This window comes from Chiloscyllium punctatum, chromosome 47, assembly GCF_047496795.1.
Source record: "Chiloscyllium punctatum isolate Juve2018m chromosome 47, sChiPun1.3, whole genome shotgun sequence".
Lineage (NCBI taxonomy): Eukaryota > Metazoa > Chordata > Chondrichthyes > Orectolobiformes > Hemiscylliidae > Chiloscyllium > Chiloscyllium punctatum.
Window position 1 is genome coordinate 16,193,589 of NC_092785.1, and position 130,736 is coordinate 16,324,324.

The 130,736-nt window shown below is 51.4% G+C and overlaps 1 long non-coding RNA gene across 1 annotated transcript; it reads right to left on the minus strand.

The window, feature by feature from the left end:
- Positions 1-44,921: 44,921 nt before the first annotated feature.
- On the minus strand, positions 44,922-119,052 carry LOC140468520 (uncharacterized). The gene is made up of 3 exons (XR_011955673.1): positions 118,969-119,052; positions 91,706-91,878; positions 44,922-46,776 (listed from the first exon to the last, which is right to left on the minus strand). It is a non-coding gene; the product is annotated as an uncharacterized lncRNA (long non-coding RNA).
- Positions 119,053-130,736: the final 11,684 nt, after the last annotated feature.

A 130,736-nucleotide genomic window follows, 5' to 3' on the forward strand; every position in this document is an offset into this window, starting at 1 on the left:
GGGTCCCCAGCTGTGAGTGTGACTGTTCCTTCTATCTAAGTGTCAGTGTATATACAGGGTCCCCAGCTGTGAGTGTGCCTGTTCCTTCTATCTAAGTGTGAGTGTCTATACAGGGTCCTCAGCTGAGAGCGTGCCTGTTCCTTCTATCTCAGTGAGTGTGTCTATACAGGGTCCCCAGCTGTGAGTGTGACTGTTCCTTCTATCTCAGTGTGAGTGTCTATACAGTGTCCCCAGCTGTGAGTGTGCCTGTTCCTTCTATCTCAGTGTGAGTGGATATACAATGTCCCCAGCTGTGAGCGTGACTGTTCCTTCTATCTCAGTGTGAGTGGATATACAATGTCCCCAGCTGTGAGCGTGACTGTTCCTTCTATCTCAGTGTGAGTGTCTATACAGTGTCCCCAGCTGTGAGTGTGCCTGTTCCTTCAATCTAAGTGCGAGTGGATATACAGGGTCCCCAGCTGTGAGTGTGCCTGTTCCTTCTATCTCAGTGTGAGTGTATATACAGGGTCCCCAGCTGTGAGTGTGCCTGTTCCTTCTATCTAAGTGTCAGTGTATATACAGGGTCCCCAGCTGTGAGCGTGCCTGTTCCTTCTATCTCAGTGTGAGTGTCTATACAGGGTCCCCAGCTGTGAGTGTGCCTGTTCCTTCTATCTCAGTGTGAGTGTCTATATAGGGTCCCCAGCTGTGAGTGTGCCTGTTCCTTCTATCTAAGTGTGAGTGTCTATACAGGGTCCCCAGCTGTGAGCGTGCCTGTTCCTTCTATCTCAGTGTGAGTGTCTATACAGGGTCCCCAGCTGTGAGTGTGCCTGTTCCTTCTATCTAAGTGTGAGTGTGTATACAGGGTCACCAGCTGTGAGTGTGCCTGTTCCTTCTATCTCAGTGTGAGTGTCTATACAGGGTCACCAGCTGTGAGTGTGCCTGTTCCTTCTATCTCAGTGTGAGTGTATATACAGGGTCCCCAGCTGTGAGCGTGCCTGTTCCTTCTATCTCAGTGTGAGTGTCTATACAGGGTCCCCAGCTGTGAGTGTGCCTGTTCCTTCTATCTAAGTGTGAGTGTCTATACAGGGTCCCCAGCTGTGAGCGTGCCTGTTCCTTCTATCTCAGTGTGAGTGTCTATACAGGGTCCCCAGCTGTGAGTGTGCCTGTTCCTTCTATCTAAGTGTGAGTGTGTATACAGGGTCACCAGCTGTGAGTGTGCCTGTTCCTTCTATCTCAGTGTGAGTGTATATACAGGGTCCCCAGCTGTGAGCGTGCCTGTTCCTTCTATCTCAGTGTGAGTGTCTATACAGGGTCACCAGCTGTGAGCGTGTCTGTTCCTTCTATCTCAGTGTGAGTGTATATACAGGGTCCCCAGCTGTGAGTGTGACTGTTCCTTCTATCTCAGTGTGAGTGTATATACAGGGTCCCCAGCTGTGAGCGTGCCTGTTCCTTCTATCTCAGTGTGAGTGTCTATACTTGGTCCCCAGCTGTGAGTGTGCCTGTTCCTTCTATCTCAGTGTGAGTGTATATACAGGGTCCCCAGCTGTGAGCGTGCCTGTTCCTTCGACCTCAGTGTGAGTGTATATACAGGGTCACCAGCTGTGAGTGTGCCTGTTCCTTCTATCTCAGTGTGAGTGTATATACAGGGTCCCCAGCTGTGAGCGTGCCTGTTCCTTCTATCTCAGTGTGAGTGTCTATACAGGGTCACCAGCTGTGAGCGTGTCTGTTCCTTCTATCTCAGTGTGAGTGTATATACAGGGTCCCCAGCTGTGAGTGTGACTGTTCCTTCTATCTCAGTGTGAGTGTATATACAGGGTCCCCAGCTGTGAGTGTGACTGTTCCTTCTCTCTCAGTGGGAGTGTATATACAGGGTCCCCAGCTGTGAGTGTGCCTGTTCCTTCTATCTCAGTGTGAGTGTCTATACAGTGTCCCCAGCTGTGAGCGTGCCTGTTCCTTCTATCTCAGTGTGAGTGTATATACAGGGTCCCCAGCTGTGAGTGTGCCTGTTCCTTCGACCTCAGTGTGAGTGTATATACAGGGTCCCCAGCTGTGAGCGTGTCTGTTCCTTCTATCTCAGTGTGAGGGTCTATACAGGGTCCCCAGCTGTGAGTGTGCCTGTTCCTTCTATCTAAGTGTGTGTGTCTATACAGGGTCCCCAGCTGTGAGTGTGCCTGTTCCTTCTATCTCAGTGTGAGTGTCTATACAGGGTCCCCAGCTGTGAGTGTGCCTGTTCCTTCTATCTCAGTGTGAGTGTCTATACAGGGTCCCCAGCTGTGAGCGTGCCTGTTCCTTCTATCTAAGTGTGTGTGTCTATACAGGGTCCCCAGCTGTGAGTGTGCCTGTTCCTTCTATCTCAGTGTGAGTGTCTATACAGGGTCCCCAGCTGTGAGTGTGCCTGTTCCTTCTATCTCAGTGTGAGTGTCTATAAAGGGTCCCCAGCTGTGAGTGTGACTGTTCCTTCTATCTAAGTGTCAGTGTATATACAGGGTCCCCAGCTGTGAGTGTGACTGTTCCTTCTATCTCAGTGTGAGTGTCTATACAGTGTCCCCAGCTGTGAGTGTGCCTGTTCCTTCTATCTCAGTGTGAGTGGATATACAATGTCCCCAGCTGTGAGCGTGACTGTTCCTTCTATCTCAGTGTGAGTGGATATACAATGTCCCCAGCTGTGAGCGTGACTGTTCCTTCTATCTCAGTGTGAGTGTCTATACAGTGTCCCCAGCTGTGAGTGTGCCTGTTCCTTCAATCTAAGTGCGAGTGGATATACAGGGTCCCCAGCTGTGAGTGTGCCTGTTCCTTCTATCTCAGTGTGAGTGTATATACAGGGTCCCCAGCTGTGAGTGTGCCTGTTCCTTCTATCTAAGTGTCAGTGTATATACAGGGTCCCCAGCTGTGAGCGTGCCTGTTCCTTCTATCTCAGTGTGAGTGTCTATACAGGGTCCCCAGCTGTGAGTGTGCCTGTTCCTTCTATCTCAGTGTGAGTGTCTATATAGGGTCCCCAGCTGTGAGTGTGCCTGTTCCTTCTATCTAAGTGTGAGTGTCTATATAGGGTCCCCAGCTGTGAGCGTGCCTGTTCCTTCTATCTCAGTGTGAGTGTCTATACAGGGTCCCCAGCTGTGAGTGTGCCTGTTCCTTCTATCTAAGTGTGAGTGTGTATACAGGGTCACCAGCTGTGAGTGTGCCTGTTCCTTCTATCTCAGTGTGAGTGTCTATACAGGGTCACCAGCTGTGAGTGTGCCTGTTCCTTCTATCTCAGTGTGAGTGTATATACAGGGTCCCCAGCTGTGAGCGTGCCTGTTCCTTCTATCTCAGTGTGAGTGTCTATACAGGGTCCCCAGCTGTGAGTGTGCCTGTTCCTTCTATCTAAGTGTGAGTGTCTATACAGGGTCCCCAGCTGTGAGCGTGCCTGTTCCTTCTATCTCAGTGTGAGTGTCTATACAGGGTCCCCAGCTGTGAGTGTGCCTGTTCCTTCTATCTCAGTGTGAGTGTATATACAGGGTCCCCAGCTGTGAGTGTGCCTGTTCCTTCGACCTCAGTGTGAGTGTATATACAGGGTCCCCAGCTGTGAGCGTGTCTGTTCCTTCTATCTCAGTGTGAGTGTATATACAGGGTCCCCAGCTGTGAGTGTGACTGTTCCTTCTATCTCAGTGTGAGTGTATATACAGGGTCCCCAGCTGTGAGTGTGACTGTTCCTTCTCTCTCAGTGTGAGTGTATATACAGGGTCCCCAGCTGTGAGTGTGCCTGTTCCTTCTATCTCAGTGTGAGTGTCTATACAGTGTCCCCAGCTGTGAGCGTGCCTGTTCCTTCTATCTCAGTGTGAGTGTATATACAGGGTCCCCAGCTGTGAGTGTGCCTGTTCCTTCGACCTCAGTGTGAGTGTATATACAGGGTCCCCAGCTGTGAGCGTGTCTGTTCCTTCTATCTCAGTGTGAGGGTCTATACAGGGTCCCCAGCTGTGAGTGTGCCTGTTCCTTCTATCTCAGTGTGAGTGTCTATACAGGGTCCCCAGCTGTGAGTGTGCCTGTTCCTTCTATCTCAGTGTGAGTGTCTATAAAGGGTCCCCAGCTGTGAGTGTGACTGTTCCTTCTATATAAGTGTCAGTGTATATACAGGGTCCCCAGCTGTGAGTGTGCCTGTTCCTTCTATCTAAGTGTGAGTGTCTATACAGGGTCCTCAGCTGAGAGCGTGCCTGTTCCTTCTATCTCAGTGTGAGTGTATATACAGGGTCCCCAGCTGTGAGTGTGACTGTTCCTTCTATCTCAGTGTGAGTGTCTATACAGTGTCCCCAGCTGTGAGTGTGCCTGTTCCTTCTATCTCAGTGTGAGTGGATATACAATGTCCCCAGCTGTGAGCGTGACTGTTCCTTCTATCTCAGTGTGAGTGTCTATACAGTGTCCCCAGCTGTGAGTGTGCCTGTTCCTTCAATCTAAGTGCGAGTGGATATACAGGGTCCCCAGCTGTGAGTGTGCCTGTTCCTTCTATCTCAGTGTGAGTGTATATACAGGGTCCCCAGCTGTGAGTGTGACTGTTCCTTCTATCTCAGTGTTAGTGTATATAAAGGGTCCCCAGCTGTGAGTGTGACTGTTCCTTCTATCTCAGTGTGAGTGTCTATACAGGGTCCCCAGCTGTGAGCGTTCCTGTTCCTTCTATCTCAGTGTGAGTGTCTATACAGGGTCCCCAGCTGTGAGTGTGCCTGTTCCTTCTATCTCAGTGTGAGTGTATATACAGGGTCCCCAGCTGTGAGTGTGCCTATTCCTTCTATCTCAGTGTGAGTGTATATACAGGGTCCCCAGCTGTGAGTGTGCCTGTTCCTTCTATCTCAGTGTGAGTGTATATACAGGGTCCCCAGCTGTGAGTGTGCCTGTTCCTTCTATCCCAGTGTGAGTGTATATACAGGGTCCCCAGCTGTGAGTGTGCCTGTTCCTTCTATCCCAGTGAAAGTGTCTATACAGTGTCCCCAGCTGTGAGCGTTCCTGTTCCTTCTATCCCATTGTGAGTGTCTATACAGGGTCCCCAGCTGTGAGTGTGCCTGTTCCTTCTATCTCAGTGTGTGTCTATACAGGGTCCCCAGCTGTGAGTGTGCCTGTTCCTTCCATCTCAGTGTGAGTGTATATACAGGGTCCCCAGCTGTGAGTGTGCCTGTTCCTTCTATCTCAGTGTGAGTGTCTCTACAGGGTCCCCAGCTGTGAGTGTGACTGTTCCTTCTATCTCAGTGTGAGTGTATATACAGGGTCCCCAGCTGTGAGTGTGCCTGTTCCTTCTATCTCAGTGTGAGTGTCTATACAGGGTCCCCAGCTGTGAGCGTGCCTGTTCCTTCTATCTCAGTGTGTGTGTCTATACAGTGTCCCCAGCTGTGAGTGTTCCTGTTCCTACTATCTAAGTGTGTGTGTCTATACAGGGTCCCCAGCTATGAGCGTGCCTGTTCCTTCTATCTCAGTGTGTGTGTCTATACAGGGTCCCCAGCTGTGAGTGTGACTGTTCCTTCTATCTCAGTGTGAGTGTATATACAGGGTCCCCAGCTGTGAGTGTGCGTGTTCCTTCTATCTCAGTGTGAGTGTATATACAGGGACCCCAGCTGTGAGTGTGCCTGTTCCTTCTATCCCAGTGTGAGTGTATATACAGGGTCCCCAGCTGTGAGTGTGCCTGTTCCTTCTATCCCAGTGTGAGTGTCTATACAGGGTCCCCAGCTGTGAGTGTTCCTGTTCCTTCTATCTCATTGTGAGTGTCTATACAGGGTCCCCATCTGTGAGTGTGCCTGTTCCTTCTATCTCAGTGTGAGTGTCTATACAGGGTCCCCAGCTGTGAGTGTGCCTGTTCCTTCTATCTCAGTGTGTGTCTATACAGGGTCCCCAGCTGTGAGTGTCCCTGTTCCTTCCATCTCAGTGTGAGTGTTTATACAGGGTCCCCAGCTGTGAGTGTGCCTGTTCCTTCTATCTCAGTGTGAGTGTCTCTACAGGGTCCCCAGCTGTGAGTGTGACTGTTCCTTCTATCTCAGTGTGAGTGTATATACAGGGTCCCCAGCTGTGAGTGTGCCTGTTCCTTCTATCTCAGTGTGAGTGTCTCTACAGGGTCCCCAGCTGTGAGTGTTCCTGTTCCTATTATCTAAGTGTGTGTGTCTATACAGGGTCCCCAGCTGTGAGCGTGCCTGTTCCTTCTATCTCAGTGTGTGTGTCTATACAGTGTCCCCAGCTGTGAGTGTTCCTGTTCCTACTATCTAAGTGTGTGTGTCTATACAGGGTCCCCAGCTGTGAGCGTGCCTGTTCCTTCTATCTCAGTGTGTGTGTCTATACAGGGTCCCCAGCTGTGAGTGTGACTGTTCCTTCTATCTCAGTGTGTGTGTCTATACAGGGTCCCCAGCTGTGAGTGTGACTGTTCCTTCTATCTCAGTGTGTGTGTCTATACAGGGTCCGCAGCTGTGAGTGTGCCTGTTCCTTCTATCTCAGTGTGGGGGTCTATACAGGGTCCCCAGCGGTGAGCGTTCCTGTTCCTTCTATCTCAGTGTGTGTGTCTATACAGGCTCCCCAGCTGTGAGTGTGCCTGTTCCTTCTATCTCAGTGTGTGTGTCTATACAGGGTCCCCAGCTGTGAGTGTGACTGTTCCTACTATCTCAGTGTGTGTGTCTATACAGGGTCCCCAGCTGTAGAGTGTGACTGTTCCTTCTATCTCAGTGTGTGTGTCTATACAGGGTCCCCAGCTGTGAGTGTGACTGTTCCTTCTATCTCAGTGTGTGTGTCTATACAGGGTCCCCAGCTGTGAGTGTGCCTGTTCCTTCTATCTCAGTGTGAGTGTATATACAGGGTCCCCAGCTGTGAGCGTGTCTGTTCCTTCTATCTCAGTGTGAGTGTCTATACAGGCTCCCCAGCTGTGAGCGTGCCTGTTCCTTCTTTCTAAGTGTGAGTGTCTATACAGGCTCCCCAGCTGTGAGTGTGCCTGTTCCTTCTATCTCAGTGTGACTGTCTATACAAGGTCCCCAGCTGTGAGTGTGCCTGTTCCTTCTATCTAAGTGTCAGTGTATATACAGGGTCCCCAGCTGTGAGCGTGCCTGTTCCTTCTATCTCAGTGTGAGTGTATATGCAGTGTCTCCAGCTGTGAGCGTGCCTGTTCCTTCTATCTAAGTGTGAGTGTGTATACAGGGTCCCCAGCTGTGAGTGTGCCTGTTCCTTCTATCTCAGTGTGAGTGTCTATACAGGGTCCCCAGCTGTGAGTGTGCCTGTACCTTCTACCTCAGTGTGATTGACTATACAGAGTCCCCAGCTATGAGTGTGCCTGTTCCTTCTATCTCAGTGTGAGTGTATATACAGGGTCCCCAGCTGTGAGTGTGCCTGTTCCTTCTATCTAAGTGTGAGTGTCTATACAGGGTCCCCAGCTGTGAGTGTGACTGTTCCTTCTATCTCAGTGTGAGTGTATATACAGGGTCCCCAGCTGTGAGCGTGCCTGTTCCTTCTATCTAAGTGTGAGTGTCTATACAGGGTCCCCAGCTGTGAGTGTGACTGTTCCGTCTATCTCAGTGTGTGTGTCTATACAGGGTCCCCAGCTGTGAGTGTGACTGTTCCTTCTATCTCAGTGTGAGTGTCTATACAGGGTCCCCAGCTGTGAGTGTGCCTGTTCCTTCTATCTCAGTGTGTGTGTCTATACAGGGTCCCCAGCTGTGAGTGTGACTGTTCCTTCTATCTCAGTGTGAGTGTCTATACAGTGTCCCCAGCTGTGAGTGTGCCTGTTCCTTCTATCTCAGTGTTAGTGTCTATACAGGGTCCCCAGCTGTGAGCGTGACTGTTCCTTCTATCTCAGTGTGAGTGTCTATACAGTGTCCCCAGCTGTGAGCGTGTCTGTTCCTTCTATCTCAGTGTAAGTGTCTATACAGGCTCCCCAGCTGTGAGCGTGCCTGTTCCATCTTTCTAAGTGTGAGTGTCTATACAGGCTCCCCAGCTGTGAGTGTGCCTGTTCCTTCTATCTCAGTGTGACTGTCTATACAAGGTCCCCAGCTGTGAGTGTGCCTGTTCCTTCTATCTAAGTGTCAGTGTATATACAGGGTCCCCAGCTGTGAGTGTGCCTGTTCCTTCTATCTCAGTGTGAGTGTATATGCAGTGTCTCCAGCTGTGAGCGTGCCTGTTCCTTCTATCTCAGTGTGAGTGTGTATACAGGGTCCCCAGCTGTGAGTGTGCCTGTTCCTTCTATCTCAGTGTGAGTGACTATACAGAGTCCCCAGCTGTGAGCGTGCCTGTTCCTTCTATCTCAGTGTGAGTGTCTATACAGGGTCCCCAGCTGTGAGTGTGACTGTTCCTTCTATCTCAGTGTGAGTGTATATACAGGGTCCCCAGCTGTGAGCGTGCCTGTTCCTTCTATCTAAGTGTGAGTGTCTATACAGGGTCCCCAGCTGAGAGCGTGCCTGTTCCTTCTATCTCAGTGTGTGTGTCTATACAGGGTCCCCAGCTGTGAGTGTGACTGTTCCTTCTATCTCAGTGTGAGTGTCTATACAGTGTCCCCAGCTGTGAGTGTGCCTGTTCCTTCTATCTCAGTGTGAGTGTCTATACAGGGTCCCCAGATGTGAGCGTGACTGTTCCTTCTATCTCAGTGTGAGTGTCTATACAGTGTCCCCAGCTGTGAGTGTGCCTGTTCCTTCTATCTCAGTGTGAGTGTCTATACAGGGTCCCCAGCTGTGAGTGTGACTGTTCCTTCTATCTCAGTGTGAGTGTCCATACAGGGTCCCCAGCTGTGAGTGTGCCTGTTCCTTCTATCTCAGTGTGAGTGTCTATACAGGGTCCCCAGCTGTGAGTGTGCCTGTTCGTTCTATCTCAGTGTGAGTGTATATACAGGGTCCCCAGCTGTGAGTGTGCCTGTTCCTTCTATCTCAGTGTGAGTGTCTATACAGGGTCCCCAGCTGTGAGCGTGACTGTTCCTTCTATCTCAGTGTGAGTGTCTATACAGGGTCCCCAGCTGTGAGTGTGCCTGTTCGTTCTATCTCAGTGTGAGTGTATATACAGGGTCCCCAGCTGTGAGTGTGCCTGTTCCTTCTATCTCAGTGTGAGTGTATGTACAGGGTCCCCAGCTGTGAGTGTGCCTGTTCCTTCTATCTCAGTGTGAGTGTCTATACAGGGTCCCCAGCTGTGAGCGTGACTGTTCCTTCTATCTCAGTGTGAGTGTCTATACAGTGTCCCCAGCTGTGAGTGTGACTGTTCCTTCTATCTCAGTGTCAGTGTCTATACAGGGTCCCCAGCTGTGAGCGTGCCTGTTCCTTCCATCTAAGTGTCAGTGTATATACAGGGTCCCCAGCTGTGAGCGTGCCTGTTCCTTCTATCTCAGTGTGACTGTCTATACAAGGTCCCCAGCTGTGAGTGTGCCTGTTCCTTCTATCTCAGTGTGAGTGTCTATAAAGGGTCCCCAGCTGTGAGTGTGCCTGTTCCTTCTATCTCAGTGTGAGTGTCTATACAGGGTCCCCAGCTGTGAGTGTGCCTGTTCCTTCTATCTCAGTGTGAGTGTCTATAAATGGTCCCCAGCTGTGAGTGTGCCTGTTCCTTCTACCTCAGTGTGAGTGACTATACAGAGTCCCCAGCTGTGAGTGTGCCAGTTCCTTCTATCTCAGTGTGTGTGTCTATACAAGGTCCCCAGCTGTGAGTGTGACTGTTCCTTCTATCTCAGTGTGAGTGTCTATACAGGGTCCCCAGCTGTGAGTGTGCCTGTTCCTTCTATCTCAGTGTGTGTGTCTATACATGGTCCCCAGCTGTGAGTGTGACTGTTCCTTCTATCTCAGTGTGAGTGTATATACAGGGTCCCCAGCTGTGAGTGTGCCTGTTCCTTCTATCTCAGTGTGAGTGTATATACAGGGTCCCCAGCTGTGAGTGTGCCTGTTCCGTCTATCTCAGTGTGAGTGTCTATACAGGGTCCCCAGCTGTGAGCGTGCCTGTTCCTTCTATCTCAGTGTGAGTGTATGTACAGGGTCCCCAGCTGTGAGTGTGCCTGTTCCTTCTATCTCAGTGTGAGTGTCTATACAGGGTCCCCAGCTGTGAGTGTGACTGTTCCTTCTATCTCAGTGTGTGTGTCTATACAGGGTCCCCAGCTGTGAGTGTGACTGTTCCTTCTATCTCAGTGTGTGTGTCTATACAGGGTCCCCAGCTGTGAGTGTGACTGTTCCTTCTATCTCAGTGTGAGTGTCTATACACGGTCCCCATCTGTGAGTGTGCCTGTTCCTTCTATCTAAGTGTGTGTGTCTATACAGTGTCCCCAGCTGTGAGCGTGCCTGTTCCTTCTATCTCAATGTGAGTGTATATACAGGGTCCCCAGCTGTGAGCGTGCCTGTTCCTTCTATCTCAGTGTGTGTGTCTATACAGGGTCCCCAGCTGTGAGTGTGACTGTTCCTTCTATCTCAGTGTGAGTGTATATACAGGGTCCCCAGCTGTGAGTGTGCCTGTTCCGTCTATCTCAGTGTGAGTGTCTATACAGGGTCCCCAGCTGTGAGCGTGCCTGTTCCTTCTATCTCAGTGTGAGTGTATATACAGGGTCCCCAGCTGTGAGTGTGCCTGTTCCTTCTATCTCAGTGTGAGTGTCTATACAGGGTCCCCAGCTGTGAGTGTGACTGTTCCTTCTATCTCAGTGTGTGTGTCTATACAGGGTCCCCAGCTGTGAGTGTGACTGTTCCTTCTATCTCAGTGTGTGTGTCTATACAGGGTCCCCAGCTGTGAGTGTGACTGTTCCTTCTATCTCAGTGTGAGTGTCTATACAGGGTCCCCAGCTGTGAGTGTGCCTGTTCCTTCTATCTCAGTGTGACTGTCTATACAAGGTCCCCAGCTGTGAGTGTGCCTGTTCCTTCTATCTCAGTGTGAGTGTCTATACAGGGTCCCCAGCTGTGAGTGTGTCTGTTCCTTCTATCTCAGTGTGAGTGTCTATACAGGGTCCCCAGCTGTGAGCGTGTCTGTTCTTTCTATCTCAGTGTGTGTGTCTATACAGGGTCCACAGCTGTGAGCGTGTCTGTTCTTTCTACCTCAGTGTGTGTGTCTAGACAGGGTCCCCAGCTGTGACCGTGCCTGTTCCTTCTATCTAAGTGTGAGTGTCTATACAGGCTCCACAGCTGTGAGTGTGCCTGTTCCTTCTATCTCAGTGTGTGTGTCTATACAGGGTCCCCAGCTGTGAGCGTGTCTGTTCCTTCTATCTCAGTGTGAGTGTCTATACAGGGTCCCCAGCTGTGAGTGTGCCTGTTCCTTCTATCTAAGTGTGAGTGTCTATACAGGCTCCACAGCTGTGAGTGTGCCTGTTCCTTCTATCTCAGTGTGTGTGTCTATACAGGGTCCCCAGCTGTGAGCGTGTCTGTTCTTTCTATCTCAGTGTGTGTGTCTAGACAGGGTCCCCAGCTGTGAGTGTGACTGTTCCTTCTATCTCAGTGTGAGTGTCTATACAGGGTCCTCAGCTGTGAGCGTCCCTGTTCCTTCTATCTAAGTGTGAGTGTATATACAGGGTCCCAGCTGTGAGTGTGACTGTTCCTTCTATCTCAGTGTGAGTGTCTATACAGGGTCCCCAGCTGTGAGTGTGCCTGTTCCTTCTATCTCAGTGTGAGTGTCTATACAGGGTCCCCAGCTGTGAGTGTGCCTGTTCCTTCAATCTAAGTGTGTGCGTCTATACAGGGTCCCCAGCTGTGAGTGTGCCTGTTCCTTCTATCTCAGTGTGAGTGTCTATACAGGGTCCCCAGCTGTGAGCGTGCCTGTTCCTTCTATCTCAGTGTGAGTGTCTATACAAGGTCCCCAGCTGTGAGTGTGCCTGTTCCTTCTATCTCAGTGTGAGTGTCTATACAGGGTCCCCAGCTGTGAGCGTGCCTGTTCCTTCTATCTCAGTGTGAGTGTCTATACAAGGTCCCCAGCTGTGAGTGTGCCTGTTCCTTCTATCTCAGTGTGAGTGTCTATACCGGGTCCCCAGCTGTGAGTGTGCCTGTTCATTCTATCTCAGTGTGAATGTCTATACAGGGTCCCCAGCTGTGAGTGTGTCTGTTCCTTCTATCTCAGTGTGAGTGTCTATACAGGGTCCCCAGCTGTGAGTGTGACTGTTCCTTCTATCTCAGTGTGAGTGTCTATACAGGGTCCCCAGCTGTGAGTGTGTCTGTTCCTTCTATCTCAGTGTGTGTCTATACAGTGTCCCCAGCTGTGAGCGTGACTGTTCCTTCTATCTAAGTGTGAGTGTATATACAGGGTCCCCAGCTGTGAGTGTGCCTGTTCCTTCTATCTAAGTGTGAGTGTATATACAGGGTCCCCAGCTGTGAGTGTGCCTGTTCCTTCTATCTCAGTGTGAGTGTCTATACAGGGTCCCCAGCTGTGAGCGTGCCTGTTCCTTCTATCTCAGTGTGAGTGTCTATACAGGGTCCCCAGCTGTGAGTGTGCCTGTTCCTTCTATCTAAGTGTGAGTGTATATACAGGGTCCCCAGCTGTGAGTGTGCCTGTTCCTTCTATCTCAGTGTGTGTGTCTATACAGGGTCCCCAGCTGTGAGTGTGCCTGTTCCTTCTATCTCAGTGTGAGTGTATATACAGGGTCCCCAGCTGTGACCGTGCCTGTTCCTTCTATCTAAGTGTGTGTGTCTATACAGTGTCCCCAGCTGTGAGCGTGCCCGTTCCTTCTATCTAAGTGTGAGTGTATATACAGGGTCCCCAGCTGTGAGTGTGCCTGTTCCTTCTATCTCAGTGTGTGTGTCTATACAGGGTCCCCAGCTGTGAGTGTGACTGTTCCTTCTATCTCAGTGTGTGTGTCTATACAGGGTCCCCAGCTGTGAGCGTGCCTGTTCCTTCTATCTAAGTGTGAGTGTCTATACAGGGTCCCCAGCTGTGAGTGTGCCTGTTCCTTCTATCTAAGTGTGAGTGTATATACAGGGTCCCCAGCTGTGAGCGTGCCTGTTCCTTCTATCTCAGTGTGAGTGTATATACAGGGTCCCCAGCTGTGAGTGTGCCTGTTCCTTCTATCTCAGTGTGAGTGTATATACAGGGTCCCCAGCTGTGAGCGTGCCTGTTCCTTCTATCTCAGTGTGAGTGTCTATAGAGGGTCCCCAGCTGTGAGCGTGCCTGTTCCTTCTATCTCAGTGTGAGTGTATATACAGGGTCCCCAGCTGTGAGTGTGCCTGTTCCTTCTATCTAAGTGTGTGTGTCTATACAGGGTCCCCAGCTGTGAGTGTGCCTGTTCCTTCTATCTAAGTGTGAGTGTATATACAGGGTCCCCAGCTGTGAGCGTGCCTGTTCCTTCTATCTAAGTGTGAGTGTCTATACAGGGTCCCCAGCTGTGAGTGTGCCTGTTCCTTCTATCTAAGTGTGAGTGTCTATACAGGGTCCCCAGCTGTGAGTGTGCCTGTTCCTTCTATCTAAGTGTGAGTGTATATACAGGGTCCCCAGCTGTGAGCGTGCCTGTTCCTTCTATCTCAGTGTGAGTGTCTATACAGGGTCCCCAGCTGTGAGCGTGACTGTTCCTTCTATCTCAGTGTGAGTGTCTATACAGGCTCCCCAGCTGTGAGTGTGCCTGTTCCTTCTATCTCAGTGTGAGTGTATATACAGGGTCCCCAGCTGTGAGTGTGCCTGTTCCTTCTATCTCAGTGTGAGTGTATATACAGGGTCCCCAGCTGTGAGCGTGCCTGTTCCTTCTATCTCAGTGTGAGTGTCTATAGAGGGTCCCCAGCTGTGAGCGTGCCTGTTCCTTCTATCTCAGTGTGAGTGTATATACAGGGTCCCCAGCTGTGAGTGTGCCTGTTCCTTCTATCTAAGTGTGTGTGTCTATACAGGGTCCCCAGCTGTGAGTGTGCCTGTTCCTTCTATCTAAGTGTGAGTGTATATACAGGGTCCCCAGCTGTGAGCGTGCCTGTTCCTTCTATCTAAGTGTGAGTGTCTATACAGGGTCCCCAGCTGTGAGTGTGCCTGTTCCTTCTATCTAAGTGTGAGTGTCTATACAGGGTCCCCAGCTGTGAGTGTGCCTGTTCCTTCTATCTAAGTGTGAGTGTATATACAGGGTCCCCAGCTGTGAGCGTGCCTGTTCCTTCTATCTCAGTGTGAGTGTCTATACAGGGTCCCCAGCTGTGAGCGTGACTGTTCCTTCTATCTCAGTGTGAGTGTCTATACAGGCTCCCCAGCTGTGAGTGTGCCTGTTCCTTCTATCTCAGTGTGAGTGTCTATACATGGTCCCCAGCTGTGAGTGTGCCTGTTCCTTCTATCTAAGTGTGTGTCTATACAGGGTCCCCAGCTGTGAGTGTGTCTGTTCCTTCTATCTCAGTGTGAGTGTCTAGACAGGGTCCCCAGCTGTGAGCGTGCCTGTTCCTTCTATCTAAGTGTGAGTGTATATACAGGGTCCCCAGCTGTGAGTGTGCCTGTTCCTTCTATCTCAGTGTCAGTGTCTAGACAGGGTCCCCAGCTGTGAGCGTGCCTGTTGCTTCTATCCCAGTGTGAGTGTCTATACAGGGTCCCCAGCTGTGAGTGTGTCTGTTCCTTCTATCTCAGTGTGAGTGTCTATACAGGGTCCCCAGCTGTGAGTGTGCCTGTTCCTTCTATCTCAGTGTGTGTGTCTATACAGGGTCCCCAGCTGTGAGTGTGCCTGTTCCTTCTATCTCAGTGTGAGTGTCTATACAGGATCCCCAGCTGTGGGTGAGCCTGTTCCCTCTCCAGGTTAGTGTGTCCCTGACCTTTCCCCAGATGTGGGTGTGTCTGTTCCCTCTCCAGGTTAGAGTGTCCCTGACCTTTCCCCAGATGTGGGTGTGTCTGTTCCCTCTCCAGGTTAGAGTGTCCCTGACCTTTCCCCAGATGTGTGTGTGCCTGTTCCCTCTCCAGGTTAGAGTGTCCCTGACCTTTCCCCATCTGTGGATGTGCCTGGTCCTGAATTCTTTCTTCTTCATCTTTTCAACAAAGCTCTTACTGTCAATTTTTACATTGCTCGCAAGTTTGCCCTCATGGCTTATTTTCTGTGTCTGTATTATCTTTTCCCTTCTCCTCTGCTGGATTATGAAGTTTAATCCTGTTTTCAAGGCTATCATCGACTTTTGCATCCTCATCTGTTTTTTTACTTTAAACTTTATACGTTCCTTAATTTCCTTGGTTCGTCCTGGTTGGTTTATCCCTCTGCGAGAAATTTTCATCCTCACTGGATTATTGAATTGTTGAATCACGACTCACCTCCTTAAATGTCTGTCTTCCTACTGTCCCTGCTAATCCCCACAGCCAGTTCACTTTGACCTTCTCTATCCTCACTTCATTACAATTCCCTTCATTTAAGTTGAGCACGGTGGTCTCTGACCCAAGTTTCTCACTGTCAAAGTGGATATTCAAATCAGTCACATCATGATCGCTACTGTTCAGGGGACGTTTTACTTGGATCTCATTCCTTAGACCTACATCATTCCCAAATCCAGGAAATTCCGCTTTCTGGTTGGCTCCTGGTCACTTTGCTCTGTGAAAATATCCCTCTGAATACCTGTTCAGCGCCACCCTCTCAAATTTGATGCGTTTGATGAACGTGAAGCTGAAATTAATTTAAAAGTCTTACCCACACAGTGGTATTATCGCTGACCTGTTTTCCTTGGTGCTAATACTGCCAATTGGTGCAGTTTGGATTCAATTTAAAACTAAATCTGGAATGAAGACTCGAATAATGTTCCATCTGCCTCCCGAATGTCCTGTCAGAAAGGAAACGGCCATCCTGACTCGGTCTGGGCTGCACGTAACTCCAGCCCTGCAGCTCAGTGGTTGCCTCAGAACTGCCATGGAAGAGTCCACAGAATCATCGAATCTCCACAATGTGGAAACAGGCCCTTCGACTCAACGAGGCCATACAGACCCTCCCAAGAGTATCCCACCCAGACCCATCCTCTACCCCGTCGCCCGATATTTTCTCCTGAACAATCCACCCTAACCTGCACATCCCTGGGCACTATGGGACAATTTAGCATGGCCAATCCACCCTAACCTGCACATCCCTGAGCACTATGGGACAATTTAGCATGGCCAATCCACCCTAACCTACACATCCCAGGGCACTATGGGACAATTTAGCATAGCCAATCCACCCTAACCTACACATCCCTGAGCACTATGGGACAATTTAGCATGGCCAGTCCACCCTAACCTGCACATCCCTGGGCACTATGGGACAATTTAGCATGGCCAATCCACCCTAACCTACACATCCCTGAGCACTATGGGACAATTTAGCACGGCCAATCCACCCTAACCTGCACATCCCTGGGCACTATGGGACAATTTAGCATGGCCAATCCACCCTAACCTACACATCCCTGAGCACTATGGGACAATTTAGCATGGCCAATCCACCCTAACGTGCACATCCCTGGGCACTATGGGACAATTTAGCATGGCCAATCCACCCTAACCTACACATCCCTGGGCACTATGGGACAATTTAGCACGGCCAATCCACCCTAACCTGCACATCCCTGGGCACTATGGGACAATTTAGCATGGCCAATCCACCCTAACCTGCACATCCCTGGGCACTATGGGACAATTTCCCATGACCAATTCACCCTGACCTGCACATCTTTAGACTGTGGGAGGAAACCGGAGCACCCAGAGGAAGCCCACGCAGACACGGGGGGAGAATATGCGAACACCACACAGACAGTCCCCCCCGAAGGCTGGAATCGAACCTGGGACCCTGGTGCTGTGAGGCAGCAGTGCTAACCACTGAGCCACCGTGCCGCCCTGTTTCGTTGCCCCGATATTGTCCCCAGCTGTTGTGTACCTGTTCCGTCTCCCAATTTGAAAGCCCCTCTATCGTCCTCACCCTTGTGAGATTATCCCATCCCCTCTGGAATTAGTCACAGAGTCTGACAGCACAGAGACAGACCCTTCAGTCAAACCAATCTGTTCTGGTCCCAAAATAAACTCGTTCCACTTGCCCTTCTCCCTCCAAACCTTTCCTCCTCATGGATTTTCTCTGAATGCCTTTTACATGTTATGACTGTATCCAATTCCATCGCGTCCTCTGGCAGTTCATTCACGCACAGACCACTCACTGTCTGTTAAAACCTCCTTCTCTCCCGTTAAAAGCATGTCCCCTCGTTTTGAATTCCTGGTTTTTCACCGTATCGATGATTTTATGAACCTCATCAAGGGCCACCCCTCAAAGTCCTCATAGAGTCACAGAGTCAGAGAGACAGACCCTTTGGCCCAACCCGTCCATGCCGACCCAGAAATCCCAACCCAATCTAGTCCCACCTGCCAGCACCCGGCCCATATCCCTCCAAACCCTTCCTATTCATATACCCATCCAAATGCCTCTTCAATGTTGCAATTGTACCAGCCCCCACCACATCCTCTGGCAGCTCATCCCATACACGTACCACCCTCTGAGTGAAAAGTTGCCCCGAAGGTCTCTTTTATAACTTTCCCCTCTCACCCTAAACCTATGTCCTCTAGTTCTGGACTCCCCCAACCCCAGGGAAAAAACTTTGTCTATTTATCCTCTCCATGCCCCTCATAATTTTGTAAACCTCTATAAGGTCACCCCTCAGCCTCCGACGCTCCAGGGAAAACAGCCCCAGCCTGTTCAGCCTCTCCCGATAGCTCAAATCCTCCAACCCTGGCAACATCCTTGTAAATCTTTTCTGAACACTTTCAAGTTTCACAACATCTTTCCGATAGGAAGGAGACCAGAATTGCACGCAATATTCCAACAGTGGCCTAACTAATGTCCTGTACAGCTGCAACATGACCTCCCAACTCCTGTACTCAGTACTCTGACCAATAAAGAAAAGCATACCAAACGCCGCCTTCACTATCCTATCTACCTGCGACTCCACTTTCAAGGAGCTATGAACCTGCACTCCTTTTAAAAAAGGTCTTAGGTTTTCCGTATTTTTTGGATTTCAAGCCTTTCTCTCCTGGCAACATCCTGGTAAACCTTTTCGGAATGCCGTCCAGTTTAATAGTATCCCTCCTATAACAGGGTGACTGCAACTGGACACAGAGCTTAAAAATGTATTCCCGAAGAAGGGCTTATTCCCGAAACGTCGATTCTCCTGCTCCTTGGATGTTGCCTGACCTGCTGCGCTTTTCCAGCCACACGTTTTTAAGCTCTGACCCCCAGCATCGGCAGTCCTCACTTTCTCCGGAATTGGACACCGGAATGCAGAAGCAGAGCAGGTCAGGCAGCATCCGAGGAGCAGGAGAATCGACGTTTCGGGCAAGAGCCCTTCTTCAGGAATGAGGCTGGGAGCCGATAGGTGGTGAGACAAATGGGAGGGAGGGGTTGGGGGCTGGGGGCAATGGTAACTGGGAATGCGATTGGGAGATCAAGGTTTGGTGGGGGGGGGGTGATGGCAATAGGTTGGAGAGGAGGGTGGAAGGGATAGGTGAGAAGGGAGATGGGCAACTAGGAGAGATCAAGATGGCGGTGCCGAGCTGGAAGATTGGAGCTGGGATGAGGTGGGGGGGGGGGAGGGGAAATGAGGAAACTGTTGGAGTCCACGTTGATGCCGTGGTATTGGAGGGTCCCGAGGCGGAAGATGAGGCCTTCCACTGTCAGACGTCGGGTGGTGAGGGAGTGGTGATGGAGGAGGTCAGGGTTCTGCATGTCCTTGGCGGAGTGGGCAGGGGGAGTTAACGTGTTCGGCAAAGAGGGGGGCGCCAGTGGTGGGGTTGCTCCGGGCGTGTGTCCCGGGATCTCCCGCATCTGCAGTCCTCCCTTTCTCCGAGCAGCTGAGACGCGGCACTCGCTGAGAGTAGTCTGCTCACTGACGTTCCGTTTGGGTTCGGTCAGGGTCAGAGTTCAAAGAGAGAGGCGACATTCTGGGCATGAGCTGTTCATCAGGAATGCTGAAGGGTCACTGTCAGGGTCACGGAACTCCTGACTTCAGTACAACGTTGGTCCAAATCTGACCAAAATAGGAAAGAACAGGGCCGCTTCCAACTCGGCACAGCATCAAGGGGCTCCGGTAAAACCAGAATTGTTAGCAACCCAGAGGTAACGGCTTGGCAGCTTCGAATACTTCCTGCCTCACAGAAAGACATCCATCTCACTCACACACACACTCACACAAACACGCTCTCTCTCACACACACACTCACGCACACACTCACACAAACACGCTCTCACACCCACACACACTCACGCACACACTCACACAAACACGCTCTCACACCCACACACACTCACGCACACACTCACACAAACACGCTCTCACACCCACACACACTCACGCACACACTCACACAAACACGCTCTCACACCCACACACACTCACGCACACACTCACACAAACACGCTCTCACACCCACACACACTCACGCACACACTCACACAAACACGCTCTCACACCCACACACACTCACGCACACACTCACACAAACACGCTCTCACACCCACACACACTCACACACACACTCACACAAACACGCTCTCACACCCACACACACTCACGCACACACTCACACAAACACGCTCTCACACCCACACACACTCACGCACACAAACACGCTCTCACACCCACACACACTCACGCACACACTCACACAAACACGCTCTCTCTCTCACACACACACACACACACACTCACGCACACACTCACACAAACACGCTCTCTGTCAGACACACACACACTCACGTGCACACTCACACAAACACGCTCTCTCTCTCACACACACACACACTCACGCACACACTCACACAAACACGCTCTCTGTCAGACACAAACACACAGACACTCACGTGCACACTCACACAAACACGCTCTCACACATACACACACACTAACGCACACACTCACACAAACACGCTCTCCCTCACACACACACTCACGCAAACACGCTCTCTGTCAAACACACACACACACTCACACTCACACAAACACGCTCTCACACATACACACACACTAACGCACACACTCACACAAACACGCTCTCCCTCACACACACACTCACGCAAACATGCTCTCTGTCAGACACACACACACACTCACACTCACACAAACACGCTCTCACACATACACACACACTAACGCACACACTCACACAAACACGCTCTCCCTCACACACACACTCATGCAAACACGCTCTCTGTCAGACACACACACACACTCACACTCACACAAACACGCTCTCACACATACACACACACTAACGCACACACTCACACAAACACGCTCTCTCTCACACACACACTCACGCACACACACACAAACACGCTCTCTGTCAGACACACACACACACTCAAGCACACACACAAACACGCTCTCTCACACACACACACACACACACATAAACACAAACACGCTCTCTCTCTCACACACACACTCACGCACACACTCACACAAAGACGCTCTCTGTCAGACACACACACACACTCACGCGCACACTCACACAAACACGCTGCCTGTCAGACACACACACGCACTCGCTCACGCACATACACACAAACATGCTCTCATTCTCACACACACTCATACACTCACGCACACACTCACACAAACACACTCTCTGTCAGACACACACACACACTCATGCACAAACACGCTCTCTCTCACACGCATTCACACACTCACGCACAGACACACACAAACACGTTCTCACACCCACACACACTCACGCACACACTCACACAAACACGCTCTCACACCCACACACACTCACGCACACACTCACACAAACACGCTCTCTCTCTCACACACACACACACACACACACTCACGCACACACTCACACAAACACGCTCTCTGTCAGACACACACACACTCTCGTGCACACTCACACAAACACGCTCTCTCTCTCACACACACACACACTCACGCACACACTCACACAAACACGCTCTCTGTCAGACACAAACACACAGACACTCACGTGCACACTCACACAAACACGCTCTCACACATACACACACACTAACGCACACACTCACACAAACACGCTCTCCCTCACACACACACTCACGCAAACACGCTCTCTGTCAGACACACACACACACTCACACTCACACAAACACGCTCTCACACATACACACACACTAACGCACACACTCACACAAACACGCTTTCCCTCACACACACACTCACGCAAACATGCTCTCTGTCAGACACACACACACACTCACACTCACACAAACACGCTCTCACACATACACACACACTAACGCACACACTCACACAAACACGCTCTCCCTCACACACACACTCACGCAAACACGCTCTCTGTCAGACACACACACACACTCACACTCACACAAACACGCTCTCACACATACACACACACTAACGCACACACTCACACAAACACGCTCTCCCTCACACACACACTCACGCAAACATGCTCTCTGTCAGACACACACACACACTCACACTCACACAAACACGCTCTCACACATACACACACACTAACGCACACACTCACACAAACACGCTCTCCCTCACACACACACTCATGCAAACACGCTCTCTGTCAGACACACACACACTCACACTCACACAAACACGCTCTCACACATACACACACACTAGCGCACACACTCACACAAACACGCTCTCCCTCACACACACACTCACACAAACACGCTCTCTCTCACACACACACTCACGCACACACACACAAACACGCTCTCTGTCAGACACACACACACACTCATGCACTCACACAAACACGCTCTCTCACACACACACACACACACATAAACACAAACACGCTCTCTCTCTCACACACACACTCACGCACACACTCACACAAAGACGCTCTCTGTCAGACACACACACACACTCACGCGCACACTCACACAAACACGCTGCCTGTCAGACACACACACGCACTCGCTCACGCACATACACACAAACATGCTCTCATTCTCACACACACTCATACACTCACGCACACACTCACACAAACACACTCTCTGTCAGACACACACACACACTCATGCACAAACACGCTCTCTCTCACACGCATTCACACACTCACGCACAGACACACACAAACATGCTCTCTCTCACACACACTCACACACTCACGCACATACACACACAAACATGCTCTCTCTCACACACACACACATATACACACAAACACACTCTGTCTCACACTTACACACACTCACGCACATACACATACAAACATGCTCTCATTCTCACACACACTCATACACTCGCACACACTCACACAAACACACTCTCTGTCAGACACACACACACACTCACGCACAAACACGCTCTCTCTCACACGCATTCACACACTCACGCACAGACACACACAAACATGCTCTCTCTCACACACACTCACGCACATACACACACAAACATGCTCTCTCTCACACACACACACATATACACACAAACACGCTCTGTCTCACACTTACACACACTCACGCATACACACACAAACACGCTCTCTCACGCACTCACAGACTCACGCACAAACACGCTCTCTGTCAGACACACACACACACTCACGCACAAACACGCTCTCCCTCACACACACACACACACTCACGCACAACCACGCTCTCTCTCACACACACTCACAGACTCACGAACATACACACAAAAACACGCTCTCTCACACGCACTCACACACTCACGCACATACACATACAAACACGCTCTCTCTCACAAACACACTCATACACTCACGCACATACACACACAAACACGCTCTCATTCTCACACACGCACACTCACGCACATACACACACAAACACGTTCTCATTCTCACACACACTCATACACTCACGCACATACACACATAAATACGCCCTCTGTCAGACACACACACTCACACACACACACACACAAACACGCTCTCCCTCACACACATACACACACAAACACGCTCTCTCTCTCACGCACTCACAGACTCACGCACAAACACGCTCTCTGTCAGACACACACACACACACTCACGCACAAACACGCTCTCCCTCACACACACACACACACTCACGCACAACCACGCTCTCTCTCACACACACTCAGACTCACGCACATACACACAAAAACACGCTCTCTCTCACACGCACTCACACACTCACGCACATACACATACAAACACGCTCTCATTCTCACACACACACACTCACGCACATACACACACAAACACGCTCTCATTCTCACACACACACACTCACGCACATACACACACAAACACGCTCTCTCTCACACACACACTCATACACTCACGCACATACACACACAAACATGCTCTCATTCTCACACACACTCACACACTCACGCACATACACACACAAACACGCTCTCATTCTCACACACACACACTCACGCACATACACACACAAACACGCTCTCTCTCACACACACACACACGCACATACACACAAACACGCTCTCTCTCTCACACACACACACACACTCACGCACATACACACACAAACACGCTCTCTCTCTCACACACACTCACGCACATACACACACAAACACGCTCTTTCTCACACACACTCACGCACATACACACACAAACATGCTCTCTCTCTCACACACACACATATACACACAAACACGCTCTGTCTCACACTTACACACACTCACGCATACACACACAAACACGTTCTCATTCTCACACACACTCATACACTCACGCACATACACACACAAATACGCCCTCTGTCAGACACACACACTCACACACACACACACACACACAAACACGCTCTCCCTCACACACATACACACACAAACACGCTCTCTCTCTCACGCACTCACAGACTCACGCACAAACACGCTCTCTGTCAGACACACACACACACGCACAAACACGCTCTCCCTCACACACACACACACACTCACGCACAACCACGCTCTCTCTCACACACACTCACAGACTCACGCACATACACACAAAAACACGCTCTCTCACACGCACTCACACACTCACGCACATACACATACAAACACGCTCTCTCTCACAAACACACACTCACGCACATACACACACAAACACGTTCTCATTCTCACACACACTCATACACTCACGCACATACACACACAAATACGCCCTCTGTCAGACACACACACACTCACACACACAAACACGCTCTCCCTCACACACATACACACACAAACACGCTCTCTCTCTCACGCACTCACAGACTCACGCACAAACACGCTCTCTTTCAGACACACACACACACACTCACGCACAACCACGCTCTCTCTCACACACACTCACAGACTCACGCACATACACACAAAAACACGCTCTCTCTCACACGCACTCACACACTCACGCACATACACATACAAACACGCTCTCATTCTCACACACACACACTCACGCACATACACACACAAACACGCTCTCATTCTCACACACACACACTCACGCACATACACACACAAACACGCTCTCTCTCACACACACACTCATACACTCACGCACATACACACACAAACATGCTCTCATTCTCACACACACTCACACACTCACGCACATACACACACAAACACGCTCTCATTCTCACACACACACACACACTCACGCACATATACACACAAACACGCTCTCTCTCACACACACTCACGCACATACACACACAAACACGCTCTCTCTCACACACACACACACATGCACATACACACACAAACACGCTCTCTCTCTCACACACTCAAATACTCACGCACATACACACACAAACACGCTCTCTCTCACACACTCATACACTCACTCACACACTCACACAAACACGCTCTCACACCCACACACACTCACGCACACACTCACACAAACACGCTCTCACACCCACACACACTCACGCACACACTCACACAAACACGCTCTCACACCCACACACACTCACGCACACACTCACACAAACACGCTCTCTCTCTCACACACACACACACACACTCACGCACACACTCACACAAACACGCTCTCTGTCAGACACACACACACTCACGTGCACACACACACAAACACGCTCTCTCTCTCACACACACACACACTCACGCACACACTCACACAAACACGCTCTCTGTCAGACACAAACACACAGACACTCACGTGCACACTCACACAAACACGCTCTCACACATACACACACACTAACGCACACACTCACACAAACACGCTCTCCCTCACACACACACTCACGCAAACACGCTCTCTGTCAGACACACACACACTCACACTCACACAAACACGCTCTCACACATACACACACACTAACGCACACACTCACACAAACACGCTCTCCCTCACACACACACTCACGCAAACATGCTCCCTGTCAGACACACACACACACTCACACTCACACAAACACGCTCTCACACATACACACACACTAACGCACACACTCACACAAACACGCTCTCCCTCACACACACACTCATGCAAACACGTTCTCTGTCAGACACACACACACACTCACACTCACACAAACACGCTCTCACACATACACACACACTAACGCACACACTCACACAAACACGCTCTCCCTCACACACACACTCACACAAACAAGCTCTCTCTCACACACACACTCACGCACACACACACAAACACGCTCTCTGTCAGACACACATACACACTCATGCACACACACAAACACGCTTTCTCACACACACACACACACACATAAACACAAACACGCTCTCTCTCTCACACACACACTCACGCACACACTCACACAAAGACGCTCTCTGTCAGACACACACACACACTCACGCGCACACTCACACAAACACGCTGCCTGTCAGACACACACACGCACTCGCTCACGCACATACAGACAAACATGCTCTCATTCTCACACACACTCATACACTCACGCACACACTCACACAAACACACTCTCTGTCAGACACACACACACACTCATGCACAAACACGCTCTCTCTCACACGCATTCACACACTCACGCACAGACACACACAAACATGCTCTCTCTCACACACACTCACGCACATACACACACAAACATGCTCTCTCTCACACACACACACATATACACACAAACACGCTCTGTCTCACACTTACACACACTCACGCATACACACACAAACACGTTCTCATTCTCACACACACTCATACACTCACGCACATACACACACAAATACGCCCTCTGTCAGACACACACACACTCACACACACAAACACGCTCTCCCTCACACACATACACACACAAACACGCTCTCTCACGCACTCACAGACTCACGCACAAACACGCTCTCTGTCAGACACACACACACACTCACGCACAAACACGCTCTCCCTCACACACACACACACTCACGCACAACCACGCTCTCTCTCACACACACTCACAGACTCACGAACATACACACAAAAACACGCTCTCTCACACGCACTCACACACTCACGCACATACACATACAAACACGCTCTCTCTCACAAACACACTCATACACTCACGCACATACACACACAACACGCTCTCATTCTCACACACGCACACTCACGCACATACACACACAAACACGTTCTCATTCTCACACACACTCATACACTCACGCACATACACACATAAATACGCCCTCTGTCAGACACACACACTCACACACACACACACACAAACACGCTCTCCCTCACACACATAAACACACAAACACGCTCTCTCTCTCACGCACTCACAGACTCACGCACGAACACGCTCTCTGTCAGACACACACACACACACTCACGCACAAACACGCTCTCCCTCACACACACACACACACTCACGCACAACCACGCTCTCTCTCACACACACTCAGACTCACGCACATACACACAAAAACACGCTCTCTCTCACACGCACTCACACACTCACGCACATACACATACAAACACGCTCTCATTCTCACACACACACACTCACGCACATACACACACAAACACGCTCTCATTCTCACACACACACACTCACGCACATACACACACAAACACGCTCTCTCTCACACACACACTCATACACTCACGCACATACACACACAAACATGCTCTCATTCTCACACACACTCACACACTCACGCACATACACACACAAACACGCTCTCATTCTCACACACACACACTCACGCACATACACACACAAACACGCTCTCTCTCACACACACACACACGCACATACACACACAAACACGCTCTCTCTCTCACACACACACACACACTCACGCACATACACACACAAACACGCTCTCTCTCTCACACACACTCACGCACATACACACACAAACACGCTCTTTCTCACACACACTCACGCACATACACACACAAACATGCTCTCTCTCTCACACACACACATATACACACAAACACGCTCTGTCTCACACTTACACACACTCACGCATACACACACAAACACGTTCTCATTCTCACACACACTCATACACTCACGCACATACACACACAAATACGCCCTCTGTCAGACACACACACTCACACACACACACACACACAAACACGCTCTCCCTCACACACATACACACACAAACACGCTCTCTCTCTCACGCACTCACAGACTCACGCACAAACACGCTCTCTGTCAGACACACACACACACGCACAAACACGCTCTCCCTCACACACACACACACACTCACGCACAACCACGCTCTCTCTCACACACACTCACAGACTCACGCACATACAAACAAAAACACGCTCTCTCACACGCACTCACACACTCACGCACATACACATACAAACACGCTCTCTCTCACAAACACACTCATACACTCACGCACATACACACACAAACACGTTCTCATTCTCACACACACTCATACACTCACGCACATACACACACAAATACGCCCTCTGTCAGACACACACACACTCACACACACACACACACAAACACGCTCTCCCTCACACACATACACACACAAACACGCTCTCTCTCTCACGCACTCACAGACTCACGCACAAACACGCTCTCTTTCAGACACACACACACACACTCACGCACAAACACGCTCTTCCTCACACACACACACACACTCACGCACAACCACGCTCTCTCTCACACACACTCACAGACTCACGCACATACACACAAAAACACGCTCTCTCTCACACGCACTCACACACTCACGCACATACACATACAAACACGCTCTCATTCTCACACACACACACTCACGCACATACACACACAAACACGCTCTCATTCTCACACACACACACTCACGCACATACACACACAAACACGCTCTCTCTCACACACACTCATACACTCACGCACATACACACACAAACATGCTCTCATTCTCACACACACTCACACACTCACGCACATACACACACAAACACGCTCTCATTCTCACACACACACACACACACTCACGCACATACACACACAAACACGCTCTCTCTCACACACACTCACGCACATACACACACAAACACGCTCTCTCTCACACACACACACACATGCACATACACACACAAACACGCTCTCTCTCTCACACACTCAAATACTCACGCACATACACACACAAACACGCTCTCTCTCACACACTCATACACTCACTCACACACTCACACAAACACGCTCTCACACCCACACACACTCACGCACACACTCACACAAACACGCTCTCACACCCACACACACTCACGCACACACTCACACAAACACGCTCTCACACCCACACACACTCACGCACACACTCACACAAACACGCTCTCTCTCTCACACACACACACACACACTCACGCACACACTCACACAAACACGCTCTCTGTCAGACACACACACACTCACGTGCACACTCACACAAACACGCTCTCTCTCTCACACACACACACACTCACGCACACACTCACACAAACACGCTCTCACACATACACACACACTAACGCACACACTCACACAAACACGCTCTCCCTCACACACACACTCTCACAAACAAGCTCTCTCTCACACACACACTCACGCACACACACACAAACACGCTCTCTCACACACACACACACACACATAAACACAAACACGCTCTCTCTCTCACACACACACTCACGCACACACTCACACAAAGACGCTCTCTGTCAGACACACACACACACTCACGCGCACACTCACACAAACACGCTGCCTGTCAGACACACACACGCACTCGCTCACGCACATACACACAAACATGCTCTCATTCTCACACACACTCATACACTCACGCACACACTCACACAAACACACTCTCTGTCAGACACACACACACACTCATGCACAAACACGCTCTCTCTCACACGCATTCACACACTCACGCACAGACACACACAAACACGTTCTCACACCCACACACACTCACGCACACACTCACACAAACACGCTCTCACACCCACACACACTCACGCACACACTCACACAAACACGCTCTCTCTCTCACACACACACACACACACTCACGCACACACTCACACAAACACGCTCTCTGTCAGACACACACACACTCTCGTGCACACTCACACAAACACGCTCTCTCTCTCTCACACACACACACACTCACGCACACACTCACACAAACACGCTCTCTGTCAGACACAAACACACAGACACTCACGTGCACACTCACACAAACACGCTCTCACACATACACACACACTAACGCACACACTCACACAAACACGCTCTCCCTCACACACACACTCACGCAAACACGCTCTCTGTCAGACACACACACACACTCACACTCACACAAACACGCTCTCACACATACACACACACTAACGCACACACTCACACAAACACGCTTTCCCTCACACACACACTCACGCAAACATGCTCTCTGTCAGACACACACACACACTCACACTCACACAAACACGCTCTCACACATACACACACACTAGCGCACACACTCACACAAACACGCTCTCCCTCACACACACACTCACACAAACACACTCTCTCTCACACACACACTCACGCACACACACACAAACACGCTCTCTGTCAGACACACACACACACTCATGCACACACACAAACACGCTCTCTCACACACACACACACACATAAACACAAACACGCTCTCTCTCTCACACACACACTCACGCACACACTCACACAAACACGCTCTCTGTCAGACACACACACACAGACACTCACGTGCACACTCACACAAACACGCTCTCACACATACACACACACTAACGCACACACTCACACAAACACGCTCTCCCTCACACACACACTCACGCAAACACGCTCTCTGTCAGACACACACACACACTCACACTCACACAAACACGCTCTCACACATACACACACACTAACGCACACACTCACACAAACACGCTCTCCCTCACGCACACACACACAAACACGCTCTCTGTCAGACACACACACACACTCATGCACACACACAAACACGCTCTCTCACACACACACACACACATAAACACAAACACGCTCTCATTCTCACACACACACACACACTCACGCACATACACACACAAACACGCTCTCTCTCACACACACTTACGCACATACACACACAAACACGCTTTCTCTCACACACACACACACATGCACATACACACACAAACACGCTCTCTCTCACACACTCATACACTCACACACACACTCACACAAACACGCTCTCACACCCACACACACTCACGCACATACACACACAAACACGCTCTCTCTCACACACTCATACATTCACGCACATACACACACAAACACGCTCTCATTCTCACACACACACACTCACACACATACACACACAAACACGCTCTCTCTCTCACACACACACTCATACACTCACACACATACACACACAAACACGCTCTCATTCTCACACACACTCACACACTCACGCACATACACACACAAACACGCTCTCATTCTCACACACACTCACACACTCACGCACATACACACAAACACGCTCTCATTCTCACACACACACACACTCACGCACATACACACACAAACACGCTCTCACACACACTCACATATTCACGCACATACACACACAAACACGCTCTCTCTCTCTCACACACACACACACACACATGCACATACACACACAAACACGCTCTCTCTCACACACACTCAAACACTCACGCACATACACACACAAACACGCTCTCATTCTCACACACACACACACACTCATGCATATACACACACAAACACGCTCTCACACACACATACACACACACACACTCACGCACATACACACACAAACACGCACTCTCTCACACACACACACTCACGCACATACACACACAAACACACACTCTCTCACACACACTCACACACTCACGCACATACACACACAAACACGCTCTCTCTCACACACACTCACATATTCACGCACATGCACACACAAACACGCTCTCTCTCTCACACACACACACTCACGCACATACACACACAAACACGCTCTCTCTCTCACACACACTCACACACTCACGCACATACACACACAAACACGTTCTCATTCTCACACACACACTCACGCACACACACATACAATCACGCTCTCATTCTCACACACACACACTCACACTCACGCACATACACACACAAACACACACTCTCACACACACTCACACTCATGCACATACACACAAACACGCACTCTCTCACACACACACACACACGCACATACACATACAAACACGCTCTCTCTCTCTCACACACACTCACACACTCACGCACATACACACACAAACACGGTCTCTCTCACACACTCAGGCACATACACACACAAACACACTCTCTCTTACACACACTCACACTCACGCTCTCTCTCTCACACACACACTCATGCACATACACACACGAACACACACTCATGCACATACGCACACAAACATGCTCTCACATACACTCACGCACGTACACACACAAACACGCTCTCTCTCTCACACACACACACACACTCACGCACATACACACACAAACACGCTCTCTCTCACACTCATACACTCACGCACATACACACACAAACACGCTCTCTCTCACACACACTCACACACTCACGCACATACACACACAAACACGCTCTCTCTCACACACACTCATACACTCACGCACATACACACACAAACACGCTCTCTCTCACACACACTCACGCACATACACACACAAACACGCTCTCTCTCTCACACACACCCACACACTCACGCACATACACACACAAACACGCTCTCTCTCACACACACGCACACTCACGCACATACACACACAAACACGCTCTCTCTCACACACACACACTCACGCACATACACACACAAACACGCTCTCTCTCACACACACACACTCACGCACATACACGCACAAACACGCTCTCTGTCTCACACACACTCACACACTCACGCACATACACACACAAACACGTTCTCATTCTCACACACACTCACACACTCACGCACATACACACACAAACACGCTCTCTCTCTCTCACAGACTCATGCACATTCACACACAAACACGCTCTCTCTCACACATACTCATACACTCACGCACATACACACACAAACATGCTCTCATTCTCACACACACACACACTCACGCACATACATACACAAACACGCTCTCTCTCTCTCACACACACTCACACACTCACGTACTTACACACACAAACACGCTCTCTCTCTCACACACACACTCACACACTCACGCACATACACACACAAACACGCTCTCTCTCACACACACACAATCACGCACATACACACACAAATACACACTCTCTCACACACACACACTCACGCACATACACATACAAACACGCTCTCTCCCTCTCACACACACACACACGCACATGCACACAGAAACTCGCTCTCTCTCTCTCTCACACACACACACTCACACACATACACACACAATCACGCTCTCTCTCACACACACACTCACACACTCACTCACATACACACACAAACACGCTCTCATTCTCACACACACTCACACACTCACGCACATACACACACAAACACGCTCTCATTCTCACACACACTCACACACTCACGCACATACACACACAAACACGCTCTCATTCTCACACACACTCACACACTCACGCACATACACACACAAACACGCTCTCATTCTCACACACACTCATACACTCACGCTCTCTCACACACACAAACACTCATGCACATACACACACAAACACACACTCATACATGTACACACACAAACACGCTCTCTCTCACACACACACTCACGCACATACACACACAAACACGCTCTCTCTCTCACACACACTCACGCACATACACACACAAACACGCTTTCATTCTCACACACACTCACACTCACGCACATAAACACACAAACACGCTCTCTCTCTCTCACAGACTCACGCACATACACACACAAACACGCTCTCTCTCTCTCACACACTCACGCACATACACACACAAACACGCTCTCATTCTCACACACACTCACACACTCACGCACATACACACACAAACACGCTCTCATTCTCACACACACTCACACACTCACGCACATACACATACAAACACGCTCTCATTCTCACACACATTCACACTCACGCACATACACACAGAAACACGCTCTCTCTCTCACACACACTCACAGACACACGCACATACACACACAAACATGCTCTCTCTCTCACACACACTCACACTCACGCGCATACACACACAAACACGCTCTCCTTCTCACACACACTCACGCACATACACACACAAACACGCTCTCTCTCTCACACACACTCACACACTAACGCACATACACACACAAACACGCTCTCCTTCTCACACACACTCACACTCACGCACATACACACACAAACACGCTCTCTCTCTCACATACAGTCACACGCTCACGCACATACACACACAAACACGCTCTCTCTCACACATACTCACGCACATACACACACAAACATGCTCTCTCTCTCACACACTCACACACTCACGCACATACACACACAAACACGCTCTCTCTCTCACACACACTCACACACTCACGCACATACACACACAAACACGCTCTCTATCTCACACACACTCACGCACATACACACACAAACACGCTCTCTATCTCATACACACTCACACACTCACGCACATACACACACAAACAGGCTCTCTCTCTCACACACACTCACGCACATACACACACAAACACGCTCTCTCTCTCACACACACTCACACACTAACGCACATACACACACAAACATGCTCTCCTTCTCACACACACTCACACTCACGCACATACACACACAAACACGCTCTCTCTCTCACATACAGTCGCACACTCACGCACATACACACACAAACACGCTCTCTCTCACACATACTCACGCACATACACACACAAACATGCTCTCTCTCTCACACACTCACACACTCACACACATACACACACAAACACGCTCTCTCTCTCTCACACATACTCACACACTCACGCACATACACACACAAACACGCTCTCTCTCTCACACACACTCACACACTCACGCACATACACACACAAACACACTCTCTCTCTCACACACTCATGCACATACACACACAAACACGCTCTCTATCTCACACACACACACGCACATACACACACAAACACGCTCTCTATCTTATACACACTCACACACTCACGCACATACACACACAAACAGGCTCTCTCTCTCACACACACTCACGCACATACACACACAAGCACGCTCTCTCTCTCACACACACTCACACACTCACGCACATACACACACAAACACGCTCTCTATCTCACACACACTCATACACTCACGCACATACACACACAAACACGCTCTCTCTCTCACACACACTCACACACTCACGCACATACACACACAAACACGCTCTCATTCTCACACACTCATACACTCACGCACATACACACACAAACACGCACTCTCTCACACACACACACTCATGCACATACACATACAAACACGCTCTCTCTCTCTCACACACTCACACACTCACGCACATACACACACAAACACGCTCTCATTCTCACACACACACACACTCACGCACATACACATACAAACTCTCATTCTCACACACACTCATACACTCACACTCTCTTACACACACACACACTCATGCACATACACACACAAACACACACTCATGCACGTACACACACAAACACGCTCTCTCTCACACGCACTCATACACTCACGCACATACACACACAAACACGCTCTCTCTCACACACACTCACGCACATACACACACAAACACGCACTCTCTCACACACACTCACGCACATACACACATAAACACGCTCTCTCTCACACACACTCACACACTCACGCACATACACACATAAACACGCTCTCTCTCTCACACACACTCACACACTTACGCACATACACACACAAACACGCTCTCATTCTCTCACACACTCATACACTCACGCACATACACACACAAACACGCTCTCTCTCACACACACTCACGCACATACACACACAAACACGCTCTCTCTCACACACACTCATACACTCACGCACATACACACACAAACACGCACTCTCTCACACACACTCACGCACATACACACACAAACACGCTCTCTCACACACACACACACTCACGCACATACACACACAAACACGCTCTCATTCTCACACACACTCATACACTCACGCACATACACACACAAACACGCTCTCTCTCACACACACTCACGCACATACACACACAAACACGCACTCTCTCACACACACACACACTCACGCACATACACATACAAACACGCTCTCTCTCACACGCACTCACACATACACACACAAACACGCTCTCATTCTCACACACACTCACACACTCACGCACATACACACACAAACACGCTCTCATTCTCACACCCACACACACTCACGCACATACACACACAAACACGCTCTCTCTCACACACTCATACATTCACGCACATACACACACAAACACGCTCTCATTCTCACACACACACACTCACACACATACACACACAAACACGCTCTCTCTCTCACACACACACTCATACACTCACACACATACACACACAAACACGCTCTCATTCTCACACACACTCACACACTCACGCACATACACACACAAACACGCTCTCATTCTCACACACACTCACACACTCACGCACATACACACAAACACGCTCTCATTCTCACACACACACACACTCACGCACATACACACACAAACACGCTCTCACACACACTCACATATTCACGCACATACACACACAAACACGCTCTCTCTCTCTCACACACACACACACACACATGCACATACACACACAAACACGCTCTCTCTCACACACACTCAAACACTCACGCACATACACACACAAACACGCTCTCATTCTCACACACACACACACACTCATGCATATACACACACAAACACGCTCTCACACACACATACACACACACACACTCACGCACATACACACACAAACACGCACTCTCTCACACACACACACTCACGCACATACACACACAAACACACACTCTCTCACACACACTCACACACTCACGCACATACACACACAAACACGCTCTCTCTCACACACACTCACATATTCACGCACATGCACACACAAACACGCTCTCTCTCTCACACACACACACTCACGCACATACACACACAAACACGCTCTCTCTCTCACACACACTCACACACTCACGCACATACACACACAAACACGTTCTCATTCTCACACACACACTCACGCACACACACATACAATCACGCTCTCATTCTCACACACACACACTCACACTCACGCACATACACACACAAACACACACTCTCACACACACTCACACTCATGCACATACACACAAACACGCACTCTCTCACACACACACACACACGCACATACACATACAAACACGCTCTCTCTCTCTCACACACACTCACACACTCACGCACATACACACACAAACACGGTCTCTCTCACACACTCAGGCACATACACACACAAACACACTCTCTCTTACACACACTCACACTCACGCTCTCTCTCTCACACACACACTCATGCACATACACACACGAACACACACTCATGCACATACGCACACAAACATGCTCTCACATACACTCACGCACGTACACACACAAACACGCTCTCTCTCTCACACACACACACACACTCACGCACATACACACACAAACACGCTCTCTCTCACACTCATACACTCACGCACATACACACACAAACACGCTCTCTCTCACACACACTCACACACTCACGCACATACACACACAAACACGCTCTCTCTCACACACACTCATACACTCACGCACATACACACACAAACACGCTCTCTCTCACACACACTCACGCACATACACACACAAACACGCTCTCTCTCTCACACACACCCACACACTCACGCACATACACACACAAACACGCTCTCTCTCACACACACGCACACTCACGCACATACACACACAAACACGCTCTCTCTCACACACACACACTCACGCACATACACACACAAACACGCTCTCTCTCACACACACACACTCACGCACATACACGCACAAACACGCTCTCTGTCTCACACACACTCACACACTCACGCACATACACACACAAACACGTTCTCATTCTCACACACACTCACACACTCACGCACATACACACACAAACACGCTCTCTCTCTCTCACAGACTCATGCACATTCACACACAAACACGCTCTCTCTCACACATACTCATACACTCACGCACATACACACACAAACATGCTCTCATTCTCACACACACACACACTCACGCACATACATACACAAACACGCTCTCTCTCTCTCACACACACTCACACACTCACGTACTTACACACACAAACACGCTCTCTCTCTCACACACACACTCACACACTCACGCACATACACACACAAACACGCTCTCTCTCACACACACACAATCACGCACATACACACACAAATACACACTCTCTCACACACACACACTCACGCACATACACATACAAACACGCTCTCTCCCTCTCACACACACACACACGCACATGCACACAGAAACTCGCTCTCTCTCTCTCTCACACACACACACTCACACACATACACACACAATCACGCTCTCTCTCACACACACACTCACACACTCACTCACATACACACACAAACACGCTCTCATTCTCACACACACTCACACACTCACGCACATACACACACAAACACGCTCTCATTCTCACACACACTCACACACTCACGCACATACACACACAAACACGCTCTCATTCTCACACACACTCACACACTCACGCACATACACACACAAACACGCTCTCATTCTCACACACACTCATACACTCACGCTCTCTCACACACACAAACACTCATGCACATACACACACAAACACACACTCATACATGTACACACACAAACACGCTCTCTCTCACACACACACTCACGCACATACACACACAAACACGCTCTCTCTCTCACACACACTCACGCACATACACACACAAACACGCTTTCATTCTCACACACACTCACACTCACGCACATAAACACACAAACACGCTCTCTCTCTCTCACAGACTCACGCACATACACACACAAACACGCTCTCTCTCTCTCACACACTCACGCACATACACACACAAACACGCTCTCATTCTCACACACACTCACACACTCACGCACATACACACACAAACACGCTCTCATTCTCACACACACTCACACACTCACGCACATACACATACAAACACGCTCTCATTCTCACACACATTCACACTCACGCACATACACACAGAAACACGCTCTCTCTCTCACACACACTCACAGACACACGCACATACACACACAAACATGCTCTCTCTCTCACACACACTCACACTCACGCGCATACACACACAAACACGCTCTCCTTCTCACACACACTCACGCACATACACACACAAACACGCTCTCTCTCTCACACACACTCACACACTAACGCACATACACACACAAACACGCTCTCCTTCTCACACACACTCACACTCACGCACATACACACACAAACACGCTCTCTCTCTCACATACAGTCACACGCTCACGCACATACACACACAAACACGCTCTCTCTCACACATACTCACGCACATACACACACAAACATGCTCTCTCTCTCACACACTCACACACTCACGCACATACACACACAAACACGCTCTCTCTCTCACACACACTCACACACTCACGCACATACACACACAAACACGCTCTCTATCTCACACACACTCACGCACATACACACACAAACACGCTCTCTATCTCATACACACTCACACACTCACGCACATACACACACAAACAGGCTCTCTCTCTCACACACACTCACGCACATACACACACAAACACGCTCTCTCTCTCACACACACTCACACACTAACGCACATACACACACAAACATGCTCTCCTTCTCACACACACTCACACTCACGCACATACACACACAAACACGCTCTCTCTCTCACATACAGTCGCACACTCACGCACATACACACACAAACACGCTCTCTCTCACACATACTCACGCACATACACACACAAACATGCTCTCTCTCTCACACACTCACACACTCACACACATACACACACAAACACGCTCTCTCTCTCTCACACATACTCACACACTCACGCACATACACACACAAACACGCTCTCTCTCTCACACACACTCACACACTCACGCACATACACACACAAACACACTCTCTCTCTCACACACTCATGCACATACACACACAAACACGCTCTCTATCTCACACACACACACGCACATACACACACAAACACGCTCTCTATCTTATACACACTCACACACTCACGCACATACACACACAAACAGGCTCTCTCTCTCACACACACTCACGCACATACACACACAAGCACGCTCTCTCTCTCACACACACTCACACACTCACGCACATACACACACAAACACGCTCTCTCTCTCACACACACACACTCACGCACATACACACACAAACACGCTCTCTCTCACACACACGCACACTCACGCACATACACACACAAACACGCTCTCTCTCACACACACACACTCACGCACCTACACACACAAACACGCTCTCTCTCACACACACACACTCACGCACCTACACACACAAACACGCTCTCTCTCACACACACACACTCACGCACATACACACACAAACACGCTCTCTCTCACACACACTCACACACTCATGCACATACACACACAAACACGCTCTCATTCTCACACACACTCATACACTCACGCACATACACACACAAACACGCACTCTCTCACACACAAACACTCACGCACATACACATACAAACACGCTCTCTGTCTCTCACACACTCACACACTCACGCACATACACACACAAACACGCTCTCATTCTCACACACACACACACTCACGCACATACACATACAAACTCTCATTCTCACACACACTCATACACTCACACTCTCTTACACACACATACACTCATGCACATACACACACAAACACACACTCATGCACGTACACACACAAACACGTTCTCTCTCACACACACTCATACACTCACGCACACACACACACAAACACGCTCTCTCTCACACACACTCATACACTCACGCACATACACACACAAACACGCTCTCTCTCACACACACTCACGCACATACACACACAAACACGCACTCTCTCACACACACTCACGCACATACACACACAAACACGCTCTCTCTCTCACACACACACACACTCACGCACATACACACACAAACACGCTCTCTCTCACACACACTCACGCACATACACACACAAACACGCACTCTCTCACACACACACACACTCACGCACATACACATACAAACACGCTCTCTCTCTCTCACACGCACTCACACACTCACGCACATACACACACAAACACGCTCTCATTCTCACACACACTCACACACTCACGCACATACACACAGAAACACGCTGTCTCTCTCACACACACACACTCACGCACATACACACACAAACACGCTATCTCTCTCTCACACACACACTCACGCACATACACACACAAACACGCTCTCCTTCTCTCACACACTCACGCACATACACACACAAACACGCTCTCTCTCTCACACACACTCACACACTAACGCACATACACACACAAACACGCTCTCCTTCTCACACACACACACACTCACACATACACACACAAATACGCTCTCACTCTCACACACACTCACACACTCATGCACATACACACACAAACACGCTCTCTCTCTCACACACACTCACACACTCACGCACATACACACACAAACACGCTCTCTCTCACACACACTCACGCACATACACACACAAACACGCTCTCTATCTCACACACACTCATACACTCACGCACATACACACACAAACACGCTCTCTCTCTCACACACACACTCACACACTCACGCACATACACACACAAACACGCTCTCATTCTCACACACTCATACACTCACGCACATACACACACAAACACGCACTCTCTCACACACACACACTCACGCACATACACATACAAACACGCTCTCTCTCTCACACACTCACACACTCACGCACATACACACACAAACACGCTCTCATTCTCACACACACACACACTCACGCACATACACATACAAACTCTCATTCTCACACACACTCATACACTCACACTCTCTTACACACACACACACTCATGCACATACACACACAAACACACACTCATGCACGTACACACACAAACACGCTCTCTCTCACACACACTCATACACTCACGCACATACACACACAAACACGCTCTCTCTCACACACACTCACGCACATACACACACAAACACGCTCTCTCTCTCACACACACTCACACACTTACGCACATACACACACAAACACGCTCTCATTCTCACACACACTCACACACTCACGCACATACACACAGAAACACGCTGTCTCTCTCACACACACACACTCACGCACATACACACACAAACACGCTATCTCTCTCTCACACACACACTCACGCACATACACACACAAACACGCTCTCCTTCTCTCACACACTCACGCACATACACACACAAACACGCTCTCTCTCTCACACACACTCACACACTAACGCACATACACACACAAACACGCTCTCCTTCTCACACACACACACACTCACACATACACACACAAATACGCTCTCTCTCTCACACACACTCACACACTCATGCACATACACACACAAACACGCTCTCTCTCTCACACACACTCACACACTCACGCACATACACACACAAACACGCTCTCTCTCACACACACTCACGCACATACACACACAAACACGCTCTCTATCTCACACACACTCATACACTCACGCACATACACACACAAACACGCTCTCTCTCTCACACACACTCACACACTCACGCACATACACACACAAACACGCTCTCATTCTCACACACTCATACACTCACGCACATACACACACAAACACGCACTCTCTCACACACACACACTCATGCACATACACATACAAACACGCTCTCTCTCTCTCACACACTCACACACTCACGCACATACACACACAAACACGCTCTCATTCTCACACACACACACACTCACGCACATACACATACAAACTCTCATTCTCACACACACTCATACACTCACACTCTCTTACACACACACACACTCATGCACATACACACACAAACACACACTCATGCACGTACACACACAAACACGCTCTCTCTCACACGCACTCATACACTCACGCACATACACACACAAACACGCTCTCTCTCACACACACTCACGCACATACACACACAAACACGCACTCTCTCACACACACTCACGCACATACACACATAAACACGCTCTCTCTCACACACACTCACACACTCACGCACATACACACATAAACACGCTCTCTCTCTCACACACACTCACACACTTACGCACATACACACACAAACACGCTCTCATTCTCTCACACACTCATACACTCACGCACATACACACACAAACACGCTCTCTCTCACACACACTCACGCACATACACACACAAACACGCTCTCTCTCACACACACTCATACACTCACGCACATACACACACAAACACGCACTCTCTCACACACACTCACGCACATACACACACAAACACGCTCTCTCACACACACACACACTCACGCACATACACACACAAACACGCTCTCATTCTCACACACACTCATACACTCACGCACATACACACACAAACACGCTCTCTCTCACACACACTCACGCACATACACACACAAACACGCACTCTCTCACACACACACACACTCACGCACATACACATACAAACACGCTCTCTCTCACACGCACTCACACATACACACACAAACACGCTCTCATTCTCACACACACTCACACACTCACGCACATACACACACAAACACGCTCTCATTCTCACACACACACACACTCACGCACATACACACACAAACACGCTATCTCTCTCTCACACACACACTCAAGCACATACACACACACTCAAGCACATACACACACAAATACGCTCTCTCTCTCTCACACACACTCACACACTCACGCTCTCTCTCTCACACACACACACTCATGCACATACACACACAAACACACACTCATGCACATACGCACACAAACATGCTCTCACACACACACACTCACGCACATACACACACAAACACGCTCTCTCTCTCACACACACACTCACGCACATACACACACAAACACGCTCTCTCTCTCACACACTCACACACTCACACACATACACACACAAACACGCTCTCATTCTCATACACACTCATACACTCACGCACATACACACACAAACACGCTCTCTCTCTCTCTCACACACACTCACGCACATACACATACAAACACGCTCTCTCTCACACACACTCACACACATACACACACAAACACGCTCTCTCTCTCACACACACACTCACGGTCATACACACACAAACACTCTCTCTCTCACACCCACTCACACACTCACACACATACACGCTCTCTCTCACACACACTCACATGCACATACACACACAAACAAGTGCTCTCTCTCACACACACACTCATATGCACACACTCACATTCTCTCACACACACACTCACACACACACTCACATGCACACACACATGCACACACTCAAACTCTTTCTCACACGCACACATTCACACTCTATCTCTCACACACACTCACACACTCATTCACTCATGCAAACACACACACCCAATCTCTCTCTCACACACGCACACACTCAGTCTCTCACACACACACACACTCACATGCACACACTCAAACTCTCTCTCACATGCACACACTCACACACGCACTCTTCCAAGCACGCAGTCGCACAAACACGCTCTCACACACTCACATGCACACACTCAAACTCTCAATCACACACACACACTCACACTGTCTCTCACACACATGCACACACAATCTCCCACACACACACACACTCTCTCTCTCACACACACACACACACAATCTCCCCCACACACACACACTCTCTCTCACACATACGCACACACACACATACAGACTATCACACACACACTCACACTCTCTCTCACACATACGCACACACACACACACACACACAGACTATCACACACACACTCACACTCTCTCTCACACACACACACACACAAATCACACACTCGGACACACTCACACTCTCTCATACACACACACACACTCACACTCTCTCTCTCTCACACACACACACACACACACAATCACACACTCGAACACACTCACACTCTCTCTCATAAACACACTCACACTCTCTCTCACACACACAGACTATCACACACTGGGACACACTCACACTCTCTCACACACACGTCAGCCTATGGGGCGAATTTGTATTTGCAGACACACTCTATTTTGTTCAAAAAGCACACAGTCTGCTGGAAGTCAATCCATGAAACATTTTAGAAATTCCTCCTTTTAGAGATAGAACCAGTGTCGCTCTAGGTTAGGATACAGACCGACTCACACCTTTATGCATTGTCTGGGCTGAGATGTCACGTTTTTATTTTAAGCATTACACCATCTCGGGACCGATGAAGAACTTCTGGGATTTCCACATTAATGAACCGAATCCTGCAACCCATTCTCAAAGATGAACGACTGGACAGCAACCTGGGTTTGTTCCAAATACACTCTGATGTTTTGCTCTTAATTCTGTGTCTTACAATCTTATTCTCCACAACCACCTGAGGAAGGAGCAGCACTCCGAAAGCTAGTGCTTTTCCAAATAAACCTGTTGGACTATAACTCGGTGTCGTGTGTAGTTTTTAACAAAGGGAGATCGTTATGGTTGTCGGAGGGTCAGTCATCTCAGCTCCCCAGGACGTCTCTGGCAGGAGTTCCTCAGGGGAGTGTCCTAGGCCCAACCCTCTTCAGTTGCTTCATCATTGACCTTCCCTCCATCGCGAGGTCAGAGGTTGGAAATGTTCGCTGGTGATTGCTCAGTGTTCAGCACTGTACCGTACCCAACTCCTCAGATACTGAGGCGGTCCGTGTCCAAGCGGGACAAGAGCACCGTGCTTGGGCCGACATCGTGCGGCTCGGTGGCTAGCCCTGCTGCCTCGCGGCGTTAGGGACCCAGGCTCGATTCCCGCCTCGGGCCACTGTCTGTGCGGAGCTGGCACATTCTCCTCCGTGTCTGCGTGGGCTTCCTCCCACAATCCAAAGACGTGCAGGTCAGGGCGGATTGGCCATCGACCCACCGTGTTCAGAGATGTGCAGGTGAGATGGGTTCGTCAGGGGTAAATGTAGAGTCGTGGGGTCTGGGTGGGTTACGCTTTTGAGGATCAATGTGGACTTGTTGAGCCGAAGGGCCTGTTTCCACACTGTCAGGATTTGATTCCAGGATTCAAGCCCCTCCCCGGCTCCCTGATGGGAGATTGTCCGTTCTTCCATCGGGATTCGGATGTTCGGTCCATGTGCAGGTTCTTCAGACTGCTGTATCTGAGCCCTGCCCATCTCCTTCCCAGGTTAGTGTTGTGCGTGCCTTCCAGAGTCGCATTCATCTCCCTCCTGGATTTGAACATCTCCTCACCCGCGCGGATGTTTCCGTTCGCTGTGTCAGCTTGCACAGGGACCATGGAGGCACAGAAGTGACCATTCGGCCCATCGAATCTGTGCCAGCCTACTCCCCCACTTCCCAGCATATCGCCCATCGCGAGGTTTTTACATGAACGCTCACCGGGTCAATCCAGTTCGGAGTGTGATTTTAACTTTTCGAATAGTGAGCATCACACGACTGAGGTAAGATGTATGTACTATCACTCCGCAACTCCTGCCCCATGGTAAGAATACCATTTCTACTTAATGACCTTATTGCTGTTAGGATTTAAGCAACAAAGGTTATCAGTTCTTTTTTCATGGACACATTCATTCATCTGTGTCAGAATCACAGAAAATGGCTCTTCAGCCCATTGCATCCATACTAGCTCATACACAACCCCCGAACGATCCATCTCCCAGCACTTGACCCACAGCCCTAGCGAAGCAGAGGAACAAAGGTAGGCTATTCAGCCCCTCGGAGTCTATTGCGCCTCTCTGTGAAATCATGACCTATCCCCAGCCTAACCCCACAGACCTTTGGTTAGGCCGGGGATCGGCTATGGTTTGTCCGTGCTCAGTCAGGAAGTGTCAATCCTGAACCCCCGACACTATCCTGGACTCACAGAAGTTAGCTTTCTGAGGAAGATGTGCACAGGATTTCTTTTTAACGTTAACGGGTTGAAGTGTAATATTTTCCAAAGGCTTGCTACTCTGAGGATCTGGTCACGCTCGTTTCCTGAATCCCGCGCGGCCAAGAAATACAACCTTGAGATGTTCGTTCAATCCTTCCCTTACAAAGAATAAAGAAGAATAAAGAAAATGTACAGCCCAGGAACAGGCCCTTCGGCCCTCCAAGCCTGAGCCGATCCAAACCCACTGTCTGAACCCATCGCCCAATTCCTGAGCATCTGTATCCCTCTGCTCCCCACCTACTCCTGTATCTGTCCAGACACATCTTAAATGAATCTACCGTGCCTGCCTCTCCCACCTCTGCTGGCAACGCGTTCCAAACACCCACCACCCTCTGTGTGTGAAGTACTTACCGCGTGTATCCCCCTTAAACTTTCCACCTCTCACCTTGAAAGTGTGACCTCTCGTTATGGAATCCTTCACCCTGGGAAAAAGCTGGTCTCTATCCACCCTGTCCATACCCTTCATGAGTTTGTAAACCTCAATCAGGTCCCCCCTCAATCTCCTTTTTTCTCATTAAAATAAATCCAATCTACTCAACCTCTCTTCAGAGCTAGCACCTTCCATACCAGACAACACCCTCATAAACCTTCTCTGCACCCTCTCCAAAGCGTCCACATCCCTTTGGTAATGTGGTGACCAGAACTGTACACAGTATTCTAAATGCGGCCGAACCAATGTCTTGTACAATGTTAACATGACTTGCCAGCTCCGAGACACAATACCCCGTCCAATAAAGGCAAGCTTACTGTATGCCTCCTTGACCACTCTATCCACCTGTGCAGCAACCTTCAGGGTACAATGGACCTGCACTCCCAGATCTCTCTACCCATCAACCTTTTCCCAAGGCTCTTCCATTCATTGTATAATTCGGTCCAGAATTAGACTTCCCAGAATGCATCACCTCACATTGAAAACCATCTGCCAAAGGGGGGACCTGATTTTCAGAGATAGGAGAAATCAGCAGGGTTGAAAGTGAGGACTGCAGATGCTGGAGATTAGAGTCGAAGAGTGTGTTGCTGGAAAAGCAGAGCAGGTCAGGCAGCACCCGAGGAACAGGAGAATCGACGTTTTGGGTATGAGCCCTTCATCAGGAATGAGACTTGTGGACCAAGGGGGCTCAGAGATAAATAGGAGGGGGGTGGGGCTGGGCGAGGAAGGGAGCTGAGAGAGAAATGAAATCAGCTGGGCAGCTTGTTCTATGCAGGCTTTCCTCCACCTTCATAAACCAAAACACTTCTCCAAAACCAATTCAACCCAGCTCCAGCAGGGATCAAAGGTGGACTTTAGGGGCGGCACAGTAGCTCAGAGGTTAGCACTGCTGCCTCACAGTGTCAGAGACCAGGGTTCGATCCCAGCCTCGTGTGACTCTCTGTGTGGAGTTTGCACGTTCTGCCCATGTCTGTGTGGGTTTCCTCTGGGTGTTCCCACAGTCCAAAGATGTGCAGGTTAGGGTGGATTGGCCAAGCTAAATTGTCCCATAGTGTCTAGGGATGTGCAGGTTAGGGTGAATTGGCCAATCTAAATTGTCCCATAGTGCCCAGGGTTGTGCAATTTAGGGTGGATTGGCCATGCTAAATTGTCCCATAGTGCCCAGGGATGTGCAGGTTAGGGTGGATTGGCCATGCTAAATTGTCCCATAGTGCCCAGGGATGTGCAATTTAGGGTGGATTGGCCATGCTAAATTGTCCCATAGTGCCCAGGGAAGTGCAGGTTAGGGTGGATTAGCCATGCTAAATTGTCCCATAGTGTCCAGGGATGTGCAGGTTAGGGTGGATTGGCCATGCTAAATTGTCCCATAGTGCCCAGGGATGTACAGGTTAGGGTGGATTGGTCATGCTAAATTGTCCCATAGTGCCCAGGGATGTGCAGGTTAGGGTGGATTGGCCATGCTAAATTGTCCCATAGTGCCCAGGGATGTGTAGGTTAGGGTGGATTGGTCATGCTAAATTGTCCCATAGTGCCCAGGGATGTGCAGGTTAGGGTGGATTGGCCATGCTAAATTGTCCCATCGTGCCCAGGGAGGTGCAGGGGAGATGCATTGGTCTGGGGAAATGTAGAGTAATAGGTGTAAGTGAGTGGGTCTGGGTGGGATACTCTTCAGAGGGTCAGTTTGGTCTTGTTGGGCCAAATGGCCTGTTTCCGCACTATCGGGAATCTAATTTTAATTATCTATTTTAAAGAAGTCACTCCCAACAATTTCCACAAAGCCATTTCCTTCCAAAACCCAAGTCTGCCAAACAATATTAAATACAAAGCTGGCCATTCATGATTGGAAAAGTGAAGCTATGTTTGTCCATTGTGGAACAACCAGAAACAAAATTAAAATTAAGACATATTCACACTCCTTATTTGATCTTCGAGTGTAGCATGACAGTTATCTCCAATATCGTCTTAATACTTAAACAATTCAAATAAGGCCACACTCTTGAAAAAGCATCTGCAATTGCGGGTGAGGTTGCCATAGCAAACTGCATCAAAATAATCTGGCGATTTTGTCGACAAATACAGGAATTTTGGGAATAGTGAATCAGGTTGAGGGGCAGGTCCTGGGGAGGGTAGGGGAACGCAGATGTTTGCTCATACGCCAGATGCTCCCTCTCCCCAACCTCAATGCCAGCTGTGATGCCACTGGACACTGTTAAAGCTCTCTCCTGGAGGATTTGGGGTGATGTTGCTTTAGTGGAGTTGGTGGAGTGGGATGGATTATAGTGGCAGTGTATCCATAGCAACGGGATGGATCTGTGGGGGGCCCTGAGAGCATTGTGAGACCCTTCTCAAAGGCCAGGTCCACTTATCTCCATTGCAGATACGACACCAATGGCTGTCCCACGTTTCAGGCATCGGTGGCCATGTTGGGGTGGGTGTAGCCCATCACCATCAGTCAGGAGGCTTGAAGGTGACGACGATACTAATCTGAGAGGCACGAGCAACGAGCAGTCCCTCCAGTGAACCCTCGTGGTGCTGGGTCTGTCATTATTCTGAGAGCCCTGCTCACCCCTTCCATTACACAGTGAACAAGACAGGGCTGTGCACTGAGGCAGCACTATCGGGCCTAGTCAGCAGCAATGTGTCGAACAATCTCATTCCTCAGCATGGTCTTGAAGCCCAGACAGCCTCACAGACTCCAGGCCTCAAGCAGCAGCACAGAGTACGGACCTCAGGCAGAAGCACAGAGCCCAGGCCTCAGGCAGGAGCACAGACCCCAGGCCTCAGGGGACAGCACAGAGCCCAGGCCTCTGGCACTAGCACAGATCCCAGGCCTCAGGCAGGAGCACAGACCGCAGGCCTCAGGCAGCCTCACAGACTCCAGGCCTCAGGGGACAGCACAGAGCTCAGGCCTAAGGCAGCAGCACAGAGCCCAGGCCTCAGACAGCAGCATAGAGCCCAGGCCTCAGGGGACAGCACAGAGCCCAGGCCTCAGACAGCAGCATAGAGCCCAGGCTTTGTGAGTGTACCTTGTCCAGAATTGGAGTGTCTTTACCATGCTGTATTCTGACTGTGAATTTACCCTCTACAGACTTGAGTGTTTTGACCCTCTTGTGTTCAATTGGTCAGTTATATACCCACGTGCAACATCTCCACATGAATGCATGCAATCCTGATTGGATTGGGATGATCTTCCCTATTTTTCCCCCCCCAGACTGCATCATATCTTTATCCTGTCTATCGCGAGATACATCTCCAGATGTGGGTTTACTGGGACATGAAGAAATATGAGTGAGAGAGAGAGGAGACACGAACTTCCTGATGGACAATAGTCTGGGTCCACTGCATTTCGTCATCGACATAAATGATTTGGATGCGAGTGTAAGAAGTATAGTTAGTAAGTTTGCAGGTGAAACCAAAATTGGAGGTGTAGTGGACAACGAAGAGGATTCCCTCAGATTACAACAGGATCTTGACCAGATGGGCCAGTGGGCTGAGAAGTGGCAGATGGAGTTTAATTCAGATAAATGTGAGGTGCGGCATTTTGGGAAAGCAAATCTTAGCAGGACTTATACACTTAATGGTAAGGTCCTAGGGAGTGTTGTTGAACAAAGAGACCTTGGAGTGCAAGTTCATAGCTCCTTGAAAGTTGAGTCACAGGTAGATAGGATAGTGAGGAAGGCATTTGGTATGCTTTCCTTTATTGGTCAGAGTAGTGAGTACAGGAGTTGGGAGGTCATGTTGTGGCTGTACAGGACATTGGTTAGGCCACTGTTGGAATATGGCGTGCAATTCTGGTCTCCTTCCTATCGGAAAGGGTTCTGAAAAGATTTACAAGGATGTTGTCAGGGTTAGAGGGTTTGAGATATAGGGAGATGCTGAACAGGCTGGAACTGATTTCCCTGGAGGGCCGGAGGCTGAGGGGTGACATTATAGAGGTTTATACAATCATCAGGGACATGGATAGGATAAATAGACAAAGTCTTTTCCCTGGGGTCGGGGAGTCCAGAACTAGAGGGCATAGGTTTAGGGTGAGAGGGGAAAGATATAAAAGGGAGGGTGGTGTGCATATCAAATGAGCTGCCAGAGAAAGTGAATCATCGAATCCCTACAGTGCGGAAACAGCTCCTTCAGCACAACAAGTCCACATCGGCCCTTCAAAGAGTACCCCACACAGACCCATTCCCCGACACTATTACTCTACACTTACCCCGACAAATGCACCTAACCTGCACATCCCTGGGCACTATGGGACAATTTAGCATGGCCAATCCACCCTAACCTGCACATCCCTGAGCACTATGGGACAATTTAGCATGGCCAATCCACCCTAACCTGCACATCCCTGGACACTATGGGACAATTTAGCATGACCAATCCACCCTAACCTGCACTTCCCTGGGCACTATGGGACAATTTAGCATGGCCAATCCACCCTAACCTGCACATCCCTGGGCACTGTGGGACAATTTAGCACGGTCAATCCCACCCTAACCTGCACATCCCTGGGCACTATGGGACAATTTAGCATGGCCAATCCATCCTAACCTGCACATCCCTGGGCACTGTGGGACAATTTAGCATGGCCAATCCACCCTAACCTGCACATCCCTGGGCACTATGGGACAATTTAGCATGGCCAATCCACCCTAACCTGCACATCCCTGGACACTATGGGACAATTTAGCATGACCAATCCACCCTAACCTGCACATCCCTGGGCACTATGGGACAATTTAGCACGGCCAATCCACCCTAACCTGCACATCCCTGGACACTATGGGACAATTTAGCACGGCCAATCTACCCTAACCTGCACATCCCTGGACACTATGGGACAATTTAGCACGGCCAATCTACCCTAACCTGCACATCCCTGGACACTATGGGACAATTTAGCATGGCCAATCCACCCTAACCTGCACATCCCTGGGCACTATGGGACAATTTAGCATGGCCAATCCACCCTAACCTGCACATCCCTGGGCACTATGGGACCATTTAGCATGGCCAATCCACCCTAACCTGCACATCCCTGGGCACTATGGGACAATTTATCATGGCCAATACACCCTAACCTGCACATCCCTGGGCACTATGGGACCATTTAGCATGGCCAATCCACCCTAACCTGCACATCCCTGGGCACTATGGGACAATTTATCATGGCCAATACACCCTAACCTGCACATCCCTGGGCACTATGGGACAATTTATCATGGCCAATCCACCCTAATCTGCACATCCCTGAGCACTATGGGACAGTTTAGCACGGCCAATCCACCCTAACCTGCACATCTTTGGATTATGGGAGGAAACTGGAGCACCTGGAGGAAACCTGCACAGACAGTTGCCCGAGGCTGGAATCGAACCTGAGTCCCTGATGTCATGAGGCAGCAGTGCTAACCACTGAGCTACCGTGCTGACCCACAAGCACAGTGCTCAATCTGGGGTAGGTGGGACCTCTACAATTGAAGATTAGAGTCATAGAGATGTCCAGCACGAAAACAGACCCTTCATTCCAACCCGTCCATGCCGACCAGATATCCCAACCCAATCTAGTCCCACCTGCCAGTACCCCGTCCATATCCCTCCAAACCCTTCCTATTCTTATACCCATCCAAATGCCTCTTCAATGTTGTAATTGTACCAGCATCCAACACTGGAAGCATGGTAGCTCAGTGGTTAGCACTGCTGCCTCACAACACCAGAGTCCCAGGTTCGATTCCAGCCTTGGGTAACTGTCTGTGTGGAGTTGGTGTGTTCTTCCCACAGTCCAAAGGTGTACAGTTTAGGGTGTATTGGCCATGCTAAATTGTCCGATAGTGCCCAGGAATGTGCAGGTTAGGGTGGATTGGCCATGCTAAATTGTCCCACAGTGCCCAGGAATGTGCAGGTTAGGGTGGATTGGCCATGCTAAATTGTCCCATAGTGCCCAGGAATGTGCAGGTTAGGGTGGATTGGCCATGCTAAATTGTCCCATAGTGCCCAGGAATGTGCAGGTTAGGGTGGATTGGCCGTGCTAAATTGTCCCATAGTGCCCAGGGATGTGAAGGTTAGGGTGGATTGGCCATGGGAAATTGTCCCATCGTGTCCAGGGACGTGCAGGTTAGGGTGGATTGGCCATGCTAAATTGTCCCGTAGAGCCCAGGGATGTGTACGTTAGGTGCATTAGTCAGAGGGTAATACAGAATAATAGGGTAGGGGAATGGGTTTGGATGGGTTACTCTTTGGAGGGTCAGTGTGAGCTTGTTGGGCTGAAGGGCCTGCTTCCGCACTGTAGGGAATCTTATGACTTGCTGAGGTCATCCCAGCACGTCGTTGCCTTAATTACGGATCTGCAGCTTCTGTTTTCGGAATGGGAATGGTCGTGGTTGTTGGGAAAAAGCAGGGTGGTGGTGGAGGGACGGGGGAGGTGGTGTTGATGGACGGGATTTGCTGGGGTGAAGGGTTTCGGAACCGTGTGGGAGGAAGGAGCCATTCCACTGCCAAGTAATTCCGCGTCGGAGTGAGTGGGGCTTGGGCTGCCGCTGTCCGTAATCCGATCTGTGTGGAAACTCACCGGAGCGTGTGATGGGATTACGTGGGGAAGGGCTGTAACCGGGAGGTGGTTCCCCATCCTCCTGATCTCACTCTGGGTGTGGGGTGGGGCAGGGAGACTCAGCTCACTGGCCAGGGCGAGCCCATCCGAAACCACAAGAGCTGGGGAATCTGAGAATGGGAGGGGTGGGGGGCGGCAATGGGAACAACGGCAGGAACTGTGGCGTGGGAATGGAAGCTTCAAGGAATAGGCTGGCAGAGGGACGTTCACCTCAGAGAGAGAGAGAGAGAGAGAGAGAGAGAGAGACCCATGGACGTGTTCAGTCAGAGTGTCCAACTGTGAGTGAATTTAATCTTTGTTTGAGCTGGGGAGCTGTGTTAGCCTGTACACTGTCACACGGAGGTGTATCTGATTAGATTCGATTCCTTACAGTGTGGAAACAGACCCTTCGGCCCAACCAGTCCACCCCGACCCTCCGAAGAGTAACCCACCCAGACTCATTTCCCTCTGACCTAAGGCACCTAATGCTATGAGGTAATTTAGCATGGCCGATCCACCCTGACCTGCAATCTCTGGACTGTGGGAGGAAACCGGGGCACCCAGAGGAAACCCACGCAGACACGGGGAGAACGTGCAGATGCCAGACAGATAGTTGCCCGAGGTGAGAATTGAACCCGCGTCCCTGGCGCTGTGAGGCAGCAGTGCTAACCACTGTGTCACCGTGCCGCCCTGTGTGTGTCAGCCAGTCACAGAGGACTATGGGACAGAAAATGGCCTCTCGGGGTTGTGCCACTGGTCAAAACGAACCATCTAGCTGTTCTAATCTACTTCCCTTGGTGTAGTGAGTGCCCATCTATATCCTCCTTCGATGAGATGGGGGGGTTTGCTACCTGTCCCCTCACCCTCCCCTTACATGCAGTGAGACCCAGACTACCCTCTGGGTGAAAATAGTTTCCCACATGTTGCCTCCAAACGTCCTGCCTCTTTCCTTCAACCTATACCCCTCCCCAGTCCCTGATCCTTCCAGCAAGGGAAGAAAATGTCTTTCTTTTCTTGTCTCTTCCTGTCTAATCCAGAAAGAAATTTACAAGGATGTTGCCAGGGTTGGAGGATTTGAGCTACAGGCTGGGGCTGTTTTCCCTGGAGCGTCGGGAGGCTGAGGGGTGACCTTATAGAGGTTTACAAAATCATGAGGGGCATGGATACGATAAATTGACAAAGTCTTTTCCCTGGGGTTGGGGAGTCTAGAACTAGAGGGGCATAGGTTTAGGGTGAGAGGGGAAAGATATAAAAGGGACTTAAGGTGCAACTTTTTCATCCAGAGGGTGGTACGTGTACGGAATGAGCTGCCAGAGGAAGTGGTGGAGGCTGGTACAATTGCAACATTGAAGAGGCATTTGGATGGGTATATGAATAGGAAGGGTTTGGAGGGATATGGGCCGGGTGCTGGCAGGTGGGACTAGATTGGGTTGGGATATCTGGTCGGCATGGACGGGTTGGACCGAAGGGTCTGTTTCTGTGCTGTACCATCTCTGTAACTTTATGACTCCATGAATGGCGATCTGTTATACAGCTGGAAGTGCGCTACTCCAGTTCACTCCTGGGATGGTGACTTTCTACATGAGTACGGTTCGGATTGGTTTACTGTTGAGGGCATCTGAGGCTGAGCTCGGCAGATGTTGGTTCCCTGGGGCGGGGGGGGATCAAGGGATTGAAGGAACGAATGGGAAAATGCAGGAGGAGATCTTGATTATTCCTGACTGTATTGAATCATTCTCTGACTGCACTACTCTACATTTCCCCTGACTAATGCTCCTCATCTACACATCCCTAAACACTATGAGCATTTCAGCATGGCTAATTCATCATTACATTTCCCCTAACTAATGCACTGAACCTACACATCCCTGAACACTATGGGCAATATGATTTGGATGTGAACATAACAGGTATAGTTAGTAAGTTTGCAGATGACACCAAAATTGGAGGTGTAGTGGAGAGCGAAGAGGGTTACCTCAGATTACAACAGGATCTGGACCAGATGGGCCAATGGGCTGAGAAGTGGCAGATGGAGTTTAATTCAAATAAATGCGAGGTGCTGCATTTTGGGAAAGCAAACCTTAGCAGGACTTCTACGCTTAATGGTAAGGTCCTAGGGAGTGTTGCTGAACATAGAGATCTTGGAGTGCAGGTTCATAGCTCCTTGAAAGTGGAGTCACAAGTAGATAGGATAGTGAAGAAACGTTTGGTATGCTTTTGTTTATTGGTCAGAGTATTGAGTACAGGAGTTGGGAGGTCATGTTGCGGCTTTACAGGACATTGGTTAGACCACTGTTGGACTATTGCATGCAATTCTGGTCTTCTTCCTATCAGAAAGATGTTGTGAAACTTGAAAGGGTTCAGAAAAGATTTACAAGGATGTTGACAAGGGTTGGAGGATCTGAGCTACAGGGAGAGGCTGAACAGGCTGGGGCTGTTTTCCCTGGAGTGTCGGAGGCTGAGGGGTGACCTTATAGAGGTTTACAAAATTATGAGGGACATGGATAGGATAGAGAGACAAAGTCTTTTCCCTGGGGTCGGGGAGTCCAGAACCAGAGGGCATAGGTTTAGGGTGAGAGGGGAAAGATATAAAAGAGACCTAAGGGGCAACTTTTTCACACAGAGGGTGGTACGTATATGGAATGAGCTGCTAGAGGATGTGGTGGAGGCTGGTACAATTGCAACATTTAAGAGGCATTTGGATGGGTATATGAATAGGAAGGGTTTGGAGGGATATGGGCCGGGTGCTGGCAGGTGGGACGAGATTGGGTTGGGATATCTGGTCGGCATGGACGGGTTGGACCGAAGGGTCTGTTTCCGTGCTGTACCATCTCTGTACCTTTATGAATCCATGAATGGCGATCCGTTATACAGCTGGAAGTGCGCTACTCCAGTTCACTCGTGGGATGGTGACTTTCTACATGAGTACGGTCCGGAGTGGTTTACTGTTGAGGGCATCTGAGGCTGAGCTCGGCAGATGTTGGTTCCCTGGGGGGGGGGGGGGGGATCAAGGGATTGAAGGAACGAATGGGAAAATGCAGGAGGAGATCTTGATTATTCCTGACTGTATTGAATCATTCTCTGACTGCACTACTCTACATTTCCCCTGACTAATGCTCCTCATCTACACATCCCTAAACACTATGAGCATTTCAGCATGGCTAATTCATCATTACATTTCCCCTGACTAATGCACTGAACCTACACATCCCTGAACACTATGGGCAATATGATTTGGATGTGAACATAAGAGCTACAGTTAGTAAGTTTGCAGATGACACCAAAATTGGAAGTGTAGTGGACAGTGAAGAGGATTCCCTCAGATTACAACAGGATCTGGACCAGATGGGCCAATGGGCTGAGAAGTGGCAGATGGAGTTTAATTCGAATAAATGCGAGGTGCTGCATTTTGGGAAAGCAAATCTTAGCAGGACTTCTACGCTTAATGGTAAGGTCCTAGGGAGTGTTGTTGAACATAGAGATCTTGGAGTGCAGGTTCATAGCTCCTTGAAAGTGGAGTCGCAGGTAGATAGGATAGTGAAGAAGGCGTTTGGTATGCTTTCGTTTATTGGTCAGAGTATTGAGTACAGGAGTTGGGAGGTCATGTTGCAGCTGTAAAGGACATTGGCTAGGCCACTGTTGGAATATTGCATGCAATTCTGGTCTCCTTCCTATCAGAAAGATGTTGTGAAACTTGAAAGGGTTCAGAAAAGATTTACAAGGATGTTGACAAGGGTTGGAGGATCTGAGCTACAGGGAGAGGCTGAACAGGCTGGGGCTGTTTTCCCTGGAGCGTCGGAGGCTGAGGGGTGACCTTATACAGGTTTATAAAATTATGAGGGACATGGATAGGGTAAATAGACAAAGTATTTTCCCTGGGGTCGGGGAGTCCAGAACTAGAGGGGCATAGGTTTAGGGTGAGAGGGGAAAGATATAAAAGAGACCTAAGGGGCAGCTTTTTCACACAGAGGGTGGTACGTGTATGGAATGAGCTGCCAGAGGATGTGGTGGAGGCTGGTACAATTGCAACATTTAAGAGGCATTTGGATGGGTATATGAACAGGAAGGGTTTGGAGGGATATGGGCCGGGTGCTGGCAGCTGGGACTAGATTGGGTTGGGATATCTGGTCGGTATGGATGGGTTGGACCGAAGGGTCTGTTTCTGTGCTGTACCATCTCTGTAACTTTATGACTCCATGAATGGCGATCTGTTATACAGCTGGAAGTGCGCTACTCCAGTTCACTCCTGGGATGGTGACTTTCTACATGAGTACGGTCCGGAGTGGTTTACTGTTGAGGGCATCTGAGGCTGAGCTCGGCAGATGTTGGTTCCCTGGGGGGGGGATCAAGGGATTTAAGGACCGGATGGGAAAATGCAGGAGGAGATCTCGATTATTCCTGATCGTACCGAACATTGGATCGGACTGGACGGGCGTGGAACGACGTGCCACCGAGTAGTGTGGTGCTGCAAGAGCACAGCTGGTCAGGAGAGTCTGATCTCTTGTATCTGCAGTCCTCCCTTTCTCCCAGTGGAATAATACGCTGCCCTTCAGGTGTTGAGTATCACAGTGAAGGACCCTCACTGTAGTCCAACAGGGCCTTGGTGAGGCCACCCCTTTGAGTATTGTGCAAAGCATTGGGCTGAGGAAGGAGATTCATGCTGTTGAGTGAGTCCAGTGAGGGTTGAACCACACTGAGTGGCAGGACTGACTGGAAGAATTGGGGTGGTGGAGGGGGGGGGGGGGGGGGGAAGGGTCTCATTGAAACATACAAAATCCTGATGGGACTGGACAGACTGGATGCAGGAGGGGGTGGAGGGGTGTTCCCCAATGTATGGGAACGAGTATGGGGGGGGGAGTGGGGGTCACAATCTAAGAATTAAGGAGGAAGCCCCATTCAGGTTGGAGATGAGGATGATGTCTTCACTCAGGGAGTTGTGGAATTGTCTCCCACAGAAAGCTGATGCGGCCAGTTCATTGGGTATATTCAAGAGGGAGGTAGACATGGCCATTGTGGTTAAAGAGGGCAAGGGGTTTGGAGAGAAGTAGCGAGTAGGAGAGTGAGATTGCATGATCATACTGAATGCTGGTGCAGGCTCGAAGGGCCAAAGGGCCTGTTTGTGCTCCTATGTTCGATGTTTCTATAAAGGAAAGCATACCAAACGCCTTCTTCACTATCCGATCTACCTGCAACTCCACTCTCAAGGAGCTACGAACCTGCACTCCAAGGTCTCTTTGTTCAGCAACACTCCCTTGGACCCTACCATTAAGTGTATAAGTCCTGCTAAGATTTGCTTTCCCAAAATGCAGCACCTCGCATTTATCTGAATTAAACTCCATCTGCCACTTCTCAGCCCATTGGCCCATCTGGTCCAGATCCTGTTGTAATCTGAGGTAACCCTCTTCGCTGTCCACTACACCTCCAATTTTGGTGTCATCTGCAAACTTACTAACTATACCTCTTGTGCTCACATCCAAATCATTTATGTAAATGACAAAAAGTAGAGGGCCCAGCACCGATCCTTGTGGCACTCCACTGGTCACAGGCCTCCAGTCTGAAAAACAACCCTCCACCACCACCCTCTGTCTTCTACCTTTGAGCCAGTTCTGTATCCAAATGGCTAGTTCTCCCTGTATTCCATGAGATCTAACCTTGTTAATCAGTCTCCCATGGGGAACCTTGTCGAATGCCTTACTGAAGTCCATATAGATCACATCTACTGCTCTGCCCTTATCAATCCTCTTTGTTACTTCTTCAAAAAACTCAATCAAGTTTGTGAGACATGATTTCCCATGCACAAAACCATGTTAACTATCCCGAATCAGTCCTTGCCTTTCCAAACACATGTACATCCTGTCCCTCAGGATTCCCTCCAACAACTTGCCCACCACCGAGGTCAGGCTCACCAGTCTATAGTTCCCTGGCTTGTCCTTGCCACCCTTCTTAAACAGTGCCACCCCGTTAGCCAACCTCCAGTCTTCCGTCACCTCACCTGTGACTATCGATGATATAAATATCTCAGCAAGAGGCCCAGCAATCACTTCTCTAGCTTCCCACAGAGTTCTCGGGTACACCTGATCAGGTCCTGGGGATTTATCCACCTTTCTGCATTTGAACATGATCGAATTTCATGTTCAGTTTGTGGGTGAGATCCGCGTTTAACTTCACTGAATGCAATTGCGATGAAATGTGGATGCAGTTGGTTAAAGCGAACTGGGTGGATGGATTCACAGGAGTGACATTTAACAAGGTATGCCATGACTCAGCAAAACTCCATCCCACAGAGGAGAGAGGAACGACCAAGAAAATTAAGAGAGTATGCTGTTGAAAGGTAAAATCACATCATTGTCCCATAGTGCCCAGGGATGTGCAGGTTAGGGTGGATTGGCCGTGCTAAATTGTCCCATAGTGCCCAGGGATGTGCAGGTTAGGGTGGATTGGCCATGCTAAATTGTCCCATAGTGCCCAGGGATGTGCAGGTTAGGGTGGATTGGCCGTGCTAAATTGTCCCATAGTGCCCAGGGATGTGCAGGTTAGGGTGGATTGGCTATGCTAATTTCCCATAGTGCCCTGGGTTGTGCAGGTTAGGGTGGATTGGCTATGCTAATTGTCCCATAGTGCCCTGGGATGTGCAGGTTAGGGTGGATTGGCCGTGCTAAATTGTCTCATAGTGCCCAGGAATGTGCAGGTTAGGGTGGATTGGCTGTGCGAAATTGTCCCATAGTGCCCTGGGATGTGCAGGTTAGGGTGGATTGGCCGTGCTAAATTGTCTCATAGTGCCCAGGAATGTGCAGGTTAGGGTGGATTGGCCATGCTAATTTGTCCCATAGTGCTGAGGGATGTGCAGGATAGGGTGGATTGGCCATGCTAAATTGTCCCATAGTGTCCAGGGATGTGCAGGTTAGGGTGAATTGGCCGTGCTAAATTGTCCCATAGTGCCCTGGGATGTGCAGGTTGGGGTGGATTGGCCATGCTAAATTGCATTATTTGCATTAGTCAGGGGTAAATGAAGGAAAATAGGACAGGGGAATGGGAATGGGTCTGGGTGGGTTAGTCTTCAGAGGATCAGTGTGGACTTGTTGGGCCGAAGGGCCTGTTTCCACACTGTCGGGGTACTGTTGTATTAGAGACCAACCAATGGAGCTCAAGGCAGGTGGATCCATCTAGCAGGCCCCACTGTCAAGGAAAGGCCGCCAGCATTCTCAAAGATCCATCCCACCCTGGCAATGTTTTTCTACAACCTCTACCACTGGGGAGAAGGTACAGAAGCCTGAACACATGCACCAGCCGGTTTTGTAACAGTTTCTACCCTACTGTTGTTAGAATACTGAATGGACTCACAAACTCTTAACATTCGCCTGTACCTGGGTTTCTGTTTTTGCCACTGTTTACCTATTATTTATCGATGACACTTAACTCTGTGATCTGCCTGTATTACTCGCAAGACAATGCTTTTCACCGTGCCTCGGGACACGGGACAATCAACTCAATTCAACTCAACTCAATTCAACTCAACTCAATTCAACTCAACTCAATTCAAATCAACTCAATTCAAATCAACTCAATTCAAATCAACTCAATTCAATTCAAATCAACTCAATTCAAATCAAATCAACTCAACTCAATTCAAATCAACTCAATTCAAATCAACTCAATTAAATTCAAATCAACTCAATTCAAATCAACTCAATTCAAATCAACTCAATTCAAATCAACTCAATTCAAATCAACTCAACTCCACTCAAATCAACTCAACTCATTTCAAATCAATTCAGTTCAATTTAATTTAATTTAATTTAATTCCATTCAATTCAATTTAATTCAATCCCTGATACCTTTGATCTCAGAGATCCTACAAGAGGTAGCTATGGAGAGTGGTTGTAATTTTTACGAATGCTTGGATTCTAGAGAGCTCCCAGAGGATTGGAAAACTGCTTGTGCTTGTTCATAAAGGAAGGGAGGTGTCAAAGGTTGGGTAACTCTCGGCTAATGTTGGAACGATGACTTATGAAGGGAGTGATAGCAGAACAGTCAGAAAGTGTTCACCGAGTTAAGCAGAGTCAGCACATCTACATGAAGGGAGGTCGCGTTTGTACGGAGGAAGTCTCAAGCAGCGTGGAGAGAGGGGAACTAGTGGATTGTGTTTCAACTGAACTTCCAAACTTAATCAACAAGCTGCAACAACAAAGGTTAAGTCATAAGATGAGAGGCCGCAGTGTCAGAAGTAAGATATTGGCCTGGGTCGAGACTTGGCTAATGAGCAGGCACCAGGACTCTCGGCTGTCCTCCAACATAACAGGCGCTGCAGGCTGGAGAGCAAGGGAAAAAAATCAAGTCTGTGTTTCCAGACTCAGGCTGGAGACGTCAGGAAGTCAGCAGGACAGGATTAGACTCCTCGAAGGGTATTGTGCGAGGTCAGGGTGGAAATGAAGATCGCGCTGGCCCACAATCACTCAATCTTCCTTTCGCTCGTGATCCCAGAGATCGGTGTTGTTCAAACATTGAATGGGGTCAGAGCCATAATCACACGGTCGTCCAGCGCAGAAACGGACCCTTCCACCTGAACGGTCCATGCCCACCATAATCCCAAACTAAACTCGTCCCAACTGCCTGCTCCTGGCCCATATCTCCAAACCTTTCCTATTCCTGTCCTTATCCAAATGTGTTTGAGCAGATTTGTAGTTCAGGTTGAGGTTCGAGATGTAGGTTTACTCGCTGAGCTGGAAGGTTCATCGCCTTACGGGGTAACATCTTCGGTGGGCCTCCAGGCGAAACAATGCTGAAAATTCCTGCTTCCTGTTTATATGTTTGGGTTGGTGATGTCATTTCCTGTGGTGAAGTCACTTCCCGTTCCTTTTCTCAGGGGGTGGTAGAATGGGGTCTAACTCGATGTTTTTCTTGATAGAGTTCCGGCTGGAATGCCATGCTCCTAGGAATTCTCGTGCAGGTCTCTTGTCCTAGGATGGATGAGTTGTCCCAGTCAAAGCGGGGTCCTTCCTCATCCGTGTGTGAGGATACTCGTGAGAGAAGGTCATGTTGTTTTGGGGCTAGTTGGTGTACTCAAATGTCTTTTAAATGGTGCGATCCACCACTCCACACACGAACAACCCTCTGTGTGAAACATCGGCCACTGATGTCTTTGTTCAAAATCTCTCTCCCCTCACCTTAAACATGTACCCCCTAGTCTTGACATCCCCCACCTTAGGGAAAAGATAACCACCATCAACTCGATCTGCACCTCTCGTTATTTTATAAACCTCTATCAGGTCTCCTTTCAACCTCCTACGCTCCAGTTAAAAAAAAGTCCCAGTCTGTCCAGCTTTTGTCGATAACTCAAATCTACCACGCCCGGCAACATCCTGGTGAATTGATACGGTGGCTCAGTGGTTAGCACTGCTGCCTCACGGCACCCATAGAACTTGCTCTAGTTCCTGCTGCCCTCCCCTCTCAGGGTCAGGTTGGCATTCCAAAATAGCGGCATATGGTACTCCAACCGTCAACTCGGTCTCCACCAGAGTTCCTGAGATTTCCCCTTTCATTTCAGCTCTCTGTTTTCTTGGATTGCGGGGTGGGGCACAGTTTTGAATCCCAGCGCACGGGAACAGCTGGAATCCAATAAACGAAATTCCGAATTAAAATGCCGATGACCGCGAATGCCCAAAGTCGTGTTTTTTTTGAACGAACAAAACATCCATTTCACGGATGTCCTTCTGGGCAGGAGATCTCCCATCGTTGCCTACATGTGACTGCAGACGCACAGCAAATGCGGATTCACCCTGAACTGTCCTCTGGGCCTTAAAGAACAAAGAACAAAGAAAATGTACAGCCCAGGAACAGGCCCTTTGGCCCTCCAAGCCTGAGCCGATCCAAACCCACTGTTTAAACCCATCGCCCAATTCCTGAGCATCTGTATCCCTCTGCTCCCCACCTACTCCTGCATTTATCCAGACACATCTTAAATGAATCTACCGTGCCTGCCTCTCCCACCTCTGCTGGCAACGCGTTCCAAACACCCACCACCCTCTGTGTGTGAAGTACTTACCGCGTGTATCCCCCTTAAACTTTCCACCTCTCACCTTGAAAGTGTGACCTCTCCTTATTGAATCCTTCACCCTGGGAAAAAGCTGGTCTCTATCCACCCTGTCCATACCCTTCATGAGTCTGTAAACCTCAATCGGGTCCCCCCTCAATCTCCTTTTTCCTCATTAAAATAAACCCAACCTACTCAACCTCTCTTCAGAGCTAGCACCTTCCATACCAGACAACACCCTCATAAACCTTCTCTGCACCCTCTCCAAAGTGTCCACATCCCTTTGGTAATGTGGCGACCAGAACTGTACACAGTATTCTAAATGCGGCCGAACCAATGTCTTGTACAATGTTAACATGACTTGCCAGCTCCGATACACAATACCCCGTCCAATGAAGGCAAGCTTACTGTATGCCTTCTTGACCATTCTATCCACCTGTGCAGCAACCTTCAGGGTACAATGGACCTGCACTCCCAGATCTCTCTACCCATCAACGTTTTCCCAAGGCTCTTCCGTACATTGTATAATTCGCTCCAGAATTAGACTTGCCTAAATGCATCAGCTCACATTTGTCTGGATTGAAAACCATCTGCCAACAGGAGGAACTGATTATTATTCCTCTGCTAAAGTGGGGTTAAATTAGCAATCTAAACCACCAACATCTTGGAAAGGTGCGGCTGATAAACGTAATAGGATCTGCTCCTGCACACTGTTGTTCCTGATGTCCAACAGAAGATATTAATAAAAGGAGTTCTCTAATTCTGCTTCATTAAAACAGATTGCTGGGACGCCTTTGTAGTTGAGCTGTTCCCTTTCAATTACTGACAGATCGACTTCAAAGGTGTTGAAACCCGAGTTCAGTCAGCGCGGAGCCATTGTGTCTTTGAGAGGGTTTCGGTGTCAGGTTTCCTGCTGCTGTTGCTCAGTTCTATGCCTTAATCCTCTCGCTGTTCAGGTTGAAAGGGTTTCCCAAGCTGAGGGAACTGGATATGCAGCTTCTCAGGTTATGCACAGATGTGCACATGTACTCTGATCCAGCTCGGACAGTTAATCAGCCCCAGCTCGCCTGAAAATCCAAACAAGTACCAATGGCCACCAGCAGGAAACGTGGGAGTGAGCAAAATGGTTATGAAGAGCAAGTCTGTGTGTGTGTGTGTGTGTGTGTGCGTGTGGCTGTGTGTGTGTATGTGTGTGTGTGTGTGTCAATGTGTGTGTGCGCCTGTGTGTGTGTCCATGTGTGTGTGTGTGTCCATGTGTGTGTGTGTGTCCATGTGTGTGTGCGTCTGTGTGTGTGTCTGTGTTTATGTGTGTGTGTGTGTGTGTGTGTGTGTGTGTCTGAGTATGGATGCGTGTGTGTCTGAGTATGGATGCGTGTGTGTGTCTGTGTGTGTCTGAGTATGGGTGTGTGTGTGTGTCTATGTGTGTCTGTGAGTGTGTATGTGTGTGTGTCTGAGTATGGATGTGTGTCTGAGTATCAATGTGTGTGTGGATGGGTGTGTCTGTATCTGTGTGTGTGTATGTCTGAGTATGGGTGTGTGTGTGTCTGTGTGTGTGTCTGTGTCTGAGTGTGTGTGTGTGTCTGAGTATGGGTGTGTCTGTGTGTGTCTGTGTGTGTCTGAGTATGGGTGAGTGTGTGTGTGTGGATGGGTGTGTGTGTGTGTGTCTCTGTGTGTGTGTCTGTGTGTGTGTCTGAGTATGAGTGTGTGTGTGGATGGGTGTGTGTGTGTGTGTGTCTGTGTGTGTGTCTGAGTATGAGTGTGTGTCTGAGTATGAGTGTGTGTGTGGATGGGTGTGTGTGTGTGTGTGTGTCTGTATGTGTGTCTGAGTATGAGTGTGTGTGTGGATGGGTGGGTGTGTGTGTGTGTGTCTGTATGTGTGTCTGAGTATGAGTGTGTGTCTGTCTGTGTGTGTGTGTGTGGATGGGTGTGTGTGTGTGTGTGTGTGTGTGTGTCTGAGTATGAGTGTGTGTCTGTCTGTGTGTGTGTCTGAGTATGAGTGTGTGTGTGTGTGTGGATGGGTGTGTGTGTGTGTCTGTGTGTGTGTCTGAGTATGAGTGTGTGTCTGTCTGTGTGTGTGTGTGTGTCTGTGACACAGGGGGAATGTGCAAACTCCGTGCAGACAGTAACTGGAATTGAACCTAGGTCCCTGGTGCAGTGAGGCAGCTGTGCTAACCACTGAGCGACCCTGACTAAACCAAACAACTTACTACACTGGTCTTAACAACTTCAAAACAGATTGTACAATGTAATCGTCTCAACGCACTAGAAAGGATTCCCTTTTCTATCACACCCGGGTGAGGGGGGGAAGGGTTTAACTTAACAAGACTTCAATTCCGAGTGTTCAGAATGTGAGAAACACTTTTGTTTCGTCTTTCTCAATGAGTCACAGAAAACTAGCATGCAGATAAAAAAGGGAAACAAACAGAGGTTTGGCTTTTGCAGCTAAAGGAATAGAATATAAAGGGAAAGGGTGTCTGGTTACAAGGACACAAGGCATTGGTGAGACTGCGCCTGGAGTATTGGGCATCGTTTTAGTCCCCTTTATGTGAGGGAGGATCAGGGGAACTTCAGTAGCCTGATCCCAGGGCTGAGGGGATTGCCGCATGGAGAGAGATCGATCCGTTGAGGGCCCGTGCTCTCTGGAATTGAGAATAATGAGGGAGAGGTCAAACTGAGGTATTGAAGATGATAAAAGGTGGGGATGAGGTCGCGGTGGAGCGGGTGCTTTCTCTTGGGTGGGGGGGGGGGGTTCTGGGACGAGAGGTCACAGTCTTAGGAGAAGGGGCAGCACTTTTCAAACAGAGTTGAGGAGAAACTGCTTCTCGCAAAGGGTGGTGGAATTCACCATCACAAAGTGCAGTGGATGCCGGGACAGTTTAAGGGGGAGTTGGAGAGATGTTTAATTGGTAATGGGTTGAAGGGATGTGGAGACAACGCAGGAAAATGGGGATGAGGAACATATCAGCTGTCATTGTATGGCAGAACAGGTTTGATGGGCTGAATGGGCTAACTCTGCTCCTATATCTTATAAAGGTGTTAATTTTTAAGCATTTATTGAGTACAGCACAGACCCTTCGGTCCAACCTGTCCATGCCGACCAGATATTCCAACCCAATCTAGTCCCATCTGCCAGCTCCCGGCCCATATCCCTCCAAACCCTTCCTACTCATATACCCATCCAAATGCCCTCTTAAATGTTGCAGTTGTACCAGCCTCCACCACATCCTCTGGCAGCTCATTCCATACACGCACCACACTCTGCCTGAAAAAGTTGCCCCTTAGGTCTCTTTTATATCTTTTCCCTCTCACCCTAAACCTATGCCCTCTAGTTCTGGACTCCCCGACCCCAGGGAAAAGACTTTGTCTATTTATACTATCGATGCCCCTCATAATTTTGAAAACCTCGACAAAGTCACCCCTCAGCCTCCGACGCTCCACGGAAAACAGCCCCAGCCTGTTCAGCCTCTCCCTGTAGCTCAGCTCCTCCAACCCTGGCAACATCCTTGTAAATCTTTTCTGAACCCTTTCAAGTTTCACAACATCTTTCCGATAGGACGGAGAACAGAATTGCACGCAATATTCCAACTGTTCTGTATTTGTAGTGATTTCCTTTTACAAACAGGAACAAATGCACTTCAACTTCAACTTTCTTCACTTCAAATAGTCCCTTCCAATTTTTAACTAAACACTTCTGGTCTGGAACCTCCAACCTAAACAGCTTACGCTGAGGTAAACTATGTTCTAATCAGTTGTAAAACAACTCTGTCCTTGGTGAGCCAATGTTTCACTTGTTTAATACTTGTTTAAACTGAAAATTGAATCTCTTCCATGTCAGGGTGTTTCAACAGAAACAGTTCTCTGCCTTCCTATTCATATACCCATCCAAATGCCTCTTAAATGTTGCAATTGTACCAGCCTCCACCACTTCAAAAGAACAAATTGACGTATTCGATGAGTTTGGGACGAATGTAGGGCCATGTGGAAGAGAGTGGACAGTGAAATTAATTTGGGATCGATAATTGAGGAAGACACCCCACCATTTAGAGTTGTACCTAACACAAAATAATATGATCGTTGAAAGTTGGAGATGGATCATCTCAATGGAGGAGTTCCTCAGGGTAATGTCCTCAGCCCAACCATCTTCAGCTCGTTCATCAATGACCTTCCTTCCATCATAAGGTCAGAGGTGAGACCCAACGTGCTCTCCTCCCTTGAGAAAGGGTGTCGTGACCCCTTGGGGTTGGGGTGCAGAGGAGATTGGTTCCGAACTTGAGGGGGTTGACTTCGGAGGAGAGAGAGAGAGAGGAGACTGGGACTGAACTCATTGTCATGTCAAACAACGAGGGGTGATCTTGGAGAAACATGTGACGTTATGAAGGGGGTGGACGAGCTAAAAGCCGGGAGCTTGTGTCGACGGGAGGGTGAAAGTAGAACTAGGGGGGTATAGCCTCAAAATAAGAGGGAACGGATTCCGGACTAAGCTAAGGAGGAACATCTTCACCCAGAGGGTTGGGAATCTGTAGAATTCCCTGCCCCGTGAAGCAGCTGAGGCCTCCTCAGTGAATATTTTCATGGCAAAGATAGATTTTTGAACAGTAAAGGGACAAAGGGATAGTGAGGGTGGGGGGGCAATGGGGCGGGTCAGTGGAGTCGAGTCCCTGGAAAGATCGGCCATGATCTTATTGAACGGTGGAGCAGGCTGGAAGGGGCCAGACAGCCTATTCCTGCTTCTAGCCACCCCCCCTTCCCAATCTTAAGTGGGGGGGGGGGGGGGGGCATGTTCGCCGATGATCACACAATGTTCAGCCCCATTCGCGACTCGTCAGAGGCAGCTCACGTTCGAGGGCAGCGAGACTTGGACACCAATCAGACTGAGTCTTACGCTTTGGAGTCATCATTTGTTCCTCACAGTTGCAAGTCCATAACTATTTCCAACAATGAGAGAATCTACCCATTGCTCCTTGGTATTCGGTATCCATAATATCATTGGTGCCCCCCCACCCCACCCCCCACCCCCCACCCCCAATATCAGCTTCCAGGGTTCCAGTTGACCGGGGATGGATATGGACCACCTGGTAGAGCAAATCAGCGTGATGCAGCAGTTAATTTTTTTTGTGGGACATGGACATTGCTGGGGAGGCAGTATTCCTTACCCTGTCCCTAGTTGACCCCCCTTGAGAAGGGGGTGGTGAGCTGCCATCTTGACCCAGGTGCTGTGGGCAGACCCACAACTGTCCTGAGGGTAGGAACGTTCAAGTGCACTCCCTCACTCCCCAAGGCCTTTCCCCAACACCATTCGCAGGGCAGGAGGGGTGAGGGAACATTCCCCACTTCCCCTGGATGGGTGCAGCCGCACAGAAAGCAGGTGGAGAGAGAGGCCATTTGGCCCGACGGGTCATCAGTGACGCCCCGCAGGGGTATCCCGCACCCAGACCCAGGGCCCACCCCTATCCCTCCACAGACTAGACCCTTCCAACCCCTTTTGAATAGGCCTCTCTGAGGAACCTGGGCAGCTTTTTGAGAATTTTCACCCAGTATCCACAGGGAAGGAGCTCTCATTTTTTGGTGGCTGTGAGACCAGTCTTTTGTCTGAGGAGTGAACTTGGTTTGAGGTAAAATCTCGCATTGGTCAGCCTATAACTACCATAAGGTTTTAATGCCTATCTTTGAAATACAGGGAAAAAGTTAGAGAGGACGCAGGTGCAGACTTGCTCCGAACTTTGACAAGTCAACATGTTTGTCTTTTTCTCTCCCTGTCCCGCAGGGACCAATCACCTCAGTCCCCGGTTGCCGTCAGAGCTGTGCTCTGATTGGCTGCTCTCTCTCCGAGTCGGCTCCCCCCGAGGGTTACCAAGTCTCAATCGGCCGATTACCTAACAGCGGTGACAGCACTGGGGAGGCCCAGAGCTGGTGTTAACCAGATAATCGCCAGGCCTCAGCCGCAATGCCAAATCTCAGCTAAAACAAAGCATTGAGGCCTAAATCTGAAGCAAGGCATGTGCAATAGAAGCAGGGTTACGGAGCCGGAAGGGTGGAGCTGAAGGATAACCATAGTGCAGGGAGATGTATACAACAGTAGAATGACCACAGTGCCAGAGGAGGTCAGTAAACAGGCCCCTGCAACAGTCATGGAGCCTGTTCTACTAGGCCGCACAATTGCTGTTTCTTCAATTCTCCTCAGAAGGCCATATTGGAGTCAGTGTCCCCCACATTCCCAGTCAGTACACTCCAGTAACTAACCACCGGCTGCTCTGTAAAGACCTTGCTCTCTCCCTTTCTCCTCACATCCTGCCTCTTCCCTCTGTTTCCCACCACCCTCGGTCAGTGGGGCCGGTTTCTGTCCGTAACCCTCACGGTTTCGAATGCCCCTCTCAAATGTTCGCCCCCACCCCCGGCTCTCTCCACTTGAAAGGGAACCGAGGTATCATCCCCAAACCCTCCTCACTCCCACGGCAGCTTTAGAGAGCCCTTTGTCTCAAGGTCTCACATCTATCCCAAGACACGTTGCCCGGAATCGAATGGACTGTCCAACATATGAGTAGTTTAAGATTGTCAGGAATAAACTGAATAAAGAACAAAACTAGTGTGGTTATTGAGAGTGGCGAGATTGTGGGATTTGGTTTGCCTGGGTCAGGAGGTAGACCGTGCTGGGATGGGGGGGGTGTGTCATTCCCATGTATCTGCTGCTCTTGTCCTTATGAATGGTGGATGTCCCAGCTTTGGTGCTATTTCTGGGTCCTTGGTGTGATGCCGAACTGGAATTTGTAGCAATCACACTCTGCTGCCAGTGTCCATCAGTGGTAAAAGGGTGTTTAACCTGTTGGATGCGGTGCCAATCAAGTGGGATGCCCGATTCAAGATGGTGTCGAGCTTCTCGAGTGTTGTTGGGGCTGCCCCCATCCAGGGCAAGTGTGGAAACAGGCCCTTCGGCCCAACAAGTCCACACCGAACCTCCGAACAGACCCATACCCTGACATTTACCCCAGAATAACACACCTAACACAACGGGCAATTCAGCACAGCCAATCCACCCTAATCTGCACATCCCTGGGCACTATGGGACAATTTAGCACGGCCAATCCACCCTAACCCGCACATCCCTGGGCACTTTCAGACAATTTAGCATGGCCAATCCACCCTAACCTGCACATCCCTGGGCACTATGGGACAATTCAGCTCGGCCAATCCACCCTAACCTGCACATCCCTGAACACTATGGGACAATTTAGCATGGCCAATCCACCCTAACCTGCACATCCCTGGGCACTATGGGACAATTTAGCACTGCCAATCCACCCTAACCTGCACATCCCTGGGCACTATGGGACAATTTAGCATGGCCAATCCACCCTAACCCGCACATCCCTAGGCACTTTGAGACAATTTAGCATGGCCAATCCACCCTAACCCACACATCCCTGGGCACTATGGGACAATTTAGCACAAGCAATCCAACCTAACCCGCACATTCCTGGGCACTATGGGACAATTTAGCACGGCCAATGCACCCTAACCTGCACATCCCTGAACACTGTGGGACAATTTAGCATGGCCAATCCACCCTAACCTGCACATCCCTGGGCACAATGGGACAATTTAGCATGGCAATCCACCCAAACCTGCACATCCCTGGGCACTATGGGACAATTTAGCACGGCCAATGCACCCTAACCTGCACATCTCTGGGCGCTATGGGACAATTTAGCACGGCCAATCCACCCTAACCTGCACATCCCTGGGCACTATGGGACAATTTAGCTTGGCCAATCCACCCTAACCTGCACATCCCTGGGCACTATGGGACAATTTAGCACGGCCAAACCACCCTAACCTGCACATCCCTGGGCACTATGGGACAATTTAGCTTGGCCAATCCACCATAACCTGCACATCCCTGGGCACTATGGGACAATTTAGCATGGCAATCCACCCAAACCTGCACATCCCTGGGCACTATGGGACAATTTAGCACGGCCAATGCACCCTAACCTGCACATCTCTGGGCGCTATGGGACAATTTAGCTTGGCCAATCCACCCTAACCTGTACACCCCTGGGCACCATGGGACAGTGTTGCATGGCCAATTCTCCCAACCTGCACATCCCTGGGCACTATGGGACAATTTAGCTTGGCCAATCCACCCTAACCTGCACATCCCTGGGCACTATGGGGCAATTTAGCATGGTCAATCCACCCTAACCTGCACATCTCTGGGCACTATGGGGCAATATAGCATGGCCAATTCACCTGATCTGCACATCTTCGGACTGTGGGAGGAAACCGGAGCACCCGGAGGAAACCCACGTAGACACGGGGAGAACGTGCAAACTCCACACAGTCAGTCGCCTGAGGTGAGAATTGAACGCGGGTCCCTGGTGCTGTGAGGCAGCAGTGCTAACCACTGAGCCACCGTGCCACCTTGGTGTCCCATCAGCCTCCTGCCTTGGGCCTTGCAGGTGGGGGACAGGCTTCGGAAGTGAGGTTTCTCAAGAATTTGGATGGTGAAGGGGTGATCTGATCAAAGCCCGGACCATACTATATACTTCACACAGAGGGTGGTGGGCGTCTGGAACGCGTTGCCAGCAGAGGTGGGAGAGGCAGGCACGGTAGATTCATTTAAGATGTGTCTGGACAGATACAGGAGTAGGTGGGGAGCAGAGGGATACAGATGCTCAGGAATTGACCAGCAGATTTAGACAGTGGGTTTGTATCGGCTCCGGCTTGGAGGGCCGAAGGGCCTGTTCCTGGGCTGCACATTTCCTTTATCCGTTGTTCACTATGGAAGCCAGGCGAAAGGGAGGACTGCAGATGCTGGAGATTAGAGTCGAGAGTGTGGTGCTGGAAAAACACAGTCGGTCAGGCAGCATCCGAGGAGCAGGAGAATCGATGTTTGAGGCAAAAGCCCTTCATCTGGACCATCACGGAAGCCAACCTTCCATCCATGGACCCCATTGAGATGGCTAGTTGCCACGGAAAGTTTTCCAGCATCATCAAAGACCCCCTCTCACCCCGGGACAACTTAGCTACAATCTCCTGGCCAGGCAGAAGATACAAAATCCTGAACACATGCTCCAACAGTTTCAGGAACAGCTCCTTCCCTGCCAATATTAGACAGAAATAAATGGGCCTCTCTAATTTCAAACAATACTGATCTTGCTAATATTGACCTCGCCTAGAGCACGCCTTGGGCGATGTAACCTGTATGCTTCTGTCTAGATCATAGAGTCATGGAGATGTACAGAACAGAAACAGACCCTTCGGTCCAACTCATTCATGCCGACCAGATATCCAAAATCAATCCAGTCCCATTTGCCAGCACTTGGCCCATATCCCTCCAAACCCTTCCTATTCATATACCCATCCAAATGCCTCTTAAATGTTGTAATTGTACCAGCCCTCAACCACATCCTCTGACAGCTCATTCCATACACGTGTGAAAAAGTTGCCCCTAAGGTCTCTTTTGTATCTTTCCCCTCTCATCCGAAACCCATGCCCCTCTAGTTCTGGACTCCCCCCCCAACCCAAGGACAAGTCATAGAACACAGAACAGAAAATATAGAACATCGAAAAGTACAGCACAGTACAGGCCCTTCAGCCCTCGGTGTTGTGTTGATCGTTTATTCTACTCCAAGATCAGATAACCTACACACCCTTCATTTTACTATCATCTATGTGCCTATCCAAAAGTCGCTTGAATGTCCCGAATGTGTCTGACTCTACTGCCACTGCAGACAGTGCATTCCACACACCCACCACTCTTTGTGTAAAGAACAAAGGACAAAGAAGATTTACAGCCCAGGAACATGCCCTTCGGCCCTCCAAGCCGGAGCCGATCCAAACCCACTGTTTAAACCCATCGCCCAATTCCTGAGCATCTGTCTCCCTCTGCTCCCCACCTACTCCTGTATCTATCCAGACACATCTTAAATGAATCTACCGTGCCTGCCTCTACCACCTCTGCTGGCAACGCGTTCCAAACACCCACCACCCTCTGTGTGTGAAGTACTTACCGTGTGTATCCCCCTTAAACTTTCCACCTCTCACCTTGAAAGTGTGACCTCTCGTTATTGAATCCTTCACCCTGGGAAAAAGCTGGTCTCTATCCACCCTGTCTACACCCTTCATGAGTTTGTAAACCTCAATCGGGTCCCCCCTCAATCTCATTTTTTCTCATGAAAATAAACCCAACCTACTCAACCTCTCTTCAGAGCTAGCACCTTCCATACCAGGCAACACCCTCATAAACCTTCTCTGCACCCTCTCCAAAGCGTCCACATCCCTTTGGTAATGTGGTGACCAGAACTGTACACAGTATTCTAAATGCGGCTGAACCAATGTCTTGTACAATGTTAACATGACCTACCAGCTCGTATAATCTGAGAACCTCCTCTGACATCACACCTAAACCTTCCTCCAATCACCTTAAAATTATGCCCCCTCATTATAAACATTTCCACCCTGGGAAAAAGATCTCTGGCTATCCACGTCATTTAGGCCTCTCGTCATCTTGTTACACCTCGACCAAGTCACCCCTCATCCTTCTTCACTTCAGTGAGAAAAGCCGTAGTTTCCTCAATCTTTCTTCATAAGACATGCCCTCCAGTCCAGGCAGCATCCTGGTAAATCGCCTCATAGTTTTATAAACCTCTTTCAGATCATCCCTCAGCCTCCGACGCTCCAGGGAAAACAGCCCCAGCCTGTTCAGCCTCTCCCTGTAGCTCAAACCCTCCAACCCTGACAACATCCTTGTAAATCTTTTCTGAACTCTTTCAAGTTTCACAACATCTTTCCGATAGGAAGGAGACCAGAATTGCACCCAATATTCCAACAGTGGCCGAACCAATGTATTGTACAACCGCAACATGACCTCCCAACTCCTGTACTCAATACTCTGACCAATAAAGGAAAGCATACCAAATGCCTTCTTCATTATCCTATCTACCTGCGACTCCACTCTCAAGGAGCTATGAACCTGCACTCCAAGGTCTCTTTGTTCAGCAACACTCCCTTGGACCTTACCATTAAGTGTATAAGTCCTGCTAAGATTTGCTTTCCCAAAATGCAGCACCTCACATTTATCTGAATTAAACTCCATCTGCCACCTCTCAGCCCATTGGCCCATCTGGTCCAGATCCTGTTGTAATCTGAGGTAACCCTCTTCGCTGTCCACGACACCTCCAATTTTGGTGTCATCTGCAAACTTACTAATTGTACCTCTTATGCTTGCATCTAAATCATTTATGTAAATCACAAAAGGTAGAGGACCCAGCACTAATCTTTGTGGTACTCGCTGGTCACAGGCCTCCAGTCTGAAAAACAACCCTCCCCCACCACCCTCTGTCTCCTACCTTTGAGCCAGTTCTGTATCCAAATGGATAGTTCTCCCTGTATTCCATGAGATCTAACGTTGTTAATCAGTCTCCCATGGGGAACCTTGTCGAATGCCTTACTGAAGTCCAGATAGATCACATCTACTGCTCTGCCCTTATCAATCCTCTTTGTTACTTCTTCAAAAAACTCAATCAAGTTTGTGAGACATGATTTCCCACGCACAAAACCATGTTGACTATTCCTAATCAGTCCTTGCCTTTCCAAATACATGTACGTCCTGTCCCTCAGGATTCCCTCCAACAACTTGCCCACCACCGAGGTCAGGCTCACCGGTCTATAGTTCCCTGGCTTTTCCTTACCACCCTTCTTAAACAGTGGCACCACGTTTGCCAACCTCCAGTCTTCTGGCACCTCACCTGTGACTATCGATGATATAAATATCTCAGCAAGTGGCCCAGCAATCACTTCTCTAGCTTCCCACAGAGTTCTCGGGTACACCTGATCAGGTCCTGGGGATTTATCCACCTTTAACCGTTTCAAGACATCCAGCACTTCCTCCTCTGTAATCTGGACATTTCATGGGAAAAGACATCGTATTTTAAGATACATTATTCCCACTGGTGGGAGATTCTCGAACGAGAGGGAGCAGAGTCTGGGAATGAGGGTCCAGAGCATTCAGGAGAAATGTCAGGAAGTTCTTTGACACAGAAAGGGAGGGAGAGATTTGGGACTCTCTTAGGCAAACAGCAATGGCTTCTGGATCAGTCGTTCAGGTTCAATCCAAGACAGATCCAGTATTGGTGCACAAACATATTGAGGGACACAGGCCAAAGGCTGATCTAAGGGAAAAGGCCACAGATTAGCCATAATTTCATTGAATGATGGTACAGACCACAGGGGCTGAATGGCCTCCTGCTGTACTTGCGACAGATTGTGTAGAGGCATAGAGTCATAGAGATGTACAGCACAGAAACAGACCCTTCGGTCCACCCCGTCCATGCTGTCCCAGATATCCCAACCCAATCTAGTCCCACCTGCCAGCACCCAGCCCAACTCCCTCCAAAACCTTCCTATTCATATACCCATCCAGATGCCTCTTAAATGTTACAATTGTACCAGCCTCCCCCACATCCTCTGGCAGCTCATTCCATACATGTACCACTCTCTGCGTGAAAAAGTTGCACCTTCAGTCTCTTTTAATTCTCTCCCCTCTCACCCTAAACCTATGCCCCTCTAGTTCTGGACTCCCCCACCCCAGGGAAAAGACTTTCCCTATCTACCCTATCCATGTCCCTCATGATTTTATAAACCTCGATAAGGTCACCCCTCAGCCTCCGACACTCCAGGGAAAACAGCCCCAGCCTGTTCAGCCTCTCCCCGTAGCTCAAATCCTCCAACCCTGGCAACATCCTTGTACATCTTTTCTGAACCCTTTCAAGTTTCACAACAACATTAGCTCTAGGACTTAGACCGTTTGGCCCAGTAATATTTCTGACCAGCATCAGCTCCGAGGGAGCCTCGGTTCAGCAGTGGCTGACTGTCAAAAGGGGAGATGGTTAGACTCTCTCCTGCAGAAGCTGGTTTTAACCTCGCACTGAGGTGATACTTACCAACCCCTCTTTCTGAGTGCCAGTACACAATGCTTTAATATATAAGGAGCGAGTGAATTGGACTAAACACAGTGCAATCAATATCACTGCACAAAACACCAACAGTGTAGAAGCAGGCCATTCAATCCAGCGATTCCGAACCGACCCTCCGAATAGCATCCCATCTCCTACCCTGAACTTCTCATGACTAATCCACCGAGCCAATACGTCCCTAGACTCTATGGGCAAGTTAGCACAGCCAATCCACCCTAACCTTCCCATCGCTGTACTGTGGGAGAAAACGGAGCACCCGGAGGAAACCCAGGCAGATACGGGAGAGAATGTGCAAACTCCACAGGGACAGTTGCCCCCTGAGAGTGGGATCGAACCTGGCGCTATGAGGCAGCAGTGCTAACCACTATGTCTCTGTGTTCCAAATTGGGAAGAGTTATTTGCAATGGTTCTATTTCTCATAGAATCCTGGCGATGCGGAACCAGCCCATTCTGCGCATCAGGTCCATACCAATCCTCTGGAGAGCATACCACCCACCCTCTAACCAATTCCCAGAATCTCTGCCTTTCCCACAGCTGACCCGAACTGCAGTGCTCTTCCAGCACCACGAATCCAGAATCTGGTTTCCAGCATCTGCAGTCATTGTTTTTACCACAATTTAGCATGGCCAATCTACCATAACCTGCACTTCCCTGGGAACTTTGGGACAATTTAGCATGGCCAATCCACCCTAACCTGCACATACCTGGGCACTACGGGACAATTTCGCATGGCCAATCCACCATGACCTTCACATCTCTGGGAATTATGGGACAATTTAACATGGCCAATCCACCCGACCCTGCACATCCCTGGACACTATTGGGCAATTTAGCACGGCCAATCCACCCTAACCAAGGGTGTGCAGGTTAGGATGGATTGGCCATGCTAAATTGTCCCAAAGTGCCCAGGGAAGTGCAGGTGAGGGTGGATAGGCCATGCGAAATTGCACCATAGTGCCAAGGGATGTGCAGGTGAGGGTGGGTTGGCCGTGCTAAACTGTCCCACCGTGTAAAGGGATGTACAGGTTAGGCTGGATTGGCCGTGCTACATTGTCCCATATTTCCCAGGATTGTACAGGTTAGGATGGATTGGCCATGTTAAGCTGTCCCATTGTGTCCAGAGATGTACAGGTTAGGGTACGATTGACCATGCTAAATTATCCCATAGTGCCCAGGGATGTGCAGGTTAGGGTGGGTTGGCCAAGCTACATTGTCCCATAGTGCCGAGGGATGTGCAGGTTAGGGTGGATTGGCCATGCTAAATTATCCCATAGTGCCCAGGGATGTGCAGGTTAGGGTGGATTGGCCGTGCTAAATTGTCCCATAGTGTCCAGGGATGTGCAGGTTAGGGTGCATTGCCATGCTAAATTGTCCCATAGTGCCCAGGGAAGTGCAGGTTAGGGTGGATTGGCCATGCTAAATTGTCCCGTAGTGCCCAGGGATGTGCAGGGTAGGGTGGATTGGCCATGCTAAAAAAGTCCCATAGTGCCCAGGGAAGTGTAGGTTAGGGTGGATAGGCGATGCTAAATTGTCCCATAGTGCCCAGGGATGTGCAGGTTAGCGTGGATTGGCCATGCTGAATTGTGCCATAGTGCCCACGGATGTGCAGGTTAGCGTGGATTGGCCATGCTGAATTGTGCCATAGTGCCCAGGGATGTGCAGGTTAGGGTGGATTGGCCATGCTAAATTGTCCCATAGTGTAAAGGGATGTGCAGGTTAGGGTGGATTGGCCATGCTAAATTGTCCCATAGTGTAAAGGGATGTGCAGGTTTGGGTGGATTGGCCATGATAAATTGTCCCATAGTGCCCAGGGACATGCAGGTTAGGGTGGATTGGCCATGCTAAATTGTCCCATAGTGTAAAGGGATGTGCAGGTTAGGGTGGATTGGCCATGATAAATTGTCCCATAGTGCCCAGGGATGTGTACGTTCGTGTTTGTCGCCCATGGGGAATTGTCCCAGAGTACCCAGCGATGTGCGTTTAGTATGGATTGGCCATGCTCAATTGTCCCATAATGCCCAGGGATGTGCAGGTTAGGGTGGATTGGCCTTGCTAAATTGTCCCATAGTGTAAAGAATGTACAGGTTAGGCTGGATTGGCCGTGCTAAATTGTCCCATAGTGCCCAGTGATGTACAGGTTAGGGTGGATTAGCCATGCTAAATTGTCCCATAGTGCCCAGGGATGTGCAGGTTAGGGTGGATTGGCCATGCTAAATTCTCCCATAGTGCCCAGGGATGTGCAGGTGAGGGTGGATTAGCCATGCTAAATTGTCCCATAGTGCCCAGGGATGTGTAGGTTAGGGTGGATTGGCCATGCTAAATTGTTCCATAGTGCCCAGAGATGTGTAGGTTAGGGTGGATTGGCGATACTAAATTGTCCCATAGTGTCCAGGGATGTGCAGGTTAGTGTGGGGTGGCCATGCTAAATTGTCCCATAGTGCCCAGGGATGTGCAGGTTAGGGTGGATTGGCCATGCTAAACTGTCCTATACTGCCCAGGGATGTGCAGGTTAGGGTGGGTTGGCCCTGCTAAATTGTCCCATAGTGCCCACAGATGTCCAGGTTAGGGTGAATTGCCGTGTTAAATTGTCCCATAGTGCTCATGGATGGACAGGTTAGGGTGGATTGGCCATGTAAACTGTCCTATACTGCCCAGGAAGTCTGCAGGTTAGGATTGATTGGCCATGCTAAATTGTCCCACAGGGTACAGGGATGTGCAGGAGAGGGTGGATTGGCCATGCTAAATTGTCCCGGAGTGCCCACGGATGTGCAGGTTAGGGTGAATTGGCCGTGCGAAATTGTCCCATAGTGCCCACGGATGTGCAGGTTAGGATGGATTGGCTGTGCTAATTTGTCCCATAGTGCCCAGGGAGGTGCAGTTTAGGGTGCATTGGCCATGGGAAATTGTCCCATAGTGCCCAAGGATGTGCAGGTTAGGGTGTGGTGGCCATGCTAAATTGTCCCATAGTGCCCAGGGATGTACAGGTTAGGGTGGATTGGCCATGCGAAATTGTCCCATAGTGCCCAGGAATGTGCAGGTTAGGGTGGATTGGTCATGCTAAATTGTCCCATAGTGCCCAGAGATGTCCAGGTTAGGGTGTGGTGGCCATGCTAAATTGTCCCATAGTGCCCAGGGATGTACAGGTTAGGATGGATTGGCTGTGCTAATTTGTCCCATAGTGCCCAGGGAGGTGCAGTTTAGGGTGCATTGGCCATGCTAAATTGTGGTAAAAACAATGACTGCAGATGCTGGAAACCAGATTCTGGATTCGTGGTGCTGGAAGAGCACAGCAGTTCAGGCAGCATCCGAATCGACGTTTCGGGCAAAAGATGCTGAACTGTCCCATAGTGTCGTCGGATGTGCAGGTTACGGTGGATTGGCCATGCGAAATTGTCCCATAGTGCCCAGGGATATGCAGGTTAGGGTGGATTGGCCATGCTAAATTGTCCCATAGTGCCCAGGAATGTGTAGGTTAGGGCGGATTGGCTATGCTATATTGTCCCACAGTGCCCAGGGATGTGTAGGTTAGGGTGGATTGGCCATGCTAAATTGTCCCATTGTGCCCAGGAATGTGCAGGTTAGGGCGGATTGGCCATGCTATATTGTCCCATAGTGCCCAGGGATGTACAGGTTAGGGTGGATTGGCCATGCTAAATTGTCCCATTGTGCCCAGGAATGTGCAGGTTAGGGTAGATTGGCCATGCTAAATTGTCCCATAGTGTCCAGGGATGTGCAGGTTAGGCTGGATTGGCCATGATAAATTGACCCATAGTGCCCAGGGATGTGCAGGTTAGGGTGGATTGGCCATGATAAATTGTCCCATAGTGTAAAGGGATGTGCAGGTTAGGGTGGATTGGCCATGCTAAATTGTCCCATAGTGCCCAGGGATGTGTACGTTCGTGTAGGTCGCCCATGGGGAATTGTCCCAGAGTACCCAGCGATGTGCGTTTAGTGTGGATTGGCCATGCTAAATTTTCCCATAGTGCCGAGGGATGTGTAGGTTAGGGTGGATTGGCCATGCTAAATTTTCCCATAGTGCCTAGGGATGTGTAGGTTAGGGTGGATTGGCCATTTTAAATTGTCCCATTGTGTCCAGGGATGTGCAGGTTAGGGTGGATTGGCCATTTTAAATTGTCCCATAGTGCCCAGGGATGTACAGGAGAGGGTGGATTGGCCATGCTAAATTGTCCCATAGTGCCCAGGGATGTGCAGGTTAGGCTGGATTGGCCGTGCTAAATTGTCCTATATTGCCCAGTGATGTACAGGTTAGGGTGGATTGGCTATGCTAAATTGTCCCATAGTGCCCAGGGATGTGCAGGTTAGGGTGGATTGGCCATGCCAAATTGTCCCATAGTGCCTAGGGATGTGTAGGTTAGGGTGGATTGGCCATGCTAAATTCTCCCATAGTGGCCAGGGATGTGTAGGTTAGGGTGGATTGGCCATTTTAAATTGTCCCATTGTGTCCAGGGATGTGCAGGTTAGGGTGGATTGGCCATGTTAAATTGTCCCATAGTGTCCAGGGATGTACAGGAGAGGGTGGATTGGCCATGCTAAATTGTCCCATAGTGCCCAGGGATGTACAGGTTAGGGTGGATTGGCCGTGCTAAATTGTCCCATAGTGCCCAGGAATGTGCAGGTTAGGGTGGGTTGGCCATGCTAAATTGTCCCATAGTGCCCAGGGATGTGCAGGTTAGGGTGGATTGGCCGTGCTAAATTGTCCCATGGTTCCAATGATGTGCAGGTTAGGGTGAATTGGCCATGCTAAATTGTCCCATAGTGCCCAGGGATGTACAGGTTAGGATGGATTGGCCATGTTAAGTTGTCCCACAGTGTCCAGGTATGTACAGGTTAGGGTGGATTGACTATGCTAAACTGTCCCATAGTGCCCTGGGATGTACAGGTTAGGGTGGATTGGCCATGCTAAACTGTCCCATAGTGCCCAGGGATGTACAGGTTAGGGTGGATTGACCATGCTAAATTGTCCCATAGTGTCCAGGGATGTGCAGGTTAGGGTGCATTGGCCGTGCGAAATTGTCCCATAGTGCTCAGGGATGTACAGGTTAGGGAGAATTGACCATGCTAAATTGTCCCATAGTGTCCAGGTATGTACAGGTTAGGGTGCATTGGCCATGCTAAACTGTGGTAAAAACAATGACTGCAGATGCTGGAAACCAGATTCTGGATTCGTGGTGCTGGAAGAGTACAGCAGTTCAGGCAGCATCCGAATCGACGTTTCGGGCAAAAGATGCTGAACTGTACCATAGTGTCCTCGGATGTGCAGGTTAGGGTGGATTGGCCATGCGAAATTGTCCCATAGTGCCCAGGGATGTGAACGTTCGTGTAGGTCGCCCATGGGGAATTGTCCCAGAGTACCCAGCGATGTGCGTTTCGTGTGGATTGGCCATGCTAAATTTTCCCATAGTGCCTAGGGATGTGTAGGTTAGGGTGGATTGGCCATGCTAAATTTTCCCATAGTGCCTAGGGATGTGTAGGTTAGGGTGGATTGGCCATGCTAAATTGTCCCATAGTGCCCAGGGATGTGTAGGTTAGGGTGGATTGGCCATTTTAAATTGTCCCATTGTGTCCAGGGATGTGCAGGTTAGGGTGGATTGGCCATGTTAAATTGTCCCATAGTGTCCAGGGATGTACAGGAGAGGGTGGATTGGCCATGCTAAATTGTCCCATAGTGCCCAGGGATTTACAGGTTAGGGTGGATTGGCCGTGCTAAATTGTCCCATAGTGCCCAGGAATGTGCAGGTTAGGGTGGGTTGGCCATGCTAAATTGTCCCACAGTGCCCAGGGATGTGTAGGTTAGGGTGGATTGGCCATGCTATATTGTCCCATAGTGCCCAGGGATGTGCAGGTTAGGGTGGATTGGCCGTGCTAAATTGTCCCATGGTTCCAATGATGTGCAGGTTAGGGTGAATTGGCCATGCTAAATTGTCTCATAGTGCTCACAGATGTGCAGGTTAGGGTGGGTCGGCCTTGCTAAATTGTCCCATAGTGTAAAGAATGTACAGGTTAGGCTGGATTGGCCGTGCTGAATTGTCACATATTGCCCAGTGATGTACAGGTTAGGGTGGATTAGCCATGCTAAATTGTCCCATAGTGCCCAGGGATGTGCAGGTTAGGGTGGATTGGCCATGCTAAATTCTCCCATAGTGCCCAGGGATGTGCGGGTTAGGGTGGGTGGGCCATGCTAAATCGTCCCATTGTGCCCAGTGATGTGCAGGTTAGGGTGGATTGGCCGTGCTAAATTGTCCCATTGTGCCCAGTGATGTGCAGGTTAGGGTGGATTGGTCATGCTAAATTGTCCCATAGTGCCCAGGGATGTGCAGGTTAGGGTGGATTGGTCATGCTAAATTGTCCCATAGTGCCCACGGATGTGCAGGTTAGGGTGAATTGGCCGTGCGAAATTGTCCCATAGTGCCCAGGGATGTGCAGGTTAGGATGGATTGGCCATGGGAAATTGTCCCATAGTGCCCAGGGATGTGCAGGCTCGTGTGGATTGGGCATGCTAATTTGTCCCATAGTGCCCAGAGATGTGCAGGTTAGGGTGTGGTGGCCATGCTAAATTGTCCCATAGTGCCCAGGGATGTACAGGTTAGGATGGATTGGCCATGTTAAGTTGTCCCATAGTGTCCAGGGATGTGCAGGTTAGGGTGGATTGGCCGTGCTAAATTGTCCCATAGTGCCCAGGGATGTACAGGTTAGGATGGATTGGCCATGTTAAGTTGTCCCATAGTGTCCAGGGATGTGCAGGTTACGGTGCATTGGCCATGCTAAATTGTCCCATAGTGCCCAGGGATGTACAGGTTAGGATGGATTGGCCATGTTAAGTTGTCCCACAGTGTTCAGGTATGTACAGGTTAGGGTGGATTGACCATGCTAAACTGTCCCATAGTGCCCAGGGATGTACAGGTTAGGGTGGATTGGCCATGCTAAACTGTCCCATAGTGCCCAGGGATGTACAGGTTAGGGTGGATTGACCATGCTAAATTGTCCCATAGTGTCCAGGGATGTGCAGGTTAGGGTGCATTGGCCGTGCTAAATTGTCCCATAGTGCCCAGGGATGTACAGGTTAGGATGGATTGGCCATGTTAAGTTGTCCCATAGTGTCCAGGGATGTGCAGGTTACGGTGCATTGGCCATGCTAAATTGTCCCATAGTGCCCAGGGATGTACAGGTTAGGATGGATTGGCCATGTTAAGTTGTCCCACAGTGTTCAGGTATGTACAGGTTAGGGTGGATTGACCATGCTAAACTGTCCCATAGTGCCCAGGGATGTACAGGTTAGGGTGGATTGGCCATGCTAAACTGTCCCATAGTGCCCAGGGATGTACAGGTTAGGGTGGATTGACCATGCTAAATTGTCCCATAGTGCCCAGGAATGTGCAGGTTAGGGTGCATTGGCCATGCTAAACTGTGGTAAAAACAATGACTGCAGATGCTGGAAACCAGATTCTGGATTCGTGGTGCTGGAAGAGTACAGCAGTTCAGGCAGCATCCGAATCGACGTTTCGGGCAAAAGATGCTGAACTGTACCATAGTGTCCTCGGATGTGCAGGTTAGGGTGGATTGGCCATGCGAAATTGTCCCATAGTGCCCAGGGATGTGCAGGTTAGGCTGTGGTAGCCATGTTAAATTGTCCCATAGTGCCCAGGGATGTGTAGGTTACGGTGGATTGGCCATGCTAAATTGTCCCACAATGCCCAGGGATGTGTGGGTTACGGTGGATTGGCCATGCTAAATTGTCCCATAGTGCCCAGGGATGTGTAGGTTACGGTGGATTGGCCATGCTAAATTGTCCCATAGTGCCCAGGGATGTGCAGGTTAGGGTGGATTGGCCATGCTATATTGTCCCATAGTGCCCAGGGATGTGTAGGTTAGGGTGGATTGGCCATGATAAATTGTCCCATAGTGCCCAGGGATGTGTAGGTTAGGGTGGATTGGCCATGCTAAATTGTCCCATAGTGTAAAGGGATGTGCATGTTAGGGTGGATTGGCCATGATAAATTGTCCCATAGTGCCCAGGGTTTGTACGTTCGTGTTTGTCGCCCATGGGGAATTGTCCCAGAGTACCCAGCGATATGCGTTTCGTGTGGATTGGCCATGCTAAATTTTCTCATAGTGCCTAGGGATGTGTAGGTTAGGGTGGATTGGCCATGCTAAATTGTCCTATAGTGCCCAGGGATGTGTAGGTTAGGGTGGATTGGCCTTGCTAAATTGTCCCATAGTGCCCAGGGATGTGCAGGTTAGGGTGGATTGGCCATGCTAAATTGTCCCATAGTGTAAAGAATGTACAGGTTAGGCTGGATTGGCCGTGCTAAATTGTCCCATAGTGCCCAGAGATGTGTAGGTTAGGGTGGATTGGCGATACTAAATTGTCCCATAGTGTCCAGGGATGTGCAGGTTAGTGTGGGGTGGCCATGCTAAATTATCCCATCGTGCCCAGGGATGTGCAGGTTAGGGTGGATTGGCCATGCTAAACTGTCCTATACTGCCCAGGGATGTGCAGGTTAGGGTGGGTTGGCCCTGCTAAATTGTCCCATAGTGCCCACAGATGTCCAGGTTAGGGTGAATTGCCGTGTTAAATTGTCCCATAGTGCTCATGGATGTACAGGTTAGGGTGGATTGGCCATGTAAACTGTCCTATACTGCCCAGGGAGGTGCAGGTTAGGATTGATTGGCCATGTTAAGTTGTCCCACAGGGTCCAGGGATGTACAGGAGAGGGTGGATTGGCCATGCTAAGTTGTCCCATAGTGCCCTAGGATGTGCAGGTTAGGATGGATTGGCTGTGCTAATTTGTCCCATAGTGCCCAGGGATGTGCAGTTTAGGGTGCATTGGCCATGGGAAATTGTTCCATAGTGCCCAGGGATGTGCAGGCTCGTGTGGATTGGGCATGCTAATTTGTCCCATAGTGCCCAGAGATGTGCAGGTTAGGGTGTGGTGGCCATGCTAAATTGTCCCATAGTGCCCAGGGATGTACAGGTTCGGATGGATTGGCCATGTTAAGTTGTCCCATAGTGTCCAGGGATGTGCAGGTTAGGGTGCATTGGCCATGCTAAATTGTCCCATAGTGCCCAGGGATGTACAGGTTAGGATGGATTGGCCATGTTAAGTTGTCCCACAGTGTCCAGGTATGTACAGGTTAGGGTGGATTGACCATGCTAAATTGTCCCATAGTGTCCAGGGATGTGCAGGTTAGGATGGATTGTCCATGTTAAGTTGTCCCACAGTGTCCAGGTATGTCCAGGTTAGGGTGGATTGGCCATGCGAAATTGTCCCATAGTGCCCAGGGATATGCAGGTTAGGGTGCATTGGCCATGCTAAACTGTCCCATAGTGCCCAGGGATGTACAGGTTAGGGTGGATTGACCATGCTAAATTGTCCCATAGTGTCCAGGGATGTGCAGGTTAGGGTGCATTGGCCATACTAAACTGTGGTAAAAACAATGACTGCAGATGCTGGAAACCAGATTCTGGATTCGTGGTGCTGGAAGAGCACAGCAGTTCAGGCAGCATCCGAATCGACGTTTCGGGCAAAAGATGCTGAACTGTACCATAGTGTCCTCGGATGTGCAGGTTAGGGTGGATTGGCCATGCTAAATTGTCCCATAGTGCCCAGGGATGTGCACGTTAGGGTGGATTGACCATGCTTAATTGTCCCACAATGCCCAGGGATGTGTAGGTTAGGGTGGATTGTCCATGCTATATTGTCCCATAGTGCCCAGGGATGTGCAGTTTAGGGTGGATTGGCCATGCTAAATTGTCCTATAGTGCCCAGGGATGTGTCGGTTAGGGCGGATTGGCCATGCTATATTGTCCCATGGTGCCCAGGGATATGCAGGTTAGGGTGGATTGGCCATTTTAAATTTTCCCATAGTGCCCAGGAATGTGCAGGTTAGGGTGGGTTGGCCATGCTAAATTGTCTCATAGTGTCCAGGGATGTGCAGGTTAGGGTGGATTGGCCATGATAAATTGTCCCATAGTGCCCAGGGATGTGTATGTTCGTGTAGGTCGCCCATGGGGAATTGTCCCAGAGTACCCAGCGATGTGCGTTTAGTGTGGATTAGCCATGCTCAATTTTCCCATAGTGCCTAGGGATGTGTAGGTTCGGGTGGATTGGCCATGCTAAATTGTCCCATCGTGCCCAGGGATGTGCAGGTTAGGGTGGATTGGCCATGCTAAATTGTCCCATCGTGCCCAGGGATGTGCAGGTTAGGGTGGATTGGCCATGCTAAATTGTCCCATCGTGCCCAGGGATGTGCAGGTTAGGGTGGATTGGCCATGCTAAATTGTCCCATCGTGCCCAGGGATGTGCAGGTTAGGGTGGATTGGCCATGCTAAATTGTCCCATAATGTCCAGGGATGTGTAGGTTAGGGTGGATTGGCGATACTAAATTGTCCCATAGTGTCCAGGGATGTGCGGGTTAGGGTGGGTGGGCCATGCTAAATCGTCCCATTGTGCCCAGTGATGTGCAGGTTAGGGTGGATTGGTCATGCTAAATTGTCCCATAGTGCCCACGGATGTGCAGGTTAGGGTGGATTGGTCATGCTAAATTGTCCCATAGTGCCCACGGATGTGCAGGTTAGGGTGGATTGGCCGTGCGAAATTGTCCCATAGTGCCCAGGGATGTGCAGGTTAGGATGGATTGGCCATGTTAAGTTGTCCCATAGTGTCCAGGGATGTGCAGGTTAGGGTGCATTGGCCATGCTAAATTGTCCCATAGTGTCCAGGGATGTGCAGGTTAGGGTGGATTGGCTGTGCTAATTTGTCCCATAGTGCCCAGGGATGTGCAGGTTAGGATGGATTGGCCATGTTAAGTTGTCCCATAGTATCCAGGGATGTGCAGGTTAGGGTGGGTTGGCCATGCCAAATTGTCCCATAGTGTCCAGGGATGTGCAGGTTAGGGTGGATTGGCCATGCTAAACTGTGGTAAAAACAATGACTGCAGATGCTGGAAACCAGATTGTGGATTCGTGGTGCTGGAAGAGCACAGGCAGCATCCGAATCGACGTTTCGGGCAAAAGATGCTGAACTGTCCCATAGTGTCCTCGGATGTGCAGGTTAGGGTGGATTGGCCATGCGAAATTGTCCCATAGTGCCCAGGGATGTGCAGGTTAGGGTGGAGTGGCCATGCTAAATTGTCCCACAGTGCCCAGGGATGTGTAGGTTAGGGTGGATTGGCCATGCTATATTGTCCCATAGTGCCCAGGGATGTGCAGGTTAGGGTGGATTGGCCATGCTAAATTGTCCCATAGTGCCCAGGGTTGTGCAGGTTAGGGTGGATTGGTTGTGCTAAATTGTCCCATCGTGCCCAGGGATGTGCAGGTTCGGGTGGATTGGCCATGCTTAATTATCCCATAGTTCCCTGGGAGGTGCAGGTTAGGGTGAATTGGCCATGCTAAATTGTCCCATAGTGCCCAGTGATGTGCAGGTTAGGGTGGATTGGCCGTGCTAAACTGTTCCTCAGTGTCCAGGGATGTGCAGGTTAGAGTGGATTGGTCATGCTTAATTGTCCAACAGTGCCCAGGGATGTGTAGGTTAGGGTCGATTGGCCATGCTAAATTGTCCCATAGTGCCCAGGGATGTGCAGGTTAGGGTGGATTAGCCATCCTAAATTGTCCCATAGTGCTCACAGATGTGCAGGTTCGGGCGGGTTGGCCATGCTAAATTGTCCCATAGTGCCCAGGGGTGTGTAGGTTAGGGTGGATTGGCCATGCTAAATTGTCCCATAGTGCCTAGAGATGTGCGGGTTCGGGTGGGTGGGCCATGCTAAATCGTCCCCTAGTGCCCAGGGATGTGCAGGTTAGGGTGGGTTGGCCATGCTAAATTGTCCCATTGTGTCCACGGTTGTGCAGGTTAAGGTGGATTGGCCGTGGGGAATTGTCCCATCGTGCCCAGAGATGTGCGTGTTAGGACAGATTGGCCATGCTATCTTGTTCCATAGTGCCCTGGGATGTGCAGTTTAGGGTGGGTTGGCCGTGCTAAATTGTCCCATAGTGCCCAGATATGTGCAGGTTAGGGGGATTGGCTGTGATAAATTGTCCCATAGTGCCCAGGGATGTGTAGGTTAGGGTGAGTTGCCCGTGGGGAATTGTCCCATTGTGTCCACGGTTGTGCAGGTTAAGGTGGATTGGCTGTGGGGAATTGTCCCATAGTGCCCAGAGACGTGCGAGTTAGGACGGATTGGCCATGCTATCTTGTTCCATCGTGCCGAGGGATGTGCAGGTTAGGGTGGATTGACCATGGGAAATTGTCCCATCGTGCCCAGGAATGTGCAGGTTAGGGTGGATTGGCCATGCTAAATTGTCCCATAGTTCCCAGAGATGTGCAGGTTAGGGTGTATTGGCCATGCTAAATTGTCCCGTACTGCCCAGGGATGTGCAGGTTATGGTGAATTGGCCATGCTAAATTGTCCCATAGTGTCCAGGGTTGTGCAGGTTAGGGTGGGTTGGCCATGGTAAATTGTCCCATAGTGCCCAGGGATGTGCAGGTTAGGGTGGATTGGCCATGCTAAATTGTCCCATAGTGTCCAGGGTTGTGCAGGTTAGGGTGGGTTGGCCGTGCTAAATTGTCCCATGGTGCCCAGGGATGTGCAGGTTAGGGTGGATTGGCCGTACTACATTGTCCCATAGTGCCCAGGGAGGTGTAGGTTAGAGCGGATTGGCCATGGGGAATGCAGGGATTGGGGCGAGTTTTTGGTTCTTAATGGGATGTTGTTTGGATGCGTCAGTTCATTCTCATTGGGCTGAATGGTCTCCATCTGCACTGCAGGGACTCTCTTCTCATCTATCATTTGCACATCTGCCCCTTGCACTGATATATTTGCCTCAGAACTTGGGATACAGCAGCTCATTGAGTTGCACAGCACAGAAAAAGACCCTTCAGTCCAACTCGTCCATACTGACTTGGTCCATATCCCTGTACAATCTTCCAATCCAGATGCCTCTTAAATGTTGCAATTGTACCAGCCTCCACCACTTCCTCTGGCAGCTCATTCCATACACGTCCCACCCTCTGAGTGAAAAAGTTGCCCCTTAGGTCCTTTTCCCCTCTCACCCTGAACTTATGCCCATCTCGGTCTGGACTATCCCACTAAGGAAAATGACTGTTTACCCTATCCACGCCTCTCGTGATTTTGTAAACCTCTCTAAGGTCACCCCTCAGCCTCCGACGCTCCTGGGAAAACAGCCCCAGCCTGTTCAGCCTCTCCCTGTAGCTCAAACCCTCCAACCCAGCAAAGAGGTGAAAAATATCCACTATCAATCTCCCCTGACCCTGAACGCTGACCGCTCAGATACTCGAATAACAAATGGAAAAGTTTCCATCCAAATGTAACTGTCAAATAAGTGGTTGTGACCTCAACATTAAGGAGCATTGAAGTGCTCTAAATGCCTTGCTGTTGTGAATGAACTAGTGAATAAGGTCTGCATTAGTATAGCCGCTAACATGCGCATAGAAAGCATCTGGGATATTAATGGGATAGTTAAGCAGTGGTAGTGTCTCGAGACGAGCAATCCAGAATCCTAGGCTATTCCTTTTGGGGGAGGTGTTGAGTCCTTCATTGTTTTGTGGGACATTGGCATCATTGGCTGGGCCCACCAGTTATTGCCCCCATCCTTAGTTGACCCCCTTGAGAAGGTGGGGCTGAGCTGCCTTCTTGAACTGCTGCAGTCCATGCGCTGTAAGGTAGACCCGCAATGTCCCTGAGGGAGGGAACTCCAGGATTCTGACCTCGGAAGGAACGGCGATAGATTTCCAAGTGAGGAGCTCGGAGGTGAACTTGCAGGGAGGGTGGTGTCCCCCCATGTATCTGCTGCCCTGCTCCTTCCAGATGGAAGTGGTCGTGGGGTTGGAAGGCACTGTCTGAGGATCTTTGGTGAATTCCCGCAGTGCATCTTGTACTAAGCGTCAGTGGGGCGGGGGGAGGGAGCGACGGGATGCTTGTGGACGTGGTGCCAATCAAGCGGGGGACGCTTTGTCCCTGGATAGTGTTGTTGGAGCTGCCCCCCATCCAGGGGACTATTCCCTCACCCTCCTGCCTTGTACCTTGCAGATGGTGGGACAGGCTTTGGGGAGTCAGGAGGGGAGTTACTCTCCGCAGGATTCCCAGCCTCTGACCTGCTCTTGTGTTTATGTGGTCAGTCCAGTTGAGTTTCCGGTCAATGGGAACCCCCAGGATGTTGGTCATCGTTGAGGGTGATGCCACTGAATGTCAAGGGGCGGTGATTAGATTATCCCTCACTGTCACTGAATGCTCTGTTTTAGGGGAATCCGAGAGTTCGGTTCAGGCATGAACAGGGAATAGTAATGGAAAGAACAGGATCTCGGTATTATTGGGGGGGTCATTCATCTACAGATCGGCCTCATTGTTAAGAAGAATGTGCGTTGAGATACAGAGGGTCTAGGTATATTGTGATGCGCGATGTATTAATCTCTCTATCAGCATTCGGCTGGTTATAATCTGATATGAAGGGTGGGTGAGTACTGTGGCAAATAACACTTGTGCCCCTAACGTGGGAATCGTGTATTGATGGATATCCCCTCGGTATTAATATTGGGGTCTAGATTAGAGTGGTGCTGGAAAAGCACAGCAGGTCAAGGCAGCATCCAAGGAGCAGGAAAATCAACGTTTTGGGCAAAGGCCCTTCATCAAGGCTAGAGTCAGGATGGGGAGAGTCTGCGTTTCAATAACACGGTGGTGTTGAGATGGACAGAGACTGAGTGTTAACCAGGATGCTCTGGGTTAGGCCCCAGGCTGTTCCACTGGAGGATCAGAGACATATTCCCAATGAACAGGGACGGGGTTTGGAGGGGAAGGTACAGGGGCTGGTGCTTCCCCCCCCCTCCTCTCTCCCCCCTCCCCTACCTTCTGCCCTTGTCCTTTTGGATGGTAGCAGTGGGGGAGGGGTGCAGTTGGAGAGTCACCACCCCAGGGCAGTGCTGAGTGATTGTAGACATTGGAAATCATTCCCACGCTGTGAAAGTGGCAGCGCTCTGGCCTTTACCTGGTTAACTCCCGTTCCCAGGCCCGATTTGTTCCGCTCGAGGTGATCCTGACGAGATTTGCGTCAGCGGGAACTGCGAGGGACCCATCTGGCAGGCGGAGAAAGTTGTTGACAGGAGTCAGTGGGAACCCGAGAGAGAGGCAATGCCACCTGGGAGTGCATCACCTCATTGTCTGAACAGCAAAGAGAAAAACAACTTTCACAGAGAAAAAGGCCAAGTGCAGTAATATACAGTAAAAAATGGACAGATTTAACTGAAAATCTATGTCAAAAACAGTATCTGGGTGTAAATCGACACAACAGTCCGAATGTGTAAAGTCCATTTGTTTAATAAAATCGAAAAAAATGAACTTTTAAAGCTCAAATGAGAGAGATCGGACTGTCCTCATATTCACTTCGGGCCTACTACATTCACCAACTCCTAACCCCAGGAATGCTTCATGCTACCCTTTCCAAAGCAACATTCTTCCATTTATTTGACCCAAATTTGTTCCAAGGTGACAGAGTGAACCTTCAAAGGTTTAATTCCCAGACAGGAAGAATGATTTGTACTGATACGGTGCTTTTCATACTGCCTCCAAGTGTTTCGTTGCGATTGAGATGTTCCTCAGCTTATGAATCATGCACAGTAAGCTCCCACAATCCGCACTGTTACAGTGCAGTCAGGGTGAGGTATCACGTACGGAGGGGAGAATGGTTCAGAACTGGAAATCTGAATAGAAGGCAGAAATTGCTGTTTCATGCTCTTCAGGGCTGGAGCAGTTGTGGGGACTGGGGCTCAGAGCTAATATTTCATGTTTCAGACAGAGCCCTGAAATTTTTTTGTGGTGTTTTTTCTGCTAATATCTGCTTCTGGAGGTGGTGACTGAGGGACAGACAGGACACTCTGCTGCTATGCTCAAACTGCCAGGCCATGGGAGATCGTGCCACTGACCTTTATTGGTCGGTGCGTTAAGTGCAGGAATTTGGAGGTCATGTTGCAGCTGTACAGGACATTGGTGAGGCCACTTTTGGAATATCGCGTGCAATTCTGATCTCTCTGCTACATGAAGGATGTTGTGAAACTCGAAAGGGTCCAGAAAAGATTGACAAGGGTTGGAGGGTTTGAGCTACAGGGAGAGGCTGAACAGGCTGGGACCGTTTTCCCTGGAGTGTCGGGAGGCTGAGGGGTGACCTTGTAGAGGTTTACAAAATCTTTTTCCTGGGGTCGGGGAGTCCAGAACTGGAGGGCATAGGTTTAGGGTGAGAGGGGAAAGATATAAAAGGGACCTAAGGGGCAACCTTTTCACACAGAGGGTGGTACGTGTATGGAATGAGCTGCCAGAGGAAGTGGTGGAGGCTGGTACAATTACAACATTTAAGAGGAATTTGGATGGGTATATCAATAGGAAGGGTTTGGAGGGATATGGGCTGGGTGCTGGCAAATGGGACGAGATTGGGTTGGGATATCTGGTCGGCATGGACGAGTTGAACCGAAGGGTCTGTTTCCGTGCTGTACATCTCTATGACTCTATGACTCTATCGTGGAGGCTGGTACAATGATGATATTTAAAAGGCATCTGGATGGGTATATGAATAGGAAGGGTTAAGGAGGACATGGGCCAAGTGCTGACAGATGGGACTAGATTGGGGTTGGGATACCTGGTTGGCATGGACCGGTTGGACCCAAGAGTCTGTTTCCGTGCTGTGTGTATCTATGATTCAAAGATTCAAAGTTCTCCATAATTCCAACAACTTGCTATGAGATACACTTCCAAACACCCAACCAATCAGAGGGCATATCTTTCACTGACTTGGCCAAGAATTCACCGACACACTTCTCCATTGAGATTTATCGATAACTCGGTATCTAACCATTGACCATTTAACCCGTCCATGCATCCACTTCTCTCTTCTCTCCTCAGTCTTCAATCCAAATGTCCTTTCATTCATTCACACATCCATCTAACACGCCAGGGGGACATTCTGACTGACAGGCTGTTGTCCATCTGGCACTATTTCCAGTAACTCACTTTGGTGGACAGGGAAGTGGTTTGTTTCTCTAAGGGTTGGCTCAGTGGGTGGGCAGATGTCGGTGTTAGGTGCGTGCGGGGAGGTGCGTGGGGGGAGGGAGAACAACAAAGAACAAACAAAGTTTACAGACCAGCGACAGGCCCTTCGGCCCTCCAAGCCTCAGCCAATCCAAACCCACTGTCTCAATTCCTAAGCAGTTCGTGTGGAGATACAAATCAATGGAGGAAGAGTTGATTGATCTCAATTGAAGAGATGACCAGCCAAAGGATGGATAGAACAGGTGAATAAAAGGGTGATCAGATGTGCATTGAGGTGCAGGTCAGTGGGCTGAGCAATTTCTGGAGGAATAAATGGTTGGATAATTCATCCTGTGGATGGATTCGGGAGTTCATGCTAGATTCGGATACAGTTAAAGTTCAACAGAGGTCAACAGAGTCATAAGCGTGGAAACAGACCCTCCGGCCCAACTAACCACAATCGCATTATCAACAAGTCCCACCCACCCACTCCTCTCCCGCCACACCTTTCCTCTTCATGTACAGACCTAAGTGTCTTTTAAACTTTGCAACTGGTTAGCCAGGAACCCAGGTTCGATTCCTGCCTCAGGTGATTGTCTGTTACAGGGAGTTTGCACATTCTCTCTGTGTCTGTGTTGCTGTTCACCAGTTTCCTCCCACAATCCAAAGATGTGTAGGTCAGGTGAATTGCCCATAGTGTTCAGGGTGGTGTAGGCTAGGGTGCATTAGTCAGGGGTAAATGCAGAGTAGGAAGGAGAATGGGTCTGGGTGGGTTACTCTTTGGAGACTTGTTGGGCTGAAGGGCCTTTCCCACACTGTAAATTTTCTAAATACTCCACATGCAAAATACCGTCTGTGCAAAAAAAAAATTGCCCCTCAAGACTTTTTAAAATCTCTCTCCTGTCACCTTGCTCCCTGAACTTGAACTCCCCCATTCGAGGGAAAAGACATCGACCATTAACTCTATCTGTAGCCCTCATGATGTTATAAACCTCTGAAATGTTGCCTCTGGACCTGCTGTGTTCCAATGAAAATGAAGTCCGAGCCTATCCCAGCCTTTCTCTATAACCCAAAGCTTCCATAGCCAGCAACATCCTGGTAAATCTCACCGGAACTTTCTCCAGCCTGATAATATCCACCCTGTGACAGGGGGCCCAGATGTAGACACAGTAACCCACAAGAAACCTCAGCGACACCAATAAAACTTGGATCAGGTTTGTAGATTGAGAATAGAATGGATGGAGAAAAATACTCGAAAATGAGAGGTTTGTGTGGATTGGCTATTGATTCAAGGCATGATGGGATACGTCATGAATGGGTCAACAGATAAAAAGGTGATTGGATAGATCGTTTTGACTGGAAGCTGGAAGCGAATGGTTGAACAAATGGACTGGGAAATGGTCAGTTTAATGACGAAAAGGATGGATGATTGGACAATAGTTTGAATGAATGACATTTTGCTGAAGAAGATGAATGTCAAGTTAGAGCAATAAGCATAGAGGCTTAGCGATGTACAGCACGGAAATAGACCCTTCAGTCCAACTCGCCCATGCTGACCAGATATCCTATGTTAATCTCTGGTTCCATTTGCCAGCACCTGGCCCATATCTCTCCAAACCCTTCCTATTCATATACCCATCCAAATGCCTCTTAAATGTTGCAATTGTACCAGCCTCCACCACATCCTCTGGCAGCTCATTCCATACACGTACCACCCTCTGAGTGAACAAATTGCCCCTTAGGTCTCTTTTATATCTTTCCCCTCTCACCCTAAACCTATGCCCTCTAGTTCTGGACTCCCCTACCCCAGGGAAAAGACTTTGTCTATTTACCCTTTCCATGCCCTTCATAATCTCTATAAGGTCACCCCTCAGCCTCCGATACTCCAGGGAAAACAGCCCCAGCCTGTTCAGCCTCTCCCGATAGCTCAAATCCTCCAATCCTTGTAGATCTTTTCTGAACTCTTTCAAGTTTCAAAACATGTTTCCAATAGGAAGGAGACCAGAATTGCACACAATATTCCAACAGCGGCCTAACCAATGTCCTGTACAGCCGCAACATGACCTCCCAACTCCTGTACTCAATACTCTGACCAATAAAGGAAAGCATACCAAACACCTTCTTCACTATCCTATCTACCTGTGACTCCACTTTCAAGGAGCTATAAACCTGCACTCCAAGGTTCAGCAACACTCCCTAGGACCTTACCATTAAGCATGTCGTTTACTGATTGGTAATAATTTTTAATATTCATTCGTTTGTGGGATGTGGGTGTGGCTGGCTGGGCTAGCATTTATTGCCCCGTCCCCAGTTACCCTTCAGAAGGTGGGGGTGAGCTGCCTTCTTGAGCCGCTACAGTCCCACAATGTCCCTGAGGGATGAGAGTCCAGGAATTTTACCCAGCGACAGTGAAGGACGGGGTGAGTCAGGATGGTGAGGGGAACTTACAAGGGGGTTGTGTTCCCTTGTATCTGCTGCCCTTGACCTTCCAGGTGGAAGTGCCCGTGGTGTTTGGAAGGAGCTGCCTGAGGACCTGTTGGTGAATCTTTGCAGTGCATCCTGCAGATGGTACACTCTGGTGTCACTGAGCATCGCTGGGGGAGGGAGGTGATGTGGTGCCAATCTAGCGGGGTGCTGTTTTGTCCCTGGATGGTATAGTTTCTCGAGTGCTGTTGAGCGTTGTCCTTCAAAGCGTTGAATAAATTGAGTGAACCATTTGGCGAGTATCGCAATGTGACTTCATTAAATGATTGGTGGTTGGGCTGAGGGGCCTGTGGAAGGTGAATTAGGCAGAAGACTGAAATGCTAGAGGGGATGGATAGTTGCTTCATGGATGAGAAACTGGAAGGTCCACTGCAAGATTGGAAGTTTGGATGGAGATCTGGATGGAAGGGCGTTGACAGCAAGAGTTCAAAATGGTGTGTTGCTTCCCTGGTGTCAGGATCAAGGATGTCTCAGAGAGGGTGCAGAATGTTCTCAAAGGGGAGAAGGACCAGCAGGAGGTCGTTGTACACATTGATTCTAATGATGTAGGAAGGGAGAATGAGATTCTGAAGGGAGAATATAGGAAGTTAGGCAGGAGGTTAAAGATGAGGCCCTCGAGGGTGGTAATACCTGGGGATGGGTATATGAACAGGAAGGGTTGGAGGGACATAGGCCGGATGCTGGCAGGTGGGACTAGATTGGGTTGGGAAATCTGGTCGGCATGGACGGGTTGGACCGAAGGGTCTGTTTCCGTGCTGTACATCTCTATGACTCCCGGTGTTACGAGCTAGTGAGGGTGGGAATAGGAGGATAGAGCAGATGAATGCCTGGCTGAGGAGCTGGTGTATGGGAGAAGGATTCACATTTTTGGATCATTGGAATCTCTTCTGGGGCAGAAGTGACCTGTACAAGAGGGACGGATTGCACTTGAATCGGAAGGGGACTAATAAGGAGATTTGCTAGAGCCGCTCAGAAGGATTTGAACTTGTAAGGTGGTGGGGTGGGACCCAGGGAGATCGTGAGGAAAGAGATCAATCTGAGACGGGTACAGCTGAGAACAGAAGCGAGTCAAACAGTCAGGGCAGGCAGGGGCAAAGCAGAGAACAAGGTAGGTCTGATAAGTTAAACTGCATTTATTTCAATGCAAGGGGCCTAATAGGGAAGGCAGATGAACTCAGGGGATGGTTAGGAACATGGGACTGGGATATCATAGCAATTACGGAAACATGGCTCAGGGATGGGCAGGACTGGCAGCTTAATGTTCCAGGATACAAATACTACAGGAAGGAGAGAAAGGGAGGCAAGAGAGGAGGGGGACTGGTGTTTTTGATAAGGGATAGCATTACAGCTGTGCTTAGACATAGAACATAGAACAATGCAGCGCAGAACAGGCCCTTCGACCCTCGATGTTGCGCCGACCTGTGAACTATTCTCAGCTCGTCCCCCTCCACGATCCCGTCATCATCTATGTGCTTATCCAAGGATTATTTAAATCTCCCTAATGTGGCTGAGTTGACGACGTTAGCAGGGCATTCCACGCCCTTACCACTCTCTGAGTAAAGAACCTGCCTCTGACATCTGTCTTAAATCTATCACCCCCCTCAATTTGTAGCTGTGCCCCCTTGTACAAGCTGAGGTCATCATCCTAGGAAAAAAGACTTTCACTGTCTACAATATCTAATCATCTGATCATCTTTCTTGTATGTCTCTCTCAAATCCCCTCTTAGCCGCCTTCTTTCCAATGAGGGCAGACCCAAGTCTCTCAGCCTTTCCTCATAAGACCTTCCCTCCAGACCAGGCAACATCCTGGTCAATCTCCTCTGCACGTTTCCAATGCTTCCACATCCTTCCTGAAATATGGGGATCAGAACTGTACACAATATTCCAAGTGTGGCCGCACGAGCGTCTCATATAGTTGCAGCAATATATTGTGATTCCGGAATTCAATCCCTCTACCAATGAAACCTAACACACCTTCTTAACAGCCTTCTTAACAGCACTATCCACCTGGGTGGCAACTTTCAGGGATCTATGTACATGGACACCAAGATCCCTCTGCACATCCACACTACCAAGAATCTTTCCATTGACCCAGTACTCTGCCTTCCTGTTATTCTTCCCACCTCACACTTATCTGCATTGAACTCCATTTGCCACCTCTCAGCCCAATTCTGCAGTTTATCCAAGTCCCCCTGCAACCTGTAACATTCTTCCAAACTGTCCACTACTCCACTGAGTTTAGTGTCATCTGCAAATTTACTAATCCATCCAACTATGCCTGCGTCTAAGTCATTTATAAAAATGACAAACAGCAGTGCTCCCAAAACAGATCCTTGTGGCACATCACTAGTAACCAAACTCCAGGCTGAATATTTTCCATCAACCACCACTTGCTGCCTTCTTACAGAAAGCCAGTTCCTAATCCAAACTGCTAAATCAACCTCAATCCCATGCCTCGGTATTTTCTCCAACAGCCTACGGTGTGGAACCTTATCAAAGGCTTTACTGAAGTCCATGTACACCACGTCAACTGCCCTACCCTCATCCATGTTTGGTCACCTTTTCAAAAAACCCAGTAAGGTTTGAGAGACATGACCTGCCCCTGACAAAACCATGTGGACTGCCTGAAATCAAATTGTTGCTTGCTAGATGATTATAAATCTTATCTCTTATAATCCTTTCCAAAACCTTTCCTACAACAGATGTAAAGCTCACTAGTCTATAATTCCCAGGCCATCTCTACTGCCCTACTTGAACAAGGGCACAACATTTGCAACCCTCCAGTCCTGTGAGACCAAACCTGTAGACAATGACGATTCAAATATCAAAGCAAAAAGCTCTGCTATCCTCTCCCTAGCTTCCCAGAGAATCCTTGGATAAATCCCATCCGGCCCAGGGGACTTGTCTACTTTCAGTCCTTCTAGAATTGATAACACCTGTTGGTAACTAACCTCGATCCTTTCTAGTCGAATATCTCGTACCTCATTCTTCTCCTCTACAATATTCTCCTTTTCCTGAGTGAAAACCGATGAGAAATGTTTGTTTAGCACCTCTCCGATCTCCACAGGGTCCACACAACTTCCCACTTCTGTCTTTCACTTGCCCTATTCCTACCCTAATCATCCTTTTATTCCTCACATACCTATAGAAAGCTTTAGGGTTCTCCTTTATTCTATTTGCTAAAGACTGTTCGTGTCCTCTCTTTACTCTTAACTCTCTCTTTAAATCCTTCCTCGCTAATCTGTAATTTTCCATCTCATCTGAACCATCACGTCTCAACGTCACATAAGCCTCCTTCTTCTGCTGAACAAGAGATGCAATTTCTTTCGTAAACCACGGTTCCCTTCCCTTATCAATTCCTCCCTATCTGACAGGGACATACTTATCAAGGACACGCAATGTCTGTTCCTTAAACCAGCTCCATGTTCCGATTGTCCCCACGCCCTGCATTTTTCTACCCCCAACCTACGCATCCTAAGTCTTGCCTAATCACATTATAATTGCTCTTCCCCCATCTATACCTCTTGCCCTGTGGCACATACCTATCCTTTTCCATCACTAAACGTAACTGAATTAAGGTCACTCTCTCCAAAGTGCTCATCTGCCACTAAACCAAACACCTGGCCTGGTTCATTACCAAGCACCAGATCCAATGTGGCCTCTCCTCTTGTCAGCCCTTCGACATCCTGTGTCAGGAAACCCTCCTGTACACATTGGACAAAAACGGATCCATCCAACGTACTTGAGTTACAGCATTTCCAGTCAATGTTGGGGAAGTTAAAGTCCCCCATAATCACCACCCTGTTCCTTTCACTTCTACACTGAATAGTTTTGCCGATCCTCTCCTCCACCTCCCTGGAACTCTGCTGAGGCCTAGAATAAACTCCAGCAGTGTGACCACTCTTCTCCTGTTTCTAACCTCAGCCTATACTACCTCAGTAGACGAGTCCGCATCAAAACTTCTCTCAGCCACCGTTGTACTATCCTTAACTAACAAGGCCACACCTCCCCCTCTTTTACTCCCTTCCCTGATCTTAATGAAAGGTCTAAACCCTGGAACCTACAACATAGGGAAGATATTGCTTGGAATACATTCAGGGAAGTTATTTGGTTGGAACTGAGAAATAAGAAAGGGATGATCACCTTATTGGAATTGTATTGTAGACCCTCTAATAGTCAGAGGGAAATTGAGAAACAAACTTGTAAGGAGATCTCAGCTATCTGTAAGAATAATAGGGTGGTTATGATAGGGGACTTTAACTTTCCAAACATAGACTGGGACTGCCATAGTGGAGAGGAATTAGTTAAGTGTATATGCGAAAAGTTTCTGATTCAGTATGTGGATGTACCTACTCGAGAAGGTGCAAAACCTGACCTACTCTTGGGAAATAAGGCAGGGCAGGTGACTGAGGTATCAGTGGGGGAGCACTTTGGGGCCAGCGACCATAATTCTATTTGTTTTAAAATAGTGATGGAAAAGGATAGACCAGATCTAAAAGTTGAAGTTCTAAATTAGAGAAAGGCCAATTTTGACAGTATTTTTTTAGATTAGATTACTTACAGCGTGGAAATAGGTCCTATTGCCCAACAAGTCCACACCAACCCTCTGAAGAGCAACCCACCCAGACCCATTCCCCTACACCTAATACTGCGGGCAATTTAGCATGGCCAATTCACCTAACCTGCACGTTTTTTTGGACTGAGAGGGGAAACCAGAGCAAACCCACACAGACACAGGGAGAATGTGCAAACGCCACACAGTCAGTTGCCTGATGCGGGAATTGAATCCTGGTCCCTGGCGCTGTGGGGCAGCAGTGCTAACCACTGTGCCACCCACAAGAACTTTCAAAAGCTCATTGGGGACAGATGTTCACAGGGAAAGGGACGGCTGGAAAATGGGAAGCTTTCAGAAATGAGATAACAAGAATCCAGAGACAGTATATTCCTGTCAGGGTGAAAGGGAAGGCTGGTAGGTATAGGGAATGCTGGATGACGAAAGAAATTGAGGGTTTGGTTAAGAAAAAGAAGGAAGAATATGTCAGGTATAGACAGGATAGATCGAGTGAATCCTTAGAGTATAAAGGAAGTAGGAGTATACTTAAGAGGGAAATCAGGAGGGCAAAAAGGGGACAGGAGATAGCTTTGGCAAATAGAATTAAGGAGAATCCAAAGGGTTTTTACAAATATATTAAGGACAAAAGGGTAACGAGGGAGAGAATAGGGCCCCTCAAAGATCAGTAAGGCGGCCTTTGTGTGGAGCCGCAGAAAATGGGGGAAATACTAAATGAGTATTTTACATCAGTATTGACTGTGGAAAAGGATATGGAAGATATAGACTGTAGGGAAATAGATGGTGACATCTTGAAAAATGTCCAGATTACAGAGGAAGAAGTGCTGGATGTCTCCGAATGGGTAAAGGTGGATAAATCCCCAGGACCTGATCAGGTGTACCCGAGAACTCTTTTGGAAATTAGAGAAGTGATTGCTGGGCCTCTTGCTGAGATATTTGTATCATCGATAGTCACAGGTGAGGTGCTGGAAGACTGGAGGTTGGCAAATGTGGTGCCACTGTTTAAGAGCGATAAAGACAAGCCAGGGAACTATAGACTGGTGAGCCTGACCTTGGCGGTGGGCAAGTTGTTGGAGGGAATCCTGAGGGACAGGATGTACATGTGTTTGGAAAGGCAAGGACTGATTAGGGATAGTCAACATGGCTTTGTGCGTGGGAAATCATGTCTCACAAACTTGATTGAGTTTTTTGAAGAAGTAACAAAGTGGATTGATGAGGGCAGAGCAGTAGATGTGATCTATATGGACTTCAGTAAGGCGTTCGACAAGGTTCCCAATGGGAGACTGATTAACAAGGTTAGATCTCATGGAATACAGGGAGAACTAGCCATTTGGATACAGAACTAGCTCAAAGGTAGAAGACAGAGGGTGGTGGTGGAGGGTTGTTTTTCAGACTGGAGGCCTGTGACCAGTGGAGTGCCACAAGGATCGGTGCTGGGTCCTCTACTTTTCGTCATTTACATAAATGATTTGGATATGAACACAAGAGGTATAGTTAGTAAGTTTGTGGGTGACACCAAAATTGGAGGTGTAGTGGACAGCGAAGAGGGTTACCTCAGATTACAACAGGATCTGGTCCAGATGGGCCAATGGGCTGAGAGGTGGCAGATGGAGTTTAATTCAGATAAATGTGAGGTGCTGCATTTTGGAAACGCAAATCAGGGCAGGACTTACACACTTAACAGTAAGGTCCAAGAGTGTGTTGCTGAACAAAGAGACCTTGGAGGGCAGGTTCATAGCTCCTTGAAAGTGGAGTCGCAGGTAGATAGGATAGTGAAGAAGGCGTTTGGTATGCTTTCCTTTATTGGTCAGAGTATTGAGTACAGGAGTTGGGAGGTCATGTTGTGGCTGTACAGGACATTGGTTCGGCCACTTTTGGAATATTGTATACATTTCTGGTCTCCATGCTATAGGAAGGATGCTGAGAAACTTGAAAGGGTTCAGAAAAGATTTACAAGGATGTTGCCAGGGTTGGAGGATCTGAGCTACAGGGAGAGGCTGAACAGGCTGGGACTGTTTTCCCTGGAGCGTCGGAGGCTGAGGGGTGACCTTATAGAAGTTGATAAAATTATGAGGGGCATAGATAGGATAGAGAGACAAAGTCTTTTCCCTGGGGTGGGGGAGTCCAGAACTAGAGGGGCATAGGTTTAGGGTGAGAGGGGAAAGTTATAAAAGAGACCTCAGGGGCAGAGGGTGGTACGTGTATGGAATGAGATGCCAGAGGAAGTGGTGGAGGCTGGTACAATGACAGCATTTTAAAAGTATCTGGATGGGTATATGAATAGAAAGAGTTTGGGTGGATGTGTGTCAAGTGCTGGTAAATGGGACTAGATTGATTGAGGACATCCGGTCAGCATGGACAAGTTGGGCTGAAGGGTCTGTTTCCATGCTGTACATCTCTGTGACTCTATGATAGAGTATAAAACAGGACGAGAGGTAGAGTTAGCATCTTAAGTTCAACAAGTGTCCCATGAACGAAGATTTCAATCCATGCATAACTAACGGTGTGGATCAATTTTGCGAGATCCTTGTGAACCAGATTGATTGGATGGTCTGATGGTTGAATGAATGAAAGCTTTGCTTTCAGAGTGTCGCGATGGCTCAGTGGTTAGCACTGCTGCCTGACAGTTCCAGGGACCTGGGTTCAAGCCCAGCCTTGGGCAAGTGCCTGGGTGGAGTTTGCACATTGGATTGTGGGAGGAAACCCCCGCAGACAAAGATGTGCTGGCCAGGGTGAATTGGCCCATGCTAAATCGCCCCTCGTGTTAGGTGCATTAGTCAGGGGGTGGGTTACTTGCTGGTTGGGCTAAAGGGCCTGTTTCCACACTGTAGGGGATATATGAGTTTAAAACAATTATGGACAGTTCAGTGGAGGTGATTATGGCGGAAAGGTGCGTAAGATTTGAAACCATTGGATCGAGGTGCTTTGAATTAGACTGGAATCACCAGAGTCAATTTTTTGAATGGACAGCTGAATGTTGTGAAGTTTGAATATTGACTGTTATTTTTCTTTGTTTGGAAAAGAATAACTTAAGGGAACGATGAGGCGGGATTTTGTTGAAGTGTATTTTGTTCTGAATGGATAGAAATCATATCCCAGGGATCAGTGGCAGATCAAAGGGCCTGTGGGATGGAGAGACAATGGAAGGATATAAGGGATGGACCATTAAGGACTAAGATGGGGAGAAATGTCTTCACCCAGAGACTAGTGGGGATGGGGGGGGTGGGGGGGAAGGGGGGGGGGAAGCTCTGGAATTCTCTCCCACAGAAAGTTGCAAAACGTTTTCAAGAAAGAGTTGGTCATAGCAGTTGGGGATAAAGGGATCAAAGGAGATACGGGGAAGACAGGAACAGGTCAATGAGTCCCCATAAACACCCCTCAGCACAAAAGGTGAAATCAAACGCAAGATCTGAGAGGAGATGTGGGGGTCAGCATGGACCTGTTTCGTTGGATCCAGCAGCTATTACATCACTGCAAAAAACTCAAAACTGAACCAGAGGCTGAACCGGGAGGATTGACCACTCCCCTTTCACTGTACAAGTGTTTTTTTTTTACTTGAAAGCCTTCCGCCCGAGGCAGTATCTGTTGGGCCTAATCAAACAGGCCCTAAAACCCTTCGACTTCGACTTTTCGGAGGCTGTGTCTTTTACAACCATTCTGAAGAAACGGTACCAAGGGACAGCGCAGCCCTGATAACAGAACAGCTTCATCACATAGTCCACCTGGCCTGCAGTTGGTAAATTTAGCATGGCCAAACCATCCACCATGTCCATAGATTAGGAGCAAGAGGATAGCTAGGGAAAAAAGTAGGTCCACTCAAGGATAGAGGAGGGAGGTTGTGTGTGGAGCCAAAGGTGGATGCTTATTTTACCTCGGTATTCACCAAAGAGAGGGACGTGAGGGATGTTGAGGTTAGGGAAGGGTGTGTGAATACTCTGACGTAAGGAAGGAGGAAGTGTTGGGTGTCTTGAAAAGCATTAAGGTCAGCAGGTCCCGAAGGCCAGACGGGATCAATCACAGGATACTGTGGGACCTCTGTCTCCTCTCTCACACACATTCTCTCTGTCTCCTCTCTCTCACACACACACACACACACACTCTCTCTCCTCTCTCTCTCTCTCTGTCTCCTCTCTCACACACACACTCTCTCTGTCTCCTCTCACACGCTCTCTCTCTGACTCTCTGAGAGAGACAGAGAGAGTGTGTGTGAGAGAGAGAGAGACAGAGAGAGTGTGTGTGAGAGAGAGAGAGACAGAGAGTGTGTGTGAGAGAGGAGACAGAGAGAGAGTGAGTGTGTGTGTGAGAGAGAGGAGACAGAGAGAGAGTGTATGAGAGGAGACAGAGAGTGATGCTCACTGTCTCCTCTCTCACACACTCTCTCTCTGTCTCCTCTCTCTCTCTCTCACACACTCTCTCTCTGTCTCCTCTCTCTCTCTCTCACACACTCTCTCTCTGTCTCCTCTCTCTCTCTCACACACACTCTCTCCCTGTCTCCTCTCTCTCTCTCTCTCACACACTCTCTCCCTGTCTCCTCTCTCTCTCTCACACACTCTCTCCCTGTCTCCTCTCTCTCTCTCTCTCACACACTCTCTCCCTGTCTCCTCTCTCTCTCTCTCACACTCTCTCTCTCTGTCTCCTCTCTCTCTCTCACACACACTCTCTCACACACTCTCTCTCTCTGTCTCCTCTCTCTCTCTCACACTCTCTCTCTCTCTCTGTCTCCTCTCTCTCTCTCACACTCTCTCTCTCTCTGTCTCCTCTCTCTCTCACACACTCTCTCTCTGTCTCCTCTCTCTCTCTTACACACTCTCTGTCTCCTCTCTCTCTCTTACACACTCTCTGTCTCCTCTCTCTCTCACACACACTCTCTCCTCTCTCTCTCTCTCACACACGCTCTCTCTCCTCTCTCTCTCTTTCACACACACTCTCTCTCCTCTCTCTCGCTCTCGCACACACTCTCTCTCTGTCTCCTCTCTCTCTCTCACACTCTCTCTCTCTCTCTGTCTCCTCTCTCTCTCTCACACTCTCTCTCTCTCTGTCTCCTCTCTCTCTCACACACTCTCTCTCTGTCTCCTCTCTCTCTCTTACACACTCTCTGTCTCCTCTCTCTCTCTTACACACTCTCTGTCTCCTCTCTCTCTCTCACACACACTCTCTCTCTCCTCTCTCTCTCTCTCACACACACTCTCTCTCCTCTCTCTCTCTTTCACACACACTCTCTCTCCTCTCTCTCTCTTTCACACACACTCTCTCTCCTCTCTCTCGCTCTCGCACACACTCTCTCTCTGTCTCCTCTCTCACACACACGGCCTTACCAGATAGCTTTGCATCCTCTTTGGCCTCAGGTGAGGATCCAGAGGTCTGGAGAATGACCGACGTTGTTCGATTGTTCAAGAGGGGAAGCAGAGATACGCCAGGGAATGACAGGCCAGTGAGCCTGACGTCAGTGGTGGGGGGGACTGTTGGAGAAGATCATGAGAGACAGGACGTTTTCCCCCAAATGCAATTGTTAGTGGAAGGCAGAATGGCTTTGTACGGGGAAGATCCTGTCTCATCAACTTGATTGAGTTATTTTGGAGGAGGGGCGAAAAATGATAGGTGATGGAAGGGCAGTGGAGTTACCTACACGAACCTTAGTCAGGCAATTGATAAGGTACGTCATCGCGGGCTGGGAGAGAAGGGGGGGATGGTCTCATGGTGAGCTGGCTGGACAGATACAAAACTGGCCTGGTCATGGAAAAGTCACACAACACCACATTCTCGTCCAACAGGTTTATTTGGAAGCAGGGGCTTTCAGAATACTGTGACCTGTCAAAGGCCTCAGTCAGGAAAGTGCTGCCTGAGGAGCTTTGGTCGATTTCCCTCCACAGATGAGGCGTTTCTCCAGCAACTTCTGTTTTCTGAGTCAGAGACTGATTAGGTTGCTAACAGGGAGGTGGGCCTGGTTACGAACAAGGGTTGCTTGGTAGAGTGATCGATCCTGAGCATTGATGGGTGTTGGTTCATAGTTCAATCGACTGTGGTTCGTAACTTGGACATTTTGAAGAGATGGGGTGGGGAGAATCGAGGGAGGTCACTGAAGCGTTATTGAATAGGGGAACACACTCTCGGTAATAATTGAAGTCAACTTGTTATGAATAACTGATCATATCAGATGGGCAGATGGAGTTTAATTTAGGTAAAGGCGACGTGCTGCATTTTGGAGAGGCAAATCAGGGCAGAACTTACACACTTAATGGCAAGGTCCGAGGGAGTGTTGCTGAACAAAGAGACCTTGGAGTGCAGATTCATAGCTCCTTGAAAGTGGAGTCGCAGGTAGATAGGATAATGAAGAAGGTGTTTGGTATGCTTTCCTTTATTGGTCAGAGTATTGAGTACAGGAGTTGGGAGGTCATGTTGCAGCTGTACAGGACATTGGTTAGGTCACTGTTGGAATATTGTGTGCAAATCTGGTCTCCTTCCTATTGGGAAGATGTTGTGAAACTTGAAAGGGTTCAGAAAAGATTTACAAGGATGTTGCCAGGGTTGGAGGATTTGAGCTACAGGGAGAGGCTGAACAGGGTGGGGCTGTTTTCCCTGGAGCATCGGAGACTGAGGGGTGACGTTATAGAGGTTTACAAAATTATGAGGGGCATGGATAGGGTAAATAGGCAAAGACATTTCCCTGGGTTGTGCCAGTCCAGAACTAGACGGCATAGGTTTAGGGTGAGAGGGGGAAAGATATAAAAGGGACCAAAGGGGCAACTTTTTCACCCACAGGGTGAGACGTGTATGGAATGAGCTGCCAGAGGATGTGAAACATAGAATCCTGACAGTGAGGAAACAGGCCCTGCGATCCAACAAGTCCATACCAATCCTCCAAAGGGTAAACCACCGAGACTCATTTCATTACCCTAACACACTATACATACCCCGACGAAAGCACCTAACCTGCACATCCCTGGGCACTATGGGACAATGTAGCATGGCCAATTCACCCTCACCTGCACAGCCCTGGGCACTATGGGACAATGTAGCATGGCCAATTCACCCTCACCTGCACATCCCTGGGCACTATGGGACAATTTAGCATGGCCAATCCACCCTAACCTACACATCCCTGGGCATTGTGGGACAATTTAGCATAGCCAATCCACCCTAACCTGCACATCCCGGGGCACTATGGGACAATTTAGCACGGCCAATCCACCCTAACCTGCACATCCCTGGGCATTGTGGGACAATTTAGCATGGCCAATCCACCCTAACCTGCACATCCCTGGGCACTATGGGACAATTTAGCATGGCCAATCCACCCTAACCTGCACATCCCTGGGCACTGTGGGACAATTTCCCATAGCCAATCCACCCTAACCTGCACATCCCTGGGCACTATGGGACAATTTAGCACGGCCAATCCACCCTAACCTGCACATCCCTGGACATTATGGGACAATTTAGCACAGCATTCCACCCTAACCTGCACATCCCTGGGCACTATGGGACAATTTAGCACGGCCAACCTACCCTAACCTGCACATGCCTGGACACTATGGGACAATTTAGCTTGGCCAATCCACCCTAACCTGCACATCCCTGGGCACTATGGGACAATTTAGCATGGCCAATTCACCCTAACCTGCACATCCCTGGGCACTATGGGACCATTCTGCATGACCAATCCACCCTAACCTGCATATCCCTGGGCACTATGGGACAATTTAGCATGACCAATCCACCCTAACCTGCATATCCCTGGGCACTATGGGACAATTTAACATGGCCAATCCCCCCTAACCTGCACATCCCTGGGCACGATGGAACAATTTAGCATGGCCAATCCACCCACACCTGCACATCCCTGGGCACTATGGGACAATTTAGCATGGCCAACCCACCCTAACCTGCATATCCCTGGGCACTATGGGACAATTTAACATGGCCAAACCACCCTAACCTGCACATCCCTGGGCACGATGGAACAATTTAGCATGGCCAATCCACCCAAACCTGCACATCCCTGGGCATTATGGAACAATTTAACATGGCCAATCCACCCTAACCTGCACATCCCTGGGCACTATGGGACAATTTAACATGGCCAATCCACCCTAACCTACACATCCCTGGGCACTATGGGACAATTTAGCATGGCCAATCCACCAAAACCTGCACATCCCTGGGCACTATGGGACAATTTAGCATGGCCAATCTACCCTAACCTACACATCCCTGGGCACTATGGGACAATTTAACATGGCCAATCCACCCTAACCTACACATTCCTGGGAACTATGGGACAATTTAGCATGGCCAATCCACCCTAACCTACACATCCCTGGACTGTGTTAGGAAACCGGAGCATCCTGGAGAATTTGAGCTGATGCATTTCGGCAAGTCTAATTATCGAGCAAATTTTGTAATGAATGCAAGAGCCTTAGGAAAAGGTTGATGGGCAGAGAGATCTGGGAGTGCAGGTCCATTGTACCCTGAAGGTTGCTGCACAGGTGGATAGAGTGGTCAAGAAGGCATACAGTAAGCTTGCCTTCATTGGACGGGGTATTGTGTATAGGAGCTGGCAAGTCATGTTAACATTGTACAAGACATTGGTTCGGCCGCATTTAGAATACTGTGTACAGTTCTGGTCACCACATTACCAAAGGGATGTGGACACTTTGGAGAGGGTGCAGAGAAGGTTTATGAGGGTGTTGCCTGGTATGGAAGGTGCTAGCTCTGAAGAGAGGTTGAGTAGGTTGGGTTTATTTTCATTAGAAAAAATGAGATTGAGGGGGGACCTGTTTGAGGTTTACAAACTCATGAAGGGTATAGACAGGGTGGATAGAGACCAGCTTTTTCCCAGGGTGATGGATTCAATAAGGAGGTCACACTTTCAAGGTGAGAGGTGGAAAGTTTAAGGGGGATACACGCGGCAAGTACTTCACACATAGAGGGTGGTGGGTGTTTGGAACGTGTTGCCAGCAGAGGTGGGAGAGTCAGGCACGGTAGATTCATTTAAGATGTGTCTGGATAAATGCAGGAGTAGGTGGGGAGCAGAGGGATACAGATGCTCAGGAATTGGGCGATGGGTTTAGACAGTACATTCGGATCGGCTCAGGCTTGGAGGGCCGAAGGGCCTGTTCCTGGGCTGTACATTTTCTTTGTTCTTTGTTCCACACAGACAGTCGCCCGAGACTGGGATCAAACCTGGGTACAGGAGTTGGGAGGTCATGTTGTGGCTGTACAGGGCATTGATTCAGCCACTTTTGGAATATTGTGTGTAATTCTGGTCTCCTTCCTACAGGAAAGATGTTGCTAAACTAGAAAGAGTTCAGAAAAGATTTATGAGGATGTTGCCAGGGTTGGAGGATTTGAGCTATAGGGAGAGGCTGAACAGGCTGGGGCTGTTTTCCCTGGAGCGTCGGAGGCTGAGGGGTGACATTATAGAGGTTTACAAAATTATGAGGGGCATGGATCGGGTAAATAGACAAAGTCTTTTCCCTGGGGTCGGGGAGTCCAGAACTAGAGGGGCATAGGTTTAGGGTGGGAGGGGAAAGATATAAAAGAGACCCAAGGGGCAACATTTTCACTCAGAGGGTGGTACGTGTATGGAATGAGCTGCCAGAGGAAGTGGTGGAGGCTGGTACAATTGCAACATTTAAGAGGCATTTGGATGGGTATATGAACAGGAAGGGTTTGGAGGGATATGGGCCAGGTGCTGGCAGGTGGGAATAGATTGGGTCAGGGCAGTACGTGTACACTTAATGGTAAGGTCCGAGGGAGTGTTGCTGAACCAAGAGACCTTGGAGTGCAGGTTCATAGCTCCTTGAAAGTGGAGTCGCAGGTAGATAGGATAGTGAAGAAGGCGTTTGGTATGCTTTCCTTTATTGGTCAGAGTATTGAGTACAGGAGTGGGGAGGTCAGGTTGTGGCTGGACGGGACATTGGTTCGGCATGGACAAGTTGGACCGAAGGGTGTGTTTCTGCGTCGTCCATCCCTGTGATCCTTTGACTCTGTGAGAGGTCATAAGGAGCTTCTTAACCATCTGTCAGGTGGGCCCAGTGTCAATGTGGTATCCCAGAAACAGGAAGGTGTCTGGTCCCAGAAGGAATGAAAATCTGACCGAGAACTAGAGGTGGGCGCAGGGATAACAGTTACACGGCTGGTGAGTAACTGTCCCCTGACCAGGAGCCAAGTGGGTTGGGAAAGAGGTTTGATGTGACATTGAGGGTCAGCTGTCCTGAATAAGGAATATTAAAGAGGGACAGGAGAGGGGAAAGGAGCAGGAAGATCCAAGAAGGTGATCCACATCATCTCCTTGGGTTTAGATGGAGACTTTATTGTCACGTGTACTCAGGTACAGGAGTACAGTGAGAATGGTGACACACATGGATCGTACAAGTGCCTCAGTACGATCAAAAACCTACAACCATGATAGAAAGAAATAAGGGGCAACGTTAAAACTTAAATGGAGCAGACACTCTTAATATTAAGGTGGAAAAGAAAGAAATAAAATGAAAGGTTCAAGTGCAGCAATCCTGCTGAAGTGCTTATCCATGCTGGGAGCACACTTCCAACCAGACCGCGATGTACTCAGCTACAGCTCGTTTCCTCGCCCTGACTCCATCTCCCCTGCTCTCATCGTCGCTGCAGAAGGCAGAGGTAACCTCTATCACCTGGCGGGATTCACTCCTCGGATCTCAGATTGCCAAAGTCCCGTTTCAGGAGTTTAACGCTCGCCAGGCTTCGGCCAAGCCTTCCATCCATCCACTAGGCCTTGGCTTAGCCTTCCGTCCACGCACCAGGCCTTGGCTTAACCCTTTGTCTATGCACCAGGCTGCGGCCTGGCTTTCTGTCCACGCACCATGCCTAGGTTTAACCTTCTGTCCGTGCACCAGGCCTTGGCTTAACCTTCTGTCCACGCACCAGGCCTTGGCTTAACCTTCTGTCTACGCACCAGGCCTTGGCTTAACCTTCTGTCCACGCACCAGTCCTTGGCTTAACCTTCTGTCCGTGCACCAGGCCTTGGCTTAACCTTCTGTCCGTGCACCAGTCCTTGGCTTAACCTTCTGTCCACGCACCAGGCCTTGGCTTAACCTTCTGTCTACGCACCAGGCCTTGGCTTAACCTTCTGTCCACGCACCAGGCCTTGGCTTAACCTTCCGTCCACGCATCAGGCCTTGGCTTGGCCTTCTGTCCATGCACCGGGCTGCAGCCTGACCTACTGTCCGTGCACCAGGCTGCAGCCTGACCTACTGTCCGTGCACCGGGCTGCAGCCTGACCTTCTGTCCATGCACCGGGCTGCAGCCTGACCTTCTGTCCGTGCACCAGGCTGCAGCCTGACCTACTGTCCGTGCACCGGGCTGCAGCCTGACCTTCTGTCCATGCACCGGGCTGCAGCCTGACCTACTGTCCATGCACCGGGCTGCAGCCTGACCTACTGTCCATGCACCAGGCCGCAGCCTGACCTTATGTCCGTGCACCAGGCTGCAGCCTGACCTTCTGTCCATGCACCAGGCTGCAGCCTGACCTACTGTCCATGCACCGGGCTGCAGCCTGACCTTATGTCCGTGCACCAGGCCGCAGCCTGACCTTATGTCCGTGCACCAGGCTGCAGCCTGACATACTGTCCATGCACCGGGCTGCAGCCTGACCTTATGTCCGTGCACCAGGCCGCAGCCAGACCTTATGTCCGTGCACCAGGCCGCAGCCTGACCTTATGTCCGTGCACCAGGCCGCAGCCTGACCTTATGTCCGTGCACCAGGCTGCAGCCTGACCTACTGTCCATGCAACGGGCTGCAGCCTGACCTTATGTCCGTGCACCAGGCCGCAGCCTGACCTTATGTCCGTGCACCAGGCCGCAGCCTGACCTACTGTCCGTGCACAAGGCTGCAGCCTGACCTACTGTCCAAGCACCAGGCTGCAGCCTGACCTACTGTCCGTGCACCAGGCTGCAGCCTGACCTACTGTCCATGCACCGGGCTGCAGCCTGACCTTATGTCCATGCACCAGGCTGCAGCCTGACCTACTGTCCATGCACCAGGCTGCAGCCTGACCTACTGTCCGTGCACCAGGCTGCAGCCTGACCTACTGTCCGTGCACCAGGCTGCAGCTTGACCTACTGTCCGTGCACCGGGCTGCAGCCTGACCTACTGTCCGTGCACCAGGCTGCAGCCTGACCTTATGTCCGTGCACCAGTCTGCAGCCTGACCTACTGTCCATGCACCAGGCTGCAGCCTGACCTTATGTCCGTGCACCAGTCTGCAGCCTGACATACTGTCCATGCACCGGGCTGCAGCCTGACCTACTGTCCATGCACCAGGCTGCAGCCTGACCTTATGTCCGTGCACCAGTCTGCAGCCTGACCTACTGTCCATGCACCGGGCTGCAGCCTGACCTACTGTCCGTGCACCAGGCTGCAGCCTGACCTTATGTCCATGCACCAGTCTGCAGCCTGACCTACTGTCCGTGCACCAGGCTGCAGCCTGACCTTATGTCCATGCACCAGGCTGCAGCCTGGCCTACTGTCCATGCACCGGGCTGCAGCCTGACCTTATGTCCGTGCACCAGTCTGCAGCCTGACATACTGTCCATGCACCGGGCTGCAGCCTGACCTACTGTCCATGCACCAGGCTGCAGCCTGACCTTATGTCCGTGCACCAGTCTGCAGCCTGACCTACTGTCCATGCACCGGGCTGCAGCCTGACCTACTGTCCGTACACCAGGCTGCAGCCTGACCTTATGTCCATGCACCAGTCTGCAGCCTGACCTACTGTCCGTGCACCAGGCTGCAGCCTGACCTTATGTCCGTGCACCAGTCTGCAGCCTGACCTACTGTCCATGCACCGGGCTGCAGCCTGACCTACTGTCCGTACACCAGGCTGCAGCCTGACCTTATGTCCATGCACCAGTCTGCAGCCTGACCTACTGTCCGTGCACCAGGCTGCAGCCTGACCTTATGTCCATGCACCAGTCTGCAGCCTGACCTACTGTCCGTGCACCAGGCTGCAGCCTGACCTTATGTCCATGCACCAGGCTGCAGCCAGACCTACTGTCCATGCACCAGGCTGCAGCCTGACCTACTGTCCGTGCACCAGGCCGCAGCCTGACCTACTGTCCGTGCACCAGGCTGCAGCCTGACCTTATGTCCGTGCACCAGTCTGCAGCCTGACCTACTGTCCATGCACCAGGCTGCAGCCTGACCTTATGTCCGTGCACCAGTCTGCAGGCTGACCTTCTGTCCATACACCAGGCTGCAGGCTGACCTTCTGTCCATGCACCGGGCTGCAGCCTGACCTACTGTCCATGCACCAGGCCGCGGCCTGACCTTATGTCCATGCACCAGGCCGCAGCCTGACCTACTGTCCGTGCACCAGGCCGCAGCCTGACCTACTGTCCGTGCACCAGGCTGCAGCCTGGCCTTCTGTCCATGCACCAGGCCGCAGCCTGACCTTCTGTCCGTGCACCAGGCCGCAGCCTGATCTTATGTCCATGCACCAGGCTGCAGCCTGACCTACTGTCCATGCCCCAGTCTGCAGCCTGACCTTATGTCCATGCCCCAGGCTGCAGCCTGACCTACTGTCCATGCCCCAGTCTGCAGCCAGACCTACTGTCCATGCCCCAGTCTGCAGCCTGACCTTATGTCCATACACCAGGCTGCAGCCTGACCTACTGTCCATGCACCAGGCCGCAGCCTGACCTACTGTCCATACACCAGGCTGCAGCCTGACCTTATGTCCATACACCAGGCTGCAGCCTGACCTACTGTCCGTGCACCAGGCTGCAGCCTGACCTACTGTCCATACACCAGGCTGCAGCCTGACCTACTGTCCATGCACCAGGCTGCAGCCTGACCTACTGTCCATGCACCAGGCTGCAGCCTGACCTACTGTCCGTGCACCAGGCTGCAGCCTGACCTACTGTCCGTGCACCGGGCTGCAGCCTGACCTTCTGTCCGTGCACCAGGCTGCAGCCTGACCTACTGTCCATGCACCAGGCTGCAGCCTGACCTACTGTCCATGCCCCAGTCTGCAGCCTGACCTTATGTCCATGCCCCAGTCTGCAGCCTGACCTACTGTCCGTGCACCAGGCTGCAGCCTGACCTTATGTCCATGCCCCAGTCTGCAGCCTGACCTTATGTCCATGCCCCAGTCTGCAGCCTGACCTTATGTCCGTGCACCAGGCTGCAGCCTGACCTTATGTCCATGCCCCAGTCTGCAGCCTGACCTACTGTCCGTGCACCAGGCTGCAGCCTGACCTTATGTCCATGCACCAGGCTGCAGCCTGGCCTACTGTCCATGCACCAGGCTGCAGCCTGACCTACTGTCCATGCACCAGGCTGCAGCCTGACCTTATGTCCATGCACCAGTCTGCAGCCTGACCTACTGTCCGTGCACCAGGCTGCAGCCTGACCTTATGTCCATGCACCAGGCTGCAGCCTGACCTACTGTCCATGCACCAGGCTGCAGCCTGACCTACTGTCCGTGCACCAGGCCGCAGCCTGACCTACTGTCCGTGCACCAGGCTGCAGCCTGACCTTATGTCCGTGCACCAGGCTGCAGCCTGACCTACTGTCCATGCCCCAGGCTGCAGCCTGACCTTATGTCCATGCCCCAGTCTGCAGCCTGACCTACTGTCCATGCCCCAGGCTGCAGCCTGACCTACTGTCAATGCACCGGGCTGCAGCCTGACCTTCTGTCCATGCGCCAGGCTGCAGCCTGACCTACTGTCCATGCACCAGGCTGCAGCCTGACCTACTGTCCATGCCCCAGTCTGCAGCCTGACCTACTGTCCATGCCCCAGTCTGCAGCCTGACCTACTGTCCATGCCCCAGGCTGCAGCCTGACCTACTGTCCATGCCCCAGTCTGCAGCCTGACCTTATGTCCATGCCCCAGTCTGCAGCCTGACCTTATGTCCATGCCCCAGTCTGCAGCCTGACCTACTGTCCGTGCACCAGGCTGCAGCCTGACCTTATGTCCATACACCAGGCTGCAGCCTGACCTTATGTCCATGCCCCAGTCTGCAGCCTGACCTTATGTCCGTGCACCAGGCTGCAGCCTGACCTTATGTCCATGCCCCAGTCTGCAGCCTGACCTTATGTCCATGCCCCAGTCTGCAGCCTGACCTTATGTCCATGCACCAGGCTGCAGCCTGACCTTATCTCCATGCCCCAGTCTGCAGCCTGACCTTATGTCCGTGCACCAGGCTGCAGCCTGACCTACTGTCCGTGCCCCAGTCTGCAGCCTGACCTACTGTCCATGCCCCAGTCTGCAGCCTGACCTACTGTCCGTGCCCCAGTCTGCAGCCTGACCTACTGTCCATACACCAGTCTGCAGCCTGACCTTATGTCCGTGCCCCAGTCTGCAGCCTGACCTACTGTCCGTGCCCCAGTCTGCAGCCTGACCTACTGTCCGTGCCCCAGTCTGCAGCCTGACCTTATGTCCGTGCCCCAGTCTGCAGCCTGACCTACTGTCCATGCCCCAGTCTGCAGCCTGACCTTATGTCCGTGCCCCAGTCTGCAGCCTGACCTTATGTCCATACACCAGGCTGCAGCCTGACCTTATGTCCATACACCAGTCTGCAGCCTGACCTTATGTCCATGCCCCAGTCTGCAGCCTGACCTTATGTCCATGCACCAGGCTGCAGCCTGACCTTATGTCCATACACCAGGCTGCAGCCTGACCTTATGTCCATGCCCCAGTCTGCAGCCTGACCTTATGTCCATACACCAGGCTGCAGCCTGACCTTATGTCCATACACCAGTCTGCAGCCTGACCTTATGTCCATGCCCCAGTCTGCAGCCTGACCTTATGTCCATGCACCAGGCTGCAGCCTGACCTTATGTCCATACACCAGGCTGCAGCCTGACCTTATGTCCATGCACCAGGCTGCAGCCTGACCTTATGTCCATACACCGGGCTGCAGCCTGACCTTATGTCCATACACCAGGCTGCAGCCTGACCTACTGTCCATGCACCAGGCTGCAGCCTGACCTTATGTCCATGCCCCAGGCTGCAGCCTGACCTTATGTCCATGCCCCAGTCTGCAGCCTGACCTACTGTCCATGCCCCAGTCTGCAGCCTGACCTTCTGTCCATGCCCCAGTCTGCAGCCTGACCTTCTGTCCATGCCCCAGTCTGCAGCCTGACCTACTGTCCATGCACCAGTCTGCAGCCTGACCTACTGTCCATGCCCCAGTCTGCAGCCTGACCTTCTGTCCATGCCCCAGTCTGCAGCCTGACCTACTGTCCATGCACCAGGCTGCAGCCTGACCTACTGTCCATGCACCAGTCTGCAGCCTGACCTTCTGTCCATGCCCCAGTCTGCAGCCTGACCTACTGTCCATGCACCAGGCTGCAGCCTGACCTACTGTCCGTGCCCCAGTCTGCAGCCTGACCTTCTGTCCATGCCCCAGTCTGCAGCCTGACCTACTGTCCATGCACCAGGCTGCAGCCTGACCTACTGTCCATGCCCCAGTCTGCAGCCTGACCTACTGTCCATGCACCAGTCTGCAGCCTGACCTACTGTCCATGCACCAGTCTGCAGCCTGACCTACTGTCCATACACCAGGCTGCAGCCTGACCTTCTGTCCATGCCCCAGTCTGCAGCCTGACCTTATGTCCATGCCCCAGTCTGCAGCCTGACCTTATGTCCATGCCCCAGTCTGCAGCCTGACCTTATGTCCATGCACCAGGCTGCAGCCTGACCTTATCTCCATGCCCCAGTCTGCAGCCTGACCTTATGTCCGTGCACCAGGCTGCAGCCTGACCTACTGTCCGTGCCCCAGTCTGCAGCCTGACCTACTGTCCATGCCCCAGTCTGCAGCCTGACCTACTGTCCGTGCCCCAGTCTGCAGCCTGACCTACTGTCCATACACCAGTCTGCAGCCTGACCTTATGTCCGTGCCCCAGTCTGCAGCCTGACCTACTGTCCGTGCCCCAGTCTGCAGCCTGACCTACTGTCCGTGCCCCAGTCTGCAGCCTGACCTTATGTCCGTGCCCCAGTCTGCAGCCTGACCTACTGTCCATGCCCCAGTCTGCAGCCTGACCTTATGTCCGTGCCCCAGTCTGCAGCCTGACCTTATGTCCATACACCAGGCTGCAGCCTGACCTTATGTCCATACACCAGGCTGCAGCCTGACCTTATGTCCATGCCCCAGTCTGCAGCCTGACCTTATGTCCATACACCAGGCTGCAGCCTGACCTTATGTCCATACACCAGTCTGCAGCCTGACCTTATGTCCATGCCCCAGTCTGCAGCCTGACCTTATGTCCATGCACCAGGCTGCAGCCTGACCTTATGTCCATACACCAGGCTGCAGCCTGACCTTATGTCCATGCACCAGGCTGCAGCCTGACCTTATGTCCATACACCGGGCTGCAGCCTGACCTTATGTCCATACACCAGGCTGCAGCCTGACCTACTGTCCATGCACCAGGCTGCAGCCTGACCTTATGTCCATGCCCCAGGCTGCAGCCTGACCTTATGTCCATGCCCCAGTCTGCAGCCTGACCTACTGTCCATGCCCCAGTCTGCAGCCTGACCTTCTGTCCATGCCCCAGTCTGCAGCCTGACCTTCTGTCCATGCCCCAGTCTGCAGCCTGACCTACTGTCCATGCACCAGTCTGCAGCCTGACCTACTGTCCATGCCCCAGTCTGCAGCCTGACCTTCTGTCCATGCCCCAGTCTGCAGCCTGACCTACTGTCCATGCCCCAGTCTGCAGCCTGACCTTCTGTCCATGCCCCAGTCTGCAGCCTGACCTACTGTCCATGCACCAGGCTGCAGCCTGACCTACTGTCCATGCCCCAGTCTGCAGCCTGACCTACTGTCCATGCACCAGTCTGCAGCCTGACCTACTGTCCATGCACCAGGCTGCAGCCTGACCTACTGTCCATGCCCCAGTCTGCAGCCTGACCTACTGTCCATGCACCAGTCTGCAGCCTGACCTACTGTCCATGCACCAGTCTGCAGCCTGACCTACTGTCCATGCACCAGTCTGCAGCCTGACCTTATGTCCGTGCACCAGGCTGCAGCCTGACCTTATGTCCATACACCAGTCTGCAGCCTGACCTACTGTCCATGCCCCAGTCTGCAGCCTGACCTTATGTCCATGCCCCAGTCTGCAGCCTGACCTACTGTCTATCGGGACACACTGTTTCTGTCGTGGCCACAGCCACTTCTGCCCCAGTGACGTCACTAACCTGCACAACCATCACGTCGCGTGCGTCTCCGCTCCCAGGCCGGATCCGTCACAAGGCCTAACCCCGCCCCCACGCCGACTTCATTACCATGTCTAACCCCGCCCCCACGCCGACTTCAACACCAGACCTAACCCCGCCCCCACGCGGACATCATTACCATGCCTAACCCCGCCCCCACACGGACGTCATTACCATGCCTAACCCCGCCCCCACACGGACATCATTACCATGCCTAACCCCGCACCCACACGGACATCATTACCATGCCTAACCCCGCCCCCACACGAACTTCATTACCATGCCTAACACCGCCCATACGCCGTGTTCCGTCACCACGTCTCACGCCGCACACACCGATATCAGTCACCATGCCTAACCCCGCCCCCACGCCGTGTTCCGTCACCACGTCTAACCCCGCCCCCACAGCAACAACCCCGCTTCCACACCGATGTCAGTCACCAAGCCTAACCCCGCCCCCACACCAAACACCGCCCACACGCCGATCTCCGCCCTCCTGCCTATCCCCGTCCTCGAGCCATTACCCGCCCTAGAGCCTAACCACGCTCCCAGACCTAACCCCGCCCCCACACCGGTCTCCGCCCGCTTGCCTATCCGCGGCCCCATGCCAAGCTCCGTCACAATTCCTAACCCCGCCCACACACTTAACCCCGCCCCAACGCCGAGCTCCGTCACCCCCCCATCCACCTGGACATCCCTCCAACACCCCCCACCCACCTGGACATCCCTCCAACACCCCCCACCCACCTGGACACCCCTCCAACACCCCTCATCCACCTGGACACCCCTCCAACACCCCTCATCCACCGGGACACCCCTCCAACACCCCCCACCCACCGGGACACCCCTCCAACACCCCCCACCCACCTGGACACCCCTCCAACACCCCCCACCCACCTGGACACCCCTCCAACACCCCCCACCCACCTGGACACCCCTCCAACACCCCTCATCCACCGGGACACCCCTCCAACACCCCCCACCCACCGGGACACCCCTCCAACACCCCCCACCCACCTGGACACCCCTCCAACACCCCTCACCCACCTGGACACCCCTCCAACACCCCCCACCCACCTGGACACCCCTCCAACACCCCCCACCCACCTGGACACCCCTCCAACACCCCCCACCCACCTGGACACCCCTCCAACACCCCCCACCCACCTGGACACCCCTCCAACACCCCTCATCCACCTGGACACCCCTCCAACACCCCCCACCCACCTGGACACCCCTCCAACACCCCCCACCCACCTGGACACCCCTCCAACACCCCTCACCCACCTGGACATCCCTCCAACACCCCTCACCCACCTGGACACCCCTCCAACACCCCTCATCCACCTGGACACCCCTCCAACACCCCTCATCCACCTGGACACCCCTCCAACACCCCCCACCCACCTGGACACCCCTCCAACACCCCTCACCCACCTGGACATCCCTCCAACACCCCTCACCCACCTGGACACCCCTCCAACACCCCTCACCCACCTGGACATCCCTCCAACACCCCCCACCCACCTGGACATCCCTCCAACACCCCTCACCCACCGGGACATCCCTCCAACACCCCTCATCCACCTGGACACCCCTCCAACACCCCCCACCCACCTGGACACCCCTCCAACACCCCTCACCCACCTGGACACCCCTCCAACACCCCTCATCCACCTGGACACCCCTCCAACACCCCTCACCCACCTGGACACCCCTCCAACACCCCCCACCCACCGGGACACCCCTCCAACACCCCCCACCCACCGGGACATCCCTCCAACACCCTCCACCCACCGGGACATCCCTCCAACACCCTCCACCCACCGGGACACCCCTCCAACACCCCCCACCCACCTGGACACCCCTCCAACACCCCCCACCCACCTGGACACCCCTCCAACACCCTCCACCCACCGGGACACCCCTCCAACACCCCCCACCCACCTGGACATCCCTCCAACACCCCCCACCCACCTGGACATCCCTCCAACACCCCCCACCCACCTGGACATCCCTCCAACACCCCTCACCCACCTGGACACCCCTCCAACACCCACCCACCCACCGGGACACCCCTCCAACACCCCCCACCCACCTGGACACCCCTCCAACACCCCTCATCCACCTGGACACCCCTCCAACACCCACCCACCCACCGGGACACCCCTCCAACACCCCCCACCCACCTGGACACCCCTCCAACACCCCTCATCCACCTGGACACCCCTCCAACACCCACCCACCCACCGGGACACCCCTCCAACACCCCCCACCCACCTGGACACCCCTCCAACACCCCCCACCCACCTGGACACCCCTCCAACACCCCCCACCCACCGGGACACCCCTCCAACACCCCCCACCCACCTGGACACCCCTCCAACACCCCTCATCCACCTGGACACCCCTCCAACACCCCCCATCCACCTGGACACCCCTCCAACACCCCCCACCCACCTGGACACCCCTCCAACACCCCCCACCCACCTGGACACCCCTCCAACACCCCCCACCCACCTGGACACCCCTCCAACACCCCCCACCCACCTGGACACCCCTCCAACACCCCTCATCCACCTGGACACCCCTCCAACACCCCCCACCCACCTGGACACCCCTCCAACACCCCCCACCCACCTGGACACCCCACCCACCGGGACACCCCACCAACACCCCCCACCCACCGGGACACCCCTCCCACCTGGACACCCCTCCAACACCCCCCACCCACCTGGACACCCCTCCAACACACCCCACCCACCGGGACACCCCACCAACACCCCCCACCCACCGGGACACCCCTCCCACCTGGACACCCCTCCAACACCCCCCACCCACCGGGACACCCCACCAACACCCCCCACCCACCGGGACACCCCTCCAACACCCCCCACCCACCTGGACACCCCTCCCACCTGGACACCCCTCCAACACCCCCCACCCACCGGGACACCCCACCCACCTGGACACCCCTCCAACACCCCCCACCCACCGGGACACCCCACCCACCGGGACACCCCACCAACACCCCCCACCCACCGGGACACCCCACCCACCTGGACACCCCTCCAACACCCCCCACCCACCTGGACACCCCACCCACCGGGACACCCCACCAACACCCCCCACCCACCGGGACACCCCTCCAACACCCCCGACCCACCGGGACACCCCACCCACCGGGACACCCCTCCCACCGGGACACCGCTCCAACACCCCCCACCCAACTGGACACCCGTCCAACACCCCCCTCCACCTGGACACCCCTCCAACACCCCCACCCACCTGGACACCCCTCCAACACCCCCCACCCACCTGGACATCCCTCCAACACCCCCATCCACCTGGACACCCCACCAACACCCCCCACCCACCTGGACACACCACCAACACCCCCCAACCACCTGGACACCCCTCCAACACCCCCCACCCACCGGGACACCACTCCAACACCCCTCACCCACCTGGACACCCCTCCAACACCCCCCTCCACCTGGACACCCCTCCAACACCCCCCACCCACCTGGACACCCCTCCAACACCCACCCACCCACCTGGACACCCCTCCAACACCCCCCTCCACCTGGAAACCCCTCCAACACCCCCCACCCACCTGGACACCCCTCCAACACCCCCCACCCACCGGGACACCCCTCCAACACCCCCCACCCACCTGGACACCCCTCCAACACTCCCCACCCACCGGGACACCCCTCCAATACCCCCCACCCACCTGGACACCCCTCCAACACCCCTCATCCACCTGGACACCCCTCCAACACCCCCCACCCACCGGGACACCCCCCACCCACCTGGACACCCCTCCAACACCCCCCACCCACCTGGACACCCCTCCAACACCCCCCACCCACCTGGACACCCCACCAACACCCCCCACCCACCTGGACATCCCTCCAAAACCCCCCACCCACCTGGACACCCCTCCAACACCCCCCACCCACCTGGACACCCCACCAACACCCCCCACCCACCTGGACATCCCTCCAACAACTCCCACCCACCTGGACACCCCTCCAACACCCCCCATCCACCGGGACACCCCTCCAACACCCCCTACCCACCTGGACACCCCTCCAACACCCAGCCACCCACCTGGACACCCCTGCAACACCCCCCAACCACCGTGACACCCCTCCAACACCCCCCACCCACCTGGACACCCCTCCAACACCCCCCACCCACCGGGACACCCCTCCAACACCCCCCATCCACCTGGACACCCCTCCAACATCCCCCATCCACCTGGACACCCCATCCACCTGGACATCCCTCCAACACCCCCGACCCACCGGGACAATCTCCAACACCCCTCACCCACCTGGACACCCCTACAACACCCCTCACCCACCGGGACATCCCTCCAACACACCCCATCCACCGGGACACCCCTCCAACACCCCTCACCCACCTGGACACCCCTCCAACACCCCTCACCCACCGGGACATCCCTCCAACACCCCTCACCCACCTGGACACCCCTCCAACACCCCTCACCCACCTGGACATCCCTCCAACACCCCCCATCCACCTGGACACCCCTCCAACACCCCTCACCCACCTGGACACCCCTCCAACACCCCCCATCCACCTGGACATCCCTCCAACACCCCTCACCCACCTGGACACCCATCCAACACCCCTCACCCACCTGGACATCCCTCCAACACCCTCCACCCACCTGGACACTCCACCAACACCCCCCATCCACCTGGACACCCCACCAACACCCCCCACCCACCTGGACATCCCTCCAACACCCCTCACCCACCTGGACACCCCACCCACCTGGACACCCCTCCAACACCCCCCATCCACCTGGACATCCCTCCAACACCCCCCAGCCACCTGGACACCCCTCCAACACCCCCCATCCACCTGGACATCCCTTCAACACCCCCCACCCACCTGGACACTCCACCAACACCCCCCATCCACCTGGACATCCCACCAACACCCCCCAACCACCTGGACACCCCAACCACCTGGACACCCCTCCAACACGCCCCACCCACCTGGACACTCCAACCAGCTGGACACCCCTCCAAAACCCCCCACCCACCTGGACACCCCACTCAACCCCCACCCACCTGGACATCCCTCCAATACCCCGAACCACCTGGACACCCCTCCAACACCCCCCACCCACCTGGACACTCCACCAACACCCCCCATCCACCTGGACATCCCTCCAACACCCCCTACTCACTGGGACACCCCTCCAACACCCCCCATCCACCTGGACACCCCTCGAACACCCCCCATCCACCTGGACACTCCTCGAACACCCCCCATCCACCTGGACACCCTAACCACCTGGACACCCCATCCACCTGGACACCCCTCGAACACCCCCCATCCACCTGGACACCCAATCTACCTGGACATCCCTCCAACACCCCTCACCCACCTGGACACCCCTCCAACACCCCTCACCCACCTGGACATCCCTCCAACACCCCTCACCCACCTGGACACCCCTCCAACACCCCTCACCCACCTGGACACCCCTCCAACACCCCTCACCCACCTGGACACCCCTCCAACACCCCTCACCCACCTGGACATCCCTCCAACACCCCTCACCCACCTGGACACCCCTCCAACACCCCTCACCCACCTGGACATCCCTCCAACACCCCTCACCCACCTGGACACCCCTCCAACACCCCTCACCCACCTGGACATCCCTCCAACACCCCTCACCCACCTGGACACTCCACCAACACCCCCCATCCACCTGGACATCCCTCCAACACCCCCATCCACCTGGACACCCCACCAACACGCCCCACCCACCTGGACACCCCACCAACACCCCTCACCCACCTGGACACCCATCCAACACCCCTCACCCACCTGGACATCCCTCCAACACCCTCCACCCACCTGGACACTCCACCAACACCCCCCATCCACCTGGACACCCCACCAACACCCCCCACCCACCTGGACATCCCTCCAACACCCCTCACCCACCTGGACACCCCACCCACCTGGACACCCCTCCAACACCCCCCATCCACCTGGACATCCCTCCAACACCCCCCAGCCACCTGGACACCCCTCCAACACCCCCCATCCACCTGGACATCCCTCCAACACCCCCCACCCACCTGGACACTCCACCAACACCCCCCATCCACCTGGACATCCCACCAACACCCCCCAACCACCTGGACACCCCAACCACCTGGACACCCCTCCAACACGCCCCACCCACCTGGACACTCCAACCAGCTGGACACCCCTCCAAAACCCCCCACCCACCTGGACACCCCACTCAACCCCCACCCACCTGGACATCCCTCCAATACCCCGAACCACCTGGACACCCCTCCAACACCCCCCACCCACCTGGACACTCCACCAACACCCCCCATCCACCTGGACATCCCTCCAACACCCCCTACTCACTGGGACACCCCTCCAACACCCCCCATCCACCTGGACACCCCTCGAACACCCCCCATCCACCTGGACACTCCTCGAACACCCCCCATCCACCTGGACACCCTAACCACCTGGACACCCCATCCACCTGGACACCCCTCGAACACCCCCCATCCACCTGGACACCCAATCTACCTGGACATCCCTCCAACACCCCTCACCCACCTGGACACCCCTCCAACACCCCTCACCCACCTGGACATCCCTCCAACACCCCTCACCCACCTGGACACCCCTCCAACACCCCTCACCCACCTGGACACCCCTCCAACACCCCTCACCCACCTGGACACCCCTCCAACAACTCCCACCCACCTGGACACCCCTCCAACACCCCCCATCCACCGGGACACCCCTCCAACACCCCCTACCCACCTGGACATCCCTCCAACACCCCTCACCCACCTGGACACCCCTCCAACACCCCTCACCCACCTGGACATCCCTCCAACACCCCTCACCCACCTGGACACTCCACCAACACCCCCCATCCACCTGGACATCCCTCCAACACCCCCATCCACCTGGACACCCCACCAACACGCCCCACCCACCTGGACACCCCACCAACACCCCCCACCCACCTGAACACCCCACCAAAACCCCCCATCCACCTGGACACCCCACTCAACCCCCACCCACCTGGACATCCCTCCAATACCCCGAACCACCTGGACACCCCTCCAACACCCCCCACCCACCTGGACACTCCACCAACACCCCCCATCCACCTGGACACCCCACCAACACCCCCCACCCACCTGGACATCCCTCCAACACCCCCTCACCCACCTGGACACCCCAACCACCTGGACACCCCTCCAACACACCCCATCCACCTGGACATCCCTCCAACACCCACCACCCACCTGGACACTCCACCAACACCCCCCATCCACCTGGACATCCCTCCAACACCCCCCACCCACCTGGACATCCCTCCAACACCCCCCAACCACCTGGACACCCCTCCAACACCCCCCATCCACCTGCACATCCCTCCAACACCCCCCACCCACCTGGACACTCCACCAACACCCCCCATCCACCTGGACACCCCACCAACACCCCCCAACCACCTGGACACCCCTCCAACACGCCCCACCCACCTGGACCCTCCAACCAGCTGGACACCCCTCCAAAACCCCCCACCCACCTGGACACCCCACTCAACCCCCACCCACCTGGACATCCCTCCAATACCCCGAACCACCTGGACACCCCTCCAACACCCCCCACCCACCTGGACACTCCACCAACACCCCCCATCCACCTGGACATCCCTCCAACACCCCCTACTCACTGGGACACCCCTCCAACACCCCCCATCCACCTGGACACCCCTCGAACACCCCCCATCCACCTGGACACCCCTCGAACACCCCCCATCCACCTGGACACCCTAACCACCTGGACACCCCATCCACCTGGACACCCCTCGAACACCCCCCATCCACCTGGACACCCAAACTACCTGGACATCCCTCCAACACCCCTCACCCACCTGGACACCCCTCCAACACCCCCCACCCACCTGGACACTCCACCAACACCCCCCATCCACCTGGACACCCCTCGAACACCCCCCATCCACCTGGACACCCAATCTACCTGGACACCCTGCCCACCTAGAGTCCCCATCCACCTGGACACCCCATCCACCTGGACATCCCTCCAACACCCCTCACCCACCTGGACACCCCTCCAACACCCCTCACCCACCTGGACATCCCTCCAACACCCCTCACCCACCTGGACACCCCTCCAACACCCCTCACCCACCTGGACATCCCTCCAACACCCCTCACCCACCTGGACACCCCTCCAACACCCCTCACCCACCTGGACATCCCTCCAACACCCCTCACCCACCTGGACACCCCTCCAACACCCCTCACCCACCTGGACATCCCTCCAACACCCCCCATCCACCTGGACATCCCTCCAACACCCTTCACCCACCTGGACACCCCTCCAACACCCCTCACCCACCTGGACATCCCTCCAACACCCCTCACCCACCTGGACACTCCACCAACACCCCCCATCCACCTGGACATCCCTCCAACACCCCCCATCCACCTGGACACCCCACCAACACCCCTCACCCACCTGGACACCCCAACCACCTGGACACCCCTCCAACACCCCCCATCCACCTGGACATCCCTCCAACACCCCCCACCCACCTGGACACCCCTCCAACACCCCCCATTCACCTGGACATCCCTCCAACAACCCCACCCACCTGGACACTCCACCAACACCCCCCATTCACCTGGACATCCCTCCAACACCCCCCACCCACCTGGACACTCCACCAACACCCCCCATCTACCTGGACATCCCTCCAACACCCCCCACCCACCTGGACACTCCACCAACACCCCCCAACCACCTGGACATCCCTCCAACACCCCCCCACCCACCTGGACACTCCACCAACACCCCCCATCCACCTGGACATCCCTCCAACACCCCCCACCCACCTGGACACCCCTCCAACACCCCCCACCCACCTGGACACTCCACCAACACCCCCCATCCACCTGGACATCCCACCAACACCCCCCAACCACCTGGACACCCCAACCACCTGGACACCCCTCCAACACGCCCCACCCACCTGGACACCCCAACCAGCTAGACACCCCTCCAAAACCCCCCACCCACCTGGACACCCCACTCAACCCCCACCCACCTGGACATCCCTCCAATACCCCGAACCACCTGGACACCCCTCCAACACCCCCTACTCACTGGGACACCCCACCAACACCCCCCATCCACCTGGACACCCCTCGAACACCCCCCATCCACCTGGACACCCTAACCACCTGGACACCCCATCCACCTGGACAACCCTCGAACACCCCCCATCCACCTGGACACCCAATCTACCTGGACATCCCTCCAACACCCCTCACCCACCTGGACACCCCTCCAACACCCCTCACCCACCTGGACATCCCTCCAACACCCCTCACCCACCTGGACACCCCTCCAACACCCCTCACCCACCTGGACACCCCTCCAACACCCCTCACCCACCTGGACACCCCTCCAACACCCCTCACCCACCTGGACATCCCTCCAACACCCCTCACCCACCTGGACACCCCTCCAACACCCCTCACCCACCTGGACATCCCTCCAACACCCCTCACCCACCTGGACACCCCTCCAACACCCCTCACCCACCTGGACATCCCTCCAACACCCCTCACCCACCTGGACACCCCTCAAACACCCCCCATCCACCTGGACACCCTAACCACCTGGACACCCCATCCACCTGGACACCCCTCGAACACCCCCCATCCACCTGGACACCCAATCTACCTGGACACCCTGCCCACCTAGAGTCCCCATCCACCTGGACACCCCATCCACCTGGACCCCCCCGTGCTGGCCTCTTACCTGCCCTCAATCTCTTCGTAGCCAACTGCCGCTGCGACATTAACCATCTCAACCTGTCCACCCCTCTCACCCACTCCAATCTCTCACCCTCGGAACGTGCAGCCGTCCACTCCCTCCGTTCCAACCCCAACCTCACCATCAAGCCGGCAAATAAGTGAGGCGCGGTAGTAGTTTGGTGCACCGACCTTTACACCGCTGAGGCTGAACGCCAGCTCGCGGACACCTCCTCTTACTGCCCCCTTGACCATGACCCCACCTCCCACAACCAAACCATCATCTCCCAGACCATCTATAACCTCATCACCTCAGGGGATCTCCCATCCACCGCCTCCAACCTCATAGTCCCACAACCCCACACCGCCCGTTTCTACCTCCTGCCCAAAATCCACAAACCTGACTGCCCCGGCCGACCCATTGTCTCAGCCTGCTCCTGCCCCACCAAACTCATCTCTGCATACCTCGACACGGTCCTGTCCCCTTTAGTCCAAGAACTCCCCACCTACGTTCGGGACACCACCCACGCCCTCCACCTCCTCCATGATTGTCGCTTCCCCGGTCCCCAATGCCTTATCTTCACCATGGACATCCAGTCCCTGTACACCTCCATCCCCCATCACGAAGGACTCAAAGCTCTCCACTTCTTCCTTTCCCGCCGTACCAACCAGTACCCTTCCACTGACACCCTCCTTCAACTGAATGAACTGGTCCTCACCCTGAACAACTTCTCTTTCCAATCCTCCCACTTCCTCCAAACCAAAGAGGTAGCCATGGGCACCCACGTGGGCTCGTCGTTGGATATGTGGAACAGTCCATCTTCCGCAGCTACACTGGCACCACCCCCCACCTTTTCCTCCGCTACATCGATGACTGTATCGGTGCTGCCTCATGCTCCCACAAGGAGATTGAACAGTTCATCCACTTTACTAACACCTTCCACCACAACCTCAAATTTACCTGGACCGTCTCAGACTCCTCCCTCCCCTTCCTAGACCTCTCCATTTCTATCTCGGGCGACCGAATCAACACGGACATTTACTATAAACTGACCGACTCCCACAACTACCTAGACTACACCTCCTCCCACCCTGCCCCCTGTAAAAATGCCATCCCATATTCCCAATTCCTTCGTCTCCGCCGCATCTGCTCCCGGGAGGACCAGTTCCAACACCGTACAACCCAGATGGCCTCCTTCTTCAAAGACCGCAATTTCCCCCCAGACGTGGTCGACTTGCTCTCCATCTCATCTCCTCCGCCCTTGAGCTCCGCCCCTCCAATCGCCACCAGGACAGAACCCCACTGCTCCTCACCTACCACCCCACCAACCTCCATGTCCAGCGTTTCATCCGCCGTCATTTCCACCACCTCCAAACGGACCCCACCACCAGGGATATATTTCCCTCCCCTCCCCTATCAGCGTTCCGAAAAGACCACTCCCTCTGTGACTCCCTCGGCAGGTCCACACACCCCACCACCCCAACCTCCACTCCCGGCACATTCCCCTGCAACCGTAAGAAATGCAAAACATGCGCCCTTACCTCCCTCCAAGGCCCCAAGGGATCCTTCCATATCCACCACAAATTCACCTGCACCTCCACACACATCATTTACTGCATCCGCTGCACCCGATGTGGCCTCCTCTATATTGGGGAGACAGGCCGCCTACTTGCGGAACGTTTCAGGGAACACCTCTGGGACACCCGGACCAACCAACCCAACCACCCCATGGCTCAACACTTCAACTCCCCCTCCCACTCCGCCAAGGACATGCAGGTCCATGGACTCCTCCATCACCAGACCATAGCAACACTACGCCTGGAGGAAGAGGGCCTCATCTTCCGCCTAGGAACCCTCCAACC